At 37.5% G+C, this 144,179-nt stretch overlaps 2 protein-coding genes across 4 annotated transcripts; both read left to right on the top strand.

The window, feature by feature from the left end:
- The first annotated feature begins 56,797 nt into the window (after positions 1-56,797).
- On the top strand, positions 56,798-118,989 carry LOC131071759 (histone deacetylase 19). Of its 3 annotated transcripts, none has more exons than XM_058007710.2 (9): positions 56,798-56,957; positions 58,169-58,747; positions 86,808-87,248; positions 87,337-87,479; positions 87,673-87,763; positions 87,872-87,996; positions 118,046-118,106; positions 118,301-118,369; positions 118,462-118,989. In XM_058007710.2, exons 2-9 carry the CDS (start codon positions 58,220-58,222, stop codon positions 118,831-118,833), a joined length of 1,830 nt encoding a protein of 609 aa, XP_057863693.2. In that variant the 5' UTR covers positions 56,798-56,957; positions 58,169-58,219; the 3' UTR covers positions 118,834-118,989. The 3 variants fall into 3 exon arrangements, with proteins under 3 accessions (XP_057863693.2, XP_057863695.1, XP_059065621.1); XM_059209638.1 differs by lacking the exon at positions 56,798-56,957 and adding an exon at positions 56,976-57,178; XM_058007712.2 differs by lacking the exons at positions 118,046-118,106; positions 118,301-118,369; positions 118,462-118,989 and adding an exon at positions 88,254-88,658.
- A 1,364-nt stretch (positions 118,990-120,353) lies between these two features.
- LOC131857835 (uncharacterized) lies at positions 120,354-131,447 on the top strand. Its single transcript, XM_059210576.1, has 6 exons — positions 120,354-120,376; positions 121,871-121,980; positions 122,365-122,412; positions 122,602-122,692; positions 130,813-130,945; positions 131,334-131,447. The coding sequence occupies exons 1-6, from the start codon at positions 120,354-120,356 to the stop codon at positions 131,445-131,447; spliced, it is 519 nt and encodes a 172-aa protein (XP_059066559.1).
- The last annotated feature ends 12,732 nt before the right edge of the window (positions 131,448-144,179 follow it).

Raw genomic sequence — 144,179 nt, 5'->3', positions numbered from 1 at the left:
CTCTCTACTTCACATCTTCTCCCCAATCTCTTCCATATTATGTCTTCAAAACTGTAGATATCTTTTCTGCTTCACATCTTCTCCCCCTTTGACAGCAATGCCAAAGTGGAGGCACAGACATCCATGTTCCACTATGTTGCTCCCCCTGAGGAGTAGCATCCTTCAACACATCAATCCTGAAAAGATTTGACAATGCAATACCTGACTGATGTGGAGCACATACCTTTAGTTCACCTCTTGAAGGGGCAACACCACTAATTCACCTCTTAAATAGGTAAATGTAGTCTTTGGTAACCGCTCCTTACTGGAAACATGTTCCAATACAACCTCCTTGTTTTGAACCTTCTCCCTCAAGAAATGATACTTGAGATCAAAGTGCTTGGTTCTAGCATGCGATACCAGATTTTTGGAAATATTAATTGCACTTGTGTTGTCACAAAATATACTCATCGATTCAGATACAGGGACTTTGAAACCACTTAGTATATGCTTCATCCAAATTGTCTGAATGCAGTTCATAAATGCTGCTACATATTCTGCTTCTGTTGTAGACTAAGAGATACAACTCTGCTTCTTACTAATCCATGAGACTAGTCTACCACCAAGAAAGAGTGCACCACCGGTTGTGCTCTTCTGGTCATCCACATTACCAGCCCAATCAGCATCTGTAAACACTTTGAGGTTGAAATAATTATTGTATGGATACAAAAATCCATAGTCTATAGTTCCCTTCAGATATCTAAGAATCCGCTTGATTGCTACCAAGTGGTATTCTCTTGGAGTTTTCTGAAAACATGCAACAATGCCCACTGCATGTGCAATGTTTGGTCTGCTATGTACTACATAGTGCAACTTACCAATCATTGACCGTTAATATTTCTAATTTACCAATGTTGAGTTATCTTCTTTTGACAATTTATAACCAGTCATCATCGATGTACCAACCAGTTTGTTGTCTTCCATGCCAAAGGTCTTCAGCACCTCTTTGACATACTTGGACTGAGTGATAAAGATACCATCTTTCATTTGTTGAATTTGTAGTCCAATGAAGAACTTAATCTCTCCAATCAGTGACATCTCAAATTCCTTCTTCATTTTATCTGCAAATGCATGACTCATCTTGTTATCTCCACTAAAAATTATGTCATCAACAAATACTTCACAGATCAGAATCTAATCTCCTTCTAACTTCAGATAGATATTGCTATCTTCACTTGTTCTTTCAAAACCAATCTTCATAATATGGGAGTGTAAATGTTTATACCATTCTCTAGGTGGTTGCTTCAGTCCATACAAGGCTTTATGTAGCCTACATACCTTATCACTATCTTCTGATAGGGCAAACCCATCTGGTTGCTCTATATACACTTCCTCTTCAAGTATTCCATTCAGGAATACAGATTTCACATCCATCTGATACACTTTGAATCCCTTGAAGGGTGCATATGCAAGAAGCATTCAAACTCCTTCCAATCTAGCTAGTGGAGCAAAATTTTCTCCATAGTCTTGTCCTTCTTCTCTATCATATCCCTTCCATACCAGTCTATCTTTGTTTCTTACCACTGCGCCATCTTCATTCAGCTTGTTTCTAAAAACCCATTTGGTGCCAATAAATTTTTTGTCCTATGGTCTGGGTACCAAAGACCATGTACCATTATTTTCAATCTAGTCAAGTTCCTCTTCCATAGCCTTAATCTAGCCTTCATCTTTATGTGTCTCTTTAAATGTTTTAGGCTCAAATTTAGAAATCATGCAAGAATTTTCTTTGACCTTTCTTCTTGTAAGAATTCATGCATCCTTATCTCCTATGATCTGCTTTGGATCATGATGTAGCTTTACATACCTAGGAATGATCTTAACAGATTCCTCTTGCTTTTCCTCTTCATCCTCATCTTCATCAGCAACTACTGGTGTAGGAGCACTGTCATTGGCACTTGGTTGTTTTGCAACCGGTTCCCAAAAGATTACAACTGGTTCATCTACCACTTGCTCACTATCGGTTTCCTCAGGTTTCTCAGAGGTTTCATCAACTCTAACATTGATATTTTCAATAATTCTCTGAGTCATATTGTTAAAACACTTAAGAGCTTTTCTCTTGGTGGAATACCCTAGGAATATTCCCTCATCACATTTTGCATCAAACTTGCTCTGGTCTTCACTCCTCTTGATATAACATTTGCTACCAAAGACTCTAAAGTAGCTTACTACATGAGTCTTACCGGTCCAATACTCATAAGGAGTTTTATCCTTACCTTTCTTGATGAGTACCCGGTTCATAGTGTAGATTGCAGTGCTCACCGCTTCTCTCCAAAATGTGTGAGCAACCTTCCCTTGAATCAACATTGTTCTGGCTGCTTCAACTACAGTCTGATTGTTCCTTTCTACTAGGTCATTATGTTGTGGAGTCTGGGGGGCAGATAGTTGCCTCTTGATGCCATTCTCTTCATAGTACTATTGAATTCTCTAGAGGTGAACTCACCTCCTTGATCGGTTCTAAGGCATTTGATCCTTTTACCGCTTTCCTTTTCAACTAGTTCTCTGAAGGCTTTGAACTTTCCAAAAGCTTTAGACTTGTCTTTCAAGAATGTGACCCACATCATTCTTGAGCAATTATCAGTAAGAATCATAAAGTACCTATCTCCCTGAACACTCCTAGTTTTCATAGGACCACACAAATCAGTATGCACAAGATCAAATAAATTATCTGTTGTGAAAGATTTACCTTTGAAGGTTGAGGAAGACATTTTCCCCAATTAACATTCTCTGCACAAAGGATTCTTCGGTTACATGAAATCCTCTAATTGCCTTGATCTTACTGGCCTTCACAATGTTATCAAAATTAACATGGCAGAGTCTCCTATGCCATATCCAACTGTCATCAAACTTAGCCATTAGACATTGACTGATATTTGTATTTAACTAAAATGGGTTACCTTTGGTCTGCATACTAGTGGCCATCAGTTCACCATTCTTTCCTTTGATTTTGCATACTCCATCTTTGAATTCCAGAGTGAGCCCTTTATCATTCAGTTGAGCAACACTCAAAAGGTTATGCCTGATACCTTCTACCCAATACACATTATCAACACTGCTTTTTCCATTTAGAGAAATGGACCCTTTGCCTTTTACCATACAAGGTGCATCATTACCAAATCAGACTAAACCTCCATCATACTCTTCTAGAGACAGAAACTTTCTCCGGTCACTAGTCATGTGGTGAGAACAACCACTGTCAATAATCCACTCATTGGAATTATCAAAGCGGGAGACGAGCCTTCTTGTTTGACACATCTTCCTTAACAGCTACAAATACTATGTCTTTCCTTTCTTCATCTTCTAATTCATCATGAGTGACACCTTCATCAACTGCAACAAGACAGTTTCTCCTATTTCCTCCTTTGAACTTTTTGAACCTCTCTGGTTTGTCCTTATTATCACTATTAGGATAGTTGACAGCAATGTGTCCTATCCTATTGCAAGAAAATCATTTCAAAGGGAGCTTACCTCTGTATTTTTCAATTCCCTTAGGTAGTCTATTGGCCAGAAGAGCTTCAAATTCCATCAAGATCTCCTCATCATCCATATCTCTGCTTTGTTTTGGTTCACAACTAGTACTGGCTTCTTTACCCTTTCTAGATAGGGCAGCCAATGCTTTAAAGGCTGAATAAGTCTTCTGAACACTACCATCATAACTGTTTATCTCATATGCGGTCAACTTAGCAATGATAGAATCAAGGGACACCTTTGTCTTGTCAATATATCTCAACTCCTAAATAGCGGCAACCCTTATTGCATAGACTAATAATAAGGTTCTCAAAACTTTGCTAATAATGGTGGAATCATCCATTGTACCTACTACACTCTTGATGTCTCCAACAACAGTTTTAATCCTTATCCCATATTGTTGAATGGTCTCTCCTTAAACCATCTGCATGTCTTCAAACTTTCCTCTAAGGATTTCTTCCTTAGCTTGCTTCACATGCTCATTACCACCATAGATAGACTCCAGAGCATCCCATACATCTTTGGGATTGTCTTTTTCTTGAACATCTATAAACACACATCAGATAGACTGTTGATAAGAGCTTCCATGACTTGCCATTCTCCTGAATTTCTCTTCTTTGATCATCGGTGAGAGTACCGGTAGGGACAACATAAGTATTCTCCACATAGCTCCAGTGTTAAGTGCCCATGCTTTTAATGTATATCTTCATTTTGTCCTTCCATATCTTAAATTTATCTCTGTTGAACTTAGGACCTTCCCTCTTCATCATTAGATTAGGATCTTTTCCTCAAGTGGTTAAGCTTTTAACACAGAGGACCTAGAGGATGCTCTGATAGCAATTGATGAATAATGATGAACAGTAACTACTCAACAAATACTAAGACGGGGGGTGAATCAATATAAACAAAAACTTCCTTAAACCACTTTGACTGCAAAGACTGTGCTAACTAGTAAACAGGATCACCGATCTAAATCAGGGCACTACCGGTAAAACACAATGAGACTGTGAAACACATAAATCGGTAACACTTAGATCTTCACAAAACCTAATAACTCATTTCCACTTCACCCATATGCATAGACAAGTAATACATAATCAAAAATATAATGACCACCAGATCAACATGCTTTACCACTTAACAGAAAACACTAAGACATCACATGAAAAAGCATCACAGATAACACACTGATTTTTCACGTGGAAACCCAACTGGGAAAAACCATGATGGGGATGAATACCCACAAGTTGTTCTTTGAACTCTTCTGAAGTCCGTGTTACTACTTATTAAGTTGCCATTAGTTTTATATCCAAAGTCATTCTATATACTCTAGTCGGTTACTACTACCGAAATATTCAGTCGGTAAGCACAGAGCAGTCGGTTATAGAAGGAAGTAGTCACAGAGCCTAGTATACATTGAGCTATCTACCGAGTAACATTCCATGTCTACCGAGCAGCAATAATGATACATCGGGTTGATATACACCGAGTGAAACGTGTTACCAGATTCATTGAACCTAGACAGACATGGGAAAACGTGTTACAAGATTGAAGAACAAAGAACGTTTATCACATTGGAAATTGCACTTAAATATTTTGTATGATTTTGAGGTCATCTATCCAATGAAATATTTTGTATGGTTATTCATTCAATAAATCATGTTTGTAAGATCGAAGCAATGAACGGATCACCAACATAAGAGATATATTTATACAACATGGATTAAGGATAAAAATATGAAAATATAGAGGTGTATGAAGCAAGACATGTGTAATAGATAAGGAAGCACTAAGTATTGCGACTATCAGAGCCACAAAGGTCACCGAGAAGGATTTCAGAGAACAGTCAAGGAACAAAGTAAACAGAAGGGTTTACCGAGTTACTTTATGGGTTACCGAGGTATGCTATAAGCAAGGTAATCTCATTTTGAGCACATAGAATCTACTATAACATTCCAGATATAAAGTTGCAGATATTTGTAAAAGATTTTATTGTAATATTTTGAAGTTGCAAGAGAAACCTTTAACAGGGTAAAAGACTCTAACAAAGTCTATAAATTGTAAAGCCTTTAACGAGGTGCAACATTTAGTTTAAGTGTTGTAAAATCCTTTAGCAAGGTAGATCTAATGATCTTGATACTCCTAATAGGGTAAGCTATCAGAAATAGATAAACATGTAGCTCTAACCGAGCAACCTTTATTATTGCAATAGTGAAGTTGTGGGTGCCATCCCCACCACAGTTTTTCTCTCTAACCAAGAGTTTCTACGTAACCAAAATATATGTGTTATGGAGTGAATCATGTATGATTGTTATTTATTTGTTTTAGCTTTATGTTATGTTACAACAATTATTGGTTTATGCATAACAGTAAAGATATTGTTGAAGAAAGAATTTGAAGTACTGATTCACCCCTCCCCTCTCAGTACATTAGCTTTCCACATTGGGCCTAACAATTGGTATCAGAGCTTGAATCTTGGAAAAGGGTTTAATAGCCTAAAGAGAAAGATCTTATCAATGGAAGGCTATAAACAATCTTGGAGAACTGTGTATCTGCAAGAAGAGTTAGATCATGCTAATCAAGTGATTGCAGATATGCAAAGACAAATGCAAAAATCATTGAAAGTTAGAAGAAGATTATCTGATGATTTGTAGGACTCTCAAGAGTTAGTGGAACAAATTGAAACATCATATGATAACAGTATATCTAAAGAGACTGAAGAAATGATTGAAGAACTGAAGAAGAACAAAGCACTGACTGATCAACTAAAAGCAATGAAAAGAGGACATGAACATTTCAGCACACAAATGACTGAAAATCTTGATGCATTGAGGACAGCTGAGGATAAAGTAAGAGAGCTAGAAAGAGAAAAACAATAGCTTAAAACATTAGTATCTGAAAAGAATGATGAAATCACAAGGTTGACTGGGATTCAACAAAATCTGTCAGATCAATTAGGTTATGCACATCATGAAGCAAATCTGAAAGATGATGAGAATCAAGAATTGAAACTTGAAGTATAAAGGTTGACTGATGAACTTGAAACAGAGAAGAAATCCAAGGAAACACTGAAGAAGAGTTATGAAGCGTCAAAGATGTTGGATGAGCAACTGAATACAAAGAGACCCAACAAAGATGTAGGACTCGGTTACAAAGGAAAAGAATCTACCGAGAAGGGAATCCATACTACCGAGAGAGGAGAATCATCAAAGCAAGCTAGAATTAAGAAGAACATCAAAGGAAAGAAGCCTATTTGCAACTACTGTGGAAAACAAGGACATACTGCTAATATGTGCCAAATCAGAAAAGGTAAGTAACCGAACGTCACTAAGTCTAATGGTTATTGTAGCAATTGCAATAAGTATGGTCACACATTTAACCAATGTAGGACAAAGTCTGTTAGCAATTATTAGAAGGCAAAATTCAAAGGGTTTTGTAAAAACTGCAATAGATATGGACATAGTACCAAGAAGTGTTGGTTTAAGCAAAAGAACTATATGTGGATTGCACATCGAGAAAATACTAGAGACTATCGAACTCACACAGATCCTAACCGACAGTATTCTGCAGTACCATGGGATTACAATACAAGGATATGGTGTAAATGTTGTGGAAGATATGGACATATAAGTGCCAACTTCTTTATAAGGTTTGGAATGAACAACCGAAGATCGTGGAGAAATCTTGGTATGGCATGTTTTCATTGTCACAATGTTGGACACTTGGCTAGAGATTGCAGAGATCAACCTAGAGGAGACACTGAAGAAATAAAAGACAAATTATAGATGATTTGGAAAAAGAAGGAAATTGTGTCAAATGAAGAAAACACCTTACCTACCGAGTTAGGTGCACATATTCCAAATTAATTGGTAAAGGTATGAAGGGACTGCATTCTCTCAAAGGTTAAATCTTAACAGTTCCTATTTTATCATGTATTTAACTCAAAATCTGCATAACTAAAGATGCATTAGGAAATTTGAAATTTTATCAAGTCTGTTGGAAGCCTGTCTAGTCGGTAAATACAGGAAGTCTGGCTACTCGGTAAAAGCATAAAAAGGAAGTGGGACCGAGTGCATTTAATGTTTTCTGACCTAACTGCACGGAGCCCGATAAGGTATATTGTGTACTTAAAGCACTTTGTGCGGTCATTTTACACTTACCAATTTTTCAAGAAAGTAGACCAAAGCGATTCAAAGGCGACAAACCACCTCCCGAGCGAATTTCAAGGTATTTACACATCAATCTCAAGCATTTCTTAGAGCTAGCTACTGGGAAATATCAGTTGTGATTATCTATTTTATATCTGTTTGGCGTTTGAAAGTCTTCAAACCCTAAGAATCTTTTGTTAAGAGATTATCCGAAATTTGCAATGGCACCTAAAATCCAGAAGCCCGTTGTTGTTGAGAACATTGAAAAGCCCTCACTGAAATACTCTCTAACTCCCAAAGTTGCATATGAACCGGATGACAAAACTGCATTTTCACTCATTTTGGATAGAGTTTTACTAGTTGAGGATGTCAGATTTTTCACTAAGTGTCGTGTTGAGGAACTAGGTCATGTTGAAATCAAGGACACTTATGATGAATCGTGTACGGATGGGAAATTGGATAGCAAGTATGAACACATCAAAATCAAGGGATTGACCAATGCCCTAGCCTATCCCCATGTCTTCAAACCCCAATGGGTCAAGTTGTTAGGGTTTCAAGCAGATCCGAAACAAATATGAACTAACAATTATATGCAGATTTAAATACAAAAGATAAAGAAATAAAATAGGACACAGATAACACAAAGATTTAACGTGGTTCACCCAGAATGGGTTACGTCCACCATACACAGCCATCCAATCTTTCTTATTATCCAACAAAAATAGTACATCAACCTTACAATGCCTTAAGCATCCCAACCGCTTATAACATGCGTTTTTAGGGCAAAAACAAAGTCGGCCTTTTTAGGGTTTTATTACAATGTCATTTTTCATCAAAAAATACCAAAAATAAAATTTCTTGGGGGCTCTCGCACCCAAACCCCCATTTTTCTCGGGGGCTGCCGCCCCCGAACCCCTGCCCAAGGCCCGGCCTAGCCCGAGACCCCGGCAAGGATACGTGCTGAGTGTACAATACTTTGTTGATCAGTCGCCACATTTCAACAATCTCCCACTTGGAGACTGATCGGGCTCCACACCGAACAATCTCCCACTTGGACACTGATACTACACGACACCACTATACATGTAGCATCCGTTGGATAAAACACTAGGACTCAACTGGTATAAATTCCACAATTATCAATCAAGAAGACCAACAAAAACTAATGAAGAACTTAGCTTCTCCTGTGGAACTGCCTTCGTGAACATATCGGCAGGATTCTCACTTGTGTGAATCTTCTCAAGCCGTAACTGACCCTCCTCCAAAACAGTCCGGATGAAGTGGTACCTGAGCTGAATGTGCTTTGTCCTTGAATGAAAAGCAGAGTTCTTCACAAGATGAATGACACTTTGGCTATAAGTATACAATGGGCTATCCTCTTGTGTTTGACCCAATTCCTCCAAAAAACATTGCAACCAAATCATCTCCATGCTGGCTTCTGTAGCAGCAACATACTCAACTTTAGTGGTTGAAAGTGCAACAACCTTTTGTAGCCTAGAAATCCAACTGACTGCAGTTCCCCCTATAGTAAAAATATGCCCTGTAGTACTCCTCTATGAATCAATATCACCTGCCAGATCAGAGTCAACAAATCCACTCAGAGCAACATTAGATCCTTTGAAACATAATGCCTTCGTAGTAGTTCCTTTCAAATACCGAAGAATCCATTTCACAGCATTCCAATGTTCCATACCCGGATTACTCATAAACCTGCTCACAACTCCCACTGCATGTGCAATATCTAGCCTTGTGCATACCATTTCATATATCAGACTGCCAACAGCTGATGAATATGGGATGTTAGACATTTTATTAACCTCTTCCTATGCCTTTGGGCACATCTCCTTAGTCAATTTGAAATGAGTAGCCAAATGTGTACTAACTGCTTTTGCATCCTACATGTTAAATCTTTTCAACACCTTCTTTATATACTCACTTTGGGACAAATTCAAGGTTCTATTTTCTTGTCCCGTGTAATCCTCATACCGAGAATTTGCTTAGCTGCGCCCAAATCCTTCATAGCAAATGACTTAGCTAATTTTTGTTTAAGATCATTTATATGTTGCATGTTAGACCCAGCAACAAGCATGTCATCAACATAAAGCAATAGGATAATATAACTGCCATTATCAAATCTCTTAAAATATACACAATGATCAGAATGACATCTATGATAACCGTGTTCAGCCATGAAACTATCAAATTTTAAATACCATTATCGAAGTGCTTGCTTTAGGCCATACAGACTTTTCTTCAACCTGCACACCAAGTTCTCCTTACCTTTGACCTCATATCCCTGTGGTTGCAACATGTAAATTTCTTCCTCCAAATTTCCATGGAGAAAAGTTGTTTTGACATCTAATTGTTCAAGATGTAAATCATCTGCAGCCACAAAACTAAGTACAGTTCTAATTGAAGTCATTTTTACAACTAGAGAAAATATTTCATCATAATCTATACCCTTTTTCTGTGCAAAACCTTTTACCACAAGTCTGGCCTTATATCTTTTCTGACCTCCTTCCTCCTCCTTCAGTTGATAAACCCATTTGTTAAGCAAGGCTCTTTTTTCTGTAGGTAAAGGGACTAAGTCCCAAGTCTTCTTTTCCATCAATGAGTCCATCTCCTCTTTCATGCCTAGCTCCCACTGTTGTTTGGCATCCACTTGCATTGCTTCTTCATATTCTTCTGGTTCACCAGAATCAGTTAATAATATAGAATACAAAGAAGGAGAAAATCTTTCAAGGGGTCTACTTGACCTCGTAGAATGTCTAACACTTGCAGGAGTTTGTGGGACATTCTGTTGTTGCTGAGCATCAAGTACCTGTGGCATTTCATTTTCAGGAATCTCATCCAACACCACATATTCTTGCTTGTCTTGTTCATGCTTCTTTTCTTGCATCTGTTCTTTATACATAACCTTCTCATTGAATATAACGTCTCTACTTCTAATTATTTTTTTATTTTCAAAATTCCATAACTGATAGCCATATTCATCTATCCCATATCCAATGAAGGTATATTTATGAGATTTAGCATCAAGCTTGGTTCTGTTTTCTTTATCAACATGGACAAAAGCTTCTCAACCAAAATTTTTTAGAAAAGAATAATTTACCTTTTTACCAGTCCATGCCTCCTCTGGAATACCACCATCCAAAGGGGTTGAAGGTCCTCTATTTATCAAATAGACAGTAGTATGTACAACATCTGCCCAAAAATGTAAGGGCAATCCAACATGCAATCTCATGCTCCTCGCGCGTTCCATGATAGTCCTATTCATTTTCTCTGACACACCATTTTCCTGTGGAGTTCCTGGAACTGTCTTCTACTTTTGAATCTCATTTAAGGAGCAGTAATCTTTAAATGCTTTGCTACAATACTCACCTCCATTATCCGATCTAAGAAACTTCAACTTTTTTCTTGTCTCATTCTCAACCAAAGCTTTCTATTTCTTAAAAGTTTCAAAAACATCTGATTTTTGTTTTAGGAAATATACCCATGTTTTTTTGGTTGATTCATCAATAAAAATAACATAATAACAAGAGCCACCAAGAGATAATACCTGAGCCGGTCCCCATACATCTGAATGCACAAGTTCTAACTTCTCACTCTTCTTCTCTTTCCCAACCTTGAGAAATCTGACTCTTTTCTGTTTACTATAAACACAGTTTTCATAGAACTCTAAATCAATCTTCTTTAGTCCTGGCAATAGAGGAGTGAAGGGTTTTCATCCCTTTCTCACTCATGTGCCCAAGCCTATGGTGCCACATTATCGAATCTGTTCTTGCGACATTTATTATTGTTGTCCCTGCAGTAACTTTATCTGTAGCAGCTAAGGTAGAGTAAGTGTTACCTGTACACAGATATAATGTGCCTACCTTCGCACCTTTAGCTATTACTAATGACCCTTTAGCGACCTTCCACATACTATCTGAGAGGGTAACTATGTGACCTTCACTACCTAGTTGCCCTACAGAAATTAAATTTCTTCTTAAATTAGGAACATGTCTTACCTCCTGCAGAAACCAGTCATTTCCATTCTGCAACTTGATCTTTATCTTTCCTTTTCCAACAATTTGACAGGGCTCATCATCACCCAAATATACCTGTCCAAAATCACCTTGAACATAATCTAGAAAATATTTTCTATGGGGTGTAACATGAAATGAAGCCCTAGAATCTATTACCCAGGAATCATTAACATTATCCAAACATAAGATTAAAGCATCTTGTAAAGTATTACTTGCAATATTAGCTTCCTTACTGTCATTTTCATTTTTGTCTCCTTCTTTGTTTTTTCGAGACCAACAGTCTTTCTTTAGATGACCAGGCTTTCCACAGTACCAGCAATCTTTCTTTCCTCTAGATTGAGAGCATCCTTTCTTTGACTTCCCTCATGACTTCTCATTCCCAGGGCCTTTTCCTCTTTCCTTTGATCTTCCTCTGTACTCCACATTCAAAACACTACCCGATGATGTTGGAGTCGCACCTGTGTTTTTCCTTCGCATTTCCTTGCTTAGGATAACACCAACAATATCATCAAATACCAAAGTATTTTTACCAGAGACAGAGTTACTTATAGCCATAACCAAGCTATTCCAGCTTTTTGGCAAAGAACATAAAATCAAGAGAGCCCTAACCTCTTCTGCAAAAGTAATTTGTACCAAAGACAATTGACTGGTAATTGTATTAAATTCATTTAAGTGCTCCACTACAGATCCTCCCTCACTCATTTTCAAATTAAACAGATGCTTCATAAGAAATACCTTATTCGAAGCCAAGGGTTTCTTATACAACATAGCCAATATCGCCATCAAATCTACAGTCATTTTTGCTTCTGTTATATTGAATGCTACAGATGGTGCAAGGCACAATCGAATGGATTCCAGTGCCTTTCTATCTAAAATGTCCCACTCTTCATCTGACATTGTGGTCGCTTTCTTTGCCTTTCCTTCCAATGGTCGCCACAAATCCTTTTAATACAGGTAATCCTCCATCTGCATTTTCCATAACTGATAATTCTGGCCGTTAAACTTTTTGACCTTGAATTTGGAATCCTCCATTTCTCCCACTCAAATCTAAAAGTCCTTCCAATTTATAGAAAACCTCGCTCTGATACCAATTGTTAGGGTTTCAAGTAGATCTGAAGCAAATATGAACTAACAATTATATGCAGATTTAAATACAAAAGATAAAGAAATAAAATAGGACATAGATAACACAAAGATTTAATATGGTTCACCTAGAATGGGTTACGTCCACCATACACAGTTGTCCAATCTTTCTTATTATCCAACAAAAATAGTACATCAACCTTACAATGCCTTAAGCATCACAGCCACTTATAACATGCATTTTTAGGGCAAAAACAAAGTCGACCTTTTTAGGGTTTTATTACAATGTCAGTTTTCATCCAAAAAAACCAAAAAAAAAAAATTCTCGGGGGCTCCTGCCCCTGAACCCCCGTTTTTCTCGGGGGCTACCGCCCTCGAACCCCTGCCCAGGGCTCAGCCTAGCCCCAGACCCCAGCAAGGATAAGTACTGAGTGTACAGTACTTTGTTGATCAGTCACCACATTTCAACACAATTTTGTTCTGAGAAGAGTTCATGATGATTTCATGTGGTTAGCAGAGCAACCATTCAAAATCACCAAGGAAATTATTCATTTGATCACCGATTACCCTATTTTTTGTCATGCCCGAGCTCTAAAAATGATATCACAGAAGGAATTGATCACTCTAACTAGAGTTGAATCTGATTGTAGAGGACTGAAACTGAATAATATGACAGATGCAGAGCTGAAGTTTGCCATTAGAGTAATAGGTTATTGTTTCTTCCAATCAACAAGAGAAAACAATGTACCCTGTGCAACAGTCGATTTAGCATATAAAATTGTGAAGAAAGGAATGAAAATTGATATTTGTGAAGTATTGTTGAAAAACCTGTTTGAGAATCTAAATACCATAAGGAAGTCGAAGAAGAAGAACTCGGCTAATACAGTGAAGTTTGGATCACTTTTGGTATGCATGTTTTTTTATTTTGAGAAATTCTTTCCATCAGTCGGTAATGTAGTTTGGGAGCTACACCGACCAATCACCTATCAAATCAATGACTTCATCAAACGACTAGGTGATAACTTTAATGATATTATGGATGATTATTTTAGCAAGTTTCAAGAAAAGATGCATAACAGGTATAGAATTCCATCCCAGTTAGTGGAGAAATACAAGGATGACATATGCTTTGAAGTAGACACCGACTACTGCTATGTTAATGTTGTAGAACCGAGAACTCAATCTTTGCCACCTATGGGTTATGAGATTGATTTTGACATCACACAACAACAGATAGATGTTTTTCTCACTTTACCAAGGCATGATACCGAGCTGAGATACAATACATATGAAGAAGTGAAAGAGAAAGTTAAGATGAGCATTGTAGTACCCAAGGCTACAAGGAAGGCAACAAAAATGATCAAGGTATTGATAACTCAATGATGAACCACTAGTACCAAACCGGTACTGAGAGGGGGGGGGTGAATCAATACAAACACAAATACAGTCCAAAACCGGTTTGACAGAAAATACTCCAAACGACTGGCAAACAAGGATACTTGCTCAACACAGACTACAACCGGTAAAGCCAAGAGTGTCTAAAACAAGCATTGACTGGTTGAACACTTAGCTTTTCATTTAAATCAAAATAATACTACCATTTCACCCTCATGCATGAACAAGTAAACTATCATCTGATCGTCACAACAGTTAGTTCAGTATGCTTTATAGACAGGTATAAAACACAGAACCATCATATGCTCAATAGGTAATAACAAAGCATCACAAGATAAAAGCACGGTGGGGATGAATACCCACAAGTTGCTTTTGAACTCTTTTGAAGTCCGCTCTATTAGGAGCCTTGTCCGGTTAAAGACATTACAATAGGTTCTACTAGGTACCAATCCTGTTAGGGATCACCCGATTAAGGGATGGCTATAATACCCGATTAAGGGTTAAACCCAGTTAGGGTTACCTTGTTAGAGGATTTCTAGAACTCAATAGCTAAAGGATCTCCCGAGCTCTATAGCTTCTCAGAACTCATTAACCTTGAGTTATCCGGTTAAGGGATTTGAATCAAGCCTGTTAAGACCACCCTGTTAGGGGATTTTGCATCAAGCCAATTAAGGCTGCCCTGTTAGGGGATTTCAAAACTGTTGAAGTTGTTAGAAATCAACAGGAATTACAATGATTTGATAACAACACTCAATGCTAATGCAGATCCATTTTGGCTCCTCTTCTCCTTCTGCACATTTTACTTTGCAGGTATCTCTTTTCTCCTTTGGTTTGGCAAGAATCATCTATCTCTTCCCTTGGATACACACTCACAACTTTTGCCGACAACCTTAGAAAGAAACTCAACATCAACCTTATAAGAAACAGACAGGTCGATAGCAAAAACCCTAAACTCTAAACCTGTTAGGTTAAGCAATTCAAGCGGTTCAATCTTGACCGTTGAATCATACTGCATTAAATGCAACAATCTTGAATTGATCTCAAGGCATTCTCCATCGTCCATTTTCCACCGATTTCATGGCAGTTGATAACCCATCACGCGTTATCACTATTTGACAGACTTTGCACATTCCCAAGGTAGATAGGAATAGTCTTCTTCATGCAAGATCCTTCACACACACAGAGCTTACATGGCAACATGATCTGTTCTCCATTATACTGCTAACTCATCACACAAAGATCACCGATTGAGTCACACAAGCTTGAGGTGCTCCAACCGGAAATCCTAAAGTGTGAACTACCTACCAACTGGTAGTAACACAATGCTTCCATGTGCCGATTCCCGTAACTGCGTGCTAGTTCATCTTGAACAAATATGCCGATTCACTTTGGCATATAAACCGGTTCATACATATGCCGGTTCTTCTCTCTTTTCACCTATCACATGTGTTGGTTCACACCATGTCTCATATTGACATCAATGATAACATACAATATCATTATGTCTTCATGTCGGTTCACATAATGCCAATAGGTATTAACAGAGAAATTTGGAGAAGATTCTTCCTCCACACCTATCAAGGGCACTATAGTCATCACCGAGGAGGAATCTGAAGCCCAGGAGGCAGCTATTACATTGAGCACCGAATTGCCTAAAGTAAAGGTTTTGAAAAGAAAGAAACAAGATACATCAAAGGTATCACCAACTTCTCCAGCAAAGCGACCTAACACAAGAGCATCTACAGCATCACTAAGTAAGAAACCAAAGAATGTTGCTACACCAAAGGTAACAAAAACATATAAGAAATCTACTCGGAGACTCATTTTGGCTAAAGAGTCTAGTGACACCGAATCTGAAGACAAAAGTAAATTTCAGATTGTCAAGAGTAAAAAGGAAAATGTACATAATGTTGAAAAATTTTGTGCTAATCTGAAGCAATATGGTGGATTTGGATCATTTAGATATGTTAAGTATGAATCTAGAAATGATGCAGAAAAGAGACAAATTGAAGAAGCTGTAATCTGCACTCTTTTGAAATTCCGATTAGTCCCATTGGAAGTAACTAATTCTCTTCCAAAAGAATTGTATTCACATATTGATAACAGGCGAACATATGCCATGAACTCGAAAAAACTGATGAGAGAAAGAAGTCTGGTACATCTCTTTCTAGACATGTCGGTAGATGAGATCAAAGAACATCTAAAAAACTACCACAAAAACTTCCTAGTCAAGAAAAGAGCCTTAAAATTGATGAATGGCCTTTACTTGGATGTAGAGAATGAAACCAAAGAAAAATGGCATGAAATATTTTGAATCAAGAATGCTGGTGAACAAGCTGAAGTTGAAATAGTTGATGTCACCAAGCAAGATCCTGATATCATCGAGCAAGACCCTGCTAACACTATTCAAATTGATGAAGATATCATGGACACCGAGGCACCAGAACAAGAAATGATAGAAGGGAATGCTTATGCCAAACTTGTATCTAGTGAGTCAGTTTTGGAACAAGTTTAGCCCTATCCTTCGGTCACTCAACTTGCTTCAATCGAGGCCCCTCAAGATATTGAACAAGGGACAGAGGGTCACAAATCTACAGAAGGAGAAACTGCTTCTCAAGCCACCGGGGAACAGACCTCTCAAGCTCCATCTAGCACTGAAAATGTTACAACCGAGACCCCAAGCAAAGAGACACCAAAGAACACTACAGAGGCTAAAGAAACTGACCAAAGTGTTGCCTCTACCGAGCAACCTACCGAGAGTCAACAAGCCTCTCAAGCCCTTGTCTTAGTTCAACCAATGAAAGACTCATCTTCTAGAGACAAGAAAATGAAGAAACATAGTTTCAAATTAGATTTGTCAAAACCAATAGTGTTGCCAAATGTTGATATATCCAAATTAAAAGGGCAAACACTCATTAAATTCAGTGAACTATGCAAAGCCAAAGCCAAACAGGAAAAACAAATGGCTATTCAAAAGAAAAACAAAGTACTTCAGAAGGTGAAAGCACTGTTAACATATATGCTACCTGAAGCAACAGTGACAAAAGATGTCGCCATCCATATTCAATTGGATGAACTCCTAACTAAAATAGAGACATCTGGAGAAGACGCATCTGAATATTTGAGCAAGTTAAAGGACAAAGAGCTCACTGCTAAAATGATTGAAGAGGTATAGAAATCCATTGCTATTGGCAAAGTAAAACTTGTCAAATATATTGCTGAGTTGTCCCCTCAACTCAAGCACATTCTTTATTTATTTCAGAAACTCTGTACATTCTCTTTATTCATTAAAGATATCACAAATAAAATAGAAGTGATTGAGAAAGAGATCACCGATCTCTTAAATAAGTTGACCACTAAGCCCAATTCTATTAAGCAATTCTATACAAAGTTACAAAAGATCATGGCTCAACAATTGGAACTTAGGAATGAAGAGCACAAGATAAAGATGGACATAATGACTCGTCGGACATTATTCATTCCTCATCTTTCATCTATCCAAGAACAGATAACCAAAGCTACCTCCCTATCCACTCAGCAAGAGGGAAGCACCTTAGATGGACTAATTTCACTATTAGCTGACATTACAGCTCAGAATTCACTCATGGATAGTGTCAAGGATGCCCTCTCTGCCGCTCTCACCGATGCAAAGACAAAGTATAAATCCATTTTTGACCAGTTGCCACCACCGAATGGTAACTAAATTTTGATGTTTGTCAAAAAGGGGGAGTATAGCTTCAAAGTATCAAAGGGGGAGTGTAGTATATAGAACAGAGTATACCGAGCAGTGAACCAAGCATTAAATACAGAACATTGATCACCGGGCATACATAATCAGAGTTTTGTACAGTATATTGATAATTGGATTATATCTGAATATACTATTTCATTGACAAATGTATATACTGTCTGTTTAGTCAAATTTTGTAAGTATATAGATTTTTGAGTTATTACTTTGAAAGTAGTTTTGTCAAACATCTCAACTGTAAAGCGAAAAAATCAAACCCTAGTTGTTCTCCCCCCCCAACTCCAAGGAGAGAGAAGGGAGGTCACTAGGGTTGATGGTTTTCACTTAGGAGAGACTTTACATTCAAAAGAGGGGTTGAAACCCACAAGATCCAATCCCACACAATGCAAGACTGGATTCTAAATGAGTTTCAAGTGTTAAGACATCAAGGATACCCTCTTTTGTAAAGAATGTAGATAGAATGATTGAACTAGGAATGCATGTAAAGTAAGAAAGATTCGCTTATAAACAGAGATAGGGATACGGGATGAAGCTGCAGACTTGGAATTAGCAGTAAAATGTCGAGACGGTGTTGCTCTGCAAATTTGAGCGAAAGTTGACGGGACGATGGCACCCGGAGTGCACACGGTCCTCCGAAAAATCCGCGAAACGAAGGGAGATCTGTTCGTCTCTGCACAAGGATTCCAGATCTTCAATTACAGCCGCGTACCTGCAACCTACACACAGAAAAGAGAGGATGATTGGGGGGTTAGGGATTAGGGGTTTGCCTTTAGGTCAAACCCCGGTTTTGGAATTAACCAAGAAATGAGAATGTTGTAAATGTAAATGTTTGTAATGTAAACAAGTACTGATACCTTGTTGTAAGAATGTTTGTATTCTTACGTGCGAAGGTGTAATGTATGTTGTATGTTGTATGTTGTATGTTGTATGTGATCTCCTCTTCAATGGTTGAATCCTTGTCTTGAATGCAACACCTAGCCTTGAATGGAGACTTAGAATGCTCAATTGCTTGAAGGAATGCTTGAATGCTTGAATGTTTGAATGTTTGAATATCGCTTCCACGTCTTGCCCTTGCTTATTTCCTTCCTCCCTTTCTAGGAAAGGAAAAGTAGTTTATATACTTGTCAATTAGGGTTGAGAGACTGATTTTCCCGACCTTAGGCCGGCCTAGAAACAATATTTTCCAATTTGTAAACTTCAAGACCCAATGCCCAACAAGAGACCAGGCCCAAAATAGGGCCAGGGACCAGGGCGCTGGGCGCCATGGTCCCACCTTTTGGGACAGCAGGGTGCAAGGAGGGATCAGGCCAAGGTGCAAAAAGATGCAGTTTTTGGTGTCGTAAACAGGTTTCGGGGTCTCCATTCAGGTTCAACGTTGCGCCGCCATCATGAAGACCCAAATGCAGTCAAAATTGCAAGTGTCGCAATTTTAGGACGCTACATTTAGCCCCCACTTTAGCGGGAGTATAAGCGTACGCCCATACTTCCGGTAAAGTACAAGGAAACAACATTCAAGGAGGCAAGATACCCCAAGCCCCCAGTGGACTAAGGATCTTACGACTTCGATTGACAAAGTAAAAGGGAAGATCACGAGGGAGAACCATGACTGTCAGTAGTAAGGTTCCCTCACTATGAGTCATGCAAGAAAGATATCAAAAATTTTCAAGGCAAAGCTAAATTTGTCAAGAAATTTTCAAGTATCTTGGAGAGATATGAACGGGGTGTATGCCCCCCTACGTTAAAGCGATCGCACATGCCTCATCGGGGGTGATTGCTTTAAGGTAGTGATACATATAAGAAATGAGAAGGGAAAGGAGCATGTTATCACAAGGATTTAGCCCCCAAGTGTGAGATAAGCCCAAGGATAATAGACACAAAACACAAAGCACGAGGTGACTTCACTTTCCTCGGGGTCAGTATGTTGTATGATAATTCATGTATATCATATGTATGTATGCATAATTGTTCTTCATTCCCCAATCAAGGAAGGTCACCTAGAAGAAGGGAACACATGTGTCTTTTGAGTCAACATGAGAGAGACCAAAAGAGATCTCAATGCTTTGCATCGTCCTCAAGTAGACAACACTAAGGACAACAAATAGAAGAATGAGAATAACACATAGAAGAAGTAACAAAAGATATCAAGAGAGGAGGAGAGCGTCTGCTATGCTAATGTTACTAGTCTAGCACGTCATCTACCCCCCAATCTTGCTGATCAATATTTCGGGAAGGCAGGAAACATGCTAGAGGAGGAATATCCAACACAACAGATGGAGCTATTACAAGATCCAAACAAGGGCTATGTTCATGTTCCAAGCCACGTTGTTCTTGTCTAGGAGCTAGGATAAGTGCTTTAGAGAATTCGTTAGATAAATGGTTATCAACATCAACATATTCATATTCACTATCAAAATGAACAGAAGTAACATTTTCATCATGAATAACATTTTCATCTATATCATCATCAAGATTTATAAAAATAGGATCTTTAACTCGCACAGGATCAAGACCATCATGCACCTTATGTTTAGGAGATTTTGGCTCAATTTTTGGTTGAGGAGAAAATGGAATAATACTAGCTGAAGGTGTTTTTGGGGATTGCAAAGTTTGAGAAGCAGTTGCCTGAGCTCTAAGACAACGCTTTCATCGGCGTTCACGTGCAGAAAGATTTCGTCTAGTCTTAGTAGGAAGTTGAGAAGATTGAGGAGGAGGAATGTTCTCATCCTTATCACTTGGGTGTTTAGGTTGTAGTCTCTTAGGTTGAATAATAGGAGAAGAGGAAGGTCTCTTCTCTCCATAAGAGGAAGGAGGAGGAACTGCTCCATTTAAAGGAGGAATATTTGGTTTAGGAAGGAGACCAAGCCCATCATGACGAGGAGGTATAGGTCTACTTTTAGGAAGTTTATTAGTCATAGGCATAGTCACATTCATATGGATGGGTTGGGAATCTTCTTGAGGAAAGACATTAGTTTTATCTTTCAAAGGAAGAACTTCCTTCTCAAGAATGATAGGAATATCAAGTTTGGGTGTTCTAGGTTCACTTAGAGATAGGATCATATGTTTTTTCCACTTTTGATAAGATTTGAAAAGATGATCACTCCGCGGTGGAAGAGATTGGAATTGTTTAGGCCAAAAATAATCAATAGGAACGCTAGAAGTTCTTTCAGCTAGTTTAAAGAGACTATGATTGATAGTAACAACTTCACCATTATGGGGAAATTTCAAACACTTGTGAATAGGAGAAGCAATAGCTTTCATGGAAGATAGCCAAGGATAGCCTAGCTTCACACGAAATTGTTCGGACGATGGAATAATAGAAAAGTCCACATCAAGGGATTTGTTATGGACCTCAATAGGTAATGTAATAGAACCAATTGCAGGAGAAGAAAATGCATCAAATAATTTCACAACCACATTTGTTTCGTCATAGATCACTTGATTCAATTGCAAAGTAAAAAGAAATTCTTTAGTAATGACATTAACCATACAAGAAGGATCAATAAGCACTCCATGGCAAGGTGTATTCTTGACTTTTGCAACTATATATAAAGGACCATCAAGTGCCCTGATAGTTTCACTAGAATCAAATGTGATGGAAGGTTCCTTAGGGATTTTCTGCTGCTCCACAAAGTTAATCACATTCGGAGTCATAGACACAAGACTATCAGGTGAGAAAGAGGAATCATTAGTCTCAACCACATTAGAGGTATGAGAAGGTAATGGATCAGTAAAAATCTTAAGCTTTTGGTTAGGAGGAGCTACAGATGTGTTGCCTTTATCATTCACACCATAAATAGAGATAGTATTGTTATCAATCAAATCTTGAATTTTTCCCTTTAAAGCAAAACATTTTTCAGTATCATGCCCAGGTTGACGATGAAATTGACAAAAAGAGTTGTTATCAAAATAGGGTGAGTTAATCTTTGCAGGATCTATTTGCTTTATAGGAGGAAGAGTAAGCACATTTTGTTCCAATAACTTATTCATAATACTATGCAATGATTCATTCAAAGGAGTAAACTTTCTTTCTTTCTTGAAATACTTAGAAATAGGAGGCACACCTGATGCTGCATTCACATTGTTGTTGATGATGTTTTCATTGAACTTAATTGACTCTCTGTTCAGTTTAAACTTCCCAAATGGTTGTTGACTACTATCACCCTTATCACTCGGAGCCATAGGATTTGCTTGTTCCATTTGACTCACAGTCAGTTGATAATTGTGAAAGTTGCGCACAACTGTTGGAAAGAAGTAAACTCAGAAAATAGAAGTTTTTCTCTAATATCTTTTTGTAAATTAGAAATAAAGATTCTTTGAATATCATTGTCAGGTACTGGAAAAGAATTTGAGCATACAAATGCTTATATCTACCAATGAAATCAGTCACTTTTTCTTTAACACCTTGTTTACAATGCATTAAATCAATCAAAGTAACTTTAGGACTTATATTGTTTTGAAATTGTTGAATAAAAGCATTTGCAAGTTGTTCGAAAGAAGTAATAGAATAAGAAGGCAATGAGCAATACCATTGTAGGGCTTTATCTCTTAATGTTCTAGTAAACAGTTTTGCAAGCAACCTTTGGTCATAAGCAAAATTGGTACATATTGTTTGAAAGGTCTTAACATGTGTTAGAGGATCACCCTTACCATTATAAAGCTCCAATTGCGGGATTTCAACATGTTTAGGGGGGATAGCTCGAACAATGTCAAGAGAAAGTGGGCTCGCAACATCAAATGTGGGCACACTAGACTTAGATTGACTCATAGAGGCAATTTGTTGCCGTAAAGAGGAGACAGTTTGTGCAAGATTGTTAATGGTCGCTTCAGTCGAAGAGTTCATATTAGACGTGTTAGATTGTGATGGAGGTATTATGTTATTGAAAGAAGGTATTGATTGAGAGTAAGGTGGTGGGACACTATGGTAGTTAGTCATAGGAGATGATTGGAAAGGAGGAACACTACAAGGAGGAATGGAATGATTAAATGAATTGCCCCCTTGCGTCATGTTCATTTGTGGAGATATAATAGGAACACTCATTAAAGGAATGAATGAAGAAGTTGGATTGAATGAAGGAAGAGGGTTGATTGAAGAAGAAGGATTGCCCCCATGACTGGTGATCATAGGTGGAATGTCTTGTATTGAAGTAGTCATTATGTTTGATGTAAAAGTAGGTATACTAGCAATAGGAGTTGTCAAAGGAATAGAATGATTAACTTGAGTAGGAGGTTGTGTATAACCCAAAGTTTCAGCACAACTCTTCATAGGCATCACATTTGAATCCACAATGTGTGCAATACCACGCAAAATATCAATTCCATTCTTATCACTTTGAACCATACGTTTTAGACCCTCAATTAATGAAAGAGCTTGACTATCGGGGTATTCTTGAGACATCCATTGTCGAAAATCATCAAATTGGTTATCCAATTTTGAAAGTTGTTCTACAGAAACCTCATGGAGAGCTTCTTCATCATTAAGAGGATTAGAGGAATTACCCATGTCCTCGTTAAAAAGGCCATTCAAATTAGGTTCCATCTCCTCAGTAATTAAACCTTGTAAAGACTTAATTCTAAGGCTTCGTTTAACGGGAATAGTGTAAGTAGGGCTTATTGTTGTAAAACTCATGCACTAAAGAGAGAGAGAAGATTTTGAATTTTATAGGTAGCAAATTTCAATAAAATCATCCAATCTCCTAGATTTAAGCTATTAAATACAATCAGGACAATCTCCCGAAATTTTGGAAAAAATGTCAGGGACCGTGGCGAACGGAGTGCACACGGTCCTCGCAACTTTTTTCAAAATTTTCAGGGATGAAAGTTATGATGATTTTAAAGCTAATCTGAAAAAATTGAGTGATTTTACGATCCGTAGATAGGCCAAATTAAAGTTGCAATCTCAAAATTGAACCCTACCAAGATTGTTGAAAAATGCAAAATTTGAATTTTGAAAAAGAGAGGGAAACTGAAATTTTGAATTTTATGATTTTAGAGGGAATACTGAAAGCAATGCAGGCTTTGAAATTTAAAAGTTGACTCAATTTCATGCAAAATTCAAATTTGAAAGCGGAAATCAAAGTTGCCGCAATTAAACACTTAATTTCAAAAGTCACAAATTGTAAAAATTTGAATAAAGCACTGAAATTTCGAATGAATGCCAACACACTTTTCAGATTTAGGACAGTAAGGAACACAATTTTGATATGAATTTTAATTTCAACAATTTTTGAATGATCAGAAGCCTTAATCCAAGCAATCACTAGACCAACTTTGACTTTAATTTTGAAAGTTTTAGAATTGATAAAATCAGCCAAAATTCTGGATTTTAGCAGAAAAACACAGTAAGATCTAGCTCCCAAAATTTCGAAAAAAATGTCGGGGACGATGGCGCTCGGGGTGCACACGGTCCTCGCAACTTTTTTTCAAATTTTCAGGGATGAAAGATATTGTGATTTTGTTGCGGAATCCAAAGTTACAGCCGATTTGGAGGTGTTTTGATTAGTGAAATCATCAGTCAAAGGCTGAATCAAGAGGGTTTTTAAAAATTAGGGTTTTGACACTTAACCACTTAATCTTCAGAATTAAAGCACAAATAAGAATTAACAATTTGCAATAGAAGGGTAGATCTAAAACAAGCATTAACAATTAAACATTTCACAAGCTTAATTACTAAAAAGAAAATTTTAGGGTTTTTATGCAATTAACCTCTAAAATTTGCAAAAGATCAAACATGAAAAATGTAATTAAGGAAGCAAATTTTTCAGATCTAACCATGAATAATCAGAATTAGGATGTTCACGTCAGGTTCACCAAAATGTAAAGTGGAAAAATTGAACCCTAGTTGTTCTCCCCCCCCAACTCCAAGGAGAGAGAAGGGAGGTCACTAGGGTTGATGGTTTTCACTTAGGAGAGACTTTACATTCAAAAGAGGGGTTGAAACCCACAAGATCCAATCCCACACAATGCAAGACTGGATTCTAAATGAGTTTCAAGGGTTAAGACATCAAGGATACCCTCTTTTGTAAAGAATGTAGATAGAATGATTGAACTAGGAATGCATGTAAAGTAAGAAAGATTCGCTTATAAATAGAGATAGGGATACGGGATGAAGCTGCAGACCTGGAATTAGCAGTAAAATGTCGAGACGGTGCTGCTCTGCAAATTTGAGCGAAAGTTGACAGGACAATGGCGCTCGGAGTGCACACGGTCCTCCGAAAAATCCGCGAAACGAAGGGAGATCTGTTCGTCTCTGCACAAGGATTCCAGATCTTCAATTACAGCCGCGTACCTGCAACCTACACACAGAAAAGAGAGGACGATTGGGGGGTTAGGGATTAGGGGTTTGCCTTTAGATCAAACACCGGTTTTGGAATTAACCAAGAAATGAGAATGTTGTAAATGTAAATGTTTGTAATGTAAACAAGTACTGATACCTTGTTGTAAAAATGTTTGTATTCTTACATGCGAAGGTGTAATGTATGTTGTATGTTGTATGTTGTATGTGATCTCCTCTTCAATGGTTGAATCCTTGTCTTGAATGCAACACCTAGCCTTGAATGGAGACTTAGAATGCTCAATTGCTTGAAGGAATGCTTGAATGTTTGAATATCGCTTCCGTGTCTTGCCCTTGCTTATTTCCTTCCTCCCTTTCTAGGAAAGGAAAAGTAGTTTATATACTTGTCAATTAGGGTTGAGAGACTGATTTTTTCGATGTTAGGTTGACCTAGAAATAATATTTTCCAATTTGCAAACTTCAAGACCCGATGCCCAACAAGAGACAGGGCCCAAAATAGGGCCAGGGACCAGGGCGCTGGGAGCCATGGTCCTGCGGGACCAGGGCGCTGGGCGCCCTCGTCCTGAAGGACTAGGGCACTGGGCGCCATGGTCCCACCTCCCGGGATAGTAGGGTGCAAGGAGGGATCAGGCCAAGGTGCAAAAAGATGCAGTTTTTGGTGTCGTAAACAGGTTTCGGGGTCTCCATTCAGGTTCAACGTTGCGCCGCCATCGTGAAGACCCAAATGCAATCGAAATTGCAACTGTCGCAATTTTTGAGTTATGACTTTGAAAGTAGTTTTGTCAAACATCTCAACTAATGTCAAAAGGGGAGATTGTTACTACTTATTAAGTTGCCATTAGTTTTATATCCAAAGTTATTCTATATACTCTAGTCGGTTACTACTACCAAAATATTCAGTCGGTAAGCACAGAGCAGTCGGTTATAGAAGGAAGTAGTCACAGAGCCTAGTATACTCTGAGCTATCTACCGAGTAACATTCCATGTCTACCGAGCAGCAATAATGATACATCGAGTTGATATACACTGAGTGAAACGTGTTACCAGATTCATTGAACCTAGACACACATGGGAAAACGTGTTACAAGATCGAGGAACAAAGAACCATTATCGCATTGGAAATTGCACTTAAAGATTTTGTATGATTTTGAGGTCATCTATCCAATGAAATATTTGGTATGGTTATTCATTTGATAAATCATGTTTGTAAGATCGAAACAATGAACGGATCACCGACATAAGACATCTATTTATACAACATGGATTAAGGATAAAAATATGGAAATACAGAGGTGTATGAAGCAAGACATGTGTAATAGATAAGGAAGCACTGAGTATTGCGACTGTCAGAGACATAGAGGTCACCGAGAAGGATTTCAGAGAATAGTCAAGGAACATAGTAAACAGAAGGGTTTACCGAGTTACTTTATGGGTTACCGAGGTATGCTATAAGCAAGGTAATCTCATTTTGAGCACATAGAATCTTCTATAACATTCCAGATGTAAAGTTGCAGATATTTGTAAAAGATTTTATTGTAATATTTTGAAGTTGGAAGAGAAACCTTTAACAGGGTAAAAGACTCTAACAAAGCCTATAAATTGTAAAGCCTTTAACGAGGTGCAACATTTAGTTTAAGTGTTGTAAAATCCTTTAGCAAGGTAGATCTAACAATCTTGATACTCCTAATAGGGTAAGCTATCAGAAATAGCTAAACATGTAGCTCTAACCGAGCAACCTTTATTATTGCAGTAGTGAAGTTGTGGGTGTCATCCCCACCACAGTTTTTCTCTCTAACCAAGAGTTTCTGCATAACCAAAATATATGTGTTATGGAGTGAATCATGTATGATTGTTATTTATTTGTTTTAGCTTTGTGTTATGTTACAACAGTTATTGGTTTATGCATAACAGTAAAGATATTGTTGAAGAAAGGATTTGAAGTACTGATTCACCCCTCCCCTCTCAGTACATTAACTTTCCATATTGGGCCTAACAATCCGCTCTGTTAGGAGACTAGTCCGATTAAGGACTTTACAATAGGTTCTGCTAGGAACCGATCCTACTAGGGATCACCTAGTTAAGCGATGGCTAAATACCTGATTAAAGGTTAGAACCCAGTTAAAGGTTACCTCACAAGAGGATTTGAAGAAGTCAATGATTTTGAATCACCCTATTAAAGGATTTACATAAAGCCTGTTAAAGGATTTAAAGAAAGCCTAGTAAAGCTATCGGGTTAAGGGATTTTCCAACTACTAAAATGATTAGAAATCAACAGGTAAAACGTTGATTTGATAATAGCACTACATGTCAGGGCAGATCCACTTTAGTTCCTTCACATATGCAATCACACTTTGCAGATCTTAACTCACTGCATTGGTCTGGCAAGAATCAAGTATCTCTTCACTTGGATACACACACAACCATTTGCCAACAACTTCACAATGCAAATCATCATCAACCTTATAGACAACAATTAGGTTGGTAGCCAAAACCTAAAACCCTAAGCATCTAGGTTATCAATAGAGTCAGTCCAATCCTGACCATTTAATCACATTGCATAGAGTAAAACAATCTTGAACAAATTTCAAGATATTCTTCATCGTTCGTTCTTTGCCACTTTTAGAAGTTGATAACCCCTCACACGCTCTCCACTGTTTACTGAGACTTTGCACATTCCTGAGGTAGATAGGATCAATCTTCTTCATCCAAGATCGTCAAGGAAATCCTTCACACACACAAGGCTAACATGGCAACGCTATCTGATCTTCATTTCAATGCTAACCCATCACAAGATGTCGTCAGTCGAATTACACAGACTTTAAATGCATCAACCAGAAACCCTAAAGCTAAGACTACCAACCGGTAGTCATATCAAATGAAACCCCGATACCGGTTCACATTCCAACATACCGGTTCACCATTTCACATATACCAGTTCACATTATCATACCAGTTCACTTGATACCATCATACCGGTTCTCTTGCCAGTTTGCTTTCTTCAATATACCAGTTCATACTTCAACATATTGACATCATTGACAACATACAATATCATCATGTCAACCAACTCTGCTCATATGCCAACATAGATGTGGATTAAGATTTTGAAAGCTAAATACTTGGACATGGAGGAGAACAATAGGGACTTCACAATTCATAACCCCCTAAAGGGTTCTACAATTTAAAACTTTATCCTTTCTTGTAGGTCTATAATTCTTGATCACATCACTTGGAAAGTTGGCAATGGTCTCTCTACAAAATTTTGGGATGATTCTTTTGAAGGAAATCCACCACTGAGTAAGAATGGGGACTTGATGTATCTAAAACTTCATTTTAGCCAAAGATGGAGGAACAAAATTTGGGATGACATGGAGTTAACGAGGAAGGAGGATGGTGTGGAGTGTGTTTGGAGGTCACTAGAGTATGAGGGGATATCTAATGAGAAAATAAGAAAGATGATTAAAATATTTTAAGAGGAGGAAGGTTTTGTTGAATGGTATAGAAGACAAGGTGGTGTGGTGTGGTGTGGTGCAACAAATGGTAAATATTTAGTGAAACTTTTCTATCAACTGTTGGATAGAAGAGATGGGGAGGAGTTGTCCTGTTTATGTTGGAGGAAGGAGTTCCTTCCAAAGACAGGGGCATTCGAATGACTAGTAATTAGAGGGAGGATTTTAATAGGTGAAAGAAGAAAACTACTTGGGTTTATGTGGCCATCGAATTGTGTGATGTGTGAAAATGAGGAAGAGATTGTGGATCATCTACTTCTCCATTGTGAGATTGCAATGAAATGTTGGAAGATGGTTTTGCAGAAATTGGAATGGTAGGGCCCTCTTTCAAAAACCCTAAAATAACTTTTTATTAGGTGGTCAGATGGGGGAAGAAAGTCAACCTTTTCTTGTATTTGAGTGATTTGTCCATTAGCTATCATTTCAGAGGTTTGGAAGGAAAGTAATAGGTGCATTTTTTGGGACAAGAAGGAATTATTGGAGAGGCTATGCTTTAGAATTAATCATTTGATTAAGGAAATAGTGGGTGAAATTGCTCCTCAAATTTTTAAACCCCATATTCCCTTTTCAGGCGAGGATAAGAATATTCAAATGAATTGGCTAGGCATCAAAGTTAAGCTTGTTAATGGGCTGGACCGGGTTAATCTAGATTCTAATTGAATGAAGGAGGTAACTTGGACAAAACCTAGGGAGGGATGGTGCAAAATCAACATTCATGACACATCTAAGGGTAATCGTAGTCCCTGTGGGTTTTGTGGCACAAGATTGGATGGGTAATATCATAGCCATGGGTGTAAACAGATAGAGGATTGAATGAATAATGTGACTAAGGCCATAACCACCCTTCACATGGTCAAATTTGGTAGGAGTGCAGGCCTCTCAAAATTACATTTGGAGGGTGACTCATTAATCATCACCAATGCAAATATTTTCGATGAAGTGCAAGCTTGGCACTTGCAAAAGTACATCTTTGCAATCTGAAGTGAATTGGAAAGTTTCAATATTTACTAAATTAGCCATATTTGATGTACGAGAAATATGGTGGTAGATGTTTTATCCAAATGGGTGGTCTCACTTAATGATGTTGAGGAAATGGGAGTAGAGGATTTTTGTACTCTCACATTCGATGTCTGACAGTGCTGGAACGAAGTTGCATGAACGGAGAATTAATGAAACGATAAGGGAAGTCGTGTGATGGAACAAGGGTCTCAAGGTGGTGAGAGGCGTGCTTTTCTTTGTAAAACATTTTCAAGAGTGATTGGTCTATGACTCGACGATGGAGGTGAATCTCACCCTAGTAAGCTCTCATAAATTGGTGACCTTTTTTGGGTTGGTCTCTGCAAAGCGGCTAAATAGTCTCTTTAAGTTTGTGAATGTAGAATTTGTGCAAGTGATATAATTTATCTTAGGCAAGGTCTTTGTATAGGCCAAGCACCATTACAAAATGAATATGGACATAGTACATGGGGCTTAGACATGGGTGAGATTGCGGGCACTATCAAATGGGTGATCAGGGCCATCTTGGAGGAAGATTGGATATTTGGGTTGGACTCCATTCTAGAGTGGGTGGTCCCAATGGCATGGTTTTATATTAGCAGAGGCATTGAGAGCTAGAATGCAGAGGAGGTGCACAAATTGATCCTCTTTGTACGTTGGCCATCTGGGTACAATAGGGAGGAGCGACGAGCTAAAACACAAATTGGGTGGGAGTAATTGAAGATCTTCATCCAACAGAAGGAGGCAATGACTACCAGTATGTTGGTGTCTGTGGATGTGAAGGTCAAAGGAAAAGGGAAGCGGTGTGTGAGGAAGCAGAGGGTGGTGAAGCCAAAAACTGCCACCACAACCTTTGGTGTCATGGGCATGGAGTGAATTCCCCCGCATCTTTGGTTTTTGTTTTTAATTGTTCATACTTTTATATTGTAAGTATCAGGGGTTTGATGGGAGTTTTTTTGTTTAGTGGATTGGGTTTCTTTTTTGTTCCCATTTGTATGTTGAATGTTGGTGTCTGGGTAGGTGCTAGAGTTTGAAATGGTATTAATAGTCAATGTTTTTTTATACTTTTTGCATTGTATTATACTTCTTATGTAGGGTTTCATGGCAAGTGGATGATTTGGGAGAGAAGGATTGTTTTTTTTAAATCATTGACTAGCAATTTTTGGCTGTTAACAGATACTTTGTAATATCCATATTTTAAATAATAAAATATACAATTATTATCGATAAAAAATATATTATGACAAGAAGAATAAAGGTTAAATTAAACTTGAATTAATAATAAATTCAATTAGTTGAATTTAGATGTCTACACGCATAATAAACATGCATTAATAATCATATTTCCATTTCAAATTTAAATGAAGATTTTAAAACCATAAAGTATTTTTTATTTAAATTAAAAAAAAAAATGAAATTGAATAAAATATTCTCACTCATTTATTGGTCATTCACATAAGGATTGATGTTTCTGGAATGCTATCAACTATGGTATATTCGGTAATTATTGGACACAATAATGGGAAATCATACTCAAACTCGGTACAACAGATTAGGGATAAACACTTACAACCAAGGTGACATCTCCCACATAACCACAATTAGGGTATAACTTAGACTTGTGGAGCCATGTGAAGAAATACATTGTATTGGCAACCACTCTGCAAATGTCAAGTGCACCTATGCATGTTTATAATAGTTGAAGCAAAGAAAATTCACCCAATGGGATCAAATATCACATATATAACTTTATTGCATTTAATTGATCTAAATAATGTTATCATTTAATTTAACATCAATATTAATATCAAAAACCTCATATAGTTGTAATCATATTGAATCCATAATTAACCAATATCCCTTTCATTATTAATTTAAGCATATCAGGTATAATACCATCTCACACACATCACATAAAATATTTATTAGGATAAGGTGATATTAACCTTGCAATCCTAATCCATTCATATGTTGGAAAGTTTTCCCTAGGATACGTAAGGAAAATATTAAATATTTGTACTTTATGACTATTTGTAATTGCATTTTCAAGAGGTACACATGAAGAGGTAATAAATATACATCAAAACAGATATGATACACTCCTTCCCACATCCATGATGAGACATGAAGGGTCATGCATAAGGAGATAAATTTTAGGAGGAGAAAAGGTGTCCATTTGGGGTTTTGAACAGTCACCACAAGCTTCAGAGCACTCAGAATGTGTAAAGGCTAAGTGGATTTGGGTTTGGTGCCCATCAAGAATCACTTGAAGATTTATTTATTATTTTACAATGTCTATTGGCTATTTATTCTCCAAAGCATGGGTTTTTGCAAGTTTTTTTGGTGGCCCCTTGTTTTGGGAAAACAACAGTGGTTTTTCCTCTCCCATTTGGCTATAAATTGGAGCTAAGGCATAGTTGTTTATGTTGGAATCAAGGAACACTGAGAGGGGGGGAGTGAATAAGTGTTCTGCAATCTTTAACTTTAAGTTGCTCTTTTAACCATTTAATGTAATGAACCAAAAGGAAGATGCAAGAACACAAGACAATCAACCACAACACCAAAACACAAGGATTTTATACATGGAAAACCTGGTGAAGGGAAAAAAATGGTGGGATGAGACCTACAAAATGAGTATACTCAAAAATAAAGTTTAAAATGAAATGCACGTGCGTTTAAGCACACTGCCTAGAGCTCACTGCTCAAATAAAGAAGGGCTACAACCCTAGGAAGGCTTACTGCCTTAAAACTGAGTTAAAAATGATCACAAGAGAATTTGAACTATTAAACAACATCTACAAATTCTTGGGTATAGTTCTGGTTAAGAACTTTCTCCACTAATTTCACACTCTGCCTTATACTGCTATATTCCATAGTTCTACAATATTCCAGAGCACAAATCTTCAACTTGCGCATGTGCAACTGCGCACAATCGATCGTGAACACCTCTCACATACCTATTGATATCCAAAATGATCATAACAATCATCCTTATATATCCCCAACAAGAAATTAGGTCAATCACATGTCGGCTTTAAGAACATTTTACAAATAATAAAACGTGTACACACTGTCGGCAAAATCCGATCTCAAATACTAAAGTGGACCAAAAATAATTGTCCACATACTTCCCAAATGTTGGCTAAACATCCTCAAACACAAAAACAATCACCAAAACTTCTCCATCAAATCCGCACAATGATCAATCATACAAGTAGACCATATTACATTGTTCAACCCAAAAACCTGTACACCAGATCTCCTAATTCGCACATGAATTATCACCAGAGGCTAAAATCATGGGATAAGGTATAATAGACATCTAGCAATCTTCCTTTAGCTCCACAACACAAAATATTCAATTGGAATGAAATATCAATCAAGATGAAATACTTTGTTGGATACTCTGTTCTAGATTACCAGACTTGAACCAATCTGCATTCTAACTTCTAATAGGATCAAATCACATATTGCGGATGGAATAATTGACTTCGATTTCCATCAATGAAAACATCAGATGATCTATGCAGTGTCTTGCCAATAGTTTAACCATCAATTGGTTGTTGTTTTCAAGTAGTTTTGGGATCATTTGGAGAAGTGTAGTCAAGTGTATTGTTGTGGTGAACATCTCTCTTTTGAAGAATACTAACATACTTTTCGCCATTATCTAATAGACTTTTTTCCTGAAAGGGTTTGTCCACGTAAATTTGGTGTCCCTCTTGGTATAATTGTTTTTTATATTTATGTTGAATGGTGAAATCACATGTTCATTTCAAATTTAGTTTTAGATTTATTAATCTTTTTATATTTATAATCACATAAAGAATTTAATATTTCAAGCTTTCTTCACCTTGTTTCTTAACATTTGGTATGAGAGTCGATAGTTCTGCTAAGAGGGGGACACCTTTTGCTTTAAGTGTTGAAGGTTTTTTGCTGTAGTGGGAGGTTTTGTTGTGTGGTTTTAGAGATTTGAGAAGAGTATTGAAAGCCATGTCTTCTACTTCTTGCATATATTAAAAAATTCAATAGCACTGGCTACGAGATGTGGAAACCGAAGATGAAAGATTTTTTGGAAGAAGGAGATTAGTTGTTGCAAGTTTCACATGAAAAATACTGGAGGAATCCACTTTGGATGATCATGATTGGAAGAAATTGAACAAGAAGGCATGAGGATCCATTTAGTTGTCTCTTGTGGATTCCATCCTCTTGAATGTCTCTGTAGAAGACACTGCATACAAGTTGTGGAAGAGGTTTGGTAATATTTATCAATCTATAAGTTTGTCCAATAAGTTATATTTCAAAACAAGGTTATATTCTTTGAAAACAAAAGAGGGTGAATCTATTATAGATTAGTTTAATGCTTTTAATCTGATTAGAAGTCATCTTGCATCAATAGATGTTAAATTAGAAGATGAAGATAAATGTGTCGTATTCCTTTTCTCTTTAATCAAATCTTAGGAAAAAATGATTGTTGTTATTAGTAATGGTAATACAGAGAGAAAGATGGACAACTTGATTGCCATACTTTTTTAGAAGAGGTGAGAAGGAATTCTATGAATGTTGGCTCCCAAGATGCCTTGCATGTGTGAGGACTTGGTCCAAAGAAAGAGGACCTAAAGGGGATAAAAAGAGGGAGAAGTCTAGAGGACAATCAAAGACCCTCAAAAGGAGTAGAGTAGAGTATTGGAATTATGGGAAAAGAGGGCATGTAAAGAAGGAATGTAGAGTTAAGAAAAAAAATGTTGATTCCTCTATAAAAAAAGTCATCCAATGATGATTCCAATGCTTGTTTTATTTCTTCTAACACTGTTAGTGATGATGCTTTGCTTACTAATTAAGGTGCCTCCTACCACATGATTCCTCACAAGGAGTACCTCTTACAAAGCATATGATGGGAGAGATATTTTCCTCGGTGACACAAGTATGAAGAAGGTTGTTGGTAAAGGAAAGGTAAAATTATGTTTCGATGATGGAAGAGTAAAAACTATTGATAATGTTGTGCATATTCTAGGAGTTGCAATAAATCTTCTTTTTGTATCCATGTTGAATGATTCTAGAGTGCATGTGACATTTGACAAGTCTGGTTGTAGGATGGTAAGAGGGAGTTTGGTGATAGCTAAAGGATCTCAAATGAGGACTTTGTTTAGGCTTAATGCCTCTACTTTATTTTAACCTCACCAATGTAACTAACAATGAAAATGCATGTATGATGTGGCATCAGAGATTGGGTCACATTGGTTAAGAAGGTCTTTGGACTATTCTAAATAAAAAGTTGGTTGACCATCTTTCTGATTATTCTATTGGCAAAAATTATTTTTGTGAGCATTGTGTGTTTGGTAAACATAACAGATCATCATTTCCTAAAGGAATCTATAAGGCAAAGATATCATTACAGATTATTCATTTGGATGTGTGTGGTCTAGTGGATGTTGTTTTTTTCGGTAAATCTCAGTATTCCATTTCGTTCATTGATGATTTTTAAGATACACTTGGATTTATTTTATGCATTCTAAATCTGAATTTTTCACTAAGTTTAAGGAATTTAAGGCCTTAGTGGAAAAGTAATAAAATAATAAAATAAAAGTGTCGAGGACTAAAAATAGGGGTGAATATTGTTCAAGGGAATTTAATGAGTTTTGTAAGCATGCAGGTATTGTTTGATAGAAGACTACTCCTTACACTCACCCAACAAAATGGGGTAGCAAAAAGAATGAACTGAACCATAATGGAAAGAGATAGGAGCATGTTGAGTGGTGCTAATCTTGATAGATTACTTTAGGCAGAAGTTGTTGGTACTACATGTTATTGATTAAGAGATCTCCTTGTTGAACTCTTACCAACAAAACTCCTTATGAATTATGGACATGTAGAAAGTCGTTGGTTCTGCACTCAAGGGTCTTTTATTGTGAGGCTTTTGTTCATGTGCCTTAGGAGAAGCAATCTAAACTAGATCCAGAAGCTTATAAATGCATCTTCATTGGTTATAGTGAGAATGCAAAAGGTTATAAACTTTGGAATCATCTAACCTGAAAAATGATTCTTTCTAGAGATGAATTTTTAGGGAGTTTAGAGCTTACTCAAATGAAGAACAACCATAAGAGAAGACAAAAATAATTCATTTCAAAATAAAGATTGATATGTAGGAAGATGCACATAAGGAAGAATAGATAGATGGATTTGAGGATGGAGAAGAAGAAGATGGTTTAGAGAGTTCAAATGATGTGTAGGATGAGCATACAGAGGAAGATGGACAAGTAGATCCCATTACTCCTACCTTGAGGAGGCCTACAAGGAAACGAAAACAAGTCGACATGTATAACCAACCATATTTCTGTTGTATATTTCTTTGTTAATTACTAAAAATGAACCTAGATCCTTTGAGGAGGCTCTATCTTGTAAGGAAAGAAAGTCTTGGATGCAGACCATGAAGGAGGAGATGATGGCCTTAGATAGTTCTGACACCTGGGATCTTGTAAGTTTTCCCAAAGAAAAGAATCCCATTTTATGCAAGTGGGTATTTAAAAGTAAGTTTGGAGTAGATGAACTATTAGAGTGGTGCAAGACTAGATTGGTGGCCAAGGACTACTCCTAGAGAGAGGGAGTTTATTTTAGTGAAATTTTATCTCCTATTGCAAAATTGACTCTATTAGATTCCTATTGTTTGTTGCTACTACTCATGATTTTGAAATAGAGTAAATGGATGTTTAAACTACTTTCTTAGGAGGAGATTTATATGCAACAACCTGACAGTTTTGTTGTGAAAGGGAAAAAATTAATTGGTTTGCAGGTTAAAGATATCTTTGTATGGTTTGAAAAACTCACCCACGATGTGATACCAAAAGTTTGATACTTTTGTATTGAATTTGGGTTATAAGAGGAGTGAGGAAAACCATTATTTTTATAATAAGGTTATTGATGATCATATACTAATGTTGATGACATGTTGTTTACAAGTAACAACAAGATTGATTAGAGAAATCAAGGCTCAACTTTCTAGTACATTTGATATGAAATACTTGGGGACAACAAAATATATTTCTGGGATGGAGATTAGTAGAGATCAGACCCACATAAATCTTTGGTTAAACTAGAGTAAGTATGTTGATACTATTTTGTAGAAGTTTAATATGCATTATTGTAAGCTAGTTGGTTTTGCTTTTCCATTTGGTACCGAGTAGTTTTAAGACATGTTTTCAAGCTTTGATGATGATTATATTTCTAAGGTTCCTTATACTAGTATTGTTGGGAGTTTGATTTATATAATGGTTTGCACTGGACCAAATATAGCCCAAGAACTTGGAGTTTTGAGTAGGTTTATGTCTAATCTTGGTAAAGAGGATTAAACTTTTGTGTTATCCCAATTTTAGCGGAGCAAAATTTTGGGATAGCTCCCGCGAATTTTTTCCAAATCATGACCCATAAACTCTTATCTCTTTTTGATTTAGAGTGATTGATTCATCTCTGGTATCAATTTTAAGTTAGTTTTATTTTTTCTGGTCATTTAGGTGTATTGTCGGATTCCAAACCCAACTCTACACTTAGTTTGTTGTTTAAGTGCAAATTGGGTTTCATAAACTCGAAATGCACATTTGAGTGTGTTAGGGTTCCCATAGATACTGAGAGGGGGGGGTGAATCAGTATCTGACTGGTAATGAGATTTTCTTAAAATAAAACATGCAGAACATAAAGTAACAGTATACCGGTATGCAAGAATTAATGTAAATAACATAATCAAAAACATCCACATGAAAAGAACACCATAACACAAGATGTTTAACGAGGAAACCCGGTGTGGGAAAAACCTTGGTGGGATTTGTGACCCACAATATTCACTTATTGGCCAATAAGAGAATATTACTTACAATAGGGGCCTGCACATGCAGGAAGGCCAACTGCCTAGAGCACACTGCTCAATAAGAAGTCACACTGACTTACAATGAGGATTATGCAAATCCAATGATCTGTACTACTTTACAATAGCATCTTCAATGCCAGTTTCAGTTTCGGTTCTTGCTCTGTTCTTTACATATACCCTTGACCTATAATTCACACATTAGGTCTGCCTTATAATTTTCTTTATGCTTCCTATCCATATCCTACAAATGTCTACAATGATCTCTTTTATATACAAGAGTCATTTTACAATTTGCCAAGTCGGCTTACAATAATAAACAAAATATTACATATCAAAAATCTTGTCGGCCTATGTGCTGGTATACATGTTCTCTTCTGTGCCGGTGTACATCTTCTGTGTCGGTGCCGATGTAGAGTGATCTTGCTGATTTCGGTGCACTGTCTTGCTTGAATAATGCTTTGCCGGTATAATGTCTTGCCGGTGCCATAGGATTGCAAGGTTTCCATCAATGACAAAAACTTCAATCACACACAATGTCTCATTGGAGTGTCCATATGCCAACAATCTCCCCCTTTGGCATTGATGGCAACACTCATGAGAAATTTCAAAAGATATCCAAAAAAAAATGTGTAGACCAAAAATGTTACCAAAAATGTGAGAGCTCCCCCTAAGCATGTGATCCCGGTGTTTTGAATTTTCTCATCCTACTACTCCCCCTTTGGCATCAATGACAAAGGTTAGTAGATTTTGTAGTTGTACCAATCCATAACCTCAACCTTGTAGTTGGGTAGTTATTATCTGAAGAAGATCTCCCAAAATTAAGTTTATGCCATCCATAAACTTCTTACTGTCTCAGTTCTGTATACTGTTGCGGTGAGATGTTGCAAGTGCTCTGTCGGTGTTTTGCTTCCCTGTGTTAGTGCCTCTGAGATTTCCTTCCGCAAAGATGCTAAATAGTCCAATCTTGGACTTAGTTTAGATCTCAAGAATTTTGCCTTGTTTATTATTTTCTCTTTCTCTCTTTCTGATTTGAGCAATTCTTCCTCAAAATTTGTTATCTTTTCCTCAAAAACTGATAATGTATCAAGTGAGTTAACAAAATTATCTGCAAGTTTATTGATCTCTTCCTATACCTTGCTCATCTTTTTGTCTACATCTATGGTCAAAAAGTTTGTCTTACAGGTGTCTTTGTACAAAGTTTTGTACTCTTTCAATAAATTGCACAGTTCCGGTAGAAGTGTGTCAAATTCCCTGTTACACTTCTTTATTCCTTCCTCAAAGAATTTTTGTTTCTCTTTTTCTACAATTTCCTTTACAGATTCTACCTTTGTTTGCTCAAAATTTCTAGAAATATATTTACAAAGTGTATCGAACTGGCCTAAAGAATCTTTATTGTCTATATTACAATTAGGAGCTATTGATTTCAAAAATGGAATTGAATCATCTATCACTTTATAAGCTTGTGAGCTATAATCAGTTATTTTCTTGATAGATTCAAGTAATACCTCAGTCACATTTGATGGTGACCCAACAAACTGAGTGCCAGTGGAAGTGACCATGCTAGTATTGACCTCTAGTAGGTTTGTTTGTGTCTCCATCTCTTTAAGCACTGGTTTTCCTGCATCATTTCTTACCGGTGGCATCTTTTTTGGAGCCTTTAGCTCTGTTGGTTTCTCTGTTTGTGTTCTAGATTCCATCTTTTTCTCTGTATCTACTGTCGGTTGCTCTATGTTTCCTGTTTCCGGAGGCTCTTTGGCTATACCTGATTTATCTGTTGTATCCTTATCTACCACTATGTTGATCTTCTGAGTATCAACATTCATAGTATATAGGACTTCAGGATTAGGATTATTATCCTCTGTATCCATACTCTCAACTGTTGGTTGATCTTCTATAGTTGTTGTTTTTACCAGTGGAGTATTTAAAGGAGGTGGGGGTAAGTTGTCTCTAATCTTGATACTTGGTGGTCCACCAACTTTACCTTTCCCTTTGTCCTTCTGATATACCAAAATGGGCTTGGGATTCCTATATTCTTCTTATTTTTCTTTTTCAACCAAGAATGTATCCCAACCATTTTCTGTTTCTTTTGAAACTTCTGTAACTCTACTTGCCATTAGTGAAATTTGCCGGTGTGCAGTGGAAAAAACTGTCCGGTTGGCTTGAGCTATCAGATCATCAATTTCCTTAGGTGAGTTAACCAGGTATACTGCAAGTAATTTTTCTATTTTAATTTTCTTATCCAACTCAATTATTCCTTGCCTTCTAGCCTCAAGTCTTTTATATAGTTCATCAGGAATTTCATTTAAGATTTGCATCAAAAACTTTTTATACATGTCCATGTGTAATATAACACTCTCCTCAACTTGTCCTTTCTCATCATCTGATAGGGTGTCATAGATTTTCCCTATGTTTTTCAATTTACCTTCCTCTGTGATCTCATTCAGTAATATATCAAGAGGGGCCAAGTCAGCGTTTGACTTTTTCTTCCTTTTGGGGGTCAACTTCTTCTTAGGTGTGACCTTTCTAACTAGAGATCTCACAACTTGTTGCTTCTGTCTTGTCCTTCTAGGTGAAGGAGTGGTTACCGGTGAGGGGTCTCTTTTCCTAACAACTCTTTTAAAAGTTGTTGGCATATCTCCTTCTGAGGAAGTATCTACCGGTGATAGATGAGTTTCAGGTTGTTGGGCTGCCAACTCATCTTTAGTTATGCCGGTTTTCTTTAATATGTCTTCCTTTATGATTTTTACTTATCTGGATCCTTTCCTCACAAATGCCTCAACTTTCTTCACTCTCTTCTTAGATTGAATTTGACTTTCTATGGTCTCAGCACTACCAAATACTTCTTCCTTTGGTTCATTGGGGGCTTCCAGAAGTGCTTTGGCATAAGTTTCCACTATGTGGTCATCTGTTTCATACCCCATCTCTGTTACCTAGATTGTCCTTGGGATGACTGCTTCCATCCAAATCTCATCCTTTTTAACTACGAAACATATATCATCCTTGTATTTGTTGACAATTTCCTGTGATAGTCTGATTCTTTTATTCATTCTGACCTTTAATGCTTGAAAATACTCATTGATATTCTTTTCTCTGTTTTCACCCATGTTGTTGAATAAGTTAGATAATTGTTTTCCTACCGGTATGTCAAATCCAATATCCTTGTTGCCTAAACCAGGAGCCTATTTGGTTATATGTATCATTAAGCATACAAGTAAATTTCCAAATCTAAAGGTTCCTTTCTTATCCTTCTTGATTTTTGCTAAATTGTCAATTAACTCATCCTTTAACCATTCACAAATATCAATTTTTACTTTGTCCTTAACCATGTCATAAGCACTCTTTATGCATAAACTGGAAACTAAGTTAAGCCTATTAGCATGAGTTGCTTTGTAACCTAAAATCATGCTAACAAATCTAACATTTGTATCGGTCACATCATTAACTTTCAATGATCTCTTGTCGGATGTTGCACCAGTTAAGTTTGTTACTAAGTCAGTGGAGACCTTCTTGGTTTTGTCGGGTCTGCTACCGGTGGAGGGTAACCCTGTTACTGCTTTCATAGCTTCCTTTGTAATTTTATGCACTGAGTCAAGCCAAAAGAATGAACCATGTACCCTGCTCAGAACTATCCTAACCACTTCCTTGGGAAATTCAGGAATGCAGAGGATTTCAGTGAATCCTAGGGTTTCAACAACTTTATGTTCAGGTTTCACATTTCCGGAATTGTCACATATAACAGTCTTATACATGCTTTTGATTTCTTCATCACCTAATTCCTCTATGTTGTAATGAATATACATTCTAGGGTCTTCTGCATAAACAACACCTTTTGGAATTTGGGAAAAAGCACCTATATTGTCATCTTTCTTAGCTACCTCGGGAACTAGCTCAAACACGGGCCTAGGTCATTTTATAACTTCGACTATTGTAGGGTTTGCTGTGAATTCAGGTGCAGAGGAGGATGCCATGATGATAAATACCTTTTTCTGCCTTTGGAAGGATTGATTGCTGAAGTGCTTTGCCTCTTTGCTCGGAATGCCTTAGCTTGGAAATCTTCACGCTCTTTGAAAGTTTGAATTCACGGTGAAATGAAATGGAGCCAAAAACCTTATTTTATAAAGTCTTTTCTGCTACCTACCACATGAATTGCTTGCCGGTAATGTATTAGCTCAACTTTATTTGCTGATAATGAATGATTTTCAACTTCTTTTCTCTAACCGAGGGAATAATAGCCATGTGTCATTAGATTGCCAAACCCTGAAGATAATTTTCTTCAATTTGATGAAGAACATCCTGTCGGTGGAGCATTGCTCTATCCTGCCGGTGAAGCATTTGTTAGTTCTACCAGTGGAGGAGTATCCCCAATATTTAAATCAACTTTTCTAATCCATTGCTTTGAAAATTCTTGCTTAACCTCTTCAACCTTTTCTTTACCTTTCAAACTAGTACTTTTGTTATCTATCGGTGTACCTTTACTTCTACAAAATTTAGCAATATGACCAATCTTGTTACATGCATAACAAGTTACATTATTTTTCTGAATAGCTTTCCCATAACCTATGCCGGTTTGTGTCCTACATTGATTTGATAAATGACCAAATCTTCCACAAACATAACATCTTACATTCATTCTGCAATTTTCAGAGTTATGACCAATTTTGTTGCACTTGGAGCATTGACCGGTGGGAGGATTGATATTTTGATAATTCCTAGATCTACATTCATTTGCCCTATGACCATATTTATTGCAGTTAAAGCATTTTCCATTGAATTTGTAAGCATTAGAAGGTCTTACCGATTTGTTGTGATCCTGGGTATTTGCAGTACCGAAGCTTTCTCCAACTTCAAATCCAATTCCAAAAGTGTCACCTTTTGATTTTTGATTCTTCAATAAGGTACCAAGTTCTTCTGAGCTTTTCTTGAATTTTTCTTTGTGTTGATTTGCAGTTTCCAATTCCCTTTCCAAGACTTCTTTTTGTCTCATTAGTTCATTCGAGTCATTTTGAGTATGCATCAGATCTGTCTTCAACATGTCATTTTCATAGCTAAGTCTTGTGTTCTCATTTGCTGCATCACTTAGTCTCCTGGTCAATTCTTCTTCATTCTTCTTTCTGTCCTCAATCTCTTTGCAAAATCTCATAGTCATATCCTGCATTTCATTTTTTGTTGTCATGATCTCTTGTTTCAATGTGCTTATCATATCATTTAGTGATTCCTTTTCATCATTCTCATTTTGCAATTTTTCACAAAGTTCTCTTCTCTTATTTCTTGTAACAGTAAGATTTTCTTTAAGTGCCTGAATAATGTCCTGAGCTGCTTTTAAATCATCTTCTAATTTGATATTTTTCAACTTCTCTGCATCATAGTCAGTAAGAGCTCCTTCAAGTTGCTTCATCAGATTTTCCATCTTTACCGGTGTCAAGATCTTCCTCAAGCTGTTAGGCTTCTGAGAATAGAGGACCAGGCTCTGATACCAATTGTTAGGGTTCCCACAGATACTGAGAGGGGGGGGGTGAATCAGTATCTGACCAGTAATGAGATTTTCTTAAAATAGAACATGCAGAACATAAAGTAACAGTATACCAGTATGCAAGAATTAATGTAAATAACATAATCAAAAACATCCACATGAAAAGAACACCATAACACAAGATGTTTAACGAGGAAACCCGGTGTGGGAAAAACCTCGGTGGGATTTGTGACCCACAATATTCACTTACTGGCCAATAAGAGAATATTACTTACAATAGGGGCCTGCACATGCAGGAAGGCCAACTGCTTAGAGCACACTGCTCAATAAGAAGTCACACTGACTTACAATGAGGATTATGCAAATCCAATGATCTGTACTACTTTACAATAGCGTCTTCAATGCCAAATTCAGTACCGGTTCTTGCTCTGTTCTTTACATATACCCTTGACCTACAATTCACACATTAGGTCTGCCTTATAATTTTCTTTATGCTTCCTATCCATATCCTACAAATGTCTACAATGATCTCTTTTATATGCAAGAGTCATTTTACAATTTGCCAAGTCGTCTTACAATAATAAACAAAATATTACATATCAAAAATCCTGTCGGCCTTTGTGTCGGTATACATGTTCTCTTCTGTGCCGGTGTACATCTTCAGTGTCGGTGTCGGTGTAGAGTGATCTTGCTGATGCCGGTGCACTGTCTTGCTTGAATAATGCTTTGCCGGTATAATGTCTTGCTGGTGCCATAGGATTGCAAGGTTGCCTGTGTAATGCTTTGCCGGTATAATGTCTTGCCGGTGCCATAGGATTGCAAGGTTGCCATCAATGACAAAACCTTCAATCACACACAATGTCTCATTGGAGTGTCCATATGCCAACAAAGTGCACATCAGATACACGAACCTAATTTGAACCTCATTTATTACCCACGACTTGAAGCATTTATGGTTTCCAAGTTTGAGTTTTATTAGGTTTCTTTTTCCCCTTTTGAATCCATCTTTTAAGCTTTTTGTTTTTATTTCTACCATTTTCATTCGAATTGGAAGACAAGCTCTTTGATTTTCTTCATTATCTTTTGTCCTCCAGTCATTTTCTTCATCCAGGTATGTTTTATTTCCTTCCTTTTCAATTCTTTCTTTATTTTGGTTTTAAGTCTAGGGTTTTGTTTTTCCCATGTTTGGGCCCTTGGCCACAAACTTTCCCAGTCTTCTTTGTGTCCTACATGATCTTTTTATTGTATGATCCAAGTTCATAGCCTCAAATCACACTGTGGTTTAGGTCCATGACCTTGAACCATTGTTGTTCCATTGTCCTTTGCAATACCACTATCATTGTGTAGATAGGGTTTATCAGCCCTATCCACACTATTTTTTACTACATTTTGTTATTGTATCGTTTGGGCCAACAAACCCGAACTACACATTTATTGGTGTAGTCTTGGTTCATTGACCCAAACTGCACCGGATGACAGACCATTTTTTATTGGTGTAGTCTGAATCCATAGATCCAAACGACACCATAGTCTATGTTCATTGGTGTAGTTTGGGCCTATGAACTCGAACTACATAGTAATCCAAGTTTTTGTCAAGTTTGAATCACACTGAATATAGTGGGGTTTGGATCCATAGACTTGAACTACACCCCAATCACTTCTTTTCATGTGGAGTTTGGGCCTATGGACCTGAACCACATGAGAAATGTTTTACACCATCTTTGCAAAAATGCAAGTTAGGTCTATAGACCTAGTTTACATGATGCATATACCCTTAATTTTTAGGTGTAAATTAGGTTTGCAGATCCAATTTGCATTTAAACAATGAATGCCCTTATTATGTCAATGTGCAAGTTAGGTCTATAGACCCGATTTACACCCAATACTTGGAAATTTCTCTAAGTATAGAAATTGTACCAATGTTGAAGATCTATTAGTTTTGAAGGTGTTTTTCCATAATGATGTTTTCATCTAATTTTGGAGGACCGTTTTGAACTTTGATGATGTTCAAGCTATTTACAGATGTTGGAGCCATTTGCAGGAAAGAAAACAATGAAGTTCAAGAAGGAGGATCCCCATCGAGTCTTTCGACCATCTGCAATTACATCAAACATCACAAACAACGGGGATACTGAAATAGGCCATGTGAATATTGATGAGTTTTTGTGGTGAGTTGAGAATCCTCCACACTACTATCTAATGAAACCCACCATTAATAGTAGTGTTCATATGGTTGCAAATTTTCCTATGTCAGCGCAAAATCCAGAGTTTGTGCTTGTAGTGGCTAATCATTTTGATCATGTAAGTCAAAGTGTGAAAGATGCAGGTGGCAAGAAGGTGATCATGTTGAATGAGGATTTCTTTGATTCTTTGTTCAAGTGTCCAAATGTAGGGCAATATATATATATATATATATATATATATATATATATATATATATATATATATATATATATATATAAAGTTTGTTGAGGCCTATTATGAGAAACATTTTGAGAAGTGTAGAATGAGCATTGATGATAATTGGTTGAAGAGTCCCAAGACTACAGTTGCTAGATGATCCAAGACCTTCCCTCAAAGTGACGTCAAGGAGGAAGTGAATGACTTGATTACTATTCTCAGTAGAGTAAAAGGGCTTCCTACTTCTAAATTATGAGTGGATGTATTCATACATTCATATCATCAAACATAACAACAAGAAGATATTATGGGGTAAGTAGATTAGTGACATCTTGTGCTAGCAGCTCACTAAGGTACCTACCACTTTGAAGTTCGATATGACTTCCTACTTGGTGTATGATGTTGCCACTATGAGGAATTTCGTAGGTTTATCTTTAGAAAGAGATATAATACAAGTCCCAGTTTGGAAATGCTATTCTTAGTTAACTCTTAATGAAAGTTTACATCATTTCAAAGGAGTAAATGATGCCTTCTTTGGCTCCTATATGTCCATGTTCGACAAGGGTCTTGAGAAGAATAGAGTTTCTGATGAAGCCTAGGAGATTTTCAATCAATGTGGATGTATGTTATTGCACTTTCCTACCTTCACCTATCTAAGGATAGGATGTTATGATGAACAAACTTTCATGCTCCCAAGGTATCCATCTAACAAGATTTTTCCAATGGAGTTGGCAAGGCAAATGGTAGTGGTATATGAGAAACAATTAGATTCTCATAAAAGAAGTTTTAAATTTTCATTATCTATTGGAAGGTACTCTATCAATTCAATTTTCGAAGTGAGACCTATGAAAGATTAAATGAGAAGAGTGACAATAAAACAATTAAAGTATAGGAATGATTTTGACTATAGAGGTATGAAGATCAAGTTGGAAAAGAGCTATACACATTCACAAAATTGAGGATATCTGGGCAAATTGCATAATTGAGGAAGATATCAGGAGACTTGATTTTTCTTGCCTCACTAAAGACAAAATAGTCAATCTCAACTTGGTTGATGTTCCTAATGACTTGGTTGATGGCGGTAATGTTCTAGATCCTATTTATGAAAGTAGGAAGATTGATAATACTTCTCTCCCTAACATCCAATGGTCTCAAAAGGAAGTGGTTTCCGTAAGAGATAGATTTCAGAGGATTCTGGCAAATACAAATGTTTGGCTGACACATAAAGGAATCCAATTGAAGCCATTTACCACTAGATCAGAGGATGATACTACTAGACTTGTTGGAAAGAGATAAAAACTAAGAACAAAGAACATGTAAGATTCTATTGCTTCACCCAAATCTCCCAAATAAAAGTTCATTGTAGGAATGAGTAAAGGGAAGGAACAAGAAAAATATTCTACTTCAGGTGCTCAATAAGAGAAAGAACAAGAAATAGAAGAAGGTGAGTGTGAGGATAAGCCTATTGATGTGGATCAAATAGAAGAAGAAGAACAACATCATGAAGAGCAAGAAGAAGAAAAAATTGATGAAGAGGGTCTACTAGAAATTCCTAGGAGAACCGAACTTGGAGACACAGAGGTGCACATTTCCAAGGTATCAAGTCTTGTCCTGGAACTGCAATAGCTTCATAGGTTCATGTTTTCGATTCAGTTGCATTTGAGCCCACTATTCCATATGTGTCAGATTCTCCTAGTTTGAGCATTCCTATTGTTTCTTCTTTCGCTACAAATGAAGTTGTCTTAGGTACCCCTCAAGATAACATTGAGAATGTGTTCTCCACTTTTCCAAATTAATCTGAAGTATCCACAACCATATTTGAGGATTTTGATAAGTTCATGTCAAATATGGGGACCTTACCCAATGTGTCAACTACATAAAACCCATCTTTTGTTATGACTTCCACTCGTCCAATCATAACCTCTATCGTTCAAGATAAAGGAACTTCTTCTCAAGAATTGGCTACAAATATTGATGATGACTCCATCCTACCACCCTAGTTGATTTCTAACACTCCCAAAAGGAATACGCAAGCTATTTCACCTAATGATTTTGATTTCGGTCAATTGGTGTCAATCAAACCAAAAATCATAAAGAAGGCCAAAACCATTTCAAGGGTTAAGGCAGATAGTGTTGAGAACAAGTATGTTGAATTAGCAGAGCCACCTCTTGACAAAAATATAAGTGAAGTCCAAGTAGAGGACTATGTGATAAGAAGGATTGAGTAGGGAAACAAACCCATGAAGGTACAATGCAATATGCTTAGTCAACTTTTGATGCTCTTGTGGCAAGATACAATGAAGAGAAGGTCAAGAAAGAAAAAATTAAGGCACAAGTGGAGCAACTCACCATTATGTTAATTAAGATAATAAAGTCTTTAGAGTTTATTGAGCCAGAGAATACATCATTTGATCTAAACAAGTCATAAAACAAGTTGAGTGGGTTACCTCACGAGGAAGAGCAACAAGAGAATGGTTGGACATAATACTCAATCAAGGAACACACCTTTTGAGTTTTGCTACCAAATTGATTAATAATGTGGAAAGTGTTCGATATAAATTAGACTCAATGCTAAATGTCTTCTTAGAATAAATGTCTACGCAAAAAGAATTTTGATGCTTGGATAAACCTCAAGGATTTATCCATAGATGTTTTGGTTGACAATAAGGTGATTCCTTCTAGGAAGATGTATGTTCAACACAAGGTACTACTAAAGCATTACATGGAAGTCCTAAAGTATCTAATTGAAGACCTAGAAGAAGCAAAAATCCCAGGTGAGAAGATAGTGAAAAGAATCACTGACAAGATTGATGAACTTCCTTTTGATTTGCTTGATCAAGATCACAAGTTACTACCCCTAGATCCAGTCATAATAGAGTTCAGTTTGCTTGTTCAAGCTAAGGTTGAGAGAGTAGATTTCACTCTCTCATCAATTGACAAATTGATAGAAATCCAATTGATCTTGGATAGTCTAGGATCGATCTTGAAGAAATCCAAAGAAAACTACTACAGTTTGGCAGATTCAATCACACAAGCTCAAGTCCTCAGGCCATGTTGATGAACTAGATGATTCAAGAGTACAAGTTGCTCTCCAAAAGTTTGAATATTTCTTGAATAAAAATAGAGATGATGATGCTCAAGATGGAGATCCGAACACTTAGTCATTTTTCATGTTTTCTAGTTGTAGGTGCATTTTTGTAGTTGACAATTGACACTTCATGTATCATTTTGTATAAATAGTTTTACATGTAGGATTGCACAAGTCCTAAGTCAAATAGAAATCTACTTTGACTTAGTCATAGTTTGTTGAGTTTATCTTAACTTTTCTCATAGCCCCTCTCATATATATATGAGGGTGCTCATTGTAATTTTCATCTTTTATCTATATGATACTAGACTCTACTGAAGTGAAGAGAAAAGTGAAACTTTGAGTTCATTTGTGATTTTGCTAATTCAATCAATAAAAATAACATCTTTGTCACTAAAACTTTGGGTTAATTTCACTGTGTTCTATGGTGAGAGTGTTCTTATATCATTCTTGTTATGGTAATTGAATTGATTGAGTAAAAGCAATTTGTAAGAATACTGTGAAATAGTAGAATAAATTTGGTTGCGTAGACTTTGGGCTACATTTCGGTATTTATAAAATAGAGCTTGTTGGAGGATAGCATCATAAACACTTTGAGCTTTATCTTGTTGTCTTGTGGCCATTATATGAATCTAAGCTTCGGTTTATGAATTTGTATGAAAAATAACATTATAAAGACTTTGAGCTTTATTTTGGTATTTTAGAGAAAGATTGTTTTGGGATGTGGAAGTTATTGGAGAAAGGTTGATAAGATAATAGTGAGCTGATGACTTTGAGCTTCAACATTATTTTCTCGTCCCAAGAAGAAACGAAAGACTTTGTGATTTCATATAAACTTTTCTTTTTTATTTGTAAATTTTATATATGCGCTTCGAGGTTATTTCTTAGAAACTTATAAGTTGTTTAAATTATTATTTCTCTAAATTGTAATATCCTCTTTGAAAAGAGAGAAAAGTATAAACATCTATTTTGAACAAAGAGGATGAGATGGTGTAACACCCAAGATTATAATAGGATTAGTAATTAGAATTTTATTTTAAGAAATTTAGAGTAATAAGAAATGATGGAGTCTTCCCTTATAATTAAGAGAGATTCAATCTCACATACTGTGGCTGAAACCACCATTTTGTAAACCTAACAAGTTTACAAAATTTTCAACCAACATTTTGTTAAGTGGGTGTTTAGATATTTTCAAGGTACTTTTGATTGATATTTGTTTTATCATGGTATTTGTGATGTTCCTAAGTCATTGAAAATATAGGGATTTGTTGATGTAGATTGGACAGGAGACTTGGATATTCAAAGGTCCATTAGTGGCTATGTATTTAATTTGTTTGGAGGAGAAGTGAGTTGGATAAGTAAGAGGTATCCCACAATTGATTTTTCCACCACTGAAGTAGAGTATATGGTTGCTACTCATGCCTTTGAGGAGGTAGTATGATTACAAAGACTTGGTATTGGCATTGGTTTTGATTATAGGACTATGAGGATCATATGTGATAGTTAGAGTGCTATATGTTTGGCCAAGAATCCTATATATCATGCTCATACTAAGCATGTTGATGTTTAGTATCACTTTCTATGATAAATGGTTGATTAAGGTCTTGATAGAAAAATTTCACACTTTGGATAATGTTGTAGATTCTCTTACGAAGCTAGTGGCCACAAAAAAGTTCTCTTGGTGCAAGAAGGCCATGGGCCTTGATTACTATAACTGGCTTTATTTTATGTATCTGTTTGACGTAATTTTAATTTATAATGTCAAGTGGGAGAATGTTAGGATAAGGTGACATTAACCTTGCAATCCTAAGCCATTCATATGTCTCCATGTTCTTTGGAAAGTGTTCCCTGGGACATGTGAGGAAAATATGAAATATTTGTCCTTTATGGCTATTTATAATTGCATTTTCAAGAAGTGAACATGAAGAGGTTATAAACATAAATAAAATGGATAAAATTTCCTTTCCACATCCATAGTGAGACATGAAAATTCATGCATAAGGAGATCAAAATTGGGAGGAGAAAAGGTAGCTATTTGGGAAACTGAACAGTCACCGCAAGCTTCAAAGCACTCAAAATGTGTAAAGACCAAGTGGCTTTGGGTTTGGCACCCATGAGGAGTTACTTTAAGAGTTATTTGTTATTTTATTATGTCTATTAGCTATTCAAAATCTAAGACATGGGTTTTTGCAAGTAGTTTTGGCCCCTTGTTTTGGGAAAATAAGAGTGGTTTTTCCTCTCCCATTTGGCTATAAATTGGAGCTAAGGCATAGTTGTTTAATCATCACTTGGCCATTATTTTAAATTAGTTCCAAGATATTTTGGAGAAGTATAGTGAAGTGTATTATAATGGTGTTCTCTTTTTTGAAGAATAATAATATACTTGCCCTCGTTCTCTAGTGGAGTTTTTTTCCTGAAAGGGTTTCTCCACATAAATCTGGTGTCTCTTTTTGTATGGATGTTTTTGTATTTATGTTGAATAATGCAATCACATGTTAATTTCATATTTAGTTTCATATTTAGTAATCTTTTTATATTTGCAATCACAGAAGAAAGTTAATATTGCAAGCTTTCTTCACCTTATTTCTCAATAATATCATCACAATATAATGCATTGTCCTCACAAGGAACTTGTCACAATATCATGCATGCATCTCAATTCAAATAGTACCAGAGGATGATGTATTGAGGAACATCATCTTGAACATGTGGGTGGTCCAAACATACCATGCAATATAAAGTCACCAAAAATACATTGAGGTAGAAACATTCATCAATCACTCAAAAGTAAAACACAACCACCACCCATCCTTAGATACATAGTCAAACCAATGCCGAGGTCAATACACATCTCTTGGATGTAAACAAGAAGGACATTACAATGATGATCTCAATAAAGCCAAATTTAACGTCTTTACAAACGGGAAGGGCATTATAATGATGATCTCAATAAAGCCAAATTTAACATCTTTCCCAAAGTTTTTAACATATATTAAATGGAGGCAAGGTAGATGAATGTAGTATTTGGAATTTATCCAATGCATTTATGAAGAAAAAAAACCAAGATGGTTTCACATACCCTAACATGACATATCCTTATATGCAAAATATTATAAAGAACATCCATTATAAACCATATTATTTTTCCATTAATAAAATGATATTTAAATTGTGATCTTATTAGTGTGTACAATGTCAAGAAGTAGATTATAAGGGACTATGTAGCCATAAATAGGAATAAGATCCTCCATCATCTTTCTAGTTAGAGGTTAAGTTGTAAACATACTTCAAGAGTCCAATTTTTTTCCCATATTCATGTAATTTTGAATCCAAATCCTCACAAAATCAGTTTGTGTTTACATAAATATATTTAAAATTTACTTGATTAAATTGTTTATATTTTGATTTCTTTCATATATTTTCAACCCTCATCTCTAAGAAAAATATAATATTGAATAAAATATTCAATAACTTGTATTTGAGAGATATTTTTTATGATCTAAAAAGATCTTACAAGATAAAGTATCAGGTTTGTAATTCATCTAAAATAAAATCTTAATTAAATATCTTAAATATTCAATATTAGCGAGGTAGTAACAATGAGTACATCATCTAATATTTCAAAGTATGAATGTCATGTTAGTGATCAAATTTGAAGTCTTTATAGAAATATTGGCTTTCCCTTCATCAATTTTCATTAGAAATGAAAGCCAATTTGGTGAATTGGTGAGATCCTCCTCTCCTGTTTATGGGGGCGTGTGGGGATGGATTATTGACTATCTATTTATTTAAAAAATTCCAAACCAATTATTTTTTAAGTCTAAAAAATACACCTAAATCTAAACCTAATAAGACGCGTTCTCAAATTTCTAGAGTCACTAAATGTGAATTTATATCCTTCATATGGTGCCATTTTGATATGAGATAAACACTTTCCATTTCAAGCATAATTTATTCAATAATTTTAACTAATTTTCCTAATTATATAAAGTTCACATTATTTAGTAAATTATATGCTCTATTTTGGATCATTCAATAGGTATAAATATATTATTTTGGAGTTCAGTTGAATGCGCGTTACAAAGTTAAGTTTACTACCAATCTTGGTACTAATTAGTTTGACATGCTCAAGTATTAAAATTTACATAAAATACTTTTTTTTCTTTTTCTTATGGGGTTATATAAGGGTGTCTCATATAAAACAATTTTATGTTTGACTTAGTCATAATGCAAAAAAAAAAATTTACTATTAATATTGGGAAAACAACACCTTACATGCATTTCTCAATGTTACATATTTATACATTGAACCTCTCTAGTTTGAATAAGGGTGTGTATACATATTTATACATTGAACCTCATTGTATTATTTTGCTGTATTGCTTAGTAAATATCACCTATTGAAAGTATATATAGCTGGTATATAATTTTGATAGGTACAGTTGTAGTACATGATATTTAAGTCATAACCTAGATGTGACACACTTCATAAGTTTATAATAAGTAATTAAAAATAAGATAAATTTTCAGTTAACACGCTTAAAATTTTGTCTTCACAATCAAACTCTAAAGAAAATAAAACCTTCTCATTCTTGTTATGTCATATATAATGAAAAAGGTAAAATTAGAAGATACATCAACACATGCAGTTTGATCCTTTGATAAATATGCTTGTGCATGCCATTTAAAAAATAAGAGTTCCACTATACCTTAGAGCACATTTTCATGAATAACTACCAAGCTATTTTAAATGAATTAATACCTTAATTTTAGAGGCTTTTTACATATTTAATTCATAATAACTTTAACTATTACATATTTTTTATTAATTATTTATCTTTATTGAATTAAATTTCTTAACCTCACTCTCCATTGGACATAAATAGTCAAGTGAGTAGAAACCTCTTATACCATTGGCATATTTATAGCATGTACCTCTTAACCAAAGTTAGGAGAGACTTAAAAAAGGGAAGGTAGTCCTAAATTTTCTTAACCTTGAGAAGCTATTTGAGTGCATATATACCTAAACAATGTCCATTAAACTCTTAAATACCATAACCTTTTAAGAGATGAAGGAATAAGAAAGTACATCTATAGGAAGAAAGGAACACTTTTATAATTTTACAATGATAAGTAGTTGAGAAAGTGCCCCTAATAATAACAATGAAGTCTAACTTTATTTATTAAAAGCTAAAATTAAAATTATAAACATATTCTTAATATGTGATGGGAGGTGAATTATAGATCTACAAACAAGAAATTAGATAAAGTAAGAGTAAAACACACTGAGGGGGTGAATTAGTATATGCTAATCACACTTTAATTCAACAATAATTATCATTAATAACTTCTCAAACCATCAACAAACTATTAATACAAATATAAGCACACATTAACAGAATAGAACACCAAATTTATGTGAAAATCTAGAAGGGAAAAACCATGGTGATAGTAGTTGCTTGGATCTACTGCTCAAATCCAACCTCAAAAAGTAAATGAAGAACTTGCAATGTTTTGTAGATATCAACCCACAAGAAGTACAACCTCAAATGGAGACACTAATCCCCAATTGAATTTGCAGGCGTCAACCTATAAGAGACACCAATCCCCTAAACAAGGATTGAGCACCAACTCATATAATGAGGTGCCAACCTCAATTACAAACAATAGACGCAAAATATGTATTAAGCAGACCTTGATATTTTTTGATTTGATTTGCATTAGAACACTCTCTTTGTGTGTATAGGATCTTCAACTTGTTTCACACACTTCAAATCTTCTCTACTACTGATTGAATATACAATTTGTACAATTTTTGGCACTTCCACCAACTTCTACTACTTGGAATGAACCTAGATCAATAATATAAATGCATTTAAAAGAAAATTACATTCTTATGTCAACCTATAACATATTTACAACATACACAAGTTGTCCACATGAATAAACTTTAAATTAAATGTGTAATAGGCCCAATCCAAAAGCCAACACGTTACACCAAGAGTAGGAACACAATGTGTGTTACTCAACACTAGCTCAATTGGTCCCAAACAAGCTTCACACACTTCTTCTAGCCCGCACACATTGCAATACTTTGGTGCATTTGTTAGGAACATCAACCTAGTCAATGAATGAGCACTATGGACACACTATTGACCATAACTCCTTCTTCTTGAGCTCCACCTCTGAAACATGAATAGATTTATCTTTGTGTGTAGCCTTACTTATCTTTCAAATTGCAAGTCGTAACAAACAATTGTGGTAGAATGCGGTACAAAATACTGTGCCAATACACATATAACTTCAGAGAAACAAACCTTTGAAACATATTGCAAACACTTTTGGACCTCTGGAAATAATTGAAAAAAGTTTATGATGATACCATAAACATTCTGTAAGAGATCAATCCAACGTAGCTTGACACTATCCTTCCAGAATATAGATGTACTGACATGACATGTCGTGTCATAAGTAGTTAAAATTATAGAAACCTTTTGGATGCCTTGAAATCAAGGAGAACATAATGATAATTTGTCAACAGCCATGATATACGTCTTTGCCATCACTAGCAACATATAATGTTCAACAATCTCTCTTATGCACCTTTGACATCAATGGCAACACAATGTTCAACAATGTCATAAGAAAAATCTTGTAAGTTTGTTAATGAGCATCTCAAAGAAAAGTGTATATGTTTACGCTTTTCTCCATTCATTATATGTCACTTTTAATGTGCGATTCTAACACATGATTAGATCCTTTTGGCATGCTCATATATCCAAGCCTAAAACCAATGCTTTGAGATACAATACTTCAAAGCTCAAAATCCACTTGACCTATTTCTCAATAATTTTTGCATCTTGGACTAAATCCCACATGTATTCTTGTTCCTTTAATTGGACTGCAAACTAAGTTTCATACCCTTTTTTAAAAATTGAAATTGTTTCATTCTAAGCTTGACAATATTTAGATATGATCATTTCCCTTTGATGTGAGCACCATAAAGTTTGAATTTATGAATCTAGGGTTGTGTATACAAAGACATTACTCTAGGTTGCTTTCACAATATGAAATATCATTCATAGAGCATTAAACAAACACAAAAACATATCAACACATTATAATACATTCAATAATCCTCATTTGCTAGCATTAAACATCACCAACAATTAATGGTTTACAATCAAAATTCATCATCTAAGCACACTATAAAGGCACCTTTTCAAACACAATCACTCATTTGCTTGCATAAGGTTTCAATAACATTAAAAAATTAGCTCAATGACATTGAATTTGACCATTTCCAAATTAGCAATCATGCCACCCTTATCTCTTTTACTATTGTTAACATAATCTATGAGTGTGACAAAAGATCAAGGAAGTTTGCACTTCAACACTCATATAGTAGGCTCCCAATAATACTCTTTAACACCTTACCTCAAATATACATTAGGGGATCAACATACATTCACATCAAACATTTCTTTTTATAATGGACTAAGTTGTGCTCATTAGAACATAACTATGTTAGTTAACTCGATCAAGAGCATAATTGTTTCCTAAGCTCTTAAATTCTCAAGACTTAGTTATCACTACCTTATGATTATTTATCCAATTTCTATCTCTTTCCCATAACATCATAAAATCAAAAGCCTACATCACATTGATTTCAAAATAAGCTTTAACCTCTCCCTATTTCATTTCAATATGTCTTTATTTTTATCTCAACCAATCTATTATAGTTATTTGATTCTTGCCTCTATAATTATATAAATGTTATTATCTTTTCACTCTCCTAAAAATAAATAATAAAATGAAAATGATCATCCTCACAACTTTTTGCACCCACCATCCAGGTAACTTCCAATTTTATCATAAAAAGAAGTTTCTTATTTTAAAACCCCACATGAGTTGCCCCATCTAGAATTATGTATATACTTCTCGAAACCCTCACCTTGGACGATAATACGTCTTGACCAACATTCCATGTATGAGCTAAAGTCCTTTATTGTTTTTGAAAAGAACAAAAAGGGAGAGAGAGAACAATCTTCTCAATTGCGACATATTTACCTTTTTATTTTCTTTTACTTCTCACAATGGGGGAATAAACTCATATTTTTCCTACAACTAATATAAAAAAATATATGCATGCCTAAGTTGAAAGCTACAATAGAGACAAGGTGGGACCAAATTATTTTACTCTACTTTAATTTTTTATTTTTTTTTAAAAGGAACAAACGTAAATGTAATATTAGTGGTTGTTGATGTTTTTTTTTAAGTGGTTGTTGATGTTGGTACTGTTGGTAATGGTGTATCCCATGAAATCTTTTGAAAGACAATATAAATATAAAAATTTATGGGGAAGAAGTTAATGATTTGATCAGCGATCTGTCTGCATCTTCTTCTTGTGGATACTGCTTACATCATAGATCAAGTCTTCAGGTAAGCATTTTTCAGTGTGCTATTGGTTCGCTTTCACTTTTTCTCACTCTGTGTGTTATTTTCTTTATATTATCTTAATCTACAAAGTTTATATTGGGTTTTTAATGGTGTTTACAGTTTTGGGCAGTTTTATAGAGAAGCTTGGCTTCTGGGGTTGCTGATAAATATAACAAATTAATTGTGTACAGATTTTGTATGGAGGATCATGATGAATTGTTTTGGTGGGTGTTTTCAGAAAATTCAACTATGCTTTATTTTTAGTTATTCTTATAATGTTCTTGATTAGTCTTCCATGGTGTTATGAGGCTTTTATTTTTCTCCGAGAGGGTTTCAAATCTCTTTGGTAGAATTAAGCAGCTTCAAGACATAAGTGACAGTTTCCGTATTGCTTACAGTCATAGAGAATGCACTTTCCTATTTTGAATAATTTATAATCTCTTCAGTAACTCTTTTATTTTTTCAAATGGTAAAACATAGAACAGTCACTAACATCCCAAAAATCTTCCTAGGCTCAGTTCATGTAGAGTAACTGAAATGGGTGATTTGGATTATTATTTGAATACCCAAAAGTAAAACGATGATGCATTTGTATGCGATTAGATTGTTCTCCTTTTTTCCTTTAAACGGAAATCGTTAAAATATATCATATTTTTTAATGCGTGGAACGGTTGTTAAATCTTTCCATTCCACAAAATAAGTAATATAAATATTATCTGCTTTTTCAAATCTCTGCTTTTTTAAATCTCTCAAAATTGGTAATTCACATTCTGCTTATTTAATTAAAGAAAAACACTATCATGTTCAGAATACTGTACAATATCTAACTTGGGATTTGCATTTACTAGGACTAGCCTTCATTGCTTCATTAATACAGGGATCATGGCTAGCAGGGGCTAATGAGGATCTGTGCCTAGAGCTTGAAACTCGTTCAGCTGGACATAAATATTGTATTCTAAATTTCTAATATATGGCAGAGATTAAGCAGTTTTTGAAAATGATTCGCCTTCAAGTTTTCTCTTATTTGAATCTTTTCTTGGATTGTTTTGACAGTTTTTATGATACAAATGTTTGTAAATGTTTAAGAAGAACAGCTGATCCCCCATTGGACATTATATTCTGCCATTTGATATATAGAGCATATAGTTTTAAGCCAAGATTAGCCAATAAAGTTTTCCTTTATCCCTGAATCTTTTTGTGTATTGATTTGGCAGTTGTTCACGTTACAAGGAATTATTGGATGTTTAAGAAGAAGAGACGCTCCAATGGAGACCGGAGGCAATTCCCTTATTTGTGGAACAGATGGGACTAAGAGGAAAGTCTCATATTTTTATGACCCAGATGTTGGAAACTACTACTATGGACAAGGTCATCCAATGAAGCCTCACCGGATACGAATGACACATGCTCTTCTTGTTCACTATGGTTTGCATAAGGAAATGCAAGTTCTTAAGCCGTACCCTGCTAGAGATAGAGATCTCTGTCGGTTTCATGCAGATGACTATGTATCATTTTTGAAAGGAATAACTCCAGAGACAACGCAGGATCAGTTGAAGTTATTGAAAAGGTTTAATGTTGGAGATGACTGCCCTGTATTTGATGGGTTGTATCAATTTTGCCAAACATATGCTGGTGGTTCTGTTGGTGGTGCTGTCAAACTTAATCACAAACAATGTGACATTGCAATAAACTGGGCTGGTGGTCTTCATCATGCTAAAAAGTGTGAGGCATCTGGATTTTGTTATGTAAATGACATAGTTCTGTCCATCCTGGAGCTACTGAAATATCACAAGGTGTGTAACCAAACGTATTCTCTATCTGCATTATTTTCTATTTTCTAAAATTTCATTTTCTGTTGTAGATAATTTATGTGGTTCTATTAAGGGGGCCTCTCACATAAAACAGTAACATATAGATTTGCAACAGCTACAGAACAGCAGAACCGGCCTTTAAACAGAGATACAAGAAACATACATGCTAATAGAACCACAACAAAGCATAACACCTATAACTACCGGCAGCAGAAACCATCAAACCCAGAAGAACAGGACAAAACCCACAAAAGCTAAACATCAAATCTCTGCAAGCAAAAGCTAGGGCAAGTGAGACAGTCCAATGCACCATTCGATTTGCCAGAGGAGCTGTCACCATCGATCTGGAGTATATTATAAACACCGCTATCAGACATTGTAACCAGCTCAATACTGAGCATGAAAGGACCCACTGCTGCCTCTGAACCATAAAATATGAAACCCTGAATCAACTCCACCAGTCAAACAGCATGAAGCAATTCGCTGAGAGGGACATAGTATATCCTCTTGTCAGCTTCATCAAACCGTTATGCTGTGAGACCACCATGTGCTTAAATACCAGTTGCAGATCCTGACATAGCTTCTCAGGCTTCTGCATATCCACTATTAAATCTTGCATAATCACATCCATGGCTCTAATAGCTACCTCTGTCATCTTCACAGGCTCATTATCCTTGTTAACTGCCGCTGAAGGCTTCTCTAGAAAACCCTCATCGCCCATGTCTTGAATATCCGACACCATCAGGGTCTTTACCAGAAATTAAATAACTTTTCTCCATAGCTTTGTCAACCACCACCATCTTTGGTTTGCCTAAGAAAATATCCATTATTGAGCTCTGAGAGCAGACAATAGCACTGTCATCTATGCCCTCAGAACCTAAGATAGCTTCAATCACATTTAGTTTCTCTACACTATTGCCGGTTAAAACGTTTTTCAAGCAGTGATTCATCACTTTCTCATGGTGATACAGATCTCTGACACTGCCCCGTCCTGCTGTTAGCAGCATGCCAACCTAGGGACCAATCAAGCCACTATAGAACACCACAAAATCCTCCAATGCCAATAAAAATATGTAGGCCAAGATCAGCTTAAAATCTTGCCTCCACATTATTAAAATACACGCTTCAAGCAGAAGGAGAAGCTAGCTTGAGCGAATGTATTTAATAAAATACAAACAATAGGAATATACATTTCCATCAATGTTGATTTAATGAAACCAATCTAGAATCTTCTACAATCCAAAAAACATGCTGCTAGCAAAAACAAATGCTAAGGGGGTCAATCCTCGTCCAACAATTTAGCAAGGTTAGGCCATTCATTCTTTTCCCTGCTTTCTACGTAAGTGACCTCCTTATGATGAACCCCTGCACTCTCTAAGAAATCCACAACCCCATTTTGTTCTCTATGGCAGTGTTTGACCATTATGAGGATAACACTTCTTCTAATAGCACCCTTGACTTCCAATTTGGACAGAATTGCTTATTCACTGCAATTATAATAACTGGCAAGTCACCATCAACTTCAATTGAACTGTGCCCCCTGAAGACCCAACAGGGGAGCTTCTATCTCTGCTTCATTATTTGATTTAAAGCCTAGGAATTTTGAATCCCTCAATACAAAGGAATCATGAGAGTTTCTATTTACAAAACCTTCTCACACAACCCCTAGATTACCCTTTGAGGTGCCATCAAAGTTTGCCTTCATCTGTCTTCAAAGCCAACCAATTTTCAAGACAACCAATTATTGTATTTACTCTTAGCCTATAAACGGGAAGCAATTTCTTCTTCTTTAAAGAACCGAATTGGCTTAGGTTTTCCTTTTAGTTATTAATAATATTATCAAATTTGATGATGATAAATTCCTAGGTCGATTTTTTTCTGAATGGTTGATTTGCAGGATTCTTTTTCACTTTGCAAATATGGTTGTACAATTTATTTATTTGAAGTGCAGAGATTGGCCTCCAAGAAACATTCCTTTGTAGTCTTTTGTCCCTAGGTTTACATTCAATTTTGTACATAAGTCCATAGTTGCTATTTTGACTTTTTCTCCAGCCTGTAAATTTGAATAAACTAATTTCAAATTTAAAATACATGAAAGGGATTGATGTTAAAATTGTTTGCAAGGATTTTACTGTGCTTTCCATTGTCAATGTTAATAGAAGCCCCTAATGCCCTCAATCTGGTTGAGATACACAGAGATTCTGGGTTTTGTCAAGAGAGTTAGGGTTTTGTGGTTTTATTATAGTCATGACTGAAATTAGAGATATGAAAATTCAAATATTTCATTCAGATAATATTTGGGCAGCATGGAATTTGAGCACAGAATCTTACATTTTTAGGAGTACTATACTTTATAGCTGCGAAGCATTTCTGGACCTAATGGTGTTAAGTTTCACAGCAGATTATGCTTTTTGTCCAACCAAGATTCCTTTTGCCCACTTAATAGTAGCTGGATCAAATCTTAATAATACGTTAGAAGTCACCTGCATGATCAAGGGTTTTGATATTGGCCACGTAAAAGGTCACAATATATTTTATAAGGATTTAATGAGGCACTGTATTTAATTTCTAGAGCTATGTTGTGCTTACAATATTTTGTTCGTATCTCAAAGCTAGATTCTGGTGATTATTAGATTATGTTTTTTTTTAATTTCTCTAAATAATTAACCTCATGTTTCTTATGATCTAAAATAGTTCTCAGCTTTATAAAACTAAAGATGTTCTGTTTTTGGTTTCATTGGCTCACTTTGTGAGGATGTCGGTGATGCCCATCTACCAAATTATTATTTGGATTGAAATGATAATTGATTGTTATAAATAAAGGAGAAGAACGGTCCTTATATAAACAATTATAGAAGACCTTTTCATAACGAAAATGATTGAGAACTAAAGACATAATAGAAAATTTCCCAAATACTAACTATTTGAGTTACAGAATAGAAAGTTACTAAAAACTAACTAAACAACTTAATGTTGCACATATGAATGTCATTGTTGTCATTGATGTCAAACCGATGTCAGTTTGTGTGGTTTGGTTGTTGATGGTGATCCGGATATGTATTTCGATGAATATGTTCATTAGAAGTATGTTAATGTTCTTGATGTTTGGGTGTATGGTGTATCTGGTTGATGGTTCGGATGTCTGTTTCTATGATATTATGCTACAAAATTGACTACAGATTCATGTGGTGTTGATAAGAGGACATGGGATGATGATTTGGTGTGTTTCTGGAAGTCTGGTGTTCCTTACTTGGTCCGGAAGTGATTCTGTTATCTTTGGTGACTGCTCTAGTGAACTATGTTATGTTCCGGAATGTATGCTTGTACCAGATATGCTTCATATGATTGTGTAGATCAAATGTTACTGTTCTTAAGGTGTCGCATTTCTTTTATGGTGGACTGTTTATTCTGTTTTTGGGTCCGGGTTAAGACATTTTGGATTTAGCAGATTAGTTTGTACTGGCTTATGCATATTGGTTTGAGTGATTGCGTACAAAGATTTTTGATGATGATTGGAAGGTGTGCCGACTTGGTGTAAACCCTCACACATCTTTTTACCTTCTAGATGATATACTTTTGGGTCGATGCTATGTACACGTTACATTTTCCTTTGGCCGACCTAGTAAAGTTAATTTTGATCCGATTGGTATATATTAGGCAGATTGGTTGTGTTTGAGATATGCATATGTTGATGATGGATGAAAAAGAGTGTGCTATGATGATATGAAGGAAGTGCGAAGTAGATCTAAGGTTCGGAGGTTGTGCATAGTGGATAGATGAGTACAAATTGTGAACTGTTATTTGCATTCTGATAGATGCTATTTTTGTATACAGTTCAATCTATTATTTCTATTGTATTTGAATAGCAGTTTCTATTTGGCCTCGAAGAAGTGATCTTCAACTGAGCAAGTCTTGATTTTGTATGTTGCCTAAGATTGTGTGCCTTAGTCTGCAAGTTCGGAGCAATGAGCTCTTTGGTAGGAAGCCATATTCATTCTAAATAGTAACTATATATTGTGAGTTTGTTTCTCACAATGGTTTTCCCAGTTTGGGTTTTCCACGTAAAAATCTTGGTGTTTCTGTGTGGGTGTTTTTGATGATTGAGTTGTTTAATTTTATGCATAAGTGATTGGATGAATGTTATGGTTCAAGTAACTTAATGTGATCAAGTTTTTGTTTATGCTGTTTCATCCCCCCCTCTCAGTTTCTGGTAGCGTTCAACACTTAAATGACCATTATAGCTAAATATTACAATATTACTTTAATACCTTCCCATAATGGTCATTCTACGAACTACAACATTTGTTTCGAAATTTTACAACCTGCCGATGCAACCCATGATTTTTCGATTTCAACCTCCATGGTTTTCTTCTTGCCGTTGAATCTCTGGCTGCCTTCCAACCTGATGTTGGGTAATGAAGCCATCCATCCCACTATCCAGAGACATGGAAAACAAGATAAAATGTAGCTTCTCAAATACCTTCAATTTTTGTTGATAAAAAATTAAAAAAAAGTTGAAATCCATGATTTGTTTTTAAAAAATCATGCAAAAATTCTGAATACCCATGATTATCTCGAAATTCGCTCTAAACCTTCACAATTCTGAAAATCCTCATAAGAAAAAACCAGGGAAAAATCCCTCCATTGCTTTAGAAAAACATCAACTCAAAAACTTTTGCAAAAGAACACCATTCGCCCTTAGAAACCCTAGGTGCAACCCAAAACAAGCTGCAAAAAACCGCGATTTTATTAAAAAATTGTCTAAACAATTTGTCGAAAACGAAAAAGCCACAATTTTGTCCAAAAATTGTCAAAAAGGTGCTGTTGCAAAACAACACCACAATTTTGTGGAAAAATCGTCAAACCCTAGATGAAGTAGATCCTTGAGCTCCCTGCAAACCCTAGCTGAAACTGAAAGTACTCACGATTTTGTGGAAAAAATGTCTAAACTCTAGAAGACATGTTTTTGTTTTCACAAAAAAATTGTCACCCTAGCCACGAGATAACCCACGATTTTTATCAGAAAATTGTGCAAAAAATAGAAACCCTTGTGCATCTCAAAGACATGGCCAAAAGCCTTTTGCGTGGTATAAAAACCTTCAATAGACCAAGTTCGTGATTAAGCAAAAGAACCCATGAATTTTTTTTACAAAAAATCGTTCAAAAAACAATTAGAGACTTCGCGTGGCAGAAAAACAACAGAGAGACTTTGTGTAGCAAAGAAAAAGAAATGGTTGTAGCAGCTTGCAAAACCTGTTGCAACTTCACGGGCAGAAACCTGTCCTTGGAGAAAACCTGTTGCGCGTCCTTGGAGAAAACCTATTGCAACTTATGGGGACAAAGAAACCCTAGTTGCAGAATCACGTTTAGATTGCGCAAAAATACGCCCTAGTCGTGGCCTGTCGTGTGTATAAAACCCACGAAAATTGTTAAAAAAAGAGGACGCTACGATTAGTTTCAGAAAACACTGCTTCAAAAATCTGCAATTTGACTGTAAAAATGGTGCTGTGATTTTCTGTTGTAGAAAACCCTCGAATTTTTTTAGAAAAACTACATGATTTTGCTGTGATAAAAAACCATGATTTTTTTTTTATAAAAAAATTGATCAAAAAAATATTCTGAAAATTTCTCACAAAAAATTCAAGAAAAAACCACGATTTTTTTTTAAAGAATCTACCCCAAAAACTCCACAATTTTTGTTTTAAAAAAATTGATCAAAAAACTTCTAGATATTTCCTCGTGTTGATGTGATAGCTAGGTCGGATCTCTTCTAGGGCCGACCTAGCATGTGTAAGTGACTAATTGGCCGTTGGCCTTAGTCACGCCTTATATGCAATAAATTCAATGTAACTTGTAACGTGTGGGGCTGACCCTATATTAGGGGATAAATATAATATAACTTGTAACATGTGGGGCTGATCCTATATTGGGCGCCAAACTTAAAATATTATGTTGTAATTAAATTGCTTTCCTTGAAAGCCGACCTAGGGTGTATTGGAAGGCTAAGACACATATATATACAAAGCATCCATCATGCATATCACACAATCATTCACACAGCAATCTTCTTCAGCAGTAATCAGCTAATACATTCATCAGCGTCTACATCCTTATCAGCAGCGAATCATATCTTAAGGTCAGCGAATCATCTTCTATGCATAGCAAACTACTTTCCAAGGACAGCGAACTTCATTCTAAGGTCAGCGAACCTCATTCAAAGGGCAGCGAACTTCCTTGAGGCAGCGAATATCTTCTCTTGATCTGCAAATGGTGTTCTTGATCAGCATTCAAGTATATTGCAGATAAGTCCTTACATTGCTGTGCGTGCCCTAGCTTGGATACTTTATACTGCTGTGCATTCCTTGCTGTTCTGAATGCTTCAAGTGTTGAAGCAGATTTGTAAAGACTCATACTGATTTGTCTAATAAAGATTTGAGATTAATTGCTGGGTTTTTCACCTCCAAGAGGGAGGTTTTCCCAGGGTATTTTGGTGTTCCTTGTGTTCATTGTTTTGGTTCTCTGTTATTGCTATCTATATTTAACAGTCTGATCTAAAACTAACACCTCGAAATTTCTAGGTAAAAGGACCATGAATTTTTTTATTAAAAAAATTGCCAAAAAAGAACCTATGCTCTGATATTATGAAATGATAATTGATTGTTGTTATTAATAAAGGAGAGGAATACTCCTTATATAAGCAATTATAGAAGATCTTTCCATAATAGAAATGATCGAGAACTACAGATGAAATTGAAAGATTCTAAATACTAACTATTACAATATCACTTCAATATGGATAACATGATAAACAGAAATTTCATATGAAGTTCATAAGAGAATAACGTTTTACAACATTCTTTTCCTATTTCACATGAAGTTTCTTGGAGTGTGGGAGTGCATCCTCAGAATTTCTAGAGCATGGGAGTGCATCCCCACAACTTCTAGAGCATGGGAGTGCATCCCCAAAAAATTTCAGGGGCCCCAGGGCACAGGTATTATAAAATTATAAAATAAATTTGTTTATATTTAATGACTAAGTAGTAATAAACAATTAATTAAAGATAGAAGAACTGTCATATTTATCATACATTTAATACTCCTATCTAGAGTTTATTTCACGTCTATTTCTGAAGTGTCACTAATTGATAGATGTGACAAAAGTTTAAATCCAATGAGTCATCATATCGCATATAAAAATTGATACTCACAAGATTGATTGAAATCTGAATGAATAAATTAAAGCAACAGTTTGGACCGATCATATTTGAGTGAAGGCTTATACAAGCAATTTCAATAATTATTATATTTTTAATATCTTTGTGGGATTTGACTTGTTTAATTTGTATTCATCACAAGATGACCTCAATGCATAGTGATTACTCATTACACTAATGAAAAGTTTTCCTATGTTGATAGTAATCACAAGGTGAAGGGATCTACTTAGCACACAAGGACTTTAAGTGTTTGTTAGGATCATGTAGTGCCTTATAAATCACCCTTGTCTCATCGTTCTAATTATATATCATATTGTCATACATGTTTAGTTTCATCATAAATCATTAAAAGATATTCAAATCTAAGACATCAATGTAATATGATGTTCTTCTATAGACAAAACACTATTAGAAAAATTGTAAACATCTTGAAAATAACAAAAATAAGACGGAGCAATCCTTTCTCATGTCCTTGTGACAACTCTTGATCAATCCTTAGATTCCATTCAATTGAAGGTTGTCTCGATGCTCAACATCATAAATGGCAGTATTATCATCAATTTTAAGCCTTTTGGATTATTAAACAAGTCCAAGTGGTTTTGTGCAAATATTTTGTAGTCTTTCCATGCTTACGATGCAAACCACTATTTAATCCAACCAGCTCTTTTGCTCTCCTTGAGATAATATATATTTTTCATAAAAATAAATGAAACCATAAATAAACCAGTTGCTCTTAGCCATAAATAAACCAACACTATGAGATAGAAACCAATAGCAAACTATCTATGTTCTAGCCCTAGGGTTTTGTTTCCATGGATCTTGCACAATCCCTTTGTGCCAAGTTTTTCTTTTCTTGTAGCTGCACTAGTTGTATTGAAATACATCATCATGAGAGCCACTCCTCCAGATGCATTGAGATACATTTTGTCATTCACTTCATAGGCTGCCATATGCAAGGCTATGATTCCACCTACATTGAATGATGAAATCTAATCCTCTCATTGTAGAGTTATGTAGTGGGATCTCTCTCACAAATCTTAGCCTTCACTTGGTCTTTGAAATTTGTAGAACATATTATCGTTTTGCATCATATATAAATCAAAATTAAAGTTTGATACATGTCATAGACCCCAATGGGGTTGAGGAGCAATGCACCTCATGGGGGTGACTCCCCAAAGTGGGTTTGAGGGGCAGCACCCCTCATGGGAGTTTGGGGATGACACCCTCAACAGGTTTGAGGTGTAGCACCCTTGATGGGGGTTTGGGGGCAATGCCCCCAATAGGGTGAAGGGGCAATTCTCGTCGTGGGGGTTTGGGGGCAATACCCCCAGTAGGGTTGAGGGTCAACGCTCCTCACGAGGTTTGAGGGCAAGGCTCTTGGTGTGCTCCTTGTCGCGATACAAGGTAGGGTTGAGGGGCGGAGCCTCCGCCACCAAGCTCAAGGCATTTGAAACTACACAAACCTTCATGGTGCATGCCATTTTCACAATGTAATCACTTAAGAGCGAGATTAGGTGTTTGGCGATTTGTTGTTGACAAAAGTGCTTTGAAAATCATATAAAACTTTTAAAATTACATGAAAATCAAAATTATACTCATTTAGACAAGTTTTTCACAAAAAGGCGCTAGTTTTTGGCAAACTTTGTGTTATGAGGTTTTCAAAAGAATTGCCATCAAGGTTTTAGGCTAGTAACCTGCTAAGGATTTTGGCTCATGAGTACTCACAAGTTTTGTGAGTTTTTCAACTATGGATATAGTTGTGAAAATATAGAAAAAAATAAAAAATAAAAGACTAAGCATGATTACCAAAATGGGCAAAAAATAGTGCAGAATTCTGACTTGTCTCAAAAAATGGTTTTTGAGGTGAAAAATTGTGGTTTTGTAAAAAACTTGTGGCCAACAATTTTCACCGTAGATGATTTGTGAAGTGGGTCAAACATGCTAGATCATTAGGGTCATTATGCAGGTCACTAGTTTGGACTTGACTTGGAAGACCAAATGTCACCAAATTGAATGAAATGAAGTGAATAGTTGTTATCAAAGTGGTTGGGAACATGTAAGGGGCTGAGAATATTAATTACTTTCCTACTTGCTTAGCAAATGAAAGTTTAGATTGTTAAGAGAAGCAATTCCTATGCTTCAAACAAAAAACATACATTAAACAATTCCCAACATGCTGATTTATCTTGGAAACCTCCAACGTGGAGGAAAAAAATAGTATTAGTAGTGGCAAATGCCTTTCCACCTCCCTCCATTACTTTGCAAAGAATATTACAACTGAATAATCTCACCTTCTGCTTTGCTTATTTCTTCTACAAGAACACATCGTACTATAATTCCCGATTTCTCTAACTACTGATGATTCTAATGCTTAGATGCAAGCCTTATTTATAAATTTTGCAATGCACAGTTGGGTTTTTCTAGGCCCTGGGTGAAGATCGACTGTTATTGGGTGTTGAAATGGTGCTAGTACAATTCAGCTTCTGAGTTTAAATGTTTGTACAATCATTGATGCTAGTGCACCTGCACTATGGTCCTGGATGACAGTGCAACTACAATATTTTCTAGATGCAGATCTCATCTATGTCTAGTATAGTTATACAGCATTGTCAAATTGTTGTCCTATTTTTTTGATTTCTGTTTCTATTCTTATTTTTTGCTACATATACTTTCCAGATCCATTGGATCACATTTTCCTCTTTAAGAAGGCTTTTGGTTCCATGACGCTTAATGAGGCATAAAATGAGGAAAGAGTTCTTCTACACTCTCCTTAGAGTTCCACTTGGCTTGGCTTACCTTTTAATCTTTGAGTCTAATCTTTCATGTTTCCTAAATTCTATTCCTTTCCCGTGTTCTGTTTTCTAGTACCATAATCTCATGGAGTATGGTTCTTGCATCCACATCCATGTCTTCCAAAGAGGATAGTACTTGATTATCATCTTCATCTAGCATAGAGGGCTCATAAAGCTGCAAATACTCTAATTTAGTATTGAATGTATCTTCATGAAAGGAGGAGGATCGCATTTGAATACAATTTCACCTATGGCCTCCAAAATTGTGAATGGTCCATAATTTTCTTTGCCTGTACTTGAAGTCTTTCCAACCCAAAGAAAGCCAAACTTTGTCTCCCACTTTGATTTTGTGCTTCTTTCTATGCTGATTATACATTTGTTTTGTTGTTTCTAAATGTTATTTTACTTTGAGTTGGGTTTATCTAATCCTCTCAACATGTTTAGATGCTTTCGTCACATTGGTATCTTGCCCTACTTGTTTATCTTGCTTAAGAAAAGTTACATCAAGTGGACTCAGGCAAATATACCTAAACATGCTTCAAATGGTGACTTGTTAGTAGAAGAATGCAATGCTCTATTACATGAGTTTCGAATGAATCAAAGAGATTCGTCCCATGTCTTGGGCACTTATCGTTGTACCCTTTGATGAGTTGTACCAAGGTCTTGTTGACCAAATTTCTTTTCCCATCTATTTGTGGGTGGAAGGCTGTGCTTTTCTTTATCTTGGTGCTATCATGCTTCATAATGTAGACCAAAACTTACCAACAAATTGCGTATCCTTGTTAGAAACAATGGACTTAGGTAGCCCAAAATGTACCCTTGCTTCTTTTCCTATGTAGTCTTTTTACAAGCCATTAGAATGCACATTTTGCTAAATTGTCAAATATCAGAGATAAGTAATCATAAATTATCATGCCCATGTCTACTCATAGGCAAATCCCCTACAAAATCCATAGAAATACTCTCCCATGGTCTTGTAGAAATAGGCAAAGGCATATATACATTCTTTTTCTTTTTTTAGTTTTGCCATTGCAACATAATTTACAACTTCTAACAAACCTTGGTGCTTCCTGCTGCATTTCTAGCAAAAACGCATCTTTGCAAATGAGCCATTATTTTTCCTATGTCAAAGTGACCCACAAAGCTTAAACTTGAACAGTCTAATAAGTTCAGTTTAGCAATTTGAGCATTGAACCTTCGGCGCCTCAAAAAAAGAAAAAGGAAAAGAAAAAAAGAACAAAACTTTAAAATTAACTCAGGATTGTTTTGCTATCAGGTGTTACCATGTGATGCCAGGACTTCTAATCTTTTGTTTATATGCTGCAATTCTTTCTGAAAGTTGAGAAACACTTTATCTTTGAAATAGCAAACTAGCTTAGCTCTCTCGTATGCACTAGAGAAATAGTTTATTGTTGACATAGCAAACTAGCTTAGCTCTGCTGTATCCACCGAATCCTGGAATATGGAATGATGTATTTAATGCCTACAGTATGCATTGTCCTTTATTTTCTGACTTGGAATTGTATTGAAATGAGGGTTGCTACATACAATGATCGTTTTGAGCACATTTCTAACCACGTGCTTTCAGAACTATCTAAACTTTCTTTGTAGTCTCTAGCAAATGTATTTTAAACATGGCCTATAGAGCATTGACATCATTAAGAGGAAAAAACTAAAAAGTCTGATCACCTTTCTTTAAACCCAAGAAAGGATTTCCTAGCAAAAGAAAAATCAACAAGAAAGAGAATTGCAGTCTATAATGGTCCTAGAAAATTGAGGGGTCTATTTATATTTAAAGGAATGCTACATTGAGACAGTGGTGTGTTCACAATCTCTGTAAACAATCATATTCATGAAAAATACAACATTTGAAAAGTAGAGTTTGGTAGTCTCGTAGCTTCCTGCAGATACAATCCTCAATCATTATCTGCATTTTATAAAGTGAAAGCTTTTAATATCAAAGATCTACACAGCTGTGAGCATAAGAAGCCATTTGTATATAAGTGCTTACAAATTTACTAAAAATATTGTTCCGATATTCTAGTGATGTCCAAAACAAGTGGCACTGTGCGGTGCTAGGCTGCCTCTACTCTTTTATTTATATACTGCAAGTCTCTCACCAGTATAAGTCTTTGTGCTCTTGGCACAGACAAATTTACTACCTTATATAGCAACCTGTCTTGAAGATCAAAGCCTTATTCACTTTTTACAATTTCTTGTGATCAAAGTTCTTTATATTTTTCACTAAAATGTTTATCATGTTCATATTCTTGAACATAAGCCTCCTTTTTGAAAGGCTCTAAGTGAGTTGCCATAGACATTGCTGATGAAGGTGGGCTGATGTAGGTGGTCTAAGTAACACATCTGCTACATCACTGTCAGTCATTTTTTGAATATATAATAACCAAATGAAACTGTTGAAGAAAACCCTTCCATTTATTGTGTCTTGCTTGGTGTAATTTACTTTATGTGTTAGTATGCACAATAGTTTTCTTGACAAATAAATAGTGTCTCTGTTTTTTAATAGTCTGTACTCGTGCATATAATTCTTTATTATAAGTTGCATAACCGTAACTGCTGAAGTAAAAACTTCTGATTGATAACATACAGGCTTACCACCTTGGAGCAAGATGGCATCCATTGCATACTCGCTAGCATTTGTTTCTACCTCAAATGGCTTTTGTATGTTAGAAAGAGCTAAAACATGAGCGTGACCTATCTTTCACTTAAAATGTTTCAAATGCTTCATTTTGTTCATTAACCCAATTAAAATTCCTCCCTTGTAATGCAATATGATGTAAATGTGCAACGATGTATGAAAAAAGAAGGAATGAACTTTCTCATGAATCATGTAGCCCCAACAAAACTCCTAGTTTCTGTAGTACTCTTTGGTGTGTTCTTAATTATCCTCCCACAAATTGCCCTAAATATACCAATAGTTCTTTGCCAAATTCACATTTCTTTATATTGCATATTAGTTGTTTTCTTAATCTTTTTAAGACTTGCTTAATGTAGATTAAGTGTTCTTCTCATGTAGCACTAAATGTTAGAATATCATCCAGATAGACTATCACAAAGCTGCATGTGAATTCCCTTAAAACACCATTCACCAATCTCATAAAAGTAGCAACTGCATTAGTCAAGCCAAAAGGCAGTAATAATTATTTTATAAACCCCGGTACCAAGAAGTCAAATTTCTAGTTGCAAGATCAGAGTAAATTTGTATGAATTGAACTTTGAGAATCTGAAGTGAATAGATTGTTAAAGGAGAATTAGTCCAGCAAATATCCAGGACAGTAAATCATTTTGTTTCTTGAGCATGGAAGATTCTATTCACATTCATATTACATTTAGGCTCTTCATCTCAGGAAACATGTGAAAAACAATACAATCACCAACATTTTAATGAAACCCTTGATATTTATCTCCATTTAGAGGAAGAGTACATTTTTCTTCTTCAGTTGGAGGCATCTAAACCAAATTGTTTCAGAAACAACACCATGCCATTATATTTGAGAATTAATTCTTGTTGCCCTGGAGTAGAGGAATGCCAAGTTTTGGGAGACACACCATATTAAGTTTATGCCTTTGGGTTGTGAAACATTTTTCAGATTTTTGTCCTTAAATGTATGACGTGTTCAATGTTTGCTGCTGCATTTTTGGGAGAGGCTGTCTAGGTTGGATAAGAATCCATTCTTGTGTGATGGTTTTATCACATTCTCACATTTGAGGTAAAAAAAATGTTTAGCTTATTTAGTTTTGGATTTGTCTATCATGTATGAATGTATCATTGTGCATATGTGTTGACGTGTATTTTGTACACAATCATACACAGAATAAAATACCTAAAGGCATCTTATCCTCTCTTGAATAAAGTCTCTAACTGCTGAAGATTCGCATGAAGGATCAGTTAGGATGACTCCAATGTTCTGGTTAGTAGGGTCTCTACGTGTGGATAAGCACCAGCGGTATGATGTGATTTGCTGTGTCCTCAAGGGGCCTTACACTCCGAAAGTCTTACTAAACTAAAGAAGTTTTCAAAAAATGACAAAAGGATAGGGTTTACAAGAGATCTAATCTATTCTAACCCTAAGAATGACTTCATGTAGACAAGACTTGGCAAGATTCTACCAACTTCAATTTCGCCATAAAATAACAACTCAATTGAAATTGATGCGATCTTCTAAGGTAACAAATGATTTTCAACGCATCAAAGATCAAAGACACTACCACGAAGGTACACATCCAAGATACAATAATGATTGAAGGTTAAGTGATTCAAATATCTCCAGTCGACCACGCAAGGCGTTCCTACAATCAGCAAGAAGCTAGTGGTTTGGATTACGAATCCTACCAAAGATCAAGTCTCACACTATGTCCTTCAAATTAACACACTACTTTGATTGAGCATGATTCAAATGAATTGAACAACCATGAAGATAACCAAGAAAGTTGCAACAAAACACCATAACTTCAATATTTCATTGATTCCAAAGTCATCATGTACAACAATTGCTTGAATTCCTTTCCTCAAACTCAATCTTGCTACAAAATAAATTGCTTCTAAACTCTAATCTCTCTAATACATCAAACTCTCTCTCTAATCTCTTAACTATCTCTATTACAAATGAAATGAAAATGAGGGTATAAATAGCATCCTCAATTACAATGAAAGGTCCAGATTGAAAGCAGATCAACGGTCAAGATCATGACACCTAAACCCTAATTAGGGTTTGTTACAAATGGCCTCCTTTTTACTGAACAATATTAAATGCATAGCCAAATATTAAATTTGGCACAAAAACCTAGGAGACATAAACCAATGACAAATAAGATGCCATGTCATCTATAACAACCTCTCATCTAGAATCTTATTCCCTTTCCAATGCTCCTTTTTAGCATATGCAATGAATCTTGATACGATTCCTTCGATCTCTGCAATTGGAATCTCGGGAAGATTCTTCATACTTTCCTCCAAATGGATGACCTGATCAAATGCATCTAGAAGAGCTGCGTCCCATGAAGATTCAAGTTCCTTTGTTCTTTCAATCAGGAGCATGGTGGCAAACATCTGATCATATTGCTCGTCTGTGACATTAGTGTCCTTACAAAAGATGACCTTGATTCTATCCTCTAATTCCTGCATATCCACATCTGTCTCGACTTCGATCCTCCTGCCAAGAATGGTACGTAGTACCTCAAATACTCTGTCCTGGATCGGATTGATCACCTCCTCCACTTGGCTACATCTAGTACTGATGTCCTCAAAGAAAACACTCTTCATATGGAGTAAGGTTGACCATTGAAGCAAACTGTGAGGTCCTCCATCCATGATCTTTTCCTGCGCTAAGACCTTCCTTGATGTGTGTCTAATTACTTTCAAGACAGGAATGATAACATCTTTGGTATGAGCGAATGCGGCTACTGTTATCATCAAATTGTGGATTATCTCAAGAACTTGGATAGCTTGATGAATAGTCTTCATCATCCTTGTTATAAATTCCACGGCAACTGTATGAGATTTATCCATCCAAGTACTCGTACGCTGGACCATATTCCTGAATCTTTCTGCCTCATTAATTGATTGAAGGGGAAGTGCCTGTATAGGTGATCTCGCTGGATCCTGACGTCCCAAAGGTTCATTGAGATGACTGAAATATGTCCTCCATGCACCGACCTCTCTCTCAAGCTTTCTATTCTTCTCCATTTCTTCTCTAATCTTGTCTTTCAATGCCTCAAATGAATTGGTGGCATTATCTAGTGTCTGCTCAGCTGTGGATGGACCTAGCTCAAATGTCTCTACATCATATTCCTCTGCTAGGATCTCACCTTCGTACTTGTTTACTGCCGGTGTAGCTATCTGTAATTTTCTGGATCCAGTCTCATCTCGAATCATCTTGGACATCTTGGTAGCCTTCCTCTTCTCTGATACTTCGTGAGAACGTCCAACAAGGCTCTCTAAATCAATTGCATTATCTTCGTCCTCTATCACGATCACCTTGGTTAATCTTTCCTTCAACCAATCTGGGATGGCCGATCTTGTCTCTTGAACTTGAATTTCCTTATGCACTACTTCTTCTTGTCTGGGAGGAGATGTTATTTCGTTGCCTTCTCTATCTTCATCTAACTCATAATCCTGGAGAGATCCATCTGGTGACTCTTGCAATGCCTGTCCTTCCTCCTGCCTATCATTCTGTACCATCGACTCCATGGATTCTTCTACTTGAAGTGTCCTATTCTCTGGTCTAGAAGATGTACCGGATGAACGATCACGATTGACTCCTTGCTTCCTCTTGGAAGATTCCTTCTTTTCTGATCTTTCTTTCCTCTTCGAACCTCTTGGATGGAGATTGCCCTCACTGGCACATCGAAGGTTACCTTCACCTGAATTTCTAGGATTAGGATTGCCTTCACTTACACTAGCTCCACCTTCGGCTGGCTTCTCTTCCAAAGTGAAAGTCATAGCTATGCCTTGCTCTCTCAACTTCTGATGCTGCACATCAACCCATCTGCGAGTACAAGACAAGACTGGAGCCATCAAAGCATCTAAATCCATGACTTCGGGCTCATTCCAATCTAACCTTACTGATTTACTCTCTCGATCATAGGATGACTGGATATGTCTGCCACTGTCCTAAGCTTGGTCGGCCACTCTATAAATCCTGCATTTCCTCAACTGAATTGCCCAATATGATAGGTACCGGAACTCCATTTCCATGTCTGTGTCTGAATGCCTTCGCATAAGCTGCCAACTGTCTTGTTACCTCAAGTAACACAATTCTGTCTGTCGGATATCTTGGCAACATATATGGAGGTGAAGGACATCCATGAACTCTGATATAAGTAAACTTCGGAAATTGGATAAACCAAGCACCATACCTCTTTACTAGTTTCTGTGCATCCTGAGATAATCTGTTGTGAATCCCGCCTTGCAACGTCCTTGTGATGTTCATAGTGAAGGTATCATTAACTAACTTGTAGTTGCTTCCTGGCGGATGATGCAAGTGGACATAGGAATCACAAACTCTGACCTCGCCTGGTCCTCTTCCAATCACTCCTCTGTGAGGTAGTCCTGCGTACTCGAAGCTCCTGATCAAGGCATAGATGACGTATGAACTCATGTGGAAGGACTTGGTAGCTTTGAGTCTCCTCAACTGTACGTCCAAGCAATGGCTAATTATTCTAGCCCAATGAATTGTTCCTTTACCCTGAACTATCACCTGGATGAAGTAGAACATCCACTTTTCAAAGTAAAAAGCCTGAGGGGCTCCTGTGACTCGGTTGAGCATTGTAATCAAATCTCTGTACTCCTCCTGGAAATCAATCCTGTGTGGTGTGTTCGGTACCTTACTCAGGCGAGGACGACTCTTGAGTAACCAGTTCTTGTTAATGATGCTTAGACACGCATCTGGATCATCTTCGTACATTGACCTAGCTCCTTCTATGCTCTTGTAGACCATATCTCTGTGCTCTGGAAGATGAAAGCCTCACTTATAGCTTCCTCTGAAAGATAAGCCAAAGTGTTTCCTTCCTTGGACACGATCGTTCTGGATTGAGGATCATAATGACGAGCACACTCGATCATCAACTCATGACATTGTACTGCTGGAGGGAAACCGGCCGCCTTAATGATCCCACTTTCAATTATCCTCCAGGCGACAGGTGATGGCTTACCAATGTAAGGGACATCTCAAAACTTCTTTGTGCTGAAGTTGCCCAAGTTAGTATCTCCAATGTTGCTCCACTTTGACACGATCTTGGTCTCCACCTCTTCGGTCTTTTGATCTTCCTTCATGAGAGCTGGACGACTGGTGGATGCTCTCGCCTTCGGGGTCGCCATACCTACACAACACTTCATAATGAGAAACTAGATTTTGCAATGCATAACATAGATTAGATTAATTTTAGGAAACTTCATGATAAGTCCTTGAGTTATCATTTCCTAAAAAACGATTGAGCTAGGGGAATTCAAAATTCAAAATTCAAAATTTAAGCTATGACGATCAACGTTCAAAATCAAAACAATAAATCAATATCGCCATACCTTTCTTGAGAGCTAACACTAAAATGCAAAACAAATGGATTCACCTAGGCAAAATTGATATTAGATGGCCTTAACGTGATCTCCTCTTCAAATTAGCAACTTCGCCACCTTTCAAGTCTTTGACGTGATCTTCCAATATCCTTGGCAAGTTCGCTCAAATGGAAACTAAGGTTCGCACGTACTCTCCTTTGATAATACTTGCGCCTCCCTGCTTGAACTAAAATTCGCACCTCTAACACACAATTTGCACTTTCCTTTGTCTTCCTCAAATCGCACTTGAATGTGGATGATAAAATGATAATGTGAAAATGAAAATCTTCACCAACCTTTATAAGCGCTCATACCTCAATTACCACTAAGCCGACCTTGGTAAAATATAGCAAATAAAATGATTTTTAAATAAATAACAAGGGCCGACCTCACAATCCAAGCGCTCCATTTAATTTTTAAATTAATAATTAATAATTAATTATTAAATGCCATCGTTTTTTTATTAATATATTCGATTTTTACAAGGCAATAATTAATTAATGATCAAGCGCAAATTTTAAATGCTTTCAATTAAATATCGATTTTCCTAGCATTTAAATAAATTCAAAATGTGTTTGAGCGCCAAAATTTAAAGATGAAAAATGCAAACCTTATTGCCCTGGTCCTTGACTGAGGGACAGGAGCGATCCATCAACTTAGTCTCGATCCTTGTGCTTTTGACGTTCAGAATCTTCATCTTTACGTTGAAGTTGGCATTTTCGCTAGGATTTTTGAACTTGAGTGTCTTGCTTGTGTAAATGAGTGCCTCTTGAGGTGATATCGCTCTGGTCCCTTGGAGAGGGACAGGAGCGATCCTTATGTTTTTACTTGAAATTCTCCGTTCTTGATATCAACTCCACGTTCATTACCTTTCAAGCAACGTTTCAAACCCTTTGCAACTTTGTTTTGTCATGATCTTCGAAGGATAACAAGTGTTTTAGTAAATATCGCCCTGGTCCCTTGGAGAGGGACAGGAGCGATCCTGGTGTTTTCTCCTTGATTTCGCTTCTTAGATCTCAAATCTCCGTCATAAGGCGAATAACAATGTTATTTCTTCATTCCACACTTGTCTCACTTGACTTCTACAAGGCGTATTTGATTTTTTGGAAGATTATCGCCCTGGTCCCTTGGTGAGGGACAGGAGCGATCCATCAACTTGGCTCAAATTTGCTAACTTCTAACCTTTGCTTCCTGTTCATCGCCTTCCAAACGACCATCTTGATCTTGTGCGATCCTGCCTTGTCTTGATTTTGAAGGAAACGAGTGTTTTAATAAAAATCGCTTTGGTCCTTGTCCAAAGGACAGGAGCGATATAGCTTCCTTGTTCAAATTGGTATTCATTTGACGTTTAAAACCTTTGTATATCATCTTCAAAAGACACCTTGGACCTTTACCATCTCGCATAACCTTGACTCAATGTGATTTTTGAGAGATTTGGCCAATATAGTCAATATCGCTCTGGTCCCTGCCTGAGGGACAGGAGCGAACTTCAAGGTTTTGAGCTTGTCTTTGCTTCTATTGACTTGCAATTACTTTCATCGTGCAAAATAAAGTCCCTTTGATCTCCTTGGATACTTGATGTTTGGTAATCCTTCAAAATTTAGAGCCTCATGAAGATTTCGCTGTGGTCCCTCTCTGAGGGACAGGAGCGAACTCGAGTGTCTTGGTGCAAATCCTTCATTTTAGTGGTCTTTGTAACTTCGTTCTTGATTGAGACGCCTTAAAACATCCTCGCCACCTTGTACTTCGTTCTTGGAGTGTCCTGAACTTAGGTAGAAAGCAAAATAATCATCATTTCGCCCTGGTCCCTGACTGAGGGACAGGAGCGAACTTGCTCTTGTAGGCTTCATCTCACTTTGCTATCCTCAAAAATTATCTTCAACAGTCTTGTTGCACTCTCTTTCACTCATCCATACCTTGGAATTCATTGTAACTTGGCAAGAAATTTGTCTGAGACAAAAATCGCTCTGGTCCCTGACTGAGGGACAGGAGCGAACTTGGGCATTTGGGTCCTTTGTTGGTGTTTGGTAATCTTCAATCTATCTTCAACGGGTTCAAATCACCTCCTTTTGGTTCATTTTTCTTCATGACGGCACTTCAAGTTATATTCATTTGATAAAACACATCTCCTTGGACCTTTGTAAATCATCAAGTTGTTAAAATCCTGCAAGGACAAAGCAATATTTGATTTTAAGCTCCGGTCCTTGACTGAGGGACAAGAGCGATTTTGACTCCTGAGGCATTTCCGTGTTCGTGAAATTCTTCAATTTATATTCAACGGAAAGATCACGCCCTTCTTTACCACTTCCACTTGAAAAATCATCTTGATCCTGCAGAGATAGTAAGATTTTTGAAAACGAGCTCCGGTCCTTCACTGAGGGACAGGAGCGATTTTGCTCCTACAGGCCAAAATATCATGATTTAAGAAGTTTAATCACTTCACAAGGCAAAAACAAATCATTCCTCATGCCCAGGATCAAATATCAAAAAACTCAAAATTTGGTCAAAATCACTCAATTGGACAAAATTCGCAATTTCATCACCAACACTTAGACAAATTAAGACTCTGCACTCAAAATTCCAATTGAAAATAGACCATTCTGGCGAATTCATTCCATTCAAAATTGCATCCTACAAAAGGAAGCTTAAAAAGCTCTCAAGACTGACTGGACTCTGGCCTGAAAAGACAGTAACGGAAACCCTAAGGCCTGACCCTAATCCAGACAATTGACAAACTTACCAAAACCCTAAAAAGCAAAGCGAAAGGCGAGCAAAAAAAAGGAGCAAAAAGAGGGGGTCCCCATTTTAAATGGGGCGATGTGTGAAATGGTCACAACAATATGATTCCATTCGTAGCTGTTCCATTTCTACAATATTGGCAGTCTTGTTTGACAATTGGTCATATTCAATGGACATATGTAATGTCCCCTTCTCCGCAGTGATTAGTTCAGTGGTCCATTAGCCTATTCCGGAGACTTGTAGGTTATTTGGAAAAGAGAATTAGGGTTTCCAACTTTTGTGGAGTTCTGCTCGAGCTTTTTAGGGTTTACCAGGAGGGAATTTTTTCAGTTTTGTGTATGGTTTCCTTCTGGGTTTTTCATGAGCTTCAGGGTGGCATAACATGCATTTGATTCTTTGGTGAAGTGAGAACTTACTATTTTTAGTAAGTTAGGGTTTGGCTGTTTGGGCGATGCTGTCTTATTGAGCTTTCCAAGATCTTTCTTCGGGTGCGAATATCATGTTTTTCGGAGGAGTATTCCATGACTTAGTATTTTTAGTAAGTGGCAGTATTGAGCAATTCTCATTTTAGCTGTTTGGACAGGGTCCTGTTCCTGTAGCAGTTCAGTGGTCTTCATTGCTCAACTTCATCCTGAATTTTTTTGATAATCAGTATTGGAGTCATAAGTGATTTAATTAAATATTATTTCCTTATCCTAAGGTTTAATATTTAATTATTTTATTACTGATTAATGATATATTGGGCGACTTAAGAAAAGACATTTATATCTAATATCAATGTTATATTTTCCTAAGTTAGGCGTTGAAATTTGAAGAATGCATTAAGTTATTGTTGAAGACTTAGGCAAGTTCGAACTTGCTTAATTATTGGTTAAAATGCAACTTGGGCGCTGTTGTGACGTTTTCACACATCGCCCCATTGCAAATGGGGACCCATGTTTTTTGCTTTTTAGGGTTTGTTTTTTAGGTTTTTTAGGGTTTTGTTAGTTAGCCTTTGCATTTTTGAGTGCTGTTGGGGAGATCAATAGCATAGCAAGTCCGACTTGAGTGAGGTCCTGATCCTGAAATTTGGCTAAGTCTGGAATGTCCTGATCCTGAAATTTGACTAAGTCTGGAAACTGAAAAAACCTCCAAAAACTAGATTTTGCAATATAACTCCTGGAGGTCTGAAACCACTCTCAAACATCCTGAAAGTATATATGGAATATAACTTAAAGTATAAGAAATTCTTCTTTCTTATACTTAAATGTTATATTCCATAAAAGTTATCCTGATAGAGAGTTCGAAAAGTCAAATTTCGCTCCTGTCCCTCCCAGGAGGACCAAGGCGATTCGCTCCTGTCCCTCACCGAGGGACCAGAGCGAAAATACTTATTTGAGCCATTCCTGACCTTGTTTGGACGAATTGAGACATCAAAGGCATGGTGAAGGACGAAATGAGGATGATAGAGCATCCAGACTTGATCAAAAACAATGAAATGATGAAGTTTTTGCCTAGAAGGTCAAATTCGCTCCTGTCCCTCACTGAAGGACCAGAGCGAAATTCTTCATAAGGTACGATCTGGGCAAAGATCAGGCAAGTTTTATGTTTGAAGGCAAGAAAGGAGATGAATTGAACCCGTTGAAGACAAATTGAAGATTATCAAACGTCAACAAGGGACCCAAATGCCCAAGTTCGCTCCTGTCCCTCAGGCAGGGACCAGAGCGATTTTTGTCTTAGACAAATTTCTTGCCAAGTTACAATGAATTCCAAGGCATGGATGAATGAAAGGGGACATTACGAGACCGTTGAAGATAAATTTGGAAGCTGACGAAGTGTGATGGAGACTACAAGTACAAATTCGCTCCTATCCCTCTCCAAGGGACCAGGGCGATATAATGATTATATTGCCTTTTCCTCCAAGTTCAATCACTCCAAGTCAAGGTGAAGGGTGGCGTGGACGTTTTAAGGCATCTCATTGAAGAACAAAGCATCAAAAATTGCCAAAGATGAAGGATTTACACTAAGACCCCTAGTTCGCTCCTGTCCCTCAGGAAGGGACCAGAGCGAAATTTCTATAAAGGCATAAATTTTGAAAGTTTGTCAAGCATCAAGCAATCAAGGAGGGTCAAGGGACTTTATTTCACGCGTTGAAGATAATTGCAAGTTGAACAAGGCAAAGGCGAGCTCAAAAGGTTGAAATTCGCTCCTGTCCCTCAGGAAGGGACCAGAGCGATATTGAATGTATTGACCAATTCATGCAAAAATCACGTTAAGTCAAGACTTCACAAAGTTGTAAAAGGTCCAAGGTGTCATTTGAAGATGATATGCAAAGGTTTCGAACGTTAAATGATCATCAATTGAGCTATAGAGCCTATATCGCTCCTGTCCTTTGGACAAGGACCAAAGCGATTTTTACAAAAACACTCATGCTCCTTCAAAATCAAGACAATGTACGGATTGGCGAAGTAAAGGGCGTCCTTTGGAAGACAATGAACGAAGAACGAAGGTCAAGTGTTTGCAAATTTGAGCTAGGACATGGAGATCGCTCCTGTCCCTCTCCAAGGGACCAGGGCGATATTTGCCAAAACACTTATAATCCTTTGAAGACCACGTTGAAATAAGGTTGCACAAGGTTTTAAACACCATTTGGAAGGCGATACAAAAGGAGATAGACGTTAAATATTACCAATTTGAGCTTAAAATGGAGAAAAGACAAGGATCGCTCCTGTCCCTCTCCAAGGGACAAGGGCGATGATCCTTCTAACATCAAAAAATGCCTTGTAAAAGCAAGTGGGACGAGCATGGAATGAACAAGCAATGATATTATTTGCCTTATGATGAAAATTGGAGTTCGAAGATGCAAGATCAACGTGAAAAGTATGAAGATCGCTCCTGTCCCTCTCCAAGGGACTAGGGCGATATTACATCCAACGGCATTCCTTCGCACAAACAAGTCAATCAAACTCAAAGGACCTAGCTAAAATGTCGATTTGAACGTGGAGATATGGACTTTGAACGTCGAAATTGCAAGAATCATGATGAAGTTGATGGATCGCTCCTGTCCCCCAGTCAGGGACCAGGGCGATGAGGTATGTATCTTCTCACTTTTTCATTTTGGCGCTTAAAACACATTTTTTGAATTTATTTAAATGCTAGCAAAATCGATATTATATTAAAAATGGCATTTAATATTGCGCTTAATATTAATTAATTATTTTGCCTTAAAAAAAAAAATCGAATTTATTAATTTAAATGATAAAGGCATCTAATTAATTATTTATTAATTTATTAAAAATCAAAGGGAGCGCTTAAATATGGAGGTCGGCCTTCATTATTTAATTAAAAATCGTTTAAAAATTGCTTTATTTCACAAAAGTCGGCCTTAGGGTGAATGGTGAGAAGCGCTTATAAAGGGAGGTGAAAACCATCATTTTTACATTGTCATTTTACCATTCAAGTGCGAGCTTTCATTCCAAGCAAGGTGGTGCGAACTATCAATCAAAAGAAAGTGCGAATTGATATCCAAAGGTGACGCTAATATCATTCAAGGTGGTGCGAAATTTGGAGATTCATTTGTGCGAACTTGAAGATCTATTTGGGCGAATTTGCTAAGACATTGAAGATCACATCAAGGACATATCAAAAGGTGGCGGAATTGAGATTTTGAAGGGGAGATCACGTTGAAGACTATTTAACGTCAATTTTGCCTAGGCAATCCTTGTTTTGCATTCTAGAGTTAGCTCTCAAGAGAGGTATGGCGATATGGATTTATTGTTTTGATTTTGAACGTTGATCGTCATAGCTTAGATTTTGAATTTTGAATTTTGAATTCCTAGCTCAATCGTCGTTTTTAGGAAATGATTAATAAAGGACTTATCATTAAGTTTCCTAAAATTTGCTCTCTAATTTATGTTATGTATTGCAAAATCATGTTACTAATTTTGAAATGTTGTGTAGGCATCAAATGGAGATCTCATCAAGGAAAATCAAGCCGGATCAAGGACGGTCTTCGCCGGGACGATCAAGCCAGGACAGGGGCGACCTCTTTCAATACAGCATTCCAAGGCGAGGTACATCATCGTCTTGCACATCAAGGACAAAAGGAGTTAGATCAAGAATTAATTAAAGATAGCCTCTCAATGACATCAAATTGAATATCTAGCAAGCTACAAGTGTCAGATGAGGTGGCATCCCAGTCATCACTCCTCCAGTCAGTGTGGTCCACCTCAGCATGTCCAGAGTCAATGTACCTAACTCATGGAAGGTGGCACAAACTCCGATGTACCTACCCCGGCTATCCATTGGTCGATTTTTCTAGAAGGGACATGTGTCCAAGCAATACAATTATTTCATTGGTCAAGCATTAAATGTTATGTAATGGTTGTAACAAACCCTAATTAGGGTTTTCATTGTAAAATCTTGGCCATTGATCTTGAATTGATCTAAGCCATCAAATTGTATTGTGGGCACTATATAAGCCCAGGCATTTTCATTTTGTAAAAGCTAATTAGCAATAAATTAGCAATTGTTAGAGATAGTATGTAAATAGTTAGAAGAGTTAGAATATAGTTGATAGAATAGTAATTAGAGTAGAATAGGAGGACAAGGCAAGAAATTGTTGCCATTGATTGTAAACAAACTCCATTTTCATTGAAGTAATGGTGAAATATGTCGTTTTCTTGCAATTTGCATGGTTTCTTGTTGAGTCGTCAATCTTAGATGGTAGATGATTAGATGAATGGAAGAAATGTGATTGATTGATGGTGGAATTCGTATATCCATACTACTAGCAGTTTGTTGATTGCAGACTTGCCTTGTGTAGTCAACTGGAATCGTTCAGCTTAAGCTCAATTTCAATTTGTTGCCTCTTCATTGATATGCATCAACTTGGATGGTATCTATGCCTGCGGTGATGATTTGAACATCATAAAGCTTCCCTTAGAAGATCGCACTAGTCTTGTGTAGATGTTCCATTGATGACAAAACAAGATCTAGTTAGAGTTTCATCAAAAATCAAATCATTGTTCCTACATTCTTAGTATTAGGATTAGATCTTCTCTTCGCCCTCATCCTTTTTCCATTTTTTAAAAATCTAAGCTAGTAAGAGCCTGTGTTCCAGCAAAGCAGATCGGAAGTTCAATGTAAGTCCCCTTGTGATTCCAGCAAATCACATCGTACCACGAAGAGCTTATCCACACGTGGAGACCCCACTAAAAGAACCTTGGAGTCTACCTAACTGATCCTTTACGCGAATCTTCAGCAGTTAGAGACTATTTTCTCAAGAGAGGATAAGATGCCTATTGGTATTTTATTCTGTGTATGATTGTGTATAAAATACACGTCAACAGGCGCCCACCTTGGGAAATGAAATGAAATATCATTTGGACGCCATGTGATAGTGAAATGAAATGCAAATTGGAGAGGTGAATTTGTGAGCATTTTCATTTGAATTTCAGAGGGAAAAAACTATAAATACAGGTGCTTGGCCTCCCATTTGGACATCTTGAAAAATTGCATCGTTATGTTGCCAGTTTGGCGAATGAATTTGAAGCTTCGGAGTGTGGCACCCTAGTATTGCAAGTTTCGTACTTGAGACATAGTACCTAGCGGAGTGGTGTATTCTTGTGACATTTTTAGTGCATATTTCAGTATTTTTCGGAGTGGTGTGTTTTCTGGAGTTGCTAGTTTGCTGTGGCTAAAGCAAGTTTTTGATCATACCTCCTTGCTTGAGCGACTTGTCATTCTGGGTACTAGCTCAAACCTTTTCTATGCTATTGGCGATATATGTTGTAAGTTTGCAGCCCCATATTTGGAGATTTAGATTTTATAATGCAAATCGAATTTTCTAGCTAGGCGTGGGTTTTGGGGAGTGCATTGGAATGCGTGCAAGGTGTTTTGGGGTGTTTGGTAGCTTCTTTTTGGTGTGTTCTTAGTCGCTTATTGTCTAGTGTTAGTTTGGGAGTGATTTGGGGTGAATAGAAGGAGATATGAGTGAGATATGAGCAATTTAGTGAGTTTATGTGTTGCTGGTTATGCATTTCCAGCCTGCTGTCTTTTACATCAGATTCTAGGAAATTGGTGTTGAGTTAGTTTGATGATAATTATCTCATGTGTTCAACATTATACTTCTACTCTATCTTTCCTCTCTATTGTAAGGTTAAGTAGTAGTACTACTAACCGTTTCTGGATTGTATTCTTTATATCCCGCTGAAAAGTGGAAGAGGTTGGCTTGCTGCCTATATCTGATATTTTGTAACTCGGTCCTCCTGCTGCATAAGCGGTTGAGTGATATTTGTTGTAATGATCCTCCCGTTGCATAAGCGATCAAGTTGAGTTTGTTTGGTGTGTTCAGTCCTCCCGCTTAAATATTGCGGTGGAGTGATTTGTGTTGGGAGTACTATTCCCTTGGCTGGTTTACCGCCAAGTTCCTTGCTTTCTCGCTGGATAAGCGGAAGGGGCTGGCTTGCCGCTCGTTATTGTATTTCAGCAATTCAGCAGATTATCACTAACGATCGTTTGCTACCATATGCTCTCACCCTCTCAGTCTGGGCTCTCGGTGATCAGAAAGTGTAGGGTTCCTTCCAGTTGTTTGGATTTCATTATTCTAACCCTAATGGGTGATTGGTGTGATTGTGATATTGCTTTGAAAAAAAATAAAAAAAATAGTGGAAATAGTGTGATTGTGATATTGTGATGTTTACAACATAACCTCAGAATCTCGAATTTTCTTGAATATAAATAATCAAAATTAGCTGAAGGCATCTGTAATTTTGAATGTCTGGCTCTGTGAGATAGTTGATCTGTTCCTCAATTGTCTGAGGGCGGTTCAAGTTCTTTGCTATGATATCCTATTAATATTTTTCATCCACTTAATCAATTTATTTTTGTTGTATATGTTGAGATTGTTCTGGTCATATTTTCCAAATAAAATATTTTTGCTTGGCTTTCGTATTTCTGAAGTAAACATCTATCCAGTTTTAGGTCATGATTTGTATTTAATACATTTACACTTCAATAATTTAATTGATTGCATTATTCTTCTAATAGTTTATAAAGGTTAGTGATGCTTTATCTCTATTTTCTCATGTCTTAACATTTTTAGGGCTGCTAACAAGGAGTGCATTTGATAATAATATTGGTTATAACCCTTTCTTTTCATTTTATATACAGAGATTTCAAAACCATTCCATTCACAAATTTTCTTTCTTAACATTTTTTTATGAATAATTTGTTTTTGGCAGCGTGTTTTGTATGTTGATATTGACATTCACCATGGTGATGGAGTCGAGGAGGCTTTCTACACAACAGATAGGGTCATGACTGTCTCATTTCACAAATTTGGAGACTATTTCCCTGGCACAGGTGATATCCGAGACGTTGGTTATGGAAAAGGGAAATCTTATGCTTTGAATGTCCCATTGGATGATGGAATTGATGATGAAAGCTTTCAGTCTCTATTCAAACCAATCATTCAACGAGTGATGACAGTCTATGACCCCGAGGCAGTTGTTCTTCAGTGCGGAGCTGACTCCTTGTCTGGAGATAGATTAGGCTGCTTTAATCTTTCTGTAAAAGGGCATGCTGAGTGTGTACGATATATGAGGTCATTCAATGTGCCACTTCTGCTCTTGGGTGGTGGTGGATATACAATTCGTAATGTTGCTCGATGCTGGTGCTATGAGGTATTTATCTTTACTATTTTATTGTGTTTATTAGTTAAGATTCAGTCTTCAACATTGTAATTTAACTGTTTTCCTCCCAAATGTTCAGACAGGAGTTGCAGTTGGTGTAGAGATTGATGATAAGATGCCCCAGCATGAATATTATGAATATTTTGGACCAGATTATACTCTTCATGTGGCTCCAAGTAATATGGAAAACAAAAATTCAAAACAAATGTTGGATAGAATTAGGTTTGTGACAACCTCACAATCTCCAAGGTTGACCTTTTTTGTGTACAAATTTTCAAAAATTGATTGCACTCTAAAATATGAAATCCTAGTTATTGACTTATATCTTTAGTTCTGCTTTTCCATTTATTTGTTTATGGCACTGTATGTGCTAGACCTTAAAAAAGATATCACTTAATTGTTTATTTTTGAATAGGTCCAAGCTACTTGAAAATATTAATTCAATGCCATGTGCACCGAGTGCCCAATTCCAGGAACGTCCTCCAGATACTGAGTTCCCTGAGCCGGTACTATTATAAATGCTTCTTTTTTCCTGAGTTTCTTCATGTGCAAGTGAATATATAACTCACTGAATTTACAACCACTGCTCCTTGATTGTTCTGAGACAATTGCAGGAAGAAGAAGATTATGATGTACACAGTAGAAATCATAAATGGGATAGAGAAAAGTATTATTCCGATTCAGAGAATGGTGACTCAAAACTTAGGAATCATGACGTAGAGGAATGTGCATTCATTCGGTATGTATGAAAGGTTCCAAGACAATCGCAGGTTTTCTGTATTTTAAAATTAAACAACTGGCTTGTGGCACCACATTGCATTTCATCTCATTATTGTGTTTGCAAAGTTTACTAAATTTACAATGGGTGGCTGCAAGAGTAAAGAGTGGTAACATTTTTCTTTTCTAGGAAAATATATCTGGAGGATGTTCTGGTCATCATTTGTAGGCACTGTTAAGTGTATTGTGTGCATAAAAAACTCTTATTCTCTCATGCAGGATTGCTGATACTGATAATGACCTCCAATGGTCAGCTGAAATTCTTTTATGGCTATGATTTAATCAAGTTCATTCTCTGTCAACTTTAGTTTTACTCAGCTTTCATTCCTTTAATCTTAAGCAACTTGATAGTTATGATTGACAAATTATATACAATATTTTCACTATTAAGAGTAAATTATGTTCAGATGCAAAATATACCGTATGGTTCCTGGGTTTGACATCCAGTGCTGGATGCCTTTGGAGTAGAGAAAAGTCTATTCCAATATTATTGCTTGAGGGATTATTTTCAAGTCCAATATATTCACACACAAATACTCTTTTTGAATACTTTTGTTAAGCATCAAGGGCAGTGATGCAATAGAAAGAATGTTTCTGTATATTAAATCAGATTTATTAAACTTCTATTGCTTCCTTATGAACTGATGTTACCATGTTGAAACACAGTTAAAAGTTTTTCATTTTTCTGTATACTATAACCTTGATTATCTTGCCCTCAGCCACCAATCATGTATGTGATTTCATTTGATGCTTGTCTTGTCGCTTTGCTTGTGTTCCAAATCTTTTTCCTGTACTGGATTTAGGAAATGCTTTTGGTAATCCTTATAAAGAATTGTGGAAACCTGTATCCAGAGATTGAGAAAAGCCACTGGTACATAACTGTTGGAAATTAGTACACCAATATAGCAATGAGAGAGGACAACTCACAGTCAATCTTATATATATTTAGTTTATTGTTTTTTAGGTGTCATTTGATATCTTCTAGATTCTCTATGTTAGGATCCTTTAGTCCGAACTCTTTAATTATTGCAATAAAGGCTTTGGATGCATTTGCTTTGTATGTTGTCTCATAAGCTATCATAAATAATCCCATAAGCTTGGACAATATTAGTATAATAATCCCATAAGCTTCGAAAATATTATTATAAATATAACAACAGAGCAGGAAAAACTGCAATTTTTGTTTTGTAAGAAACAACAGAAGCACATGCAGTGGGGTTGAATAGAAAAATCAGATTAGGGCTGGCATATTTTGATCTAGCCATTGCAGAGAAAAATAGTTTAAAGATTTGCCCCTAAGGGACTTAGAATTTTGAAAAACGCAAACTAAAAAAAGGAATTTAAGGACTTCAAATTTTGAAAAACGCAAACTAAAAAATAGTAATTTTTAATTTTTTTTTTCCATTTGCAGCTGATTGTCTCAATGCAACCATCTATCTGCATAGGTCATTTTGAGGCATTTTTGAAAACTTTTTTTGGCACCTAACCTTGTTCATGGTTGTGTCCTAAGTCACAAGTTTCGAATTCGACAGCCATGAAATTCGGATGAAATTCAACAAGGGAAAAATTTGAAAAAAAAATTCGGATAAAATTCGCCTTATATAATTTTGTTTATTTTTAAATATATGTAATACTTCCAAAAAATATCAAAATAGTTTAACATTGCTAAATAGATTTGAAGTCATTATAAAAAGATGGCACATTTATAAAATATAAACCATCCAAAATAGATTTGAAGTCATTATCAAAATAGTTTAACATTGCGAAGATGTTTTCTTTTCAAAAAGTTACAAAAAAAGTCAAGACTTTAGAACTTCAAAAAAACTCTAAGTCATCAAAAGGACATGGCTCAGATGGTGTAGCATCATCATCTGTATCACTATCCAATTCCTTGTCAAGAAAGCCAGGCTCATCTGCAACTGGCACTTCTATGTCTTGTGGAATGCGTTGTTGTGAAGAAGATGTGGAGTCGCTTGCTGATTTGTTCATGGACAATTTCAAATTGCTGCAAATGTAGACAAGATCTCCCAACTTTCCAGACAACAATTTGTTCCTTTTCTTGGAATGGATGTGGTCAAAACAACTCCAATTCCTCTCACAAGCTGATGAACTTGCTCCTTGACTCAGTATTCTAATGGCAAAGCACCAAAGTTCAGGAGTTTGTGCTCCATAGCTCATCCACCATCTATAACCAGGTACCGCATCTCGTGTCATATCATATTTGGCTCTTGCTATTCCAAACAACCCTTCTGCTCTCTTGTATACCCAACCTTGGTCTCTAATTAGAGATGCAATTGTTGGATCTGGTTCAAATCTGCTAATGGCTTCATGAAACCCTGCCATAATCTCAAAATCAGCTTGTCTATCATTATGAAATAGCTTAGGCTCCAAATAGCAAGCTGCTGCATGTAAAGGTGTGTGCATCATTTTCCATCTGGAATCAACTACTGCCCATATCTCCATGTACTTTGCATCTATTATTATTTAGTGCTCTCTGAATAGCTTCCTTACAACGATCCATGCTTTCATAAAGCATGCCAAGGCAAGGTTTGTCACCATCAACCATACGAAGCACATCAACAATTGGCTCACATATACTTAGAACCTTTGTTCCACTTTCCCAAATTCTACTATTTAAAACAATTTGCTCTATGTTCTTGCCCTTAGCACTTTTAGAAAGCGCTGAATTTTCCCACTCATTGGAACAAACAACAGATCTCAAAGCTGCTTTCTCTTCAACAACTCTTTTCAAAGTGATATAAAATGAAGCAAATTGTGTGTCACAAAGCCTCAACAACTCCCTAGATGCATACTGCCTGTAAAGACTCAATGTGAGACGATGATTTCTTATGAAGTTTGCAATTTCTCTCCCTCTATGAATTGCTTCATGTATCCATGGAAACTTAGCCAGATCATGAAGCAACAAATCCAAACAATGTGCTGCACATGGACTCCAATATATTTGTGGGTATTTCTCAACAATCAGTTTTCCAGCTCCCACACAATTTGCTGCACTATCAGTTACCCCTGGAACCACATTTTCCACCCCTACTTCAAGAATGGCTTCCTCTAATATTTGAAATATGTATTCAGAAGTTTTCTTGTGGTTCATGTTGTCAATCACTTTCAAGAATGCAACACCTTCAGGACAAGCCACCAAAACATTGATCAATGGCCTTTGACATATATCCAAAGAAACGGGACTCGGACTCGGCTCGGACTCGGCAAGGCCAACTCGGACTCGGACTCGGGACTCGGCTGGACTTGGGAAAGTGAAAAACTCAAGAAATTTAGAGATTTTTAAAGATTTAAAACTTGTTTTAGGCACCCTTTATTGAATACACCTTAAAGACACAATAACATCATCAAACTCAGCTCATTTGATTACATACACAAGTATACATCAATCACATAAGCATAAACGCAAATTGTAGCTGAAGGAAATAACAAACATAGATATATAAATATTGTCAAATGTATACAATATTACAAAACTCATGGAATAAAAAATCCATGTCATCATATGATCATCATCAAATGTTTCATACAAATACCAAAGGTAAATACAACTACAAGCCTACGGCTCAGAGGAGCCTGCACCCTCCGGCCCCGGCCCCCTGTGAAGGCGTCTAAGGTAGGTCCTGGATGATTCAACAGCCATAGCCGCTCCCCGTGACACCATGACATGCTCACCAACATCAGGAACATCCGTGTCACTATCTGCCTCTGAATCTCCTGTCTATGCTCTTGCTCTCCGCTCCTCCTCTACCATGGCTACAATCTCAGCCCCTATATCTACCTGGTCGATCCAATCAATGTCAGACTCAGAGCTTAAATTTTCCCTACTTCTATCGACGCAGTTTCCCCCCATATTTTCAACGGGGGTTTGGGGGCAGCGCCCCCAAGGTGGGGTCAAGGGGCATCGCCCCTTGCGCGCTCCCTGTCGCGATACAGGGCGGGGTCGAGGGGCAGCGCCCCGCGAGTCCAAAAAAACTTATTATTTAATAAAGGTATCGGGTGTTATTTTTCTATTGGCTGACATGTTGTAACCCTAATTTTTCTCATTCTCAGGCAAAGGTTGTAGTGAACAAAGACGATACCATTCATTAAAAAAAACTTTTTAAAATGTATTTTTTTTTTCATTTTACTAACCCAGCCAGTAGCCGAGTTTGGGGCTTGGGACTCGCCGAGTTTGGCGAGTTTGAGCCAAACTTGCCAAACTCGGCGAGTCTGGCGAGTTTCCTCGCCAGACTCGGACGAGTCCCAGAAACTCGACGAGCATGACTCGGACTCGGACTCGCCAAGTTTAGGCGAGTCCGGGCGAGTCCCGTTTCTATGCATATATCTGACCATCCATCACTCAATATGGTGCAACATGTTGCTTTCCAAGAGGCTTTGACTTCAGCTAGTTTCTTAGTCACTCTTGTTTTTGACCTCTCCAAAAGACTTGTCATGAAAGTCTTAGAAGTGGGAGGTGTGTACCCTTTGCCAAACTCTGCAACTTTTTGAATTGCATTATGAAAATGCGGATTTCTAGCTACATTGAATGGAATAACACTTGTGTAAAACAAATCTGCTAGTGCATCATCCACCTGTTGTTTTTCTATTGGTTTCCAAAGACTCTTCAAAGTTCCACTCTCTTTGGATGCCCCTGTGGCCTTGGGTAGACTCGAAGAGGAAGACATAACAAATGTGAATCTAGACACATCCTCTTCAATTCTCTGTTTCTTTTGTGTCGCCTGCATCTTTCTAGCAATCGAAGAGGCTTGCTCTTTCTCTAAAATAGCTCTAATTTCTTTGGACACATTTGGACTTGCAGTAACATCTCCACCTTTACACCCTGAAATACCAAGCAAGTGGTCCTTTACCCTTGTTAAAGTTCTAGTATAAACTTTTGGGCACAAGTTGCAATGAAGATAAGCACCATTGTGGGTCACATGTTTCCATCCCTTTGAAGTTGATTTGTTCGGAGCCATTACAATCTGTCGAATTTAGAAGAAAAGTGATTTTTGATATTTAAAACATGGATTAAATTCTATTTAAAAACATTAAAACAAAAAATATATAATATGTTAATTTTTAACTCCAAAAAGAAAAATAATTCAATAAGTTTAAAACTTTATTTAAATATAATATTTGTTATATTTAACTCTAAAAAGTAAATATATAATAAAATCATTGTAATAAAAATCATTAAATCATCATAATAAAATATATACAAGTATTATAATAAAATATATACACGTATTATAAGCTTTATTATAATACTTGTATATATTTTTTTATAATAATGAAAAAATCACCGTAATAAAATATTAAAATATATAACACAAAAAATATTTCTTAAAAAAAAATTATTACACTAAAAAATAAATTATAAAACTATAAAAATAAATCACTATGACTATCGAATGTACACAAAAACTTAAGGGCAAAGGAAAAAAAATGAATCGGGCGCCTACTTGAACACGCTTGTTGACATATTTTTTTGACAACGTCGAACACAGAATAAAGTCACCAATGGTCACCTTATCCTCTCTTGATCAAGATTAGTCCGTATGCTAAGATTGCTTAAAGTTCAAACGGCTAATTCCAAGGTTCCTTCAGTGCTTGGATGTGACTCAGTTGTTTGATGGGTTTGCTGTTAACCTAAGGGGCCTTACGTGTGTTCAATTGAAGAAGATGATAAACTCATGCAAGCTCAAGGATTTCTAAATGGATGATTTGCAATGAAAGCCTTAGTTTTAGATTTTTTGGATTTTCGAATTATGCAGAAAGTAAAGGAGAGTAGGGTAGAGAGAACTATGCTAAAGCTAATCTAATCCTAAGAACAGGAGACGAGATCACTCTTGCAAAATCAAACCACGCTTCGTTTTGCCAGCAGAGCACAACTACACGAAGACGGTGCAATCTTCAAAGGGTGCGTGGAGGTTTTTAAGATCACCAATATGGACCATCGGATCGAACAATATTTACTGATGATTGAAGTTAAGCATACACACATAACAAAAGGCTTAGGCTAACTTTGCACGGTATACAACAATTAGCTGCACACCAAAAGTATAAGCTCGGATTCTGCAACAAGTACTCTTATCAAATCCGGTTCTCCTAACAACATGCAAGCAAATCTAATCTAATTGAAGAGAGCAAGACCATGCAAATTGCTAAAATAGAACAAGAATACACCATCAAAATCGAACAGTGTATTAAGTTGGCTACTTCAACAATCCTGATGCAGCAATCTCAGATAACAATCTCTCCTCCCTTTACAAATGAGGGGGTCACCCCTTTATATAGGCCTCAGGCCATGCAAACCCTAATTAGGGTTTCACCCCAGAAGATTCTCCACTCAAGATGCAACAAGGTGAGAATCGACAATAAATACCCCATAAAGCCCATATACAATATTCCATGAGCCTAAAATAGCGCCCACTAGTGCATTAAATGCACCCCACTATACCGATCAGGCCCAGAATATAATAAACATCTCTATGCAAGGAATAAATGCCCATCATTCTTCATGCGACGACGACATGCACGAAGAATCTGTCATAGAATCATAAATAAGGCGGCTGGATGCAAGAAGATTCCTCATGTGACGTTGACATGCATTGACCGGACCCACACTTAGTCAAAATACCCTCAGCAGTAAATATGCCACTTTTATTCAACTAAAAGATTCTCGTCCAAGAATGGACGACCATTATCCCGTTCATTTATGGCGTATACAATGAATTTGTTGACGACGGCTTCCAGCTCTCCGATGGAGACACTTGGCACATTTTCAATGTCGAATTCCATCGAGGCAATTTCTTCCTCGCTCTTGGAAAAGAAGCTCTCCCACTCCATCATGATTTCCTGTGTCTTCTTCATTATACCAGAAAATGAAGAAACATTTGCAAAATATTCCTTAGGGAATGAACCTACGAAGAAGAACTCGTGCAACTGAGATTTCAGGGAGTTCACTGTTATTCCACTGTCATTGAGTTTCCTTACGAACAATGCCTCAATTGCACTGATGATTTCCTCCTACACCCCTTTGATGGAATCTTTCAAAGTAAAGGAGTCTATGCTGAATTTATTGAAGGTGTTCTTTCCTGAGCAAACGACGTAGAACCATCGGGGAAAGTCATAAGCTTCAATCTCTTGAATTACTTTCCCATCAATCAGAATTTGCCTTGGAACCTTCGTCAGAGCCCTGAGTTGCGGAATGGTTAAGTCCTAGTAAACGTGCACATCCTCCCACAATCCTTCTGCTGTCTCTAATCTGCTCAAGAGGGTCACGAACTTTGAATGAAGCTGAGCCAGGTCCTCGACGAATTTTCCCGCTTCAGTATAAACATCTTCTATCCATTCCCTTGAATTTTGCGCCATCGCTCTGATAACTTCCGCATCATCAACAACTTCCTTAGGAAGGGAGGAAGGAGGAGTGAATGAAGGACCTGCCTCCCTGAGGGATCTTTTGAAACTCCTGATGTACTCGCATAGGGCTCTATTTTCTTCCCTTAGCCGCTTTTATTTCGCCTTTGATTTCAGCATCTTTTCCCTCATGGCTAAGGAAGATTCTTCAAAGTCTCCTATTACTTGACCTGTGGAAGCATGGCCAAGATCAATCTGTCTGATAACATAATCCTCTTGCCTGATTTCGTTCCTGTCTTTATCTACTGCAGGCTCAACAATGTGCAGGGTTCGGGATCCAGACTCTTCCCTTACAACCTTGGAGAATTTCCGAGGAGCCTTCCTTTCTGTTGGCTGATCCATCTTTTTCAACAATTCTTCCAATTCCCGGGCTGGATTAGTTTCTTTTTCTGGTTCCCTTCTCAGCCTTCCTACCAACCAATCTAGAGCGGGGATGGAGTGAATATGAACCTCTACGTGCTCCTGCTTCTGTGACTCTTCTTCCATTTCGCCAAGGATAACTTCCACGAAGCTATCCTGACGAGCCTTTTCCTGGTATGAGGACTTTCTGGTCTTTGACTTCTTGGTTGATGGTGTCCTTGTGAAGCGTTAATGCTGAGTATGTCTGGTGTTGGAATTTTCTCTGGAGGTGGACCTACTGGATGTGAAAACATCTCTACTTCCTGCACACTTGAGGAACTCGTCGGTGAATGCTTCCTCTCTGTCCTTGCTCTCTTTTGTGGAGGTTCTTCCTGCTGGACTTCTTGCTGAACCTCCTGTGGAACTTCCTGTTGGATATCCTTCTTCCTTGTCGTCCTTGGTCTCTTTGAGGCATTCTTTCCTTTATCAATCCGGACTTCCCCTCCTGCCTGGGCTTGTGAAGAGCCTTCGGTCGCCTCACTGTGGGAATCTAGACTTCCCATTAGCTGTTATGTCAAATGAACATTTCTCTCCTCCAACTTCCTTATTTGCTGGTCAATCCAGTGCCTAGTGAATTTCAACACTGGTGTAGCCAGGACACTCAAATCATCCATTTTGGGCTCTGACCAATTTGGCAACTGAATGGGATGATCTTTTACTTTCTCAAATTCTGGTTGCACCAAATCTGAATCTTCCTTCACCTGATCTGGCACTTGATAAATTTCACTTAACCTGATGGTGTCAAGGGGCAATCTGGAATGCATTTTCTTTCGGACCTCAAGATCATCCTCGACACCTGCCCAATAATCTTCTAAGGAAACTTGTGTATGAATTTGACGCCAACAACCTTCCTGATTTGGCGGTAAGGATCATACTGGGCCTTGGATGTATAAAATGGCAGGCGATAGAATGCCAATTCCCCTGCTGCATTCTCAACGGCCTCCAAGCCTGGGCATATTTCCATGAAGTCACCCAAGACAATTGGGAATCCAATCGATTGCTTCTTCTTCTTCTTCTTCTTCTTCTTCTGCAATTGATCATAGGTAGTTAACTGTCTCATGAGCTCCAGCAATATGAGCTTGTCTGATGGATATCTTGGAAATTTGTATGACTGGAATGAGAATCCTTGCGTCCTGATGTAGGTGAATTTAGGAAATTGCAAGAATGTAGCTCCATACTTCTGGATCAGGGCACTTGCTTGCGGCGACACCCTTACGTGCAACTTCTTCTGCATAAGCCGTGTCAAGTACATAGTGAAGGTGTCATTAGCCAACCCGTAAGAACTAATATTGTGAAGATGCATCTTGGGATAACACCAAAGTTCCCAGACTCGGACTCGGCTCTGACTCGGCAAGGCTGACTCGACTCGTGACTCGGCTCGGACTCGGCAATGACTCGGCAAAATAAGAAAACCCTTGAAATTTAGAGATTTTTAACGATTTAAAACTTGTTTCATACACCCATTATTGAATTAAGCTTAAAGACACTATAACATCATCAAATAGAAGCTAATTTGATCACATACATAAACATACATCCATCACATGCGTAGAAATGTAAATTGTAGTTGAAGGAATTAGAAAACATAGATATATAGAGTTATAAATGTTGTCCAATGTATATAAAATCCATGACTTCAAATGTTCCCAAACATATATGTAACTGTAAAGTGTAAACAAAAACAAGTCTATGGCTCAGGCTTTGGCCCAGTTTCGTCTATCTGCCTCCTAGAAAGGCGTCTAAGGTAGGTCCTGGATGACTGAGTAGCCATAGTCTCTGCCTGTGATGTGCCAGTCTGGGTAGCCATAGGTGTTGGGGACGAGGGGACGTGTTTCCGAGACGGGGGGACCAAGGGCCTAAGTTTGGGGACGGCAGGGGGACGGCGATGGGGGGGTGGCGGGGTGGTGGTGCTGATATAGTTATACATATACATATAGTACTTGAAAAACTAGTTTTGAAAAGATGTATGACAGTATTACAATATAAGAATTACATTTTCAAATGAGACTAGAGGAAATTTGAAATACTAAATCTAAATACCAATTACCAAGATTTCTAAGTTGTTTTGTTATATGGAGCCTAATCAGAGTCAAAGGTTAGATTTTCCCTACTTCTATCGGCGCGGTTTCCCCCTATATTTTTCAACGGGGGTTTGGGGGCAGCGCCCCCAACTTGGGGTCAAGGGGCAGCGCCCCTTGCGCGTTCCCACTCCAGGATCAAGTCTGGACATTGAATAGCAGGAGGAAAACCAGCTGCCGCAACAATTCCGCTCTTGGCAATTTTGACAGCTGTTGGTGATGGACTATGCCCTGCTGTCCGGAACATTCTGATCTTGAATGCAGCCAGATTGAATGTGCCCAAATTAGTATCGCTGATTTCTTCCCATCTGGAATTCAACTGGGAATGAGGAAGGAAACCTTTCATTTCTACCTTGATCAATGCCTGCCTGGAGAGGGTAGCTGCCTTGCTTGATTCCGCCATCCTGAAAAGCACCTTGGAAATGATGAAAACAAAGACTAAGTATGACCACTCTTCACTTCTCCAATTCTTCTTTCTTGAATCCTGCAAGTGAGAAATGAAATGCCTCTCCATGCTTATATAGAATCCTTCAAAACGTCTTGCTAAGTTAGGAGGCATCAAATTAGCAATTGAATTTATGACGCGTCATACTTTCCCAATCACTGCGCCATGCAAAAGAAACTTCCCTTGTGAGTGAGTTCAAATTTAGAAGTTACATTAAATGCACTAAGCCATGCGTCATACTTGGAAGATTCTCTTCGCCAACTCATTAACTTCCACTCTTTCAAAATTCGGAGGAAATTGAAGGATTTTTTCAAGATTCGCTTGATTTCATTCTAACTTGTTGCCTTCTGCTTTTGAAGAAATTTTCGCACCCTTTTCAACATCCCCTTTTTTTTAGGGATCCCCCTAAAATTTAGGAGCTAGGTTCATTGGATAGAGAATTTCACCACGATTCCGAATCTATAAAATTTTCCACATTCAACAAGATTCGGTGTCTAAAAATAGAAATTTCAAAAATTTGCCCGGGGGGATTTTGACTTTCGATTCCTCCTTGACCCTTTGACTTTCCATACCTTAGAAGATTTTCTGAATTTTCGATCCTAGGCGTGGATTTTCATAGGAGAGTGAATTTCATCAATTTTGTAAATCCTCCATGACTTCTTGATTTTGGTGCCCAGCTGGAGAGTAGGGCGGAATTTTGACTTGGTGGAGGATTCAGTGAAATTTGTGAATCCTTCATGCCTCCTTCATTTTGGTGCCTGGTTGGAGAGTAGGGCGGAATTTTGACTTGGTGGAGGATTCAGTGAAATTTGTGAATCCTCCATGCCTCCTTCATTTTGGTGCCTAGCTGGAGAGTAGGGTGGAATTTTGACTTGGTGGAGGATTCAGTGAAATTTGTGAAACGTCCATGCCTCCTTCACTTTGGCGCCTGGTTGGAGAGTAGGGTGAAATTTTGACTTGGTGGAGGATTTAGTGAAATTTGTGAATCCTCCATGCCTCCATTTTGGCGCCTCGCTGGAGAGTAGGGTGGAATTTTGACTTGGTGGAGGATTCAGTGAATTTGTGAATCCTCCATGAGACCTCAATTTTGGTGCTTGTCCTTCATCTTGGGCGGAATTTTGCCTTAGAGGAGGAATTTTGCCTTTCCATGCTTCCTCCGGACTGGGATGGATTTTGAGCCCCTTCCGGATTAGGTTACCATATAAGAATTTGGGATGATTTTTCCAAACTTAGAGAAATTTCTTGAGCTTTCCATTTCAGGAGTGGGCCTTCAGCACTTCAACCATCTTCTGGCTTTCTTTGTCTGCTTTTTGACTTTCCGGAATTAGAAATAGTTGCAAATGCCTGATCTTTGTCACCTTGCCCAAATGGTCCTGTTAGAACAAACTTTCCAAAAATAGAAACCTTTAAAGTGTTAGCATTAGACCCCTAGACAGGACACATGAATGACTTACTATAAATAGAAACTTACTAAAAATAGAAATTACTAAAAATAGTAAGTTTGATTTTTGGCAAAATGACGACATTTCGGGACTCGGTAAAATCCCTAAAAAATAGGAACTTTCTAAAAATAGAAAGTTGCTCCGTTTTGGCTCAAATTTTACCGGGAGGTTCCTTGAAGGGTCTTGATTCCAGTCGTATGTTCAATTTTTCCAAAACCCTCACAGAAACCCCTAAAATCTAGGTCAAAAGGCAAAAACCCTAAAAAAGGACAAAACATGCCCTAGACTTCACCAAACTCGCTCAAATGAAAAGCAGATTAACTCCAAATGACCCTCGAACACCTGCAAAGCGGAGAGACTGACGAGACTGCCACCAAAACCCACAAAAAACCAAGACCAAACGACAAAAAGGGCCTAAAAGCTAGGGGGTCCCTGTTTGGGATGGGGTGATGTGTGATTAGGTCACAACAACGCTGCCGTCAGAACTTGGCAAAGTGGAGTTGTGGATTGTAGTGCAGGCTGCAGCAATGGTAGAGACAACAATGACGATAGTGTATATGACGGGAAGCCTTGCAGCAACGGGAAGCCTTGCAGGCTTGTAGCGATGGCGACTCACAACGCACTGCAACTTCTTGCAACGACGATGACCCACGCGCTGCAACTTCAATTTCCGTCGAAAATCTACACCTCTTCATGAGAGTTCTATGTTTATAGAGGCGGGGACAAACCTTTTATAAAAAAAATACGTCGATAATCTTAAAAAACCCTAAACGCGTTTCAAAAACCCCCAAAAAAATGCTTTTTAAATTTTAGCTTTAATAAGAAAATAATGACGTCTGGCCGTACAAATTTTTGGCTGAATTTGAACGTATATTTTTAAAAAGTTTGAAATTCGATAAAAATTGAGCTTCATGCTTGAAATTCGGTGAATTCTGTGACTTAGGTTGTGTCTACTCATTCCAACAGCCACAAAATGGAATTTTTTTAAAGAATTAGAGACAAATTTCATAATTGAGACAGATGGTACATTGCTTAAATTCTGAAATGCAACTCTCAACAGTTGCCTCAATAGTCAACAACCATCTAAGAGTGGACATTTGTTTGGATACACAGCTTATGGCCAAATTTAGACTTTACCTGAATTGACAACACGAATCATAGTAGTTGGATTTATCAAATTGGATAGTACTTCAGTCTGCATAATAATTATTCTGTCAACAGAGTCCTGTTGTGACCTAATCACACATCACCCCATTCCAAATGAGGACCCCCTACATTTTTGGTCCACTTGGTCTTTTGGTTGTGGTCCTTTGGGTCTTTTAGCAACAATCCCTTAGATTTTCCTAGGTCCCCAAATGTGTTGGCAAATTTTGATCAAGTCTGCAAGTGTTTTGAGTAAATTTGACTAAGTTTGGAGCTTGTATTGCCTATTTTAGGGTTTTTACCCTTTAGACTTAGATTTGAGGTCAGTAGCTTAGGGTTTTGGTAAATTTGAACGAAGCAATGAAGTCAAAACCCTTCAAGGAAGCTACCAGTGAAATTTGAGCGAATTCTGAGCACTTGCTATTTTTAGTAAGTTTCACTGCGTCTCAGATTGGCCTAATTTTGCATGCATTTAAACAAACTTACTGTTTTTAGTAGTGTTTATTTTTAGTAAGTCTTTTTTTAGTGTCACCCTATCCCAGTTTGCCCTAATTTGATGTTTGGAAGTACTTACTATTTTTGGCAGTTGGCAATACACTAATGGCAGAGCAATCCTGAAAAATCCAAGTTCCAAATCCAGAAAGTCGAGAAAGCAAGCAGTTGATCAGAAAAATGGCTAAGTTTGGAATCTTTTCCAAAAGTGGCAAAAAGCATGGAAATCTATTCTATGGTGGGAAAGTGTTCCTTCAATGAGAAATCCTCCTCAATCCAAAATTGGCATCCAAGTCCAGATCAAGAACGTAAAATGCATAAGGCAAGGAAGAATTTCCAAAACTTAGCAAAATTCCTTCACCATGGTCAAAATGCACTCCAAATGGGGAATAGGCGCCAAATTCATGTTAAGGAGGAATTTCTTAAATTCCGCAAATTCTTTCATCCCCCCTAAAGGGTGCTCTAGGAGAAGGTTGGGCACTAAAATGAGTACATGGAGGATTTTTCCTCCCCAAGCAAAAAATCCTTCACCTTATGCAAAATGTGGCCAAGACAAAAGAGGAGCGCTAGAACATGGTCAAGGAGGAATTCTTTCCTTTGATCAAAATTCCTGCTTCCATAGTAATGGAAGGCAAAAGAATGACTGTGCCAAGTGTCTTCGTAGGAGAGCTAGAAGCCATTGTGGCTAGATTCATTGCATTCGCTATCAATGAACGAGATAATGGTTGTCCAATTTTGGACGAGAATCTATTGATTGCATAGGGCATGATGGCGCATTTATGGCTGGTGGATGTATATTCAATTCATGGCGGCTGCCATATTCAAGGAGATTGCGGCTCGTTTAATGCATGATGGACGATTTGAGAAGTGATGGGCATTTATTACATTATGGACGCCCTTTTTGGGAGCAAGGAGCAATTAATGTGTAGTGGGCGAGATTCCTCATTAATGGCTCTCCCCACTACTTGGCATCATATTTGGGAATCTTTGGTCAAACCCTAATTAGGGATTTGCATGTTTAATCTTAGCCATTGATAGGATTGTAATCTGGGCCATCCATTTTCCTCTTGGAGGCCTATAAAAGGGGTTCACCCCTTCATTTGTAGCAGGGGGAGAATTGTATGAGATTGTTGCTATAAGTTTCCGAGTAATAACAGTGATACATTGGCTTTTGGTGTTCACTGTGTTGTTTCAAAACTTGCATGGTTTCATCTTCCTCACTTAGTTTAGATTTGCTTCAAGTATTTAGATGAATGAGATAAATTGCATTGCTTTGTGGTGAGATCGTACGCTCATACCTTTTGTCAATAAATGATTTCTATCTATAGTGTAAGGTTGGACTAAGCTTTTACACGTGCCTTCTTAACTTAGATTATTGGATGAACATTGTTCTTTGATGGTTTAAAATCTTATAAGCACAACCTTTGAAGATTGCACCTCCTTTGTGTAGTTGTCTGAAAGTGTCGAAGCAAAGTGTGGTCGATTTTGCCCAAGTCATTGTTATCTGTTGAGTTCCTATATCTAGATTAGAATTTCTCAACTCTTTCCCATTTTACTTTCTGCACTATCTTATTGAAAAGTCCCAAAAAAGAGCCATTCATCGACAAATCATTCGCAAAAATCTCCTTGAAGTTCTAAATCTGTTTAAGTCTTCCTCAGTGTGCGTAATTCCCCTTGGATTACCAACAACATCAACCAAACGAGTCTATAGCCATCATAAAGTTGCTAGTACGCAGTTGGAACCTTGGAATCATTGTATGATCTTCTTGAAATCTTAGCATACACATGATTTTGATCAAGAGAGGATATAGTGACCATTGGAAACTTTATTTTGTGTTGGTGTGGTCACAAAATACCCATCAATAGGTCCCTATTGTACTATTCCATTTTGATTTAGAGAAAGAAGTTGTTCAATGGTATCTCAAGTCTCATGATTAACTCATTTGGGAAAAAAATGTCAAACAATTGTTGGTTCAATTTGGCCTGAATGCTAATGAGATTTTATCAGTGCTCTTACTAAACTCCATAAAATTGGCATAGTTCATGAATATTAAACCGAGTTTGAGTGTCTTTCCAATAACACTTGGGGCTTCTTTGACTCTCTTTTCACAAGTTTTTTCATCAATGGCCTCAAGGATCCAATCTGCCCTAAGGTCAAAATGTTTGAACCAAATGACATGATGGAAGCTTTGGATTTGGCAAAACTTGTAGCAATGTAGAGGATAAGCTCACGATTCAATCCCTCTTTTCAATTGTAGCTCCCTTCAAGAACACAATACCAACATGCCCTCTTATGCTGCAGCTATCAAAGACCACCCCCGTTAAATGCCTCATAGAGGTTAAAATGCAAGCTCAATGAGAAAATGGGCTATGTTACTACTGTGATGAAATATTCACAAGGGGCCACAAATGCCACAAATGTGTGCAACAAAAGCTATATCTACTCAATGTTGAATCGCCTCCAAACATGGAAGAGTGTGAAGATGCTCCCAAAATTCAAGAAGAAGAAGAAGTAGCTAGGTGCTACCATTGGTTCCTCTCCTTTGGACTCATATCCAAAAATTCTCGTCCTTGCCTTGGCAATAGTCACTACTACTCAAACTATGAAAGTCTAAGGGTATTTCAATAAATTTACCCTCACTATGCTCATTGACTCTAGTAACATGCATAACTTCATTATTCCACAACTCTATAAATTGGCTGATTGCTTTGTGTATCATTTTGCTTCAACCCAATGGTGCAACCTTGCTATGCAATGGAAAATGCATAAATGTTCAAATTGTTGTGGGGGAATATAACCTTCATTTAGATATGTTTATCTTTACCATTGGGTCGTTGTGATGTAGTTCTTGGGGTATAATGGTTGCATACCCTTGGTCCAATCTTGTGGGATTTCTTTGAACTTTGGATGCACTTTGTTGATAATGGATAGAAGTGCACTGTGAAGGGTCTTACCCTTGGGTGTACTAGTCTTATCATCTCACATTTGATGGAAAAATTCCTTAAGGAAAACTATCATGGGATCATCGCTTAGCTTCACTACATTGAGTTTAACCCTCTTTCTAATTCTAGCTCTCTTACCAAATTGCAATAGATTTTAGATAGACATGCCTCAACATTTGTTGAGCTTGTTGGTTGTCACCTCAACGTCCGAAAGATAGTTGTATTCAACTCCATCTAGGGAGTGCACCACTTAACATTTTCCCTTAATAGCATTCATTTCTCTAGAAAATAGAAATTGAAAAGTTGTTATAGGAACTCCTTGAGGCTTGTGCCGTTTGTCCCAACACTAATTCCTACTTGTACCTTATTTTGCTCGTTTGCAAAAAAGATGGATCTTGGCAACTTTGTATTGACTTCTTGAGTTGGAAAAATCACCATCAAGGGAAAATTTTCCAATTTTGTAATCAACGAGTTACTTGATGAGCTTCATGGTGCTCAATTTTCTCAAAATAAGATTTGTGCATTGGCTTTCATTAAATTTAGCTCAACAGAGTAGATATTTCAAAGATAGCCTTTTGTTCTCATAATGGTAACTATGAATTTTGGTCATGCTATTTAGGCTTACTAATGTCTTGTCCACTTTCCAAGGATTGATGAATAGATTTTTTTGACAATTACTTTGTTGATTCATTTTGGACTTTTTCAATGACATCACAAAATTTGTAGCACCTTGACTTGACATCACAACTTATTGTAGATAAGCAACTATGTGCCAAGTGCTCCTTTGGTTAAAAGAAAACTGAGTACTTGGGATGTTTTGTTTCCATTGCATGTGTTTAGGTCGACTTGAAGAAATCTAGACCATGCAAACTTGGCCCAAACCAAGACACTCAAAAGCCTTAGTGTTTTTTTGGGTCTCATTGGCTACTACGGAGATAAGTTAAAGACTATGGCAAAATTTCTTTTCCATTGAATGCATTGCTTAAAAAGGATGCCTTCTCACGGGCCTTTAGAATGGAACATGCCTTCAAAGACCTCAAATGTGCTATGAACAACATTGGTTCTTGCCATGTTTGATTTTTCCAAATCCTTTGTCATTGAAAGTGATGCTTGTTGCAGTGGCTTGGTGCTATGCTCAGTAAGATGGTCACCCTTTTGCCTTCACCAATGAGGCCCTATTCAAGCGAAATTTCGTTTGCTCCACTTATGAGAAAGAGATGATGAGGATCTTACATGAAGTTAATAAATGGAAGCCTTATGTGTTGGGAGACATTTATGTAATAAAAGTTATAAAACATATCACCATAGTCACAAATATTTCTTGGAGCAACATGTATTCTCCTTATGCAGCAAAAATGGGTCACCAAACTCATGGGGCATGATGATGAGATCACTTATAAGGGCAAGGAGAATGTGATTGTTGATGCTCTCTCCTACAAACCTAAGGACTTTGTCACCCTCTATGCAATTTCTATGCCACTTTAGCGTGGAACGACATCTAGACTTGCCCGCACAATGTCTTATCCACCAACTTTCTCCCAGCCTTGCTACCTCCCTCAGCCACTCTTGGGATGGAGAACATTTGCGATATAAAGGATACCTATTGTTGTTGCCCAATTCGACTCTGTTGCCTAAAATTCTGCACAAATTGCATGCCTCTCAGTGGATTATTTAGGGTTTTTGAAAACATGAGTGGTTGTGTTGTGCTTTTTTTTTTTGGCATAGGCTGAAGGAGGATATCAAGCGGTTTGTTGCTGAAAGTGATACATGCTAGTACTTTAAGGTTGAAACCATTGTTTGCAAACTCTATGAGTACTCTATGAGTACTCTCTGAGTTGCCAAGTACTCTCTTTTTTTTTGCTCTGCGAGTTTTTACAAGTTTAACTTGTGAGTTTTTATAGACATAGGAAAAACATGGGTAAAAACACCAACACGGGTAAAATGCTGGTTAAAACACATTTTTCACATGTTTTATTTGGCCTTAAAACCATGTAGTTTCTCTTTTGAGATGTCAATTTTTAATTTAATACATTTTGCAATTCAATTTTGCAAAAAATATATGTTTTTTTAATAAATTTTAATATTTGGTATGTTCTAAGTTGTCGAGTTTTTGCCGAGTTGAAATTTTTTGGCTTGTCGAGTACTTTCCGAGTTCAAGTCTACAAACTATGGGTGAAACAATGGTAGCTCCAAGCTTGTTCCAACCATTGCCCATTCCTACTTGAGTTTGGAAAATATTTCCATGGATCTCATTGAAGGACTTACCGAGTTTGGTGGAAATTCAGTTGTACTAGTGGTGGTGGATTGCCTCTCCAAATACGTCCATTTGCCTTGGCCGATCCCTACACCTCCTCCATCCTTGCGAACCTTTGTCAACCAAAATTTTCATCTCCTTTCCTTTCCATATACTATAATCTTTGACCATGGTGCTGCATTTAGAAGCCATATTTGGAAAATATATTTAGTTGAATAGGTATTGAGACTCCATTTGCAGGCCGTCCCACCTCTTGCCAGGCCATATCCCAGCTGGAGCCTATGTGGGAAGATATTGTCATTTGGGATAGTACTACACATGCTGTTTCAGACTGTTTATTCCAGACCAGACCTGGCCGTACCCCTCTTAGTCATCATTCAGCCAGTTTGGTGCCCAAAAACCATCACCTTCAGGCAGTGTAGGGTTTGAAGAGTTCGTAAAAGCAGATCAGAATTTGTAACAGGCCTGTATCTATCATTCGGGGAATGATTGACCTCTTATTACCAAAAATGTCAATGAAATTGGCCTTTGCAGTCTTATATTTAGTTCCTTGAATTTACATCAGCATTCTTTCATTATTGCAATTAATTCTTTGTCATATTCAAGCAAAAAACAAAAAAAATCAGAAAACCTCCTAAAACACAAAAAAATCAGAAAATCAGAAACAAAAATCAGACTTGCTTCTGTAATGTCCCCTTCTCAGTGAGGAGAAGTTCAGTGAACCATTAGCCTATTCCGGAGACCCGTAGGCTAAATCATAGACATCTTGACAAACACCCAAAATATGCTCTTGAAAGGAATTAAACTTACAAGCCATCCAATTAAATAAGCAACAACTGGGTGAATGCATAAGCTAGGGGGGTTCCAAAGAATGCAAAGACCTCCACAAGCTCCAGCTGACTCCAATGCTAGCACTTTCCAACTCAACTAGGAATAGGAAATAAAAGCTAAAAGTTCATTGCGAGCAAGTTTGGACTCCTGAATGAAGACTGATTCTGGTTTGCGTAACAGCTGTTGGCATTTCAACAAATGCCTCTTATAAGGGGCATTAAAGCTCCTAATATTCCATAACAAAATCTTTATTCAGCTGATGAAGGAAACTTCCCTCTCCTTTGTGTAAGTTAGCCATCCATAGTTTAATGAGAACCTGCATTAATCTATGCCTTAATGTCCTGTAACCTTTGCTGCTCTGTCTTTCTACGTCTTTTCTTTTTAACTTTTTAACCATTTGACAGTCTTGCTTCAGAAGATTAAACTTCTACAGACCTCCAAGCCTTCCCAGATTACCTCAAAATCATCTTTGCCCAATTGCATCTCTCTATCTTACTCAAACAAATCTGCTCTATAGAGAGATCCCTCTCAGGTTCAAAATTTTCTGATTCCTTACCCATGACCTGCAAGGAAACTGCACACTCAGAAGGAATTAAGCCCTTATTATCTACCCCTCCAGGAGTCTGAAATTCTCCAATTACAGATACTTCCTTCCCCCAAGTTAAAGTAGAGACTAGTTTTAGGAGCAGCAATGCACTTGGCCTAGCTGCATGCATTGGGGGAGAACATATGCAGGCCCGCCCTCCACAAAAGCAGCAGCCTAAAGCTTTCAAGTTGTGGGGATTAACATCCTACGAATAGAACCACTGATGATGGCACAAGAAAGGAAATCCTTTTTACTTTCAAGACCGATTTCTCCTTCCTCACAAAACCTGGTTGAGGAGCTGGCAACAGTATAATAAACTGTGTGTCATACCTTTTCCAACAGAACTGAGCAAAGTGTCGTATGTTATGAGACAAATAGGTGTGTAAGGGGATGCCCTTGTAATCCAGTTCTTGATAGCCAAAGGAAGAGGACAACAAGATTTTTTTTGGAAGCGGTAAATCTAGATCTCTCCTTAATTTGATTCTAGTAAAGACAGCATGATCCATTGTAATAACCCCGATAATTTTTTTATTGATTTTAGTAGTAAGATTAACAGAACAAACACAGTAACCTGTTAAGGTTAGAGAAATAATTCAGAATAACTGAAAGGAACCCTTCCACCTTTTGTTCACCGAGAGCCCAATCTGGGAGGGTGAGAGCATATGGTGTTCCGGGGATCGTTAGCACCATAAACCAACTGAAAGTTGAATACAATAATGGGCGGCAAGCCAACCCCTTCTGCTTATCCAGCAGGTAAACAAGAAACTTGGCGGTAAACCAGCCAAGAGGACAACGCACCAAGACACAAATCACTCAACCGCAATGTTTCAGCGGGAGGACTGAATCACCTCAAAGCTCCACTCGACCGCTTATTCAGCGGGAGGACCATTACAAACATAAAATCACTCAACCGCTTACTTAGTGGGAGGACTGAACTTCATAATTGAATTACAGAGCAAATAGGTGGCTAAGCCAGCCTCTTCCACTTATGCAGTCCGCAAGCAACACCAGAAATGGTTAGTAGTACTACTACTTAACCCTACAATTTAGAAAGAGAAGATTAGAGATAATATCCAATGCAGATTACAGCAAGAAACAACTAACAAATTAACTCAAAACATGCTACTACTGCTGTACCAAAAATCTGAAGTCAAACAAGCATGACTAGTCTCAACCGGCAACACCAAAATGATCATAACTCACTCAAATGAAGTCGGAAACACACCAAATCAAATGCGAATAAAAGATATAACTTGGACGATGAAACATGAACACAAAACCTGCAATCTAGTCGCCTCAAAACATCAGCACGTATCCCAATGCACCCCTAGAATGGTACGGCCCAGCTGAAAGGTACGATTTGCAACTAAAAATCCAATTGTCCAAATCAGCGGCTATAAAATTGCAGACTATATCGCTTCCATGCCATGTTTTGATAGAGCCAATACCCTGAATGAAGGAATCACTTGGTCAAGAGGTATGAGCAAAATAAAGTTTCAACAACTCCGCGACCAGTAGCAAGAAAACACTCCAAAATCCACACAAAACACTCCACACTCAGTAAAACACTCTCTAACATGCACTGGAAATACAAGAAACACAGCTAGGTACCATCTCCCAAGTACGAAACTGAGGCTTAGCTAGGAAGCCACACTTCGAAGCTCAGATTTCAATAGCCAAACCAGCAGCATAACGATGCAATTTCATAAGATGCCCCAAATGAGAGCCCAAGGCTCTTATTTATAACACTTCTCTCTCCAAATTGAAATTCAACTTCACCGAAATTCCCCCCAAAACCAAATTACATTTCACTCCAACTCACCTCATGTGTTTGGTGTCCCCTTCTTAGGCAAGAAATTCGATATCTTTCCTTGGTGAAGACTTGCAACATAAAAATGAAGTTAGCACATGAAATATGTTTCCTTTTTGACGCCAATGACTTAGGAAAAAATAACAATTTAGACGACAGATAAATATTTCCCCTTAAGTCGCCCACCATACCAATAATCAGTAATAAACATAATTAAATATTACCTTAGGATAAGGAAATAATATTTAATTAAATAACTTATAACTCCAATACTGATCAACACCAAAATCAAGGACGAAGTTGTGCAATGAAGACCATTGGACTGTGCTGAATCAGGACCGTGTCCGAGACTACTAAAAATAGTAATGCTCAACACAACCACTTACTAAAAATAGTAAGTCAAGAAGTACTGCTCTGAAAATCATGATCTTTGCACCCAGAGAAAGAGCTTGGAAAGCCCAGTAGAATTGCATCATCCAAACAACCAAACCCTAACTAAAAATAGTAAGTTCTCACTTCACCAAAGAATCACATGCATGTTATGTACCCTGGAGTTTATGGAAAACCCAGAAGGAAACCATAAGCAGAACTAAAGAATTCCCTCCTGACAAACCCTAAAAAGCTCGTGCTGAACTCAACAGAAGTTGGAAACCCTAATTCTCCTTTCCAAATGGTCTACGGGTCTCCGGAATAGGCCAATGGACCACTGAATGCACATCATTGAGAAGGGGACATTACATCCATATCCAGAGAGGAAAAATCAACTTAAAGAACACCCCCAATCGTCTGCCAATACTAACTAGATAGGACAAATACCAAAGCTCTAAGGGAAGGCCATATGGCAAACCTATTTTTCAGAGAGACAAGTATAAGAAGAGTTGCATGCAAGATTCTGTTCCAGTGTTTCAAATTGATAAACAAGCCATTCAGATCATGAGGAGTCAATTCCTGGACCTTCTCTCTAACCAGGGGCGAAGAGAAATTTATGACAAAAGACCCTTTGGAGAGATAAGTGATCTTAAAGTTCTCTTGCCAAACATCCATAGCCTAGGACAGAACCTCTCTGACGATCTCTGCAACTGGCAGGATCTGACTCCTGCCAATGACGAGAGGGATATTCTCTCTTGATCTCAAACCATGATTCTAGACCCCTCCATGCCCAAGGCGAATGCTGTTTGCTGAAGTTACTGGACAATAAGGATGGTTGGACAGCATTTCACATTCCTGGAAAAACCTCTGCCAAAACTCATCGATCTTCTGTCAATAATTACATGATTTTCCTGTCCAAAAAAATTGAAAAGCCCTTAGCTTTCCCAGAATATAAAATGGCAACCTTTTGATGGAGACAACCTGCTTGGGTCCACCCTTAATGATCATCACTTTGGAAAAGTTCTGTTTGACAGCATGACTCTGAACAGAAGACCTGTTACATAGACGGGAGAAAGGTAGCCAGATGTATGCCTGCGTATCTTCATCTCACAGAAGTGGCTCAAGACTATATAATGGTTGTAAGTATTTTTATTTCAATATATATTTTCATTTATCTGGGAAAAAAATCTGGTTTGACATTTGTGGAGAGTAAAACTTAATTTCCTTTTGTTTTGATCTAAAATTTATACACTGATGAGTTTATCATTTTTTTTTCCTATGTAAGGGTTCTTTATCAGGTTTCTGTTAAGTTGCATTCCAAATTCACCTCATCTGTTCACGACTTTTGTGATAACCACTGGCAAATTTTCCCATTATATTAAATTTACGAAAATATTGGGAAAACTTTCTCTTTGTGTTTTTGTTTTTCTTCTGCTAAGCCTACTGGCAAGTTTTCAACTCTTCTTTTTGCCAAAGCCTCTTTGTTTTCTACTTGATTACTCTAATTTCTGTTGTTTGGGCTTTGGAGTAAGGGGGTGTACTATATTTTCTTATTTTTCTCTACAAAAGATCCATATTTTCTATGTGGTTTCAGAATCTTATCCACTTTGATACCATGATATTTGTGCAACACCTATACTTGGTACGTTACAATCACATGAACAAAGAAAAAGTTAAGACATATTAGTTGAGGGAGAGAGAAATTATAGTAACATCCATAGATGACCAAAAGTAGGTCAATGGGACTTGAGACTTGAGAGTACACTAGTTTACAATAAAAACTTCCAAGACTTGAGAGAATCCTAGAGAGGCCCACAAAGAAGAAGAACCAAAAATAAAGGAATATAAAATACAATACAGCTGTGGACCACCAACATGTGATGAAGAAACTTATACAAACAGCCAATTAGGGGGAACAAGAACCCCAAAGTGCATAAGTTGAGTACTAGAGAGATAGGAGATTCCTCAAGTATCACAAGCTGGGCTTGAAATGGAGAAATGGAGGAGTCATTGGTGTTATCATAGGTCAGTGTGAAAAGATCAATACTAGTGTTCATTGGGGAGTGCCTAAGGCCAGGGGGGCTGAGCTAAGGTTTCTAAGAGGAAGAAAGGTATTCCCTCTAGAAACACACTTAAAATCTGAGGCTGAAATAACTTAAGTTGTACTGGAGAAACTCAGAATATGTGTCTATCCCTATGTCTAGGGGGGTGGCCGAAGATGAATGGATCTATGTCAGACAGGAGCTGAATTAGTCTGTTGGGAAAAAGTAGAAACACATTGGTGGGGGAAACTGCTGGGTTATAAGTTGTGAGAACTGCAGTCTCATAGGTCTATTCATGTCTCTATACGAAGTCGCATTAGCCAAGGGCAGTTTAGAGCCATTCGTCTCTTGGAAGGGTTGGAAGAAGGAGGTGATCAATCTGCATGCCCTAGGATCCCTAGAGAACCCTATAAAGATCTACGTTGAAGGGTGATGACCTCCAATAGATAGAGGGTTAGGCATCGCTGGTCTAGATATCTACAGAAAGTAGAAATAATGTTGCCAAAGTCTTTGTAGAGGTAGTAGTATCTCCTCTAGATCTCATAGTAAAATGGGGTATTTGAAGCTGAAGTGCTCATTAGTCTCCACTGCATGGTGGTAGCAAAGTGGAAAATATGGCCTTGACAAAGAATATGATGATCTGTTTCAACTTGTGCTTGGTGGGAACACACCCTTAGTTGGCCAAGGGGAAACTGCAAACTGTGTGATGAATGACACTAGAGATAGCGAGGATGACATAAGATACTGTTCTTCACTTGTAAGAAGCACTCTACATAAAAAGAAAACTTCAAGCCAAGTGGCATAGGATGGGAGATTCGAGTGACTTGGATGTATTTTTTGTAAACGTCCCTTTACCAGCTCTAGTGATAGTCTCCTTCGAAGGAAGGAGCTGAGTACGAACATCCAAGGAATACATGAAAAGAGAGAGTTTATCAATAGAGAAGGCACTCATAATTTTAGAGGATGGAGTGACTGCTATGATAATTATCTGAAAAGGTATAAGCATCTTTGTTTAACACTCTTAGAAAATTTTGAAGCTTAGTTGCATGGCTTCTAGCATAAACACAGCAATGGGACTTGCTTCATATTTGATTTTTCCCTCGAATGCATCCTTATAAGTTTTTAATATTATTTCATACATAGAATATCACAATGAATCTTTTGGCCCTTTGGTGCAAGGAAAATAGGTCCTTGTGAATTTCTCAATCTCTGGATGCTCCTAGTTGACATCCTTCCTCATATGAATTTCAAGCTAGCTACATCTGTTCCAAATTCATCTGAGATATGTTGCAACTTAGATATCAAGGTTAGTGGATAACCTTTCGTTTTACTTTATCAGCAATCAGGTATTTCAAGTTACATCTCTACTAATCATAGTGTCAACTGCCCATTGAATCCCTTGTGAAGCCTACATTTGATTTATAGCCTCATTCATTTCTTTTAAATTTGATATTGCTGCTGTCAATGAGCTACAACTTTCAAATCATTGCTCATGTCTTCTACACTTTATCATATTACCTTTGAATGAAGATCTATTTTATGCTTTAGCATTTAGTCATTCCTTTTTTTGGCTTACAAATTGGCTATATTAGAATTCTCTTAAATTTTTATTTCCTCAAATAACCATATGTTTTTGTCATCTGTTGTTGAAGGTATTGATATCTTATTATCACCTGTTTACAAAAAGAAGGAACATTTTTCATTATTGTCTTTGAAATAGTATTACATCATCATTTCCTTATATTTATGTTTTCTAGCCTTTGTGAATGGTCATTTGCACACTCAAATTCAATGCCACAAGCTAGATGACTTTAGGAATCATTTTTTCTTTTGAAAATTGAGATATTTTCTATATCGAGAAAATTAATAAAAATGGAAAATTCCTTATGTTCGCTTCTTTCAAAGCTTTATTAGACTAGAAACATCCATGTTGCAATGAAATTGCCAATCGTCCTAGGTCTGCAAGTGCAAACCATCATAGGCCATCAGCCTTGACCACCATAATCTAATGACAAGGTTCCAACATCCTATTAATTATCCCCAAGGTTACATGTCAACTTGACATTGTACATGGCTGGGAAATAAATGACCTGTATTTGCAATTATTACAGAATTTGTTGGCAACACGTTGGTTTGGCAACATTATGGACTTTCTATGTCGATGTTTGCCATTGTTTTTGGATTGAAATGTGGTGGGATCCTAGCACCATTCAGGCAACATCAATAAGCCCAAGAAAACTTGATGTCCTGAATATTTTTAAAGAGTTATGCACCAGGAAAGATACACTGAGTTGCAATAACTACTTTGTATTAAGCATTAGATTGGTATAATGTCATGCCCCCGCCATGAAAAAGATATTAATGCTCAAGAAAATCGTCTTATTTATAAGACTTAATGATTTTCTTAAGGAAGCAATATACTAAGCCAATAATTATAAGACAAATGGAGAAAGCAGTGATCATGCAGCAATTAAATAAGGATAATAATGAACAGTAATGATCACTTAAGGGACAGCGACTAAAGAGCAGTAATATATTATAAGCTGCGATTCTATTATTTTAGGAGGAGCTACGATTAGTATAAAGGCAAAAGAAACAACATCCACATTATGCTAAACAGAGATTAAGGCAACTGAAGCAGTGATAATAAATAAACAAGGCAGTGGTTGGTTTTGGTTATGAAGAGGCATCATTAAGAAAGGTTATGACCATTCTTAAGGGTCAGCATCTTTCAAAGGTTGTCTCTCTTCATAGAGACATAAAGATATAAAATGTAGAAGAGCACATTGGGGGAGGGAAGGAAGGAAGATAAAGACAAGTCAATATTGAGGGAATAGATCTGCAATTCAGAATACAGCCATATTTGGATATAGTAAATATGGTGGTATGCATGAGAATATGTCTGATATGTATGCTTAGTGTATGCAATGTGGATAAATATTATCATATTTCAAGATATTAATAAACCTTGTAAATTTAATATGTTTTCTTAATTATTAAATAAGTTTATCTATTCTTTATTCCCACAAGCATCATATGGGAATGGAAGGAAATATGATAGGGAGAGGCAATAGACTGGTTCCCTCGAATTAAGTAGGCCACCACAAGGGATGGAATTATCAAAGAAGGATGTTCTTGTCGCTTGTGTGCCAAGAGGCAAGTTGTCTTAGTTGGATGCTGCACGCCCTTGGGCTTAATTGGGCTGAATAGTCTTCCTCAATTACCTGGGTTTCCTTGAATTAAGCAGGCCACCCCAAGGGATGCAATCATCAAGGACGGATGTTCCTCTTGCTTGTGGGCCAAGGGGCGAGTTGTCTTAGTTGGATGCTACGCGTTGTTGGGCTTAATTGGGCTGAATAGTAATTGGGCACCCTTTTGGCTTTCCTCTCCAAACCCTACCATGGTTGACTAAGGGAAATGGAACTATTGATACTTGATTTCTAAGGATCAACAAGCTATTGCATAGTTTATCTAAGCGGGTTAAGATGATTATTGATATATATATGCGTTATATTTGTTGTTGGAACCCTAAACCTAATAGAAATGATTGGTCTCATGAATTATATTTCAAATATTGTCTAACATGATTGCAGAAACCATGATTATCTTGATAACAACATTCTATTGGTAAAGATATAATTCTAGCTATATTACATTTCTTATTTTAATTGAATTTGTGATTTTAGGGCAAGATTCAGGATCATCCCAAAAGGGGACATTACATATAATAAGAGAATTCTTATTAAGAAGTAATTTGCAAGTATAAAAGCAAAGAGTGGAATTACATTTGGGAGTTGAGCTTGTATTTATGTACATAGTGTGGCAGATAAAAAAGTGAAGCTTCCTTGCCATTTTAGGAAGTTTGGCCATTTGATTGGTGCCGAACAGTGATTATGTCGATGTTGCTGGCAGGCAGGCATTGATTGCTGTTGATCTGCTGAGATACTAATCCACAAGGGCTAGTACAAGTTGATTCTTACGTGGAGTTGTACATTTTATAACATTGTCATTGTCAAAAATGTGCTGATTTGGCATAAGTGGGTTGCGGATTAGTGTAGAATTTTTTATGCTATTGTTGATTGTGAGCTAACTGTGCAAAAAGTTAAGAGCACATGTTTTTGATTTTTGTGGAGCTTTCTTATTCTGCAAAAAAATGAGCAATCAAGATTTGGGCATCCTTGGAGTTTCATTTCAAATCATCCACCCCTCTTGGAAAGCAATGGGCCTCCTTGTATCTATTTAGAGTTGTGGAGACTTAATCGGTTTTGATCCCTGGAGTCCCACTTATCTTGGGAGGGACAGTACCCAACCTCAGCAATGGGGCAACAGAGGAATAACTTTGTTGTAAGTTAGCTTGGGAGGGACATTGCCCAACCTTAGCAACGGGGAACAGAGGAATATCTTCATTGTCAGATTGTTTGAGGTAATCATCATCAAATAATCTGGTCTGCTTCGGCTGGCTTGCTGTATTCTTGATCAATACCCAAGAGGTTCAAGCTATGCTTCAGTATATTCCAACATGGGTGGACCATAAGACTTGAGATACATTGAAGATTACATAAAGTTCAAGATATGGTTGAAGGTTGAGTTGGAATTCATTTTCATTGAGTTGCTTGATGAAAGTATAAGGAAAGGAACAGTACGAAAGTATGAGTTTGTATTGTGGGCCATCAAATTTGCCTTTTGTATATGCGATCAAACCTTTTCTCCAATTTTTGAAGAAGTTGGTTTTATCATTATGTGTTTCTTCAGTATTTGTTTCTCTTCTGCCGCACTTGGTATTTTTCATGCCCATTCTTGGTTTGTAATTGTACATCTTCAAACATTCCCTGCTGTTGGCCATATAAATACACAAACAATGGGAAAGAACTTAGAATACTTGCTTATATGTAATGTCTCAGTATTTCCAGGATTTCTCCAGTTAATTATTAAATTGTCCTTGGCAATGAATTTGATCCAAGGTTACTGGATACTTCTGGATACCTTTGTTTCATATCTGTTGAAATACTGTATGATCCCGTGAACAGATCATAAGCTTCAGAGTTATGTGATTTTTTTATTTTATCTGGATACAATCATTTGTGAATAGGATTCAGGTCATATCCCTGGGATGTTGAAAGCTACTTTAATTCCAGGTACCATTTTGTGACAAATTATGCTGCAGTTTTGTGTTGCAATATAGATTTTAACCATGGAATAAATGTCTTCAATATTATATCTAGAAATTAGAAAAAATCGAAAAGCTATCCTCACTGGATTAATTTCTTACTATGGTTTTGACTAAGCTTGCATTATCTTCATGCAATGTTTAATACTTTACAGAGAGATACCGATATTTCTTCTTTATCACATTGCGAGATATTCTTGCAGCAAAGAAGATCCCCATGCAGTGTTTACAAATTCTGATCATATGGAAGGAGCTTTCCTGCTCAACACATTTCAAACAAATAATATTGCACTTAAAAATGGCATGTTTCTATTTGGCCTGCCTTCAGCTAACCTTTTTAATGAAGAGCGAACCTGTTATTGAGTACTAGTGAAGTTTATATAGACCACAGAGTTGCATCTGAACTCTTCAATATCTCATACTTGAATTATAACGTGCACTCTTGTTAACTTACATTTGATGCTTTGAGGTTCTTGTGAAGAGTATATAGTCTAATAAAAAAGTAGTCACTAAAACATTGTTTAAATTAGCATGTAAAGAAACCATTTTATCATGAGTTTGATACCTCCTTGGCTTCATTCTTGATTGTAGACAAAATGTTGCAAATAGTGCCCACATGGCCAAGGAAGTTGGCACAGAAAGCACTGACATGGTATGCTGCCTTTTTATGTTTATCATAGCGATAGATCTATCTGGAATATTATCCTCTTCTGTTTACTGAATCCTCGATAGCTGTTTATGGTTAATGAATCAATCTTTCTTTTTGGTTTATCATTGAGTATATGCCAGCAACGTTCTGGCTCAGGCCTTGATGATTTGTTCTTCAACTTCCATCTTTATTTGCAGGAAGTTCTAAATGCCATTGAAGATGAACTTACGAGTTACAAAGAGAATTTGAAAAGATTAAATCTTGAGGTATAACTTATTTAATTTTACAATGCTTGAATGTATTAAAAGATAACGAATATTTATAATTATGGTCTCTGTTTTCTTTGTTGTTGCCAAAGTCTATAGTGACAGAGTTCAAGAAAAATGATGAGCCTTATGATGTAATGGAACAAGATGGTGCAAAGGATTCTGGCCAGGATAGTGTTACTTCTCAAGGTAATGTTGCTTTACAATGTAATTCGGATATTTCAAATGGACTCCACAGCCAATCCCAGATGCCAGAAACTGTACGATCCACAGAGCAAGGTGGCAACACTCCTGGATGTTCACTGCCTTTGCTGACATCTGCAAACACTGACACTCTTCCACCTTCTATCAATCAAACATCGTCTTTGAATTCAATTCCCCCATCAAGATGGGTTTCTGTACCAGAATCAAATATTCCGACCTTGAATTTACCATGGCTTCAAAATCTGCCAGGAAACTCTTAGGCCATTGTATTTTCATGTGTTTTATGATTCAAATTTCAAAGTTGGGTTACAGAATATGGCAGTTTTTGTTGCATGTCATAGTATGTAATTATTTTTTCAACCCAACCTAATCTGATTGTATGGACAAAATGCAACTAATGATCGTTTCACTAACAATTTCCTTGTGCTTGTCCATTTTCAAATGCATTTTTTAATTGTGCAGTATGTGTGGGAAGAATACATTAATTGCTAATGCTGGATAATTTTGCTGTCAATTTGTTGTGGCTTTACTGGGGAAGATGCTTGGTTCACATAGTGCCCGCCAGAGTACAATTCTAGCTGTACACAAAGGCATATAGACAGAATCAGGCTTTGGTGGCCCAAACAATCTACTCATTTCAATTCGGTCCTGTACCATAATGATGTATCTATGGAAAAAATTCTGCACCCTGCCCTTCTTGTTCTCTTCGCTTCTCAACCCACTGCCCAAAATAAAAATTGACGCTCCGTGCATAGACTAATGTATATTAGCTTTAAGATCAACATTTAACCCTTGCTTAGCTCTCGTTTAACTTTGAAACTTTGTGGGATTTGATCCATGTGTTCCTACTGGTCTCAGGATTGCATGAGAAGTCACTACATTAATTGCCTTCTTCAACATGCATTTTTGGTGATAATAAGTAGTTATTATATTAGTAACTCATTTAGTACACAAGCACTCTTATCCATATCTTAGTAGGGTCGATGACAAACATATCTCCAGCCTTAGATTTTTCACCCTCTAGCCTCTTTTCCTTAACAAAGCTTCTGAAACATATAACCGCTTAAAAGTCACCCTTAATTCAAATTCCTTTTCAATATGGAACTTAATGCAATTAACTTAATTAGTATTTGTGACGAATAATTGAAAGAGTCCACCAAAACTTTTAATTAGAATTTTTGTTTTTGTAAGATAATCTAGACAATTCCAAGCGCAGTTGTGCCACACTACTATCAAAAACTTTTAACTTGCACCATTAGAATCTAGATAGAGATAAATGTGCATTATTATTTGTAATTTTTTTAATTGTTTATGGCATTGTTTCTGATGTACTTTTGTCAATAATAATTAAAGGTAAGGGAATTCATTTAGCGCATAAGTGTTTGTTAGTAAGGGGGTGATAGATGAAATTCTCTCAAAAGCAAAGTTATTGAAATCTTTAATATTTTATATTATGAGATTTAAATTATTTACAATTAATTAGTGTTTGTATCAAATATTCGATTCAAAGGAATTTCTAAATATTTTGAAGTTTAATCTAGATTTATTTATTTATTTTAGAATTGTATATATGATAGTATGTTAAAAATTCATTATTATGGTGAGAGGTGTTATTATAGCGAGAGGTGTAATTATGTTGAGGGACATTCTTATAGTGGCAATATGAGTTTGTGTAAACAATAACTCCCGTTGAACAAAATTGACATGTGATTGATGGTTGAACACATAGAAATAAGAAGCCAAGGTGTTAGAAGTAATTGATTGTAATGTGTTTGAAGTGATGGATGATAATGGCGTCAAAATGTGATGTATGGACGTGGAAGAGTTACATTTTCTCTTTAAAAGAATAGTGGAGGCCACATCATTTCACATTTGAGCAGCAACATGCATTTTGCTTTGAGTAGAGGGACTTCAATAGCAACAACATTTCAAATGGTGGTTTTGTTTTGTCCCTTGTCATTTTGAGTTTTTGATTGATTGTTCCACTTTTTCAGATTCAAATGGGTTGGCTTGTGCAAGGCATTCATGTTTGTTAACTTTAAATTTTGGTAACTAGTGCAAAATCTTGCAATTTAGTTATGATGAATGATACCCATTTAGTTCTTGGGTGGTCAAAATCTAAAGTTGAACTAATAGGCTATAAATATATTGTGGCTATCACTTTGATGAAAGCAAGTATCTATAGAAGCTAATAGTGGCACTAGTGAGTGAATGATAAGTCTTATCGAAAAGCTTGACTTGGATTGATGACATTGTGGTTTCGGCTTCGGAGAAAGGGTCCAAAATAATTCCAAGTCAAAACCTAACTCTAATTCTACTTCTAATCCTAACCACAACTCTAACCTCGAACCTAACCTCAAGCTTTATCTGAGAACCCTAACCCTGATTGTAGAAGTAATACTAATTGTATTTGTAACATTAACCCTAACCACAACCTTGACAACAACTCTATTTGTAATACCAACACTAACTTTATATCATCTCTAACCCTAACCCCAATTATATAATTTACTCTAATCTTAATTCTAATTGCAATCCTTACTTTAATCCTAGCCCTAACCCCAACCCTATCGTAAACATTAATTTTAAAACTAACACTAATTATAACACTAACTCTAACCTTAACCCTAACTTCAATCCTAAAACTAACTCTAATTCTATAACTAACATTATTTCTAATTCTAATCCTAACCTTAGCCCTAATCCTAACTCTAACCCAAACCCAAGTTCTAGGCCTATTCCCAATCCAACCCTAACCCTAATTCTAAAATTAACACTAATTATAATTATAACTCTATCTCTAACCTTACAACCAACACTAATTCTTAATTTAATTTTAAACCCTGATATTAACATTATTTGTAATGCCAACCCTAACTCTAAATCTATCTCTAAACCTAACTCTAAGCCTAAGATTAGTCCTAACCCTAATTGAATGCTATCCTTGACATTAACCCCAAGTTTTATCCTAGAACTCCAACTCTAATTGAACTTAACCCTAATTCTAATTGTTACCCTAACCTTGACACTAACCCTATTTCTAATTCCAAGCCTAACTCTAAATCTATCTCTAAACCCTAATTCTATAGGTAACATTTTAATTATGACCCTAACCCTAATATTAACACTAATTTGAACTCCAATCGTAACCCCAACCCTAATCCCAACCCTAAAACTTACACTAATTATAATTGTAACGCTAACCATAATCCTGATTTTGATCCTAATGAACCTATATTGAACTCTCAAATTAATTTTAACTAACTTTAATAACCTTGACCCTGATTCTAACTTAAGTTCTAACCCTAACACTCACAATAATTCTAACTCTAATTCCAACCCTAACCCTTACTCTAATTTTAACTCTAATCCTAACCCTAATTCTAACCTAAATCCTAACTCTAATTTTAAGCCTAAGCCCAAGCTTAACCCTAATCCTAACCACAACCCTAAAACTAACACTAATTCTAATTCCAACTCTAACGCTAAGGCTATCCTTGACATAACCCTTTCCCTAACCTTAACCCTAATTCTATAACTCAAATAATTTAAAATCTAACCATAAACCTAACTCTAATACTAAATCTAACCCTAACCCCAACTCAACCCTAACTATAACCCTTATTCTAAAACTAACACTAATTGTAATTGTAACTCAACGCTATCTATAACCTTGACACTAACCCTATTCCAATTGCCAACTTTTATCCTAAATCCATCTCTAACCCTGAATCTAAGTCTATAACTAACACTAATTCTAATTCTAATCCTAACCCTAATTATAACTAACCCTAACCCTAACCCCAACCCTTACCTCGACCCCAACCCTTACCCTAATTGTAACCCTAACCCTAACCCCATTCCAATCCCCAACCCTAACTCTAATTCTAACCCCAACCCTAACTATACACCTAACTCTAAAACCATAATCCTAACATAATAATTCCAACTCTAACTCTAAGCTTAACTCTAACTCTAACCCTAAAACTAACACAATATAATTGTAACCTTAACCCTAACACACACAGTTCTAACTCTTAACACCTACCCTAACCCAAACCCTGACTCCAACTCTAACCCAAACCCTAAGTCTAACTCTAAGTCTAAGTCTAACCCTAATCCTAACCCTAATCCTAACCCTAGCCTTAACCCTAACCCTAACTCTTTAATCTTAACCCTAACAAAAAACCCAACCTAAAACTAACACTAATTCTAACTCTAACACTAACTCTAATTCTATCTATAACCATAACCCTATTTCTAAAACTAACACTGATTCTAATTGTAACCCTAACCCTAATCCTAACCCTATCTCTAACTCTATTCCTAACCTTAACAAAATAATTCTAACTTGAAGCATAGTCCTAATTCTTACCTTAACCCTAACCCTAATTCTAAAATTAATATTAACGTGAGAGGAAAAGTTAGGCATTCAATAAAATCCATAAATCCCACATCAATTAAGGTACAAAAATAAAACATAAACAAGGAAATAAGATAAGCAAACACAAACCATCCTTCATATGTTTGAAATGATCCCCTCCATTATACTTCTTGCTTCTCTAATCAAATGGTATGTGGCTCTCAATCTCCAAATTGGAAATGTGTTGAAAGCAAGGGTGAGGAGATTCTAAGATTTGAAGTTAATTTGATAGCATATAGTTACTCAAAAGTGTGGATGAAAATCATTGATAAAGGAGCTCAGTTTATAGAAAAGTTGATAAATCAATCAAATTATAATGAATGATTTGAAAGAGGCATGATTATGACGAATTGCTATGCAAGGGTTATGACAAGTTGCTATGCTAAGAATATGACAAATTACTATGCACATTTCATGACACATTTCTATGCAAGGTTATGACAAATTGAGAGAAAATCATGCTTCCAAATTATGACAAATTGGCCACAAAAATAGCTTCATGATTTATGACATGATTGAGCACAAAAAGTGGAGACAAATTAGTGGAGAAAATAGAGGGGAAAATTAGGAGAGAATAAGGTGGAAGAAATTATAGGAAATGAGAAGCATGAAATTAGGGATGACAAATTAGGAGAAAATCAAGGGAGAGAAAAGTGGGGAGGAAAATCAGGAGAGAGAAAGGTGGGAGAAATTAATAATTTCTCACAAAAGACAATTAGCCAATTAAATAAATAATTAATTTGTGACACAAGACATAGGGTAAATGAATAAATTCATTTATCCTAAGAAAAATATTAGTAAATGATTAATAATTAAAGAATTATTTAACCCTAGGAGAGAGACATAAGTCAAGATGATGTCATGAAACAAGTAACATGATCAGGATAAGGATTTAATAATTGAATTGATTGATTGATTGATATAATGATTGACAAATTAACTAAAATTGATTGAAATCAATGCTCAAGATCGATCATAATGATTGAAATGACAAGGACAATTGACAAAGACAAATGATTGATGGAAAATTGATTGATGATTGATAAATGATAATTGATTGATAATGGTTGACAACATGACATTGAGAATTGATTGGAATCGACTGAGGCATATGCTAATTGACATTAATTAGCGTTAAAATGATAATTATATGGCATTGATAGCCAACCATGATCATGAAATGATAATTAAGATTGACATCAATAAGATACAAATTGAAAGGACTAAATAGGATCAAATAGAAAGAGAAAGTAGAAGAATGACACGATGTCGCCAAATGATAAAAATCAAGTGTGCAACATAGAGCAAGTGTTAGTAAAATGCAAAAACCTAAAAGAAGGTAACGCGAACATGTTAAAGTATGACACCGTAAGCGTTGACCATTTTTTAGTATCTACATTTTGCCCCTCTTTGAGACAATACGATTTTGTGCGTTTTTTCAAAGAATAGTAAAGAAAAATCGCATAAAACATTGCCCCATCAATGATGGGCTACAAGGGTGCCCCCTCGATAAATTGGGCAAAAATTTTAGAAAATAGGCCAATTTGTCAAAAATAATGCTAGGACTAGACCAAGATGACTTCAAGGACCAATGAAAGAAATGTTAGTAGGAAGCGGAAATTAGACGAAGAAAAGATGAAGAAAGCTTGCTTTCACAAATGCACAATGTAGGTGAGAGCCTTTATTTGATATGGCAAAACAGATGCAACACACCATGGTAGCGAAAGCTAGGGCAATAATGAAATCCCTTTGTGTAAGACAAACACATTGCAGACAAGGAATGGTTCAACCATCCTAAGACATTATGTGTGTTAAAGGTCAAGGTATGTGTGACAACCATAATGTGAATGTGTCAACACAAACACCCAAGACATACTTGCTCCAGAATGTTATGAAACACTACGCAAACAAAAAAAAGAAGAAAAAAGGACCATGAGCCATCCCAACCACTATAAACCACCTAGTGACATCATCAATCAACATAGGAACCCATAAAGGGTCCCAAGCCACCAAACTTGCAGGAAAGGAATAGCCAACTCCTATAGCCAAGCCGATGACCTCTCCCACATCTGGCCCTAACACCAAAGCCTGCATAGTGATATGCAAAATAATCGCATCCCATCACATTGAAGACTCCACCCCGCTCCATCTGTAACCAACGACCCCTAAAACCGTCACAGAATAGGAGACAAGCATCGCAAGAAGAAAGACCGAGGCATCGAGAAGAACAGGGAGAAGGAAATAAATGCCGCCATCGCCATCTTCATCCTCTGCTTCATCTCCATCTACAGAAGAAACCCTAGATGTTCTCCTGCTCCCGCTCCCGCATGCCATCGTCATGATGATTGGTGAGACTTTTACTATATTCATGATCAACTTGCAAGGCACATCAACTTGTTGATCAAGAATAAAGTAACATTCTCACCAATCATCACGATGATGGCGTGCGGGAGCGGGAGCGGGAGATCGAGCGAGAGAACGTCTAGGGTTTCTTTTGGAGATGGAGATGAAGTAGATGATGAAGATGGCAATGGCGATGTTTATTTCCTTCTCCTTGTTCTTCTCGATGGCTCGATATTTCTTCTTGCGGTGCTTGTCTCATGTTCTGCGACGGTTTTAGGGGTCGTTGGTTGCAGATGGAGCATGGTGGAGTCTCTGATGCGGTGGGATGTGATCATTTTGTAGATCGCTAAGGAGGGTTGGGTGTTAGGGCCAGATGCGGGAGAGGTCATCGGATTGGCTATAGGAGTTAACCATGCCTTTCCTGTGGGTTCGGTGGCTTGGGACCTTTTTTGGGTTCCTTCTCCTCGCCCATGTTTCTTGGTCGTGCTTTTTGCTATTTGTGGGCATTCATCCTGTTTTCACTTTGGGGTCGATGGTTTCTTTTGGTGTGGTGCAGAGATCCTTCTTTTGTGAGCGACCTCTATTCTGTAGAAACTGCGGTGTCTACTCTTTCCCTGGAGTGGGGAGGCCGTATGGGATCAGGGAGGTTCCTCTTTTCTTCTGGAGCTTTGGTGGGTGTTTGAGGGCTTGGGGTTTTCTTGTTTTGGAAGTATTTTAAGGTCGGATTGGATGCTTCCTTTTTTCTACTTGAGGGCTCTTCCTACTAACCCCTTTCCTTCTCCCCCCGCTCTTTGGTTCAATGATGGAGATTATCTCCTTGTCGGCTATGCTTTGACTACCTATCTTCAATCCTTGCTGATAGTTCTGTATCTGTTGAAACTCTCTTTTAGGGGGACTTTCATGTTTGAGGTTTCAAGCTCTGCCAGTGGTCCTCTTGTTGGGTGGGGGTGCTTCATTGTTCATATGATTCTCAAGAGGTTCACTTTCTATTTGGGCTGCATCTGTCGGATCTTCTCAGCCTACCGTATTGAGGTGGGTCATTCTTCTATAGAGGGGAAGAGTTGCTGGTTGGTTGCTGATAGATGGAATTTTTTCGGGTTGGATGGTTGTTGGAATCCCTTTCCATGTCTTTTTGCTTATGGTCCTTTTCTCCTATAGAGGCCAAGATGTGGGTTATGGCCATCTGCTCAGAGATGGATTGGTTTAGACATCTTTCCAACTTTTGTTTCTGTGGGTCTCCTTTTTTCCCAGATGTCTAGCTAATTGCTACGGTTATATCTCTTGGAAGCTGGTTTATAGTTTGTGGCATGAAGATTTTTTTTCAGATTCAGGTGCTTACTCTTATGTTTTGGAGGATCTTTGTCTTGAGACAGGTGATTTCCTGGTTGCTGGATCTTTGCTTTCAAGCTCTTTTATGTCTTTTCCTATAGAGGTGGAGGGTTTAGTGGTGCTTGTTTGTATGGATGGTATCTTGATTAGGCCTCTGTTTCAGCTCAAGGTGGTTGAGGGAACCACTTCAAAACCCTTTGATGTGGTTCTGGGAGCCATTTCAAAACCCAGTTTTAAGGTTAGGGAAGCCTTTCAAAATCCCCTTGTTTCTAATCAACTTGTTTTATTCGCCTTGTTTTATCTTGTATGGCTGGCAACTGATAGTTTTCAAGGGCCCAATTCAGATTGTGGTTGTTTTTGGTTATGGGCCAGTCATGCTTTTTGTTGTTTGAAGTCTTTGTCTTAGGTCAAGGGAGCCAGGAACATCCTTGTTGTTTGGCTGAGGGTGCCTGCTAACCCTTGTCATTTGCTCTTAAGTTTGAGGCTATAGCCTAGTTGGTGTGGCCAACATGATTTGTATTGTTTATATCTTAAATGTCTAACTGGTTCTTTTTGCCTGTGGCAATGCTAGTGTTTGGCTGGCTTTTGTCAACTCAGCTGTGTTTGGGTTGCTGGTTTTCATGGTTTATTCTCTATGGCAACAATGTACTGCAGGTTCCAGATCCTGGTAAAATCTGAGGGTTTTGGGTCCCTCCAAAACCTGTTGTAAGGGGTTTCGGGTCCCTCAAAACTCGTTTTTCCCATAATAAAAAATATAGGAACATGGTCAAAGATAAATCAATAAAAGATAAGACGCACAAATTCAAACAAGTCAAACAACCATTCTGATCTTCATTGTCAAAGTGGATGATGTTGTGGTGATAGGACGATCATGCTGTCTGGTTTTAGGGAATGCAGTACCTCGTCTAAGACATGACACAATCTGGTTTCGAGTATACCACACCCTATATATGACCCATGATAATGTTGACAAAAGGACAGATAATGTTAATGTTGATTGATTGATAGGACAACTTCGATCAGTTTGAATGCTTGGTTGATTTTACAGTTCATCTGCTGATGCATGATTTGTTAAGCACAATGTTTATCATGTTTCTTGTATGATGTTTGCTAAAATGTTTGCCTATGTACAAAAGGGACAATTTATTAACGAGATGAAATAAAAACGATTGTTTTTTTATTTTTTTGTACTTTTTTGAGGACATTTTATGATGTTTTTGGATTATTTCAAGACGTTTTTCGATGTTTTTGGATTATTTCAGTATGTTTTTCAAATTTTAATGCTTTTTTTAGGATTGCATTTGATTTTTAGTGTTTTTTTAGGACTTTTATTTGATTTTTAGTTGATTTCTAGGACTTTATTTTCTTTTTGTGGATTTTTCAAGACTAATTGATTTTTAGGGATTTGTAATGATTTTATTTGATTTTTTTTAATTTTTAGGGCTTTATTTGATTTTTTTATTGATTTTGCCCTTAATGTCTAGCAAGGAAAGGAATATGTCAAATGGATAAATAAGCTTGATGAAATGCTGGTGGATAGAGGAAAGACAAAGGCTATTTTTTATGGAGATAGACAAATTCAATTTCCAAGGGCTATTGCGTGATGGGATAAGGGACTGGATATGACAATGTAAATCAATGGAATGGGGGACATGTCAAGAGGTTTTTGAAACCATGTTTTACATTTTATGTCCTTATGTCAATTTAATATCAAGGGACGAAAAAAGAGGCTATGGACAATGACAGGATATGGATAGGATAAGCAAGATCAAAAATTGATAAGGGATATGGACTAAAGCTTGGCATAGGCTAAGGGATAGTGACCAAAGGTTGCAATAAGCTAAGGAATATGGACGAAAGGTTGTAATAAGCCAATGGATAAAGACCAAAAGTTGTGATAGATTGAAAGCTACGAACAAGATGCATGACGTTCATGAAGATCCTTAGCCTTGTCAAGATCAAAGGTGGAAAAGGGAACATGGACATGAGGTACGACAGGATAATGAAATAATGGAGGGTTGATAGGATAATGGAGTGATGACAGGCAATAGGACATGATAGGATAGCATGAATGAAACCTTCCCCCAAGTATGATATGCAAGAATATGAAAGACTACGCATGACACATGTTTGCCAAGTTTTCATCATGGTACTTGTCCAAGGTGCTTGTTTTCTAAGTTTTCACCAGTGGACGAATTATTTTTCATTAATCTTTTTTTCTTTTTCTTTTTTTTTTGACTTTTTAGTAGAAAATGGACACATGATAAGGGATGGAAAAATGCCTCAAGAACCTTTTTATTTGGATAGTAGCCTCTATATTTGTGTTGCAATGGACCATGGCTATTAAAAGTATGCTCAAAGACGTTGTCAGGGTAATGACATGGAAATGAGATGGGACTAAGGCAAGGATGTATGCAAAAGATTGGATCAGAGGGATGAAAGGATGGAAAATATGCATTGGATAATGGATAAGGATTGGAAGAATTGTTCTTGAGAAGATGAAAATGCTGGAAAGATCAACATTGGCACACACCTTGAGGGGTGGTGGACTGATGGAGGAAAAATGGATTTCAGATTTTGAGAGTTGGATGGAGGAAAGGCTACGGATTTTGGGACATAAAGACCCAAAATGGATGAAGGAGGTGATGGAGGAATAGATTTGAAAGGTTTGGATGGAGGAACAACAATTTTGAATGCCAATTTGGATTTTGCTTTAGACTGTTGTGCTTCAAGGAGCCACTTGGGAATCCACATTGTTTTTTTTAATTTCTTGTGCTCTTATAGTTCCTTAGAATGCATTGCTTGCCTAAGGAATTTAGGAACCCATATATATTTCAACTTTTCTTTTTGAGCAATTGGCCTTTGTGGCCTTTTGGATATTTCTTTTTCTTTTTGGATCATATTTTGCTTTGCTTTGACATGTCAATTAGATGGGACATGTTGATCCTTGACTGTATGCGGATTGTTGGACTTATGACTTTTATGCTTGGCATCCAAATTGCTTGGAGAAGGAAAGGAATGTTTGGATGGATAGGAATGAAATGGAGGTCTTTTGGATGGATGAAAGGTTCTCAAGGATGTGCGGCTTTGCTGACCTTGAATAGGGGACGAAGGGATATAAGGACCTATTGAATTTTACTTTGGAAACAAACAACCTTATGGGAAATTCAGTGATGGGGGACCGATTGTGCAGGGTTCACTGAATGACCTCTGGGATTGAGAAGCCAACTCTTCCTTGGTGTTTCAAGGAAAGGGGAAGAAAGAAACACTTTAAAACAGTAAAAACTAGGCTACTGAGGCAATGCGCCAGAGCATATTTTAAGATGATGTGAGTACATAAAAAAGCACATGAAATAGTTCAATCGGCAAAATCTTAGATATATATATTCCTGAAGTCTTTGAAAATCGTAATAGAAAAGCACATAAAAAACCATTAGTTCAATCGGCAAAATCTTAGATATATATATATTCCTGAAGTCTTTAAAAATCCTAATAGAAAAGCACATTAAAAACCATTAATGCATACTGAGAGTAAAGTCTCACAAAGGCCATAGGCACAGTTTGATTGAACTTCTTCAAAAAACAATAAAATAGTTTTTAAGGCTGAAAATACTACTAAGAAACTTTGATTGTCCTTGCAAAGTTCTAAACACCCTCAATAGGGAAAAAACTAAACTAAATAGAGCCTCAGGCTCCCCACAAACTCACACTCCACTGCCTTTTCTTTTTGCACGTCGTGGGCCGCCTGTCAGATTTACCAGACAAACTGCCTCTAAAGTTGTTAGCCCTTGAAGTTGTTAGTCCCACGACGCTCTGCTCTGCAAGCGCATGACAAAAGAGTCACGATAAAAAAATGGCGGGTGGAGGGACCAAAAAGATGCCACTATATGAACAACCCACGCCACGTGGCAGCTCGACGCTACTGCAAAAACAAAAAGGGAGAAGCAAGCGCACAGAACCCCTGCCGAGCTGACAACTGTCTCGCCTGATGCATGCGAGCGGTAGGAACAAAAAGAGGTTGGGCCACCAAAAATAGCAAAATGCTGCCCGCAGACCAATCCTGAAATAATGTTAACATTTCTTGGCAACTAAAAGGGGAATTCTGCCTGCAGAAAGATTAGAACCCAAAAACTCTGGTTCGCAGACCAGGCCTTATGGTAAAACAGGGCGGAGCGAGTCGAAAGCCTATTGTATTTGCAACCACTCATCTTCAGGGGGCAACACCCGTGCTTCTAAATTCTGGAAATGCTGCTCCAGACAAATCACTTCGTCAAAAGGCAAGGATGCCAGCTCATCCTAGACTAGCTTTAGGAGAGTAGAGAGTTGGGCTAGAGGGTGTAAAAGATGCTCGACCTCATCCGCTGAAATAAGATTGCCTAGACCTTGCAGGAAGGTTCTATCTTGTTGCAAATGCTCAATTTGGCTTAGTATTTTCTCAATCCCTAGCACAGTATCATCTGCGGGAAAAGGAGAAGGTAGGCCCAATAAAACAAACCTCTCTATGCGCTGCTTGATGTCCGAAACTGAAAACTATAGAGGTGCAAGAGTTTCCGAAGCCTGCATGATTTCCCTGTGTTGGTTGATGAAAACATTCGTCCTTCTGATCAATTGCCAATAGTCCACAATTCCCTTTTCCTTTAATTCTTCATCTTGAGCATAATGCAGCAAATGGACAAGATCCCGGGCCATCGGGAACTTAGGACTGATGACAAGCATATAACTGCTTATGAGGGCATTGGCCTGGGCATAGAGGGAGTGTGCGTCATTAAGGAATCTTAGCACAGGGTGCAGCGAAAGGCAGTACTACTTGACCTTTTCCCAATGAGAAACATATAAATCTGTTAAAATAAGGGAAAAGTCTCGAGAAATCTCCACGGGGGGAGGAATGTTTAGCAACTGTGAGATCTCCTCGCCTTTTGCCGTTACTTCACCCTATAGCTCTTTGCACCTATTTTGTTCAGTGACCACTTGGCTTTCTAGCGCGTGGATCCTTACATTTCCATCCTGCATCGCTTGCCGAAGTTGCGCAACACCATCCTTTTCTTGGTGCAAAAGAACCTCCACATCTTGCAATTTCTTCTTTGCTAGCTCTAGGCTAATTTATTTTTTGTGCAACTCTACTTCAAACCTTGATTTGCTTTCCGAGAGCATCACTTGAGTATCGCTCAGTTGTCGGGCATACTCCTCCTTTAGACGGACTTCCTCGCGCAACTGTGCCTGAATTTACGTGGCATCCCTAGAAGCTACTTTCAGTTGCTGAATTTCTTGATCTCTTTCTTGTAATTCTTTTAAGGCCACGTTTTTGGTTGCCTCTTGACCTTTCAACTCTGTACCCAGATTATTGAGGGTAGACTGTAACTTTCCCTTTTTAGTGTTAGCCTGAGTCAGCAATTCCTACAGATGATTGATCTCGACACGAAGAGATTTATCTTCTCTTCTTTGCTGGGTCAGAGATTCTCAGAGTTTAGCATTCTGCTTGCGTTTTCTCCAAGCGACGACTCTTTTTGATGAAGTCTGAAGAGACAGCCTTCGATGTTTCCTCCATCAATTTGACCTTATCGGATGCCGTAGCATTCAAAAGGTTAACACTGATAGCATGCAGGTCATAATCACTGGGCCTCATTTCTGACTCCAGTTTGTTGACTTTGGGGAAACTAGTTGCAAAGAACAGACTCTGCTTCTCTTCACTGAAATGAGTTTGCACGTGTGGGCGGGCTGGCCTGGCGCCATCCTTTTCTTTTCTTTTAAATGTTTTGCCAACGCGGGCGGTCTTGGAATAAGTAACTTGCTGTTGGTAGGCATCCGGGTTGGCAATAGCTTGACCTACAAATGCAGCACCAGGGGGAATTGCAAAGGGAAACTGGGAAACGGGGCCATCAAAAGCGGTTTAGATAGGACGCGACAACGTCATGGGAGAAAATAATGGGATGAAGGGAGAGGCTCCAGGGATGAATGGATCAGCAGACGTTGTTCCAACAATTGAGGGAGGAGTGGACTCTCCAAAACCAAGCCTGCGTGAGATGGTGGCTGCTTTTGACATCTAGGTAGAAAAAGCTGCAGATACAAAGGTTGGGGCTTGAAGTGGGACTGAAACTTGTGGAAAAGTATCAAATGGGCCAAGCGATGTTCCGACCGACGCTAGGGTAAGGGCAATGGGAATCTGAGCATGCATATTTGTGACACGGGCAACAGAAGAAATATTAGTTTGAGAAGAGGAAAATGGTGAGGAAGAGCGTACCTGGGCTGCATGGGTCGTCGACCTTAGAGGATCCAAGGGCTTGTCTGGGACTTGAGAGGATGAACCTTTCATTTTAGAGCCCAAAGACTACCTTTTGTTGGGAGGGTCCTCCTGAAACTTCTTCTCAGCTTGCCTTTTACTAGTTTGGGAGCGGGGCCTACGAGCAAAAATGTCGAGAGGGGGGAGAGTACTAAGCTCACCGTCCCTCTCTTCAATATTTATAATTTCAACCTCTCGTTGCTGGGCGACCTCGGGAGATGAATACCCACATGGCAAGCTATCGCCCGTTCCCTCATCAGATCCATTTTCTTGGCACCATTCAAGATCAAAACGCTCATCCAAAGGAACATTCCCAATGTTTGCTCTAGGCTGATTTATTTCTTGCTGGTAGATCCAGAATCCTCCCACTTTCTTTGTGGCCAAGCGTTTGCCCCCATGGTCTCGCGTATAGCCTAAGGAATGGGCTTTGCGGGGTTGTACCTTTGTGAAACAGAGTAAAAACTCAACCAGGGGGACGCTCGAGCACAGGAAAATCGTTGAGACCCACATACAAGATTGGGTCGTCCGTTTGTGGATTAGTGCGCTATTCCATTACAATCCGTGGCTCATGTTTAACCGCATTCTTCCTGCGAGACAGACACCCATCTAGGTCATAGCTCCAAAAGTCATCAATCACCAACGGCCTAAGATGCACCAGCTTTGATGTCAGGACGTTCTCCGTGATACCCCGATGAACTAGGGTTATGGGATCGATAGCCTTATTGTCCTCGGTGATTGAGGTGTCGTGCTTCTCAGACCCTATAGCTTTCTCCACCCATACCAGTTGGCGAGCGATCTCGAGAGAAAGAGTCCTCTCTATGACGTATGTAGGTAGACGGAAAGGTTCCTCAGAGAAACCATGGACTTGGACAAAAGAGAAATCACTGCCTATGAACTAGTCACAGGGGGGTTGTTCATTGCACATCCAGTTCATTTGAATTTGTGAAAAGTGGGAGAGTGGCTCAATGAGAATGATGCCCAAATCCTTCAAGGCGGGAGTTAGGAAACAATCAAAAAATTGATAAGCATCATAGGAGGACAAAATAACCGGCGTCCAAACTAAAACTGGCGTTCTATTTCCTGCTTCATCATTGCTGGCCAGTTTGAAAAACTGACTGAAGAAGGCTTCGTTCTGATGTAAGAGGAGGTGAACCAAGACTGAGGAGAACCTAAAATGCTGAAGCTGGTGGAACTTAGATACTTGCTTTACCATTTCGTTGGCTATCAGGTCAGAGAAATCAAAATGGAAAGCTTCTTTCTATTTTCGACATTTAAAAAGGAAACCCATCATTGCAGCCATAATCTCCTAATCATTTTTTATGACCATACAACCAGGCAAGAATGGACAAAATATCTTTAAGTTCTTCATGCTTTAGGTTGCTATAAGACAAGGGTAGCTTTGGGGGGCTTGATGACTGGCTCCGGTTCAGGATGCTATTACAAAAAGAGACCACATCTCTTCTTGAGTTCCAGTATTCCTCCATGGTAGCATCTGAGAAGACCTCCATTACTTCAAAAAAAGGGAAACACATCATGTCCTTTATGGCATCTGGTGCTATGACAACCCTTAAAGAAAGACCACTGGTAGAGCAAGAATTGGGGTTGAAAACGGTGGCAATCACCGCCACAAGCTCTGGACAGTGCGGGACCATTGAGACTATAAATTGAGGAGTCCCATTTTGCCAGAAATGGGCTGCTGTGGAAAATGGGTCCTCTCTATGATGAATCATCCTTTTGTATACGGCCTCCCTCAGGTTCTTCGGTTGTTTGTGGGGGTTTGGTTCCATGACATCTTCAAATGGGTCTATCACTGCTGCGATATTTCGGGTAACCGTCTTTAATTTGGCTTTGGTCCTTGGATATTCGGACTTGGGCGGAAAAGCATGAGAGGCATATAAGAGTTGGCCAAGGACATCAACCTAGAATGCTTCCTGAGAAGGGGCCGAAGAGGTAGCTTCTGCTTCCATCTCTTACTCGTGAAAAATCTGTTTCTCAATTCACTGCCCAGCTCTGACTAAAGGATGAGTTGATAGAATGAAAGAAAATTTGGTAGATCCTTCTCTTTAATGCATGGCATGCCTAGGTCGTCGTGAAAGAAAAGTACTTAGGAGTGGGCACCCATTTCGCACGTATGCCAGCTCATTTTTTAGGGTTGAGAAAACTTATGAGGAGGACTGGTGCCGCCATTTGCGATTACCAAGAGAATGCTGACACTGCTCGCTGTTAGTCGAGCCACTTGTGATGATTTGCTTGTACGAAGGATTTTTCCCCTTAATTAAGAAAATCTCGTGCGCACCGAGGTGGCATGAGGCGAAGTAGTCCTGCAGGGATTTTGCTTTAAAAGTGATGTACCTTTAAAAAAATGCGTGGCACTCAAGTACATGTCCATTCCAATCGAGGTACCAACCTGGTAGCTTTCCATTTATGAAAAGCTATCAGCAGGTGTTATTTCCCTTATGCCAATTTATGCAAAAAGACTGGCGCGTTGGAGATCGGGAGTACTGGCATTGTCATCATTCGTCACCTGGAACCGAGAAATATTATAAATATGCCTTTTCGGACATTCCTGCTTATATTACTAGCTTTAATGATGGGGTTTTCTAGAAAGATGGATACTCCTGTCTGGCTCGTCAGCAGTAAGGCACATGTTGCTTTCATTGGAAACATTTCTGATCAAAGGCTGCGGAGGATGATGAAGAGAAAGAATCCTTTGATCATCGCCGCCGTCAAATGGGTGCTCGGAGAGGATTTCATAGATAATGCTAACAATTACCGAGTTAACTCGAACATTTGCTCGCGCTTCGTGGCTTCTCTGCTTGATGTTGGGACTGGTGGGTATGAGGCCTCTGAGCTTACGATAGCTCTCTTCTCAGGAGACTATCTCGGAGGTTTGGAAGAGGTCGTAGCCTACTACATTCATTTTCAAGGTTTACCTCTGGCGATAGACCTGCAGCGGTTCATTACATCTGTGGAACAAGTGCCTTGGTATTCGCTCATTGGCGAACTGCGGACTATGACGCTATCTACTCATCGCTTACGGACAGAGCTTGCCACTGAATTCCTTCTTCATATTTTTCTGATTGTCCTTGTCTTGGCTGGTACCGATTGGTATACTAGCTTTAGGGACTATATATTTCCACGGGTCCTGACTCTGAACGTTCTCCCTGACTTGGTCCTCATCATCACAACTGAAACTTCTGGAATTGCTTCCAATCAGGAGTGGTTGGGAGAGGAGGACTGCACTGAAGACTCTGATTCCCTCATGGAGGAGTAGGAAGATGAAGATGATTCTGCTGTGACATAGCCCCCACTCTTCTTCTCCTGCTTCTTGCTTAGAGACAACCTTGTCTTCTCTTTGTTTTGATTTTTGGCAAATGCGACCGGAGGCCTTTCTCAATATTGTAAATCTTCGTATACATACTCAGAATATGATAATCTTATTTCTCTTTAGTAATGACATATTTGAGTGTCTCTTTCCTTTCATTAATAATGGCATTTTGAGTTGGCAACATTACCCAAAGAGAAATCAATAAAATAAAAGCACACACAAAAGAACTAATTACATTATGTACAGTTAAGAGGCACTAAGTTAATGAAAAGGTTTAAATGGAAACCGTTAACCGGGATCGTAAGAAGATCTCCCTACATATCTTCTAGATCGAAAATGTTGTGACCTTTGCAACTCGTTATACGGAAAGGGCCCTCCCATAGCCCATCGAATTTCGCATGCTGGCCGGGTTTGGCAGCCCTTTCGTTGAATTTTAGGACCAGGTCGCTCTGCAAGAATTGTGGGGGAGAAATTTTCTTGTTGTCAATCCACCTTTTAACGGTTTGTTGGTGTGTCTGGAGGGAGGTGAACGCCGCTTCCCTTGCTTCCTCTAGTTCCATAATTTCAGCCAACCTCACATCCATAGGGCCGTTCTTCGCTATTTCAAAAGACTTAAGCAGTTGCAGAGCTGGGATCTCCAGGGATATGGGGAACAATGCATCATTCCTGTAAAATAGTTTATATAGGGAGGTCTTCAAAACTTGCTTTGGCGTTATCTGGTTTGACCACAGCGCACTCCTCAGATGGTGGTGCCAATCCCTTTTGTGCTTTGAGCCAATCCGCTTGATGAGCCTGATGAGATTCTTATTGGTAGACTTTGCGAGCCCGTTTCCTTGTGGATAGTAGTTTGAGGAGGTCTTTAGGTGAATACCTTTGCTGAGGGCGAACTGGGTGAGTCGTGAGCCTACGAACGCATGCACATTATATGAAATTATGGTCTTCGAGGGACCATAATGACATACTAGATCTTCCAGGAAAGCCAAGATTTCAGACTCAGACGAATTTTTCAAAGGGATGACCTTGGACCTTCGGGTGAAATAATTCGTTACTAGTACATTCGGAGCTAATTTTTGATGGCCGATTGTCAGAATTGAGACAAATTTTCATCGGAGTGCCGACAAAAGTAGTCGTCGAAAACTCGTCATCGGATTTGTCGACGATGCCCCTAACCATTAGAAATACGACAATCCCATGGACTTTGCCAACGGTGGGTATGATCGCTCTTCCGGTCAAAAAAGTCATCGGACAAGCAGCATCCCCGTCAAAGCTTCAGTAGATTGCGTCGCAAAGTCGATGACAATTTGGAACTTCGCACCGACGGTGATGCTATTAGTCCGACGCTTGTGTCGTCGGTCCATTCAGAGGCATCGACGACCATCCGACTACGAAGTGTCATCGCACGTACAACATCATCGTTGGATGTTTGTCTAGTTTAAGTCGGAAGTGTGACGACTCTAGAACCTTTTCACTGACGAGAGCGCTATATGTCCACCGATTTCATCATCGGTGGAAAGCTTGGTATTCATCGTAATTCCAACGATGATAATATTTTTACCAAAAAAAATATATTATTATCCAGTCATTGATATGTACAGCGAATGATATTCTATCCCCACCTCCTACCAGTAGGGGGCATAGGTTTGAGGCTAATATGAGGCGCATTGGTTTCAAGCTAATATGATCAGGCGCACCATGGTTGAGATGGTCCAACTCCCTAGTCACAGTCTAGGACTAAGCTCATGCCATATCTAAATGAAAGACATCTCAAATACATCATCGGTGGAAAGCTACAAAATGCCATTTTCATACATAAGCAAGACATACACAATTGGACACAATCACCAAAAGAACGGTAAAAAGTGTGTTTGAGATCATTGTCCTAATTGTGGTGTGGTCACCAAGAGATCACCGTAAATTTGTCAACCTTTCCTTCATTTAAACCAAGTAAACCTTTGTAACAAAATTGTCCTAAGTGTGTTTAAATGAAGGAAAGGTTGACAAATTTCTCCATGTAGTTTTACCCGACTCTAGAATTAGTCAGTTGTTTAAAACAACTCATAACCATTGTAACAAAATTCACACTAATAATATATTTCCTAACAGTTTTTATCCATGAATGATATTTGGGTTTACAATCTTGAATTCAGTACATGCAATATCATTAGAACTCAGACATCAATAAACTTGTTTCAAATTAGAAACACTGTGATCTGAATTGCAAGCAAACTATTTAATGTAATGCCTATTGTTTGTATTTTGGAAAAAAGGGTTGGCTGCAGAATTTTGCAGAGCATACTATTTGAGTAATTTACATGTCAAGTGTTTGTTATAATGTCTGAAAACTAAATCATGAAAAAAGTGAAAAAACATTGGCTAGCAAATCAGGGGTGCACTTTACATTCTTGTTGTTATCCAATTCTCTTACTTTAGCTTTGTTTCTTTCTTAAGATTTGGGGTCTAGAGCTCCTCCCTAAGCAGAGATTGTTGGTTTTGTCTCCCCTCCTTTGGCTGGAGAGTTTCTTGCTATCTTTGGTAGTTTGCCCTCAAAGTTTAGCTTCTCTATTGGTCAGACTGCTATTTTCCCTACCTTCTTCTCCAAGTGCTCCTCCTCCTGTTTCCAAGATTTTTCCTTTGCCTTCTACTCAATGGCCCTTGGTTGTGCCTTCATGCCCTCTTAATGTCTTCATTGGGTTCCTATTTCCTTCAAATGATGGCTTCTCTATGTTATGCAATATCTGTTGGCATTTTGATGATTATGTTGTGATTGTCATTGATAGACACACACTCGCTATGAGATCACTTTGTGAATGTATGGATTATGCTCAACTGGTAATTGTTCCAAACCGGTATCATGTTGTAGTCTTTAGACTATTGATGTTATGCAGAAAGTGTTTACCGATCTCAAGCGGTATAAAGACCCAAGCGACATAGAGAGATCAAGTGGTTTAAGGATCTCAAGCGGAGCAGAGCAAAGGAGCCAGAAGAGGCAGTTATCTTTTTCCCAGTCTTCAATTTTTGTCAACTAGAAATCTGTTTGAACCGGTATTACTCTGAGTTACCAACCGGTAACCGAAAAACTTGTATAAATCGGTAATACTTTGTGATGAGTTACCAACCGGTATATTTTTGCAATGAGTTACCATCTACCAACACTTTGATGGTGATTTTGTGCCGTGTTACCAAATGTGTTTAGATACAATGAACCTAGGAACTTGCAATGCAATCCTATTGGACCGACATGAAATCATATTCCTTTTAAGGACATCATGTCTAGGGTTTTGTATGTGTATGTATGAATGTAGCTGTTAGGTTTTAGTGGTCGTTGAAGCTCTTGTATGTGCGATCTTAAATGAGAAGATCAAGTCTATGTACTGCAATAGAGTGTGGATTTACTGAAGACTGAAGTAATGCTGAAGAGCATTAGCTATGAGCTACAATGGATCTAATCAAGTAGACTGTGCCATTTGCTAGATCATTCACTTGTTGATTACTCACATCTTTGACAAGTCAGAAACCCTTAACCGGGTAGGCCCAGAAAAGCCTTTGTAAATCCTCTAACAAGGTGCTTCACATTTGTGGATCTAAAATCCTCTCACAAGGTAGTCTTTAATTGGACTTATCTCCTAACAGAGATTGAGATTCCTAACATGATCTGTTCTGGTAAAGAACATTGTATGACCTTAACCAGCTTGGTTACTATTTTGCAGATAGTTACTTGTGAGTTTCATCTCACCGTGGTTTTTCCCATTTGGGTTTCCACGTCAAAATCTCTTGTGTTATGGTGATTGTGCTTCTATGGGTGAATGCCTTATTTGCTATTTGGTTTGCACGTGTGTTAACCGGTTTGTTTGTTAAACCGTTTTACCAGTTTACTGCTAGACTGTTAAAGTGTTTAAGTACAATATTTTTTGGTATACTAATTCACCCCCCTCTTAGTATTCATCAATTGGTATCAGAGCCAACCTTTCTATAAGTCTAACCACCTAGAAAGAGATATGGGGGAATACACTATGAGGGAACTTACTCATTGGCTCACTCAGACTGAGAAAGCCTATGATGAACTTAAGGTCAAATATAAGGCCTCTCAGGCAAAAAGAAGAGAGCATGCTGAAAAACTGATGGAGCTAACTGAAAATAGTTCTTTTGATGAAGCGGACATGGAAGCCCTAATTCAATAAGTAGAAAAGCTGAATGAATCCAATTCCAACTTGAGAAAGGAGTTGGAAGGACTGACTATCCGAATGTGTCAAGAGCTTGAGAACTGGAGGAAAGCTGAAGATGTAGTAAAAGACAAAGATCATGAGATCTCCAAGCTGAAGCAACAGATCAGTGCACTTACCGCTCATCTTCTTGAAAATAAAATGGAAAAGGAAGGAATCCAAAGTGAACTACACATGGCTGTTTCTGAGAATGCAACCTTGAAGGAATCCAATGCTACTATTACCAAAGAATTTACTGAGTCAAAGGAAATACTTGCCAAATTCAATAAGAACACTGTCAAGCTAGAGCAGAAGCTTGAGTCAGCTAAACTGGTAAAGAATACCAATGGACTTGGTTTCTCTGAATATGAGGAAGGTGAGACCTCTGGAACAAAAAGTGGAGCATCAAAGAAACAATCGACATCAAAGGATAAAGGTAAGCAAAAGTTCAAGCCTATTTGCTTTAATTTTCTCAAGGAAGGACACATTACTAATGTATGTAGAAGTAAGGCTTACAATAATTTTCCTTATTTTCTAAATGATAAGCCTGGACCCAATAGATTCAATGGTAATTGTTATGCATGCAACAAGTTTGGGCATAAAGCATTTGAATGCAGGTCTGTCATGCACAACACCAGAAGGTATCCTCAAAGGAGTAAAGGAGCTTTTTCTGAACCCTCTGGGAACCGAAACCCAAACCGGTTTAATACCTATAATCATCAGTCAGGTAGCAGTCGCTATCAAGCGGCAACCAGATGGAGAGAAAACTGTTGGATTTGTCATGGTCATGGTCACACTGCTACAACATGCAGAAGGAAGAATAGAAACATGAATAATGGACCTTGGAGAGCACCTGGAATGGTTTGCTATCATTGCAACAAACCGGGTCATACAACAAGATTCTATAGAACAAGAAAGAGTATATCAGATGATATACTAGTCACTCCGGAAGGAAAGATTGATGTTGAAATTGTTCAAGCAGATATGAAGAAAACCTGGAAGAAGAAGCCAGAAGAAGTGATTCAAGTAGAATCGGTTTCTGCACCTAGTGTGGAAGTCGTTGAACCGACAAACTAAGCATCAGAAAAGCTTAGGGGGAGAAAATGGTGAAATATCTCAAACCCTTGGTTTACACCAGTAAAAGACTTCAACCGGTATGTGATACCTGTCAGTTGGTAGAAGATCGGAAACGGTAAAAGGCAAATTAGGGTTTACGCCCTAATAGTGGAGCATTTATTGTGGTAGGTGAAGAACTTGTTTAAAAGAAAATTTCAAAGTCATTTTTCATTTATCAATTCACGAGTGAAGAAGTTTTCAAGCACAAAGTGAAGAAAAGCGATTTGGATTGCGATTCAAAGAATTTATCAAAATCCTGAAGAAGAATTAGAAGCAAACATGTGTTGGTGAAGTGTAGAACACAAACCAGTATTTCAACAACCAAAGGAGTGTGTAGCGAAGTTTAAATTGCGAGCCCTAAATTTCAACTTACGAAGGTATTTTTCAAAATTCTCTGTTTATCATGGCTTCCGCATCACATGCTAGTTCTAGTGTACCTGTTGATTTTGTAGACTTCATTCAACGGAAGGCAAAATACAATGCCCTATCTCAAATACTCGCTGGTGTTATAGTGGAGGAAGGCATTTTCGATTACATTGATTGTAAGATTGAAGATCTAGGATCTCTGATGATCCATTCTCAATTGAGTTTGTTCTATGGGAAGGACAAAAAGATTAAACCGAAATTCAACATTATGGAAAAGAAGAAACCGGAAGCGGCACCCGCCAAAGTCTTTGAGAGGAAGCGGAAGACAAAAAGCAATACACCAGACTCAGAGGATATTGTCTCTGAAGAACAACCTAAGAAGACTAGGCAAACGAGGAAAAAGACAAAGAATGAATCGGCAACATCGGCATTGGTAAATATTGATATTTCCTCTTACAAACCTTTGACACATTGTCAAAGAACAATTAAGAATATTAGAAGAAAAGTACCTGGTGATTTGAAAGAGTGCTTTGATGATTTTAATGATGATGAAAAGAAGGAAGTTGAACAGGAAGTTATCAATTATTTATGTATTAATGATCAGTGGCCATCAAAAATTAAATCTGAGACACCTGATTCTTTGTATAATTCTTTAGATAATAAGTGGCGCATTGCCATAGAAAAGGAACAAGAAATAAGAGAGGTAGTATTTGCATAATACTTTCCTAATGTGTCCAAAACAGAACTGTATGAAGTGGTGCAGAGATATAAGGGCCTCTTCTTCATGAGAAGAAGAAGACTCCTGTTGTTAGAAGGAAAAGTTTCGGAAGTGGTCAAAGATACCCACTCCCTTGCTCAATCAGCTTTAAGATTGCATCAAGTGGCTGAAGCCAACAGGAAAGCTGAGCAAGAACCAAAAATCACTCAACCTGATGAAGTATATGATAGTGAAGGAGAACCGGTCACTACTCAATTGGACCCGATTGATGTTGATGCCTTGAATGGTGAAAATGTTACTCTGGATGCACCAACAGAAACAGAAGGTCAGGAGAAACAGGAGGAAGACAAAAGAAAACAGGAAGAGAAAGAGAAGGAGAAACAGGAGGAAGAAAATAGAAAACAGACAGAGATGGAAAAGAAGCAAAAGGAAGAAGAGAAGAAAAAAGCGGAAGAGGAGAGAAAAGATGAAGAAAAGAAAAAGGAGGAGGAGAAGAGGAAACTAGAAGAGGAAAAGAAAAGAAAGGAAGAGGAGAAGAAGAAACAAGAAGAAGAGAAGAAGAAGAAGGAAGCGGAACAGGAAAAGGAGAAGAGAAAGGAAGAGGAGAAGAAAAAGGAAGAGGAGAAGAGAAAGGAAGAGGAGAAGAAGAAGAAGGATGAAGATGAAGAGAAACGGAAAGAAGAGAAAAAGAAGGCAGAAGAGGACAAGAAAAGAGCTAAAGAGAAAGAGGGAGCGAAACAAAGCACTCAGATGGAGACCCCAAAGGCAACCGATAGTCAAGCCAAACCGGCTGACATTACCAATCCCATTGACCTCTAGTCTACAAATGAATCAGAGTTGCTGAAGAGCATTAAGGTTGCCCAAGAATGCCTAGAAGTAATAAGGAGGAAGAAAGAGAAAGATGTTATCCAAGCTGCGGTGGACACTCTTACCGGTTTGATACCTGGTACCAACCTCCCCAGTACTAATTCCTCTCTTGCACAATTAAAGCTCCTATGCACAGTTGTAGAAGACCAGATGCAAAGCCTGGAAGAGGTTGCAAAAGCAAATGCCAAGAAGGAGCATCAAAAGGCTCTGGACACTTCCTTGGTGAAAAAGTTAATAGAGCTCCAGTCTAATCTACAGAAGGCACAGAGGGACATTAGAGATGCAATGGATGAGGGTAAAATATTGCTAAGTAAGATATGTCAACCTCATCTATTCTATGATGATGTGCATGCTTAGAAAGCCAAACTGCAATCTGATATGCAGTCATTTATAAGCACCTTCAAGACTCCATATGATTCCTTCTCCACATATGGACAAACCACTCACCTTTCAACTCCAGTATGCAAGAATAGAGGCAGAGATAAGCAACTAGACATGTAATTTGCAGGAACTTCAACTGGTCCTACTGCTAAGACTACAAATTCTTCAGAAATGCTATCTAAATTTGGATGCCCTAACGGTCACTCAAGAGATGAGTACATTGGATGCTATGGAAGAGCAGGTCTATCAGATGCAAACG

The sequence above is a fragment of the Cryptomeria japonica genome, chromosome 8 (genome assembly GCF_030272615.1).
Source record: "Cryptomeria japonica chromosome 8, Sugi_1.0, whole genome shotgun sequence".
NCBI classification, from domain to species: domain Eukaryota; kingdom Viridiplantae; phylum Streptophyta; class Pinopsida; order Cupressales; family Cupressaceae; genus Cryptomeria; species Cryptomeria japonica.
This window is presented reverse-complemented; position numbering and strand designations above follow the sequence as displayed.

Coding starts and splice junctions, on each gene's coding strand:
- LOC131857835 (XM_059210576.1), top strand. CDS start 120,354: ATGGATGATAATGGCGTCAAAAT. Junction 121,981..122,364: donor CCTAAATCCTAACTCTAATT/TTAAGCCTAAGC, acceptor TTATAACTAACC/CTAACCCTAACCCCAACCCT. Junction 122,693..130,812: donor AAGTCTAAGTCTAACCCTAA/TCCTAACCCTAA, acceptor TCTGGTTCGCAG/ACCAGGCCTTATGGTAAAAC.
- LOC131071759 (XM_058007710.2), top strand. CDS start 58,220: ATGGAGACCGGAGGCAATTCCCTTATTTGTGGAACAGATGGGACTAAG. Junction 58,748..86,807: donor AGCTACTGAAATATCACAAG/GTGTGTAACCAA, acceptor TGTTTTTGGCAG/CGTGTTTTGTATGTTGATAT. Junction 87,480..87,672: donor CAAATGTTGGATAGAATTAG/GTTTGTGACAAC, acceptor ATTTTTGAATAG/GTCCAAGCTACTTGAAAATA.